At 44.2% G+C, this 121,896-nt stretch overlaps 1 protein-coding gene, 2 long non-coding RNA genes and 1 other non-coding gene across 10 annotated transcripts; 1 reads left to right on the plus strand and 3 right to left on the minus strand.

Annotated features, from left to right (window-relative positions):
* Positions 1–19,780: 19,780 nt before the first annotated feature.
* WT1 (WT1 transcription factor) lies at positions 19,781–70,690 on the minus strand. Of its 2 annotated transcripts, XM_061201545.1 has the most exons (11): positions 70,157–70,690; positions 69,336–69,530; positions 64,373–64,495; positions 63,833–63,935; positions 53,986–54,063; positions 52,884–52,934; positions 33,588–33,684; positions 31,017–31,167; positions 27,366–27,455; positions 26,675–26,758; positions 19,781–24,097 (listed from the first exon to the last, which is right to left on the minus strand). In XM_061201545.1, the coding sequence occupies exons 1-11, from the start codon at positions 70,599–70,601 to the stop codon at positions 23,976–23,978; spliced, it is 1,539 nt and encodes a 512-aa protein (XP_061057528.1). In that variant the 5' UTR covers positions 70,602–70,690; the 3' UTR covers positions 19,781–23,975. The 2 variants fall into 2 exon arrangements, with proteins under 2 accessions (XP_061057528.1, XP_061057529.1); XM_061201546.1 differs by lacking the exon at positions 52,884–52,934 and having other exon boundaries at positions 26,666–26,758.
* A 200-nt stretch (positions 70,691–70,890) lies between these two features.
* Positions 70,891–72,807, minus strand: LOC133098654 (uncharacterized). The gene is made up of 3 exons (XR_009702233.1): positions 72,455–72,807; positions 71,438–71,571; positions 70,891–71,328 (listed from the first exon to the last, which is right to left on the minus strand). It is a non-coding gene; the product is annotated as an uncharacterized LOC133098654 (long non-coding RNA).
* On the plus strand, positions 71,039–121,366 carry LOC133098653 (uncharacterized). 6 transcript variants are annotated; one of them, XR_009702230.1, is made up of 8 exons: positions 71,039–71,300; positions 73,869–74,091; positions 77,381–77,423; positions 97,996–98,121; positions 102,309–102,427; positions 103,758–103,822; positions 113,119–113,281; positions 120,644–121,366. It is a non-coding gene; the product is annotated as an uncharacterized LOC133098653 (long non-coding RNA). The 6 variants fall into 6 exon arrangements; XR_009702232.1 differs by lacking the exon at positions 71,039–71,300 and adding an exon at positions 73,340–73,751; XR_009702229.1 differs by lacking the exon at positions 77,381–77,423.
* On the minus strand, positions 97,990–98,092 carry LOC133100188 (small nucleolar RNA U13). Its single transcript, XR_009702427.1, has one exon. It is a non-coding gene; the product is annotated as a small nucleolar RNA U13 (small nucleolar RNA).
* Positions 121,367–121,896: the final 530 nt, after the last annotated feature.

Here is a 121,896-nt window from a genome sequence, read left to right on the forward strand (position 1 = left end):
TGGCTGTGTTAGCGAGGGGGTGGTGGAGGGCGGGCGGCAGCCACTTCTCCCCCCGGGAGCCTTGGCTCCTTACCTGGCTTTGGGCTGCCCGGCAGGCCCAGAGGACAGGCTGCTGACTGTTTTGGGTCTGAACAGGGTCAGGGTGCCGGTGAAAAGCAAAGCAGCTGCTTTGCGTCTCCACTCAGCCCCTTCCACTTGTGTCGGAGGGAGAAATCATTGCATGGTACACGCTGGTGCATTGTGTCATCTTAGAACGAAGACGAGGTTAAAAATAAAAAAGCAGCGTTCTCCCATTCCATAGCCAGGGAATGGAAAAGACGTTTGTCCTTCATACCCCCTCAAAGCTGGAGTTGATGGCTTGCTGAGGGCTGAGCTGCTGCAGGCCTGAGTTGTGACTTGCAAACGGGCATCTTTCTCTTCATTATTCCTTTGGGAACGTGGGCCTGTGTCTTGACAATTAGGAAGGGTGAAGGACTCCAACCTCGCTTTCCAGGCGTTCAGTTCTCATTGATTGTAGCAGGGCAGCATTCATTCACTGATTTATTCATTCATCAACTGACTTTGATTAAGTTCTGTTTGCCAGGCACTTTCCTAGGCAACTGAGGAAACAGAAACTACCAAGACAGATCACATTCTGGGGAGGTGCCAGTGGAGACAAATAATACACAAGGAAGCATAAATTAACGAGATAATTTCCAGCTGTGATGAAGCAGGGTTGGAGAGTTGCTAGGAGAATTTTTAACAAGCATTAACCTGTGCTACGTTTGGAGAAAACAAAGAATTAGAAAGTGATTTGCAACCTAGACTTCAAGTTCTTTCACCATTTCTTTTCTGAAATGGTTCCTGCCTTTCACTTTCCATTTTGTTTGGATGGAACATCACGCAGCCTCCCAGCACAGAGACCCCATTAATAGCACAGTTGTTACTACACAGATTTGTCCAGGTCAGATTTTATTGCCTTTGGCCCAAGGCTGCTGCAAACTTTACAGAGCAAAGAGAGGTACAATGTGGTCTACTGAGCAAGTTACTGAGTTAGAGTGAGTTTCTGTTCTTGAAGATACTTAGCATTTAAAAGCAATTTCATAAAAGTCATCATTAGACTAATATATCACAATGGCAATTCAACAATGATGTCTAAAAGTTTTAACTGTGATTTTAGAGCAGCCAGTACCAAAAAAGCCTTGAATATGGGGTTGGGGTGTTTTTGTTCATACGATTTGGGGGTGACTGAACCCTCTGAGACGTGTAAGATGCCGTGAACCGTGGAAAATGCATGTGCATTCACATAAAATTTCAGGGTGCATGAACTCCTGAAGTCCATTCGTGGATTCCCCTGGGGATCCACGGGCCCCTGTTTCCTGCTCTAAAATTTACACACATGGAAAGATATCCAAGATATTTTTTAATGAAAAAATAAATAAATTGCAGACAGTATATACAGCATGATTCCGTTTTTCTCTTAAATGTTATATATATATGAACATTCCATACCTGAGGCGAGTGGGATCAAGGGAAAGGACTACTTTTACCGTTTATTCTATATACTTCATTTTGAATTATTTCAGATAGCAAACATTACTTTTGTAATAGTAATTTTCTTGAAAATTTAGCCTCCAAAAATAGGAATCATGCCCATGATTGAATCAGACAGTGCACACTTACCATTTCTGGGCAACTGACCTTGACTGAGAACCAATACTTACTGGAGACTGTGGTGTGGACCAGAATAGAAGGGGCTGAATACGAGGTCATGTGGAAGGTCTCTCTCAGGGCAATTTAGATATAAGGTTGCTGGATTTAAAAGAGTTCAGTTGGAAAGCCATGGAATAACTTGGAAGTACATTTCTGAATGCATTTGTTTAAATTGAGGAAAGAGTAAATTAAGCATGCAGAATGGTCTCCTCAGATGATTTTAGGTTATATTGCAGAGGTCTACAACACAAAGCATTTTGATCAAAGATCTCTGTTCTTAGAGACTGATGCCAGTAATAGCCCACGATGAGTCCTCATCAGAAAGAAGCAGAGCTGACACAGGCAAGGGAGCGATGAACCCAGCTTCCACAGTTCCAAACCTGGGCACAATTCGCAGGGAAGGCTTACATCTAGGGGGTATTTGACGATGCAGAGAAATTGGGTATCTCGTGTTTTAAATCATGACCTCCCTCCCATCTGACCCAGAGCTGCTCCCTGCTAAGGTGGTGAGTAGAACAGGTAAAAGTATTAAGGGGACTTTGGTGGTCCAGTGGTTAAGGCTCCGTACTTCCAATGCCAGGGGCGAGGGTCGATCCCTGTTCGGGGAAATAAGATCCCACATGCTGCAGCCAAACAAACAAACAAACAAACAAGTACTAAAAAAGGCACTTTGCATTCAGGAACATTTATTGCTCTGAGCGTGGGTTTTTACAAAACCATTCAGCTTAGCATATCACACGGTATATAAAAGGGAGCTCAGCCGTGCTAAGAAGAGAGACCGGGCCCTCCTCTGAATTAAGTCCTGGTCTGTCTTTGCTGCTTTCCTCCCACCGCGAAACCACGAGCTGCTGAGAGCAGGCGTGGGTCAGCTTCTGCTCCGTTTCCCCTGGCCTTGGGGAATGGAGGCCAGTTACATTTACTGGAGCCACTCCATCTGCTGTGCACATGCCCAGGCCTCTTGAGCTTAAGCCGGACAGGGTTAATCACCACACTTCAGAATGGCTCTTCCTTCCAGGGGAGGCAGGAGAATGAGGTGATTAAGTTAGCTATTATCAATGTGATTTTAGTGATACAGCAGAGCTGCTGCAAGACAGGGCCTAGGTCTTGCAAAGGTCTACCTGGCATCTCGGGCGAGGGTGACACTTCTGTCCCACGTCCAGAAAGTGAAAGCATTTATGGAGTTAAGATCATTCTGACCCCTCCTATCTTCCATCCCCTGTCCCTCCTTGAGACCAAGGCCATCAGAGGGTATTGGGGTGGCCCATGGCATCAATAGCCTATTATCCAATGGCTCATTCATCACTGCCACCATCTTCCATCCCTAGAGTGCTTTCCAGCCTACACAGTACAGCCCCATGAATTAGTTATCTAATTTGAACCTCACAATATATCAGTGAGCACCAGATGAGTGTCCCCATGTGACAAATTAGGAAACTGAGGCTTGGAGAGACTAAGGAATTTTCACCAAGTGCGCTCGCCTCATTAGTGGAAGAGAAGGCACTTGAAACCAAGTTTTCTGACCCCAAGTCCAATGTTCTTTCCCCTCCACTAGGTGAAATTAGGCAAGTCACCACAAACAAAGCACAGTCCAGCACTGAACCAGAAAGCATCCCTGGGCATGATGTGTGTTTTTCCTGGACACAGCAAAGGAAGCAATCCTTTGCCCCCCAAACAAAGATAATAATAGCTAGCTACATAGTTCTTACTCTGTATAAGACACTTCATGAATATTACCTCTCCTGATCCTCAAAACCACCCTAAATAGAAAGTACCATTACTCACTTTATTAAGGAAGAGACTGAGGCTCAGAGACATCAGATGACTTGTCCATAGTCACAGACTAAAAGTGGCGGCGTCAGGACTTCATCCAAGCTATGGGACTCTTAACTACACACTTGCCTCCCACTCCCAGTGGGCTTGTTCCTCAGTTCATTTGTCAGGCCACCCACCCCAGGCCCGACGCCCTCAGGACCTTTGCTTGGTAGCAGTTTATTTGATTGAATCGAGCAGAATGCTTCCACCTCATCTGTTAACACCCCTTCAGCAGTGGCGCGTTAGGGCCCTTAAACCAGCAACACAAAATCCTCTCTTTCTGCCAAATTGATCTTTCAGATCAGTCCATGAGGACACACAGACAGATTCCTCAAACAGAGTCTCACTCGGCAGCATAATTAATAAATGTCCTGAAAAGGGTCAGGGGAAAAGATTTGCTGCCGTTTTGCTGGGCATCTGGGGAGTGAAACACAAGCAATTCAAATACATTTTTTATTTCCACTCATTGCCTTTGTCAAGAACCTCCATATTCCATAACGCCAGATGAATTAGGGTGGTTTTTTTTTTAATAGTTCCATATTTAAGTGAAATAAGACACCTCCTCCCACCTCCGCCTGATAAAAAGAAAAACCACATACAAAGAAAGAGGAAAGGCAACAACCTAAGCCTCTGCTGTTGACAAATGCCACGGAAGAAAACTTCCTTTTGTCCGGTACACTTGCCCTCGTGTTTCGGAAAAGAAAATTTTTTTCTGAAGGAAATAAATGCAAAGTTGATACAATTTTGGTGGAGAGAAGTAAACTTGCAATGGATTGCCCCCACAAAAATGTGCTGCTAATGAAGGCGGGATTTAAGATTTTGGAGAGGGTTTATGCCAAAAAAGAGAAAGCAATGCCTTTGCCTGTGACCTGGAAGTCTCGGCCCTTCGAGTCCCGGAGTTCAGCTTCGGGTTTTGGTGTTCTCCTTGAAGACTTCGGATGATAGCTGGTGTCTCTGAGGATACAACTTGAATGAATTCCCAGGATAATGACCCGGCCTCCCGTGATTTACTAACCTCACCGCTGCGCAGCCGCCCCATCAGGGCCAGTTAATCCTTTAATGGTCCCTGCAGTGTGTCCAGGGCTGCGCCGAAAATTCCACAGCCCTCCCTGGAACACTGAGGGGAATTGAATGCCCTCTCCCCTCCCCTCCACATCTCCCCAGCCTCACCCCCTTATCTTATCAGGTAGCTAATTCCCACAAATTATTGTGTGATTCAGGCAGAAAAATGAAACTGCTCTCAAATCATAAATTTGTCACTTTCTGGACAGCTGCTAAGTCAAGAAAATCTTGACCAAGTGGCGCTGAGTCATTGTTCTGGACAATTAAGACCCATCAGTGCATTTGGTAATCTCTCTCTCAAAGCAATGTTTATTGATGGGTCGGAAGAAGACCGTTTATATAGAGATTTAACATGGTATCCACTCTTAAGTGGAGTGTAATCCTTCATCACGGGTAATGGGACTCCAGCATATTGTCCCAGGCAAAAGGTCTCTGTGACCCACAGCACCCCATCACTGTGGCCATCCTCGGGCCCAGTTCTTGCCTTGAGATGAGCAATACCCAGGCTTCCTAGATCTAGTCCTGCTCAGTGTTGAGGGTAAATACCGGAACTCTCACAGAGAAAGCCTGTGGGGTCCCACGAGAACCGAGCCTCAAAGGGGACACCGAGAACTTTCCTTTTAGGTTGTGTATACAAATCTGCCGACTTCTCACCACCTCCACCACTACCAGCCTGTCCAAGCCACCTCTCTCGGGCTGTGGCAGGAGCCTCCTTACAGATCTTCGTCCTTACCCCACTTCGGTCTGTTCCCCATACAGAAGCCTGAGGGATCTTTAAAAAAATTTTTTTTATTGAGTTAAAATTCACATAAAATGAAATTAAACATTTAAAAGTGCACAATGCAGTGGCTTTTAGTGCATTTACCACGTTGTGCAACCATCACCTCTATCTAGTTCTAAAAAATTTCATCATCCCCAAAGGAAACCCGTACCTAGTAGGCAGGCACTCCCCATTCTCTCCTTCCCCCACCCCTGGCAGCTGTTAATCTGCTTTCTTTTTCTATGTATTTGCCCATGCTGGACATTTCGTTTAAATGGAATCATACAATATGTGACCTTTTTTGCCCGACTTCTTTCACTTAGCATGTTTTCACGTCTCACCCATGTTATACCGTGTGTTCTTTTTTATAGTTGAATAATATTATATTTTCTGGATAGACCACATTTTGTTTATCCATTGATTAGTTGATGGACATTTGGTTGTTACCACCCTTTGGCTACTGTGAACAGTGCTGCTGTGAACATTCTCCTACAAGTTTTTGTTTGAACACCTGTTTCCAATATTTTTGGTATATACCTTGGATTGGAATTGCTGGGTCACGATCCTTTTAATTTTTAAGTCAGGTCATGTTACTCTTCTGCTCAAAACTCTCCAATGGCTTCCCGGCCAGAATGAAAACAAAAATCTTTACAATTCCCTGCAAGCTCCCTCCCTGATCTGGCTCCTGCAACTTCTCATCCATTACTTGCCCACTTGGCCCCAACAAACTGGCCTCCTTACCGGTCCTCAAGTACATGATGATGCCCCATCCCAGGCCTCTGCACTTGGCTGTTTTGCCTGGAACACTCTCTTCCCTCACCTCCCTCAGATCTCTTTCCAAATAACGACCCTATTCAAAATGGAACACCTATCCCCTTTACCCTGATTTGCTGTTCTTCACCTGACCTAGTAAATATTCATTTGGGTTAGTTGTTAATGTTTTTTCTATTTCCCCCAATAGAATGTAAGCGCCATAAGAGCAGAATTTTTTGTTTTGTTCATTGACATTCCCGGTGTCTGGAACAGAGCCTGCACAGGCTAAAAACAACTAGCCTGACCCACCAGCAGAGTGCTTTTCATATCAAGCTATCGTCTCTCTCTCTTTATCTCCAATTACAGCACGCAACATTAGTTCAATCTTTACGCGTATATCAGATTTTTTTAAAGGTTCAACACAAGTAAATTAGGCAGCGCACGCAAACAGAAGTATTCTACATATATTAGCTCAAATAATCTTGACAAGAAGCCCATGTGTTAGCCTAGTTCATAGGCTTCTTGTAAAGAGGTTAAGTGACTTGCTCAGGGTTACACAGCTAGCAAGAGAAAGAGCAACGAGTTACACCCAGCAGAGTGTTTGTTCTTAAGCACTATACTATATAATCTTGCTATTTGAATGCATTGAACTAATGAATGAACACACAAAAAATATTAGGCTTAGAGATCCAAATTTTCATTTCAAAAATCAAAAAAAATAGGCTTAAATCACTTGCTGTGGTATGGGATATTAAAATATATTTTCTTTGACAGCTAAGAAAGAGTTTTGCGTTGTGGCAGGATAGTTACTTAAGCCATAACAGAGTTGACTTTTGCAGATATGTGAAAGCAAGAAGCACAGACATCAAGCCATGGAGTGGTTCGTTCATCTGATGGATGCATGTGGTGGGTTCGAATTTCAACCCACACATTCAAGAACATACGCAATATAACTTTATTTTCTTAGAATGGAACTTAATTCCTATACGTCAAACTCCCACATCACTGAGGTCTAATCTTGGTCAACGTTAAAAGTTCTAGCCTATGTTTCAGGGGGACTCACTGCCAAAGCATGGAAGGTGGTCTTTCTGCTGTTCCAGGAATCTGTGTGTGTAGGTACCCACTGAGACGCTTCTCCAGTCTGCCTGGCCCCTCCAGGCCGGGAGGGCACTGGATATTCAGCTGGGCTGCCTAGGGTGCTCCTCCACCCTGACTACCTAAGACACATCACTCAGCCACCCCCTCCTGGGGGCTTGCCTTCTCCCTTCTCAAGCCGCATTTTCTTTTTCCACCTCCTCCTCCCTCAAGGAATGTTCTTCTGGTCTTCAAGAGAAATCCCTCCTTCTTTTAAATCTTGGTAATTTCTTCTTAGAGTCATTCCCTTCATGACTTTTTGGCAAATACAAATATAAAAATACATAAAAATTCAAAAGCAGGACCACCTGGCCATTTCTTCTTGTCATACCTGTTTCCTGAGGAAAAGAACCCAGGGACTAGCTGCTACAGTAGGAAGAGGGAGAGTAGAAGGCTAGTAGAAAAGTAAAGAGGATAATATTCCCCAAATAGCATCCTGCCACATGTTATTGAGTACATACTATGAGCCAGTCACCGTTCTAGGTGCTAGTGATATAGAGGGAACAAAATCTGCACAGAGGATGTGTTTGTTTTCTATTGCTGTTACAGGAAATTACCACAAACTTAGTGGCTTAAAACAACATAAATATTTTTATATTATACTTCTGAAGATCAGCAGTCCAAAATGGTCCTCACTAGGCTAAAATCAAGGCATCATCAGGGCTGCATTCCTTCTGGGAGCTCTAGGGGAAAATCTGTTTCTGTGCCATTTGCAGCTTCTAGAGGCTGCCCCTTGGCTCATGGCCCTACATCGCTCTGAGCTTTGCTTCCTTTATCGTATCTCCTTTTCTGATTCAGACTCTCCTGTATCTTTTCCTATTTATATGTAAGGTCCACCTCAAAAATCCAAGATAATCTCCCTATTTAAAAATCCTTAACTTAATCACATCAGCAAAATGCCTTTTGCCTTGTAAGGAAACATATTCATAGGTTCTAGGAATTGAGACATCTTTGGGGAGCCATTATTCTGCCTACCATAGGAGGTTTAAAGTCTAGCATGGCATGGTAAGTACAATAATAGGAGAAATGTGGGATTGTGTGAGGGGTCACAGGGGTAGCAGCCTTGGGGATCAGGAAATGCTTCTCTGTTTAGGCTGAGACCTGGAGGATGAATAAGAGGGGTTTGGGAGAAATGGGAAGAGGAAGCTATAGAGGGAGGGATTCAAACAAAGTTTAGAACAAAAGCTCAGAGATGATAGAGAATAAAGTAGATTATTGGAGCTATGAGTTTTGGGGCAAGGTAAGGTTCAGGTGTTCAAAGCCCTGGTAAACCCCTGGGAAGTTTAGGCTTTATCCTAAGGGCAGGTGATGAGGTGAGATGACTTGCATTTTACCCAAGTCCCTCTTGGCTGCTGAGCCAGTATAGATTATAGGTAGCGAGACTGATGACGGAGAGAACAATTACGAGGTTGTTATGATAATCCAGAGACAGATGATGGGGTTGGGGGCTGGGGACAAGTGGAAGCAGTGGAGAGAGGTTTAGATTTGGATTTAGGGCATCATGATTGATTGGATGTCGGATGGGGGCATAAGGAAGGAGGAGTCCAGGATGACTCCCAGGTTTCTGGTTGGAGCCACTTTGGAGCCACTGAGGAGGAGAAGGAGGAGGGTTGGGGAGGAAGGTGATGGGTTCCATTGTGAACATGTTGATTTGCTGATACCTGTGGGAGATCCATGTGGAGATGCCTCGGAAGCAGCTGTGTCATTGGATTGTGGGGATTAAACGATCTATGGAAAGCACTTAGCCCAGTGGCTGGCACATAGTTAAGTACTTAATAAATATGAAGTGTTGTTATTATTTTTTAGTTTTATATTCCGGTCTGGGCTATGCTTCAATAAACCATGCTCTGAGAGCCATCGGAGGGCGGGGTGGGGGGGACAAAAAGAAGGCAAATAAATGAGAGGAGAGCAAGGAAAAGGGTTATTCCATAGCTGTACCCATGTCCATGCTCTTATGCCGAATCCCTTGGATTAACAGATAAAGGATGGCAGTTTGCCTGCTGAAGTGGGGTTATCAATTAGCATTAACCAAATACAGAGAAAGGAAAACTACCCTGAGTGCACTTTCAGGAATTTGTCAATATCCCCTGGAGGAGGCAGGAGGGAAACTTGGGTCCATTGCTAGGATTAACTCCAGGCTGGTTTGTTTTTGATGGGGAGCTGGGTGGGCGTCAGAGGTGGGGCGGCCCTTTCTCGGCAATATCAGCAGCAGCGACAAAAGCAATGAGTTGATTCTTTTCTTCACTCTGATTTCAATCTCATGTTGTCATCAAAGAGAGTTCTCCGTCTACACATCTGGGCACACAAGTACTTGTAAGAAGACTGGGGCAAATTCTCCTAGGGTTTTAATATTAATACTTTCCGCTCAGAGAGAGGAATTAATTAGTACTTGCCCCTCAGAGAGAGGAATTAATTTTCCTGGGCAAAAGTACCATTTGGTACAAGGGAAAGTTTTGATTTCTGAGGCACCAGAGGCAATTTATTTCCTTTAAGTAGTATCATTATGAACATAGCAACTTCATAAGAGAAAAATGGAATTCAAGGGACATTTACCTCTAAACAGTTACAGCATTTCAAATTCCTGTCCTGTCTTCATTGTCAATAGGATAACTTTGAAAGTTGTGAGCACAAGGTCAGACAATGCAACGAGAAATATCCAGGATCCAGCTGGGTGTTGTTTCAGTATCTTTTATTTGTTGTTGGACTCTAACACTGGAAAAATATTAAAAGAATGCAGGATTCTACCAAGTTTAGAGGTCTTTAAAACTAGACCAGAGACATTTAAATATCTTAAGAATCAAAGAAATGCAAAATGCAGTCAAGTGGAGTAACAGATTGGGAGGTATACAGACTTCTGAAAGTAGAGACAAGGGTTAGGCATTGTGTGACCCGAATCCAGGGGAGGCTGAGATACAGGACCAAAAATAAAGCTCACTGGGTCCCATCAGTCTCATGCAAAGTTTTGTAGTCAGCATCCAGGCTCAAACATACCAAAGGTAACCCCAAAAGTGTTTGGGATAATGAAATTGTTTCCTTGGAGGGTAAAAGCTTCCTTATTTCAAAAACTGGGGGGACTTTGAATACTTAAGTATAGACATAGCAAGAGAATCAAACAAAAAATACCAATATTTTTGTGTTAAGACATCTGTATGTATTTGTTGTTTAAAGTATAATGCTTAAGAGAATTTGTTCTATCAAAGTTGTATTTCACATACAAGGCACAAATAAAATCCATTCTAGTGAATTTTATATTTTCAGCTGCTGGACTCATTTTCTCTCACTAATCTTTCTTGGGTGCTTTCCTGAGATCAACGAGCTATATAATTATGTAATCTACAAATAAGTGATATTTTGGATATATTTTCCTGTGCATCTTCCTCGATGAAGTATCTGTTCAAAACTTTTCTATTTTTGTATTTTGTATTATGCCATTATCTCTTGTCTCTATATATCCTTGAATAGTCATTGCCAGTGTTGCCAATTCCTGTTAAGTAGCAGTGGTAACAAGGGACATCCTTGTCTGCTTCTATTATGAAAGAGAATTTCTTGGGTTCTTCTACTTTGGCTTTTGCATTTAATTTTTTAAAAATATTACGGAAATTTTCAGCATGTACAACGGTAGAGAGAGAAGTACACTAAACCGCCATGTACTCAACAACCAGCCTCAACAATCTTTACCGCATCTCCATTCTTATTTTATTTACTGACCCTACTCCAAACATTCTTTTCCCTTCCTCCTCCTCAAAGATGATGAGGCAAACTGGAGTATTTTTTTAACTGAGGTAAAATCAATGAAATGTATTGATTTTAAGTGTACAATTTGATGACTTTTGATAAATGTATACACCCACGTAATCAAAACCTCAGTAAAGATATAGAACATTTCTATCACCCTAGAAATTCCCTTATGCCCTCTTCCCCACTCTCCATAGGCAACCACAGTTCTGGTTTCTATCTATGAGTAATTTTGCCTCTTCTTGAACTTCATATAAAAGGAATCATGCAGTACATTCTCTTTTATTTCTGGCTTCTTTCATTCAAAATTTTTTGAGATTCATCCATTTTGCTGCATTGATCATTCATTCATTCTTTTTTTATTACCAAATAGCATTCCATTGTATGAATGTACAATTTATTTGTTTATCCCTTCTCCTATTGGTGAATCAACAGGAATCAAGAGGACAGATTCCATTTACTGAAAGTTACCGGGCATTGTGATAAAGACCCTCCATGGTCTCTTTCAATTAATCTCTCAAACAACTCTTTGAAGTCTTGTTCCAGTTAATCAGTTTATTGCCTCTCAGCTCCAAATTCACCCTTCAGTACCTGCTTTGCAATGATAGACGGGATTCTTGATGTATTTCTTCTTCACACTAAGCACAGTGTTAAGCTTTGTCAGTAGAGGGCAATGGAGAGACATTACAGGAGGAAGAAGTTTTCCTGGTTTTGATGTGCTGTTTTGCCTTTGCTTGTTGCTACTGCTCTGTGCATCTGCCCATGCACGTGTGGAGTCTGGTGGTGTTCTATCCCACCCAGGGTGCCTAGTTCCTCAGCAACCTTGAGCCCTGTCCGGAGCCCAGTGACCACCTCGCTCTGGCCTTCCTGATGCAAACACTCCAAGTGTTCCCCAGGCTCCCTAATCCCCTGTACATCTGCCCACCAGCCTCTGCTTGCCTGTGCCCTGGACAACTGTTTACCATGGCCTCCCAACATCAACACCATGAATTCCAGGCCAAGTGTCACCTGCCAGGAAGTAGACTCCCAACACCCTACTTCTCTTTGCCCACCCACCTTGGCTCACCTGTACGTGTGCTGTTTCCTACTGCCTGGCCACTGGAACAGCTCTGGGCCAAACAACCCAGCAGACCAGGTGGGCCCCACCTATACCTTCTCCAACAGAGTCTGAACCTCAGCCACAGGAAGGCCATGTTTGTCCTTCCTTGGGTAGTTGCCCTCAGCCCTGGCGTCCCCTTTAGGATTCTCTTTATATCTTTGTAATTAAGCACCTATCTGAGTTTAATATTTCTTTAGATTAAACCACCCCTGTTCAAATCACTATGTGGTTTCTGTCTCCTGATTGGACCCAGACTGATACAGGCCAGTTCTATTATTATTTCCTTTTGGAAGATAAGAGAATGAGATTGAGAGAAGCTGCATGATTGCTCAGGATCATATGAGGAGTATGGCGGCAGAGCTGGATACAAACTCGGGACTGTGGGCTCTAAAGCCTTGGATTTTCACCACTCTGCTCCACTAACTAGGAGTCAGTGTAAAGATACCACATGAGACAGAGTGATGGGCTCACCTCCCCTCACCCCCTCCTTTCCCATGCTTATATGTCCTGGGTGTTTCAGATTAAAACAAGGGCAAAAAATGCAAAAATGAGACCAGCTCCTAGAGGAAGATTTTCAAGAGTCAAGAATGTCAGTAGTCATCTCGAGCTAATGGCCAAAATAAACACACAAGAATAGAAAAGGGAAAAAAATCTACGTAAAAATCACTTTTACACACTTTACATATGGTCAATATTCTTCTCCAAATACATTTGTTTTGAGGCTATTTGATTTTTGCCAATTTCCCCAGCTTTGTCTTATCTGCTAAAATGCCTCATTTTGCTAAAGAGAGCTGAAACCTCAGTTTCGTCTGTATTTGTATTTGGCTCAAGGCAGCCAGATTTCTGGATGATGTATGTCCCATAAGCTCTCAGGGACTCTGGTCCCCACTGGGGTTGTGCTCAGAGGCAACGTGTAACAGCTTCCATATTCCTGGAAATGAAGCCCCAGCCTTCTCTTACAGTTTCTCCCTTGGGGAACACAGCAATGTGAGTCCTAATTAGCCTCAAAATAACAAACCCCAGTACTAATGATCTTCCTTGAGGGTTGTTCTGGTCTTCCAGCTTTGATAGGAAAAAAAAAAACAACAACAACAAAGTCCTGTGCAAGGATTAACCATTTCCTGCTGGTTAGATGCAGGGAACTCTGGACTCTTGAGTCGGGATACCTGGATTTGAGTCCTGCCTCTGCCACTCATTATATGGCCCTTTGTTTGTCTGCAAACAAGACGACTGGATTCTAAGCTCCCTTCCAGTTCTATGGTCCTTTGACTCAGAATCCTTTCAAGCCTATTTCATCACAGCAATTTAGATCATAGCGGCTTCCATCATTGAGGGCTCTCAATGTGCCAGGCAAATTGCTAAGTACCTTAAATGCACTATCTCTTATGATACTCACTGCAAACCTATTATTATCCACATGTTACAGATTCAGAGAGATTAGAGCATAGTGATAATAAAGCCACAGCTGTGAGTTCTCTCCCCAGATGGGTCACTGACTGTTCCCCTAACCTAACGAATGGGGTCCAGCAGAAGAAATGTAGGTAGATCGGTCATTGATTTTTTTTAAAAAAAGTTAGCATCAGCCTCAATTCACTAAATGAAGATAAGGCAGTGGGTGGGAGTAGTCAGGGCAATAGGGGAGGGAAAAAGACATTAACTAGCAAAGCCAGGTACTTTGTACACATAGTCTAGTTTAATCTTTACACCAACCCTATGAAGTGAGCTCGTTATTCTATTTCCACGACACAGATGAAGAAAATGAGGTTCAGAGAAGTCAAATAACTTGTATACATTTGCCAACACTGGTCAGCAGCAAAGCCACGGTCTGAACGTGTTTTGTTTGACTCCTTCTGTCACACTGCCCTGGGACAACTGTTTGTGGCCACAGGTTTCAGGGCCTGAGCAACTATACGCACAGTTATCAAGGCCAAGGCTATGGCAACTGACAATGAAATAACTGGTCAATTCAGTGAAAGGAAGAAAAATATATTTCTTTAAAAAGTCAGTCCTTTCTTGACTTTGGCTGCGCTGGGATCTCCAGGGTCTGAGGCCCAGCCCCTGCCCTGCAGGATCTCTTTCTGGACTAGTGCTGTCCCACCCACGAGAGAGGAAATCAAGGGCGTGGAACTGATCACAGGGGGGACTGACCCTAGGTTCTAAAGTGACGGAGGCTTTAGAATAGGCACGTGGGAGGAAGTACAAGAACGTAGGCAGGGACATAGGCCTCGCAAACCAAGCCATCTTCGAAACAGAAAGAATCAGATTGTTGTTCTATTTCTCTTTGACCTCATCCTTTAGGAGCAGCTGTTGAAGAAGAACCACACAGCTGGGCCTTTGGGAGAAGGGAATAACTGACTCTGAGTACAGAGAGACACGTTGCCCAGACTCTACTGGGATGTAACTACACATCTACCACCCAGAGCAGCCTACAGCAGTGTGTGTAAACTGGCTCTCTAAAAAACAAACTAACAAGAGCAGTCCTGCTTTGCAGCACTTGCCAATTTCCACGGTATAAACACTCCCAATTCAAGCTACTAATGTTTTGACAACCGGCTTGCAGAAGTCCTACATATGTAACAGCTGGCTCTCACAAGGCAGTGGAAGCCAGCTCCATGCACCACTGGGTAGCCAGCTCTGAGGACGTACCATCTTGAGAAAGCAGGAGTCTTTTTGGACATGGCCCACTGCCTTCCTTCCCCACTATGGTTCCGGGTGTACTAAGATATTCCCGGTCCTTTTAATTCTTACAGTTCCTTCTGCCTGGGGTGTTCTTCCCCTTCCTTTCCTTCTAAGAAAGGAAGGAATGTATCCTTCACATCCAGGCTGAAAAATATTGTCTGGTAAGCCTTCCCTAGCCTCTTTAGGCAAAGCTCATTCTCGATCCTTTGCCCACCCCTGTATTATCTGCTTAAATTTCTGCTTCTCCTACTAGATTGTGAGGTCCCTTGGGGAGAGGGCCATGCTTGCTTCATCTCTGAACTAGGAGCCAGACACATAGGAGGCTCACAATATATGACTGCTAAATGAATGAAGTTATAAACTTATCTCTGATTTTAAGTTAGGCAGTGAATGACATCACTCCTTAACCTAGTTTAAATGTCCCTGTCTCTGGAAGGTCCATAAAAGCAGTTCTACTGGTAGTGGTTGGACAACAGTGGCTAGCAGGGTATGTCTTTTCTCTAGCTGTGGGCAGGAAGTGCCCACTGCAGGGTAAGAGCTCCTTCTGGCCAACCTCAGCTCCGAAGGGATGTTCTGGGAAGACCCAAGCCACTACAGTTGGCCTTAAACTTTTTGGCAATCACAAAAAGGCGGCGGATGAGGTAGATGTGAAGGCAAGAACTTGATCCTTCTCTTAAGCTGCCCCCAAACCTATAAGCCTTCCACAAGGATGGACGGTGTCCTCTAAGATGTCCCCTCAGGACTGACACAAGAACCCCAGAGTCAGAAGGAAGAGCTAGACCGACCCTCTCAAACTGGGAATTTCCAACCTGCAAGAGAGAAGTAGAGGGAGGGAATGAAAAGGGAGAGAGTGAGAGGGGAAGGATAAAGAATAAGAATGAACGCAGAGAGTAGTAACGTTCTCTATATACACAGGTGATAAAAGCTGATAACTGCAATGACAAAATTAAGAAAATAAAAACACTGCTCTGAAGATTTTAGACCAGCTAACTCAGAACTAAATAGGCAATAACTCGGGCTGATAAAAAGCAACAGGGCATCAACCACATAAACACCCGGCCACTTCCATGCTTCTGTCTGTATTATGATGACACTGGTTTGTTGACACCACACCGTCCCCATGACCCCAGGCACCAGGAGTGGTGCCTGACTCACGGAGGGGGGAAGTTGTGCGGGGTTGATGCTGACGAGGAGCTTTTTGGGAAAGACAAGTTATCCTTGACTGGATGCAGATGGCCCAGTGAAAAATGAAATCTGCCAGCAGAGGCTGCCTTTATCAGCTGGAGAGGTTCAGCAGGGACAAGACTTCCCCATCCCCGGCCTGCCTGAACGAGCCTCCGGTTTCAGCACCGTATCACAGACTGTCCTAATGAATTCTTCTGATGGGCTGGAGCCTGCACGTATCTGCTTCTAGGAGTGCATCCTGGCAGGCTGGGGCATGGTACGGAACTCCCCCGGTGTTTGCATTCCGCCTCATGGAGTTGGCAAGGAATGCTTGCCACGGGGAAAGACCAGGACTGAATGCCCTGCCTAAACCGGCCATCCTGCCACTATCCTGGGCTCCCCTCACTGACTTCCAGTGGGCAGGGGGGTGCCCAGGAAAGGCCAAGCCAGACACCCAGTGGGTGCCCACAGTATCAAAGACAAAATTACAAGAACAAGCTACTGTTTATTAACTAACTTCCCATTATGTGCCGAGCCCCACACCAGGCACTTTGCCACGTTTATCCTGTACAACTGTCCCATGAGGTCAGTGTTACATTCCCACCTTAGAGGTGAGCAAACTGAGGTTTCCGTCCAGCTGTCCAGAGTCATGGGGCTGGTTAAGTGGCGGATCTGGGGAATGAAACTGAGTTTCACCTATCCACACAGCCTGTAATCCTAAAAGGACTAGCGTGGAGGAAAATAGGCAAAATGAAATAAATATCTGGAGACTCTGCAGTAGCTAGTCAGATAAACCTTTCCTTTTTCATCCAGGTTTAGTAGCACCGTGAGGACCGTAGTAAAATATTGATAAAATATGAATCTATCATAGGGTTTTAAAAAACCCACACACTATAAATTCGTCTCAGAACCCAGAACCAGGAGTTTTTAATTGCCGCTGCTTTTGGTTATTTGAGCCATTGTTCTTCTCGTTCAGCATACCAACCAAGGAATGCGGAGCCAGCAAGGTGTTTCCGAAGACCCGAACTGGCCCCCAGACTGAGACCCACAGCTCTCCCGGTTCCTTGATACTGTTCCTCTTGCTGACACACTCCATGTTTCGTACCTGAGCCAAGGCCTCTGAATACTTTCTTCCTCTCCTCTTCCTTGGGAAGTTGAAACCAGCAGCAGGCATTTTGATGGGTTCAGAGAGGACCTTTATACGAAAGATGCCTCACGACACCTGGGCATGGGCCTGACATCTGATGAGGGTGGCTCCCAGCTATCCCTGCCTGATAGCCACCAGCTGGCCAGGGTGACTGACAGGTGGCGAGGTGACCTTGTGTCCCAGTCCCTTCAGTCTCCTGGAGGATCACAGAGACAACTGTGGGACAAGTGGAGTTTGGCAGTTGCTGACTACCTGCCCCTCCTGGCTTTGCCCAGCGCGGCCCATGTCTCCTCTCTGCAGCGGGCCACGGCTTGCTGGTGGGGTGGCCCAGGGCCAGTGCGGGCGAGAACCCAGGGACAGGCTCTGCCTCAGTCCTCCTTGAATGGCTTTGCCCTGCTCGATGCACAGCTGGAGACCTGGCTACCCTGCCTGAGCGTGTGGACTAAGCCCCTGTGGCATCCCCTTCCGTGGAGGGGAACGGTGTTGTTAATCTGAGCAGAAGCTGAGGTTCAAGTGTTTCAGGTCTCATGGTCTGAGTCTGTATCCCATTGCTGGGATGCTCTCGCCTCCTGGAGGGCACGTCCACCCCAAGGCCTCTTTCAACAATCCTCATGCTTTGCTTTGGGCCTTTCTAGACTGCTCCTGTTAGAGGTGAATGGAGGGACTCGCCAGGGGCGGGACCAGCAAGCTGAACCATTGTATCTTGCCACTAGCAGTTGGAATTTACTAGACACTTACAGGTGGGGGGAGGGTCTTCCAAGATTCACAGCTCCTCAGCTGCTTCTCCCAGGGCCTAGGGGTCTCTGTCTAAAAACAGTGGCAGCTTGTCTCCACGTGACAGCATCAGGAATCTTCCTCAGAAGGTGCTTTGCGTTGCCCACCCAGCGAACTCAAAGGCATCTTCATCAGGAGGGGTCTACAAGGAGGGATGAACTCTGCCTCACTCGGCCGGGTGCTAGGATGAGGGCAGGGGCGGCCTCCCTGGACTTCTTCCCCCATGAGACCTTTGTAAGCCCTTACCAAGGATCACTGTGCCCCTTCTCCCCTGCCAGGGGAGAAGGTCTGCTGCAGTGGGGACCGGAAGGAAGGCTGTGCCCACGGTGAGTGATAAAGGCCACTGAGATGGATCATTATATTTGTAGACCTCAGAAAAATTAGGACAAGAGACATCTGTGACAGGCTCCCTGGTCTTCCTCCTTTGGATGGTAAGGGCCCAGAGACATCTTAGAAAAATGGAGGCTGCCCGTGGAGACAAGGGGATAATCCTATCCATGGGACCCGTCAGGAGCTTCCCTCACCTCCACCGTCACCAGACACCAGTAGCTTCCTCCTGCACCCGCTCCCTCTGACGTAGAGCTCCTGGGGAAAGCAGGATGCTGCTTTTAAAAAGTATTCATTGACCTTGAACTTTTAAATGTGTTTCTCAATTTTCCCCTTTTATCACTGTCCGGCTAACATTATGCTAGGTCATTTAAGTTCCGGTATTTAATATAAAATATTGAATGAAAACATACTTTACGAACAGGCTTTGCAACTGGAAACGGGAGGAGGGAACATTTTGCCAGTCATGCCTATTCTTCCTCTGGACACCTGGCAAACATTCCTAGTATCCGAACAAGCCGGTGGGCAAGAAGGCACCACTGTTGCCTTCTCTCGGCATTCCTGCTCCTCCTCCAGGCCAACATGCCCTGAGACGAGCGGGATAAATACCGTAAAATGAAGGGGTTGAGAGTGTGGGCTCTGAGTCAGAGTTGGGTTTGAATCTCTGCCATACGCGAGCTGTGAGACCCTGTGTGAGCTACTTCGTAGGGTCTCAGTTTCTTTATCTGTAAACTGGGAACATTCTCAATAAGAGAATGCATGTACAATGGCACTGGTCTGTACATAAAGGTCCGATAAATGGCCCCATTATTATCATTTGCATGTTAGCCCTTGAGCATCTCCCATTTGGGAAGGCCCTGGGTGCGTGTTAACAGAGCTGGGGTGGGTTCACATGGGGTGTCGGGCCCTGTCAGACAGAAGCCCCCTCTTCCTGTCAGACCTCCCTGATATCCGCACTCCACCCCTCATCTGTCTCATCTTTCTTCCCAGAGTTGTCCCCCTCTTTCTACCCCTCCTTTCTTTCTCCTGGAGTCCAACTGCCTCCTCAGTGGCCCTCAGAATCCCTGCCGTGTCAGGCAATCCTTCTCGCCCAGTGTCAACGTCAACGCTCCCAGGATGCCGAGAAGGGGAGAAGCCACTTGTTTCAGCCAACCCACCCTCTACGCTAATCTTAGCCCCTCCTCCTGGACCACCTCTCAATCCTCCCTGTTCCATAAAAATATCTTATCTCCTAAACTCACATTTGCTAATTTGGTCTGCCTTAGCTGCTTATATCTGAGATCTGTCGGAGACTTCCACTCATAGCTAGCTGATTTTCACGGTGTGCTTAAAGGCACTGATTTTCCTGCATCTGCATCCTCAGGATTTTGTCCTCATCCCCTCACGAGTCTCTGAAACAAAACTTTATTCAGGAGGTCCTGACTGCGTACGGCTGTCTGCTGGCTGGTCTGGTGGGTTTCCATCCCTCTGAGAGATGACCCTTCCTATGCTGCCTGACTCTCTCTTTCCTTCTCAAGGCTGCTTGAAAAATGGAGAAAAGCCCAGAGCCCTCCACTGAAGCAGCTACTTTCTCAGTGTAAGAAATCAGACCATGTGGTCATCAACATTGTATCATTTACATTTATTTATTAAGTTTTGTGCAGATTTCAATCATTTGAAATACAATAAAATAGTCACTAGAAGCAAAGACCTGAATAAAAAGGGCCAAGACCTTCATATTTTCTTGGGGATTTGTTTCCCTTACTGTAGTTCTTATACGTTCACCTGTGAGAAGTTCCTATGAGCCACTCTGCCTGCTGCAAGCCTTTGAAGAAAAATGCCCCTAGTTGGGAACCACTGTTCTATTTACACACACACACACACACACACCCCTACACCTGTTCCTGACTCACCTGTTAGTCCAAAATCAGTGATGCAAACACCCTGCAGGGAGGACAGGGCTCTGGAAGACATTGCCTTTTTCCTTTTCCCTTTGGTACCCAAAGAGCTAAGCAAGTGGCTCCTTGTAGGGACAAGACGTGGAGAATTCCTGCCTGGCTCACAGGGAATAAATCCGCTCCAAAGCCACGAGGTGTCAGTTTGTGGGTGCTGGAAAACACGCCTCAGGGAGGGAGAGGTCTGCTGTGGAGATGTGACCTGAGTGAGGTGTGAGGACTGGATATGCAGGTGGGACCGTGTACCGCCTTCTCCTTACCTGGGGGAGGGGGTCTCCCTTGCTTGGGGAAAGTCACTGACAGAGGACGGTCAGGCTGTTTTGGAAACAAAGCTCCTCATGGATGGACTCCCCTGCATACAGCTCTTCTGACTGCATTCAGCACCAATGTCCTGTCCCACAGCCCCGGGGCTCATCGCAGTGGGCCCCGGGCCATCTTCACGGACGCTCTCTACAGGCTAAAAAGGTTCAGGGCAGTCTCAGGAGTGTCAGGTGCAAAGCTCATCAGTCACCTTATAGCAAGTATTTCTCGAGCCCAGCCGTTTAGGTCCTTGTAAAGTGTCGTCCACAGACCAGCAGGGTGGGCATCGCCTGGGAGCTTGTTAGGAATGCAGTCTCAGGTCCCACCCCAGAACTTCCGAATAGGAGTCTGTACTTCAACAAATTCCTCAGGGAATGTCTATCGATATTAAAGGTTGAGAAGTCCTCAAGGAAGTAACACAGGAAGGGAGACAATCCACTCCTCTAGAAGCTCACACATGGTTAGGAAGATATGACTTGTAGATATGAAACCATGGAGCAGAGTGCATGTCTATATCATCGAGCATGTTTTGGAAGAAAACTTGGATACAGAACACCTAAACCAAGTCCTGCCTCAGCCACTACTTTCACCGAGCCTCAGCTTCCTCATCTGTACAGTGGGAATAATACTTGTCCTGTCTACCTTATAGATAGATGGTCCTAAGTGGGAAAGCATGATACCCATAAAAAATACTATTGAATGTTATGTACTCTAAGGACTACAGAGGTGCCGGGATGAGAGAGTCTGGGAAGATCCACTGGGGGGCTGAAGGTGGCCTTTTAAAGATATTGGACCATACACTTTACTAAAGCAAGATGGAAAAAATGTACATTTTGACCTTTGCTCCTCATATAGACTCTAGCCTGAGCTACAGAGAGCTCCCTCTGACCAGCTTTCATCCTGACAGTCTGCTCGTGGTCAACTCCACGGGTCTCAAAACACACACTCAATGCCACTGGGTGTGTTACAAAAGGCACAAAGCAAATAGATGTGGTCTCTGTGGGGAGGCTGACAAGAGCCCTATTGCTGCAAACCTTAACTCTGGATTGTAGTATATGGAAATGGATTTGTTTGTCATTTTGCATGAAGATGTCTGGACACCGCAAGAGGATGCAGGGGGTGAGGGGGGAGGTAAAGGAAATTAGCATGAGTTCTCAGGTAATCATTTTCCTAGATGATGCCTATTAAGCCTTTGCTATGTACTAGATGCTTTCATGCTTTTTCCCCCCATTTAATCCTCACTACGACCCTATCAGACAGATAGGGACAAAAAGTCCCCACTTCACAGATAAGGAAACTGAGGACTTAGGATCTGAACCCAGGTTGGTCTGCTTTCCAAAGCCCATGACCTTAACTGCAAGCTAACCTGCTAAAGTAGTGTGAGAATCTCTGGGCTTCCTAGTGCAGATGAAACAATGTGACTGCTCTTGTGAAACCTGGCTCGCTCTGACTCGCTGACGTTTGCCATGCTTGTCCTGAGCTTCTCCAGAGAAATGCCGTCTTCTGGCAGGAAAAGATAAAAACTGCTGATACAAATGAGTCACTACACTGGCTATAATTAACAGTGATGCAAGAGCCAGATGCAAACCAAGAGGGGCCTCAGGACCTGACTTTTCGGCAGCCCAAACTTTGAGCTGCACTTCAACGCAGAAGAGTCTCTGTTGTGAGCTGCTGTCTGCTCAAGATACATTTTAAATGAAGAAATGAAGCCTGGAATGCACTCGAGCTCCCAGATACCGGAGTTGAGAGGGGCGGCACCAAATTAATCTCCTTATTTACAACTGAAAAACCATCCACCAGAACCAGAAAGAGAGTTCATAGTTTATAGATAACGTAGATCTTTGCCTTTCACACTTGGCTGCCCTGGAAAGTCTAAGCAGTTTCCAACCTGCTGAGCTAATTTATAGCAACTACAATTGTAAATTTGGTTGTACTAGGTGTTCAGTTTACTCTCCTGATTGCAGTGTATACCAGTGAACTTTTCAAAAAAGACCAGTTATCATTTGCATCTCTCTACTCTGTTTTGCTGACCTGGAGTAAGCAGTGATACAATGAGATCCCAATGAAAATGACTCTGAAAATACAATTCCCCCCCACGCCATCCACATGGCATGATGAGAGGTGAAGGCAGTGCTCTCTGGCTGCTTCTATGACCAGTAATTGCCTCCTGAGGTTCAACTGAGAGAAATAACGAGTGGTCAGGACCTGGACAGACTTAAATGGTCATTGATGTCAGCGTCAGCATCTTACCTGTTTAAAAGAGGCTCAACTGTCCTCAAGATTTGTACACAATACAGCTGATAGAATCTTACCACTTTCCTTTTGAATAGACTTTAATTGAGAGCGAAGTGAAAAATGCAGGTTACATTTTTAGTGTTACTTAGTGTTATACGTTGGAAGATCAACACCAAAACAGTGATGCATCTAACATTTATACATTTCCTAACTTTAGTTGTCAAAGAGCAAATCATTATCAGATATATATATTTACACAATAATTTCAAGCAACAGTAAATAATAAACTCCCTCCCTTAAAAAACAAAAACAAAACACACACATACACCCAACCACCTTTAAACAATGGATTTCCTCACACTAGTAAGTCTCATTTTTTTTCACATATACTTGTAGACCCAAAGTTACTTAAGTTACTAAAGAACAGTCTTATCAGTGGAGATCCCGGACCAGCCCTTATTTTCTTTTAGAGTCACTTTAATTTTTACAACTTGAATCCACATAACCAGTGTGGTCTGTACACTCTTAAGGACACCCCAAATGATAAAAATGAATTCCACTTCCTTTGTGTGAGGAGATACGTACGTCTCTGAAGATGCATATGATTACAACTCAAAAAAGTCAAAAAGAAACACAAAAACAAAATCTCAGATCCTCAAGCACGGTTTCTTAAGAGCATTGTGCTAATGTTAACATTGAATTAACTGAATGATAAGATTCTTTTAGATATCTCTGCAGAGGTACTGGTTAGTTCTGATTCTTTTTTCAGCTGCTTGAAATGCTTGAGTTTTAAAAGTTGCCTGGTGGCGCTACATCCTGCTTTCCAGGTTAGCAGCCTGCCTAAGCTCCGGAATGTCGGACGGGACTCACCCCCAGTGCCTTGCTCTCTGATTTATTTCTTGCTGTTGCTGTTAGTAAATGGAAACCATGACAAAGTTTACATTAGCAGACACATCCACATGCCCTGGCCTATAAATATTCTATGATGGAAAAAGGTACAATGACTCCATTCCTCGTGAAAATGAGCGTAAAGGGAGAAGGGGCAGGGGGGAACATTACCAACAATGGCTCTTCTTACAGTGGAAAATCCAGACCAAATGGCAATGGGCTTTTAACTAACTGGACACTGACAGCCACTTCTCCAGAGCCTTATGAGTCAACTAAAAGTTGGCTAAGCAGAGACCAACTCCTCTGAGCAAACCTGGTAGGATCCAGTAGTACAGGCATCTTTCTCGGAAGCTGGATGAAGAAGATCAACCTCCGTTTCCTTCTTAGAGAGGCGAGTGAGGAGGAATTTTAAAGTCAGCTTTGAAAGTAGTTCACACACTGTCCTGCCTGAGACACAGAACGGTGCCTGGCGTGGACCCCTCAAAGCGCCAGCTGGAGTTTGCTCATGTTTCTCTGGTGCATGTTGTGATGGCGGACTAATTCGTCTGACCGGGCAAACTTTTTCTGACAACTGGGCCACCGACAGCTGAAGGGCTTTTCACCTGTTGACACAATGGCCAGTCAGAGACACTTGCGGTGGAGAGATGGGGCGCAAGTTCAATCATCAAAGGCCCAAATTAAATCATCACAAGACACCCACTCCAGATTCTCTCTAGCTCTTTCCCTAAGCTAACAAATCGGGCTCATCTCGCAAGCAGCCTCGAAGTGGCAGCACCGCTGGGGCCTTAAGGATTAAAATGCTGTGACAATTATAAAGTGTTATTGAGTCAGAAGACTTGGGAAATGGGAGAGAAAGAATGAGTCTAGTTAATGGAAATGTCTGGGCAATTCATATTTAATCAAGGGGGAAAAACATCTGGTAAAACCCCTGCCATTAGACTGTTTTGTGAACTGTGTAAATGTTTCCCCTTTGCTATTTAAGGAGGGAATTGAGCTTAACTGGGAGGCAAGGGCCTCAGGATCATCACCCTGGATATTGTTGATTGACAGCCATCCACTAGCGGAGCTGTGACTGTAGCTTTAATATCTCTGTCTGTATAGATATTCTGGATGGGCTGGGTGTTTTTAAATAAATCACTGACATCAGTGCACATGGTATTTGCTTCTTTCACCTTAAAGGGTTACTCAGCATAATACCCATTATACAGAAGATTCTAACTGAGGCATGGTTTTGAGATTTTTTAACAAGTTTGCCAAAAAATCGAGGCTTCTCCATCTAAGGAGGCCTCAGAAGATCCTTCCAAGCCTCATTTTGGATAGGGAAGATAATTAGCATTTATGAATGCCTAATACGTGCCAAGCCTTGTGCTGGGTGTGTGTATATATATATATATGTATATATATATATATCACACACACACACATATACATACATATATATTCAAATATATATATATACACATATATACATACATACACACACACACACACATATATATAATTTCATGTACTCCTTACAGCAGCCTGTAAGGCCAGCATTATTACCCCCACTCTACAGATGAAGCTGGACCTCTGGTGAGGGCAGACCCAGGCAAGACTTAAATCCAGGTCTGTCTGATTCCAAAGCCCACACACTTTGCTGCATCATACCTCTTGGACCTTGACATAATGGAAATACAGCCATAGCTTTATCCTAAGTTAAAAACGTTGCAGGAGCCTATTCCTGTACCACGTGGGGATGTTCTCAGGATATGGCTAGTCCCACGTTGCTTTCTCTGAGAACTACTGGATGGGACAATCACTGAGAAATGTCCCAGGAGAGGCGCTGTTCCAGGGTCAGAACTGGAGGCCAGTCAAATAGAGCATTAAACAGTCTGCTGGTGACATAGGTCACTTTGTACATATACAGATATGCACGGGGTAGGGGGCAGGGTACAAGCGATGATAACTCTTTCCCACCAAGTTATGAGCTCAGGACTAAGGCAAAGAAGTGACACTAAAGGCACCTGAGTAGGGGAATGAGATGCCCATCCCACCAACTCTGGGGCACAGGTGCCTTGATTGTCTGTAAGTACAGCCTGTTGGGGCTGAGAATCCAGGACTTCACAGGGGCTCATGACCTCACATTTCCCTCACCTCCTACTCACTTTTCCTCTGCTCCCCACTCCCACCGCCAGCCATGCTGTCAAAGATCACCTCCTAATGGACAAATCCCAACCTCTTCTCCTGTCAGTCATCATGCTCCTCAGTCTCTCAATGGAATTCAACTCTGCTGACCTTGGGTCTCTTCTTTATTCTCTATCCTCCCTGGGCTGCAAGGTGAACCCAGGCTCTTTCCCCAACAAAGAAGGCAGTGGGTAAGTGGGCTGGGAGAAGACAGAACTGGGTTTGCTACTTACTAGCTTTGGGACTTTAGACAAAGTCATTTTATCACGTGCCTCAGCCTCCTCATCTGTAAAATGGGGATAAAACGTGCCTACCCTACTCTTCTTCCAAGGATGTTGTGAAGATAAAATGAGATAACCTAAGCATTGGCCCTCCCTCCAAAGCTAGAAAATACACAACAAAGATGGTGCTATTTTCATTATGAATCACACCAGCCTTGTGGAGAAGCAAAAACTTTCAGCAGCCAGTGAATTAATGTCCTATTCCCCTCTCTATTCTAGTATGAAGGAAATAATACCCACACACTGATATGGGTCTGGCAGAAACCATGACTGCTCCTGCAGCATTAACTTTTAGCAGAGCAAAGATTCAGGCCTCTAAAAATAGTGTTGTGAAACGCAAACTTTCAGGAAAATAAGTGTTTGGCTTGCTAAAATTTTTGCTGTTTTTCTGTAAGGTTGATTATCCTATCAAACTGAGTTGATAAAAATGTGATGCAACAAATTGGGAACAGCAGGGACCTAGCTTATCTCTTCACTTCATTCTGGACACTCATGAAAAGAGTTCTTTTCACATCTCTTATGCTCTGTGTCCCCCACCCTCATTCCTTCTTAAACAATGTTGTTATTTAAAGATAGCCATGCACTGTTCTTTCTCTCCACTGAATCTAAACCTGTTTAGAACCTTTACACTTGTTTTTTCCAATCTCTCTCATCACAAGCAACTCCATTCAACAGTAGTTTAAAAAAATAATGAAAAATAAATGTGAAGAAAAGTTTACGCACTTGTTTTACCTGTATGAGTCCTGGTGTGGGTCTTCAGATGGTCAGACCGGGAGAACTTTCGCTGACAAGTTTTACACTGGAATGGTTTCACACCTAAACGGACAGAGAAGGTCTAGCCGTGGCCCTAACCATGTGGGGCAAAGCAAGGCCCACAAGGCCTGCTTCCCGGCAGCCCGAGGAGCCAGGCATCTCCAGCCACGCCTGCAATATCTGCCTCGCCCTCAGATATCCCCAGTACCCCAGGCCCAGCAGGAACCACCTGATTCTACACAGTAATCCTTGAAGACCTGTGGTTTTGGGAACAACTACTGCTTAACCACAAATGTCCAGCTTCTCACCAAGTTCTCAGCTGTGTCTGAGACTGAAAAAGTGAATCACACACTACAAATGGGATTTTGCTCTCCACCACCCATGTTCTTTACTGACACTCAGTGTATCATCAGCAAATTGCTAGTGAGAATATCATGGCTCTGTGGTTTTCGGGGGAAATATGGGATGTTTCTTTTTCTTTCCTTTCTTCTTCTTCTTTTTTTTTTTCCTTAAGGGACGGTAAATCCCCAGAGATTGGGGGGGGAAATTATTGGAGAAACTAAACAAATGGCTGACCCTCTCACATCCATATTGAACAATAAAGAGAATCACAAAATCAACCATGACCCGAGGGAACACACTGCCAGCAACGAGAAGTGAGCCTACAAACCTGTGTGTCTCCTTTGGTGTCTTTTGAGCTGGTCTGAACGAGAAAACCTTCTCTCACAGTCCTTGAAGTCACACTGGTATGGCTTCTCACCTTGGGGAAGACACATATTCCGTTGGAAAATGATACTGGAAATGAGGATCTCATTAGAGGCAACTTCTCTTACTGGGACTGAAGGCATCCCAAAATGCTGAAGGCACTTGGGTGGAAGGTTTCAGGGATGTGCTACCAACTGCAGTGTGAGGTTAAAGGCCCACCTATACATACACTCATGGGCAGGAGGCGTAGAAGGGGGTTGCGTGAATAAGGATGTGTTAGGAGTGAATGGAGGGGGACTTCCCTGGTGGCGCAGTGGTTAAGAATCCGCCTGCCAATGCAGGGGACACGGGTTCGAGCCCTGGTCCGGCAAGATTCCCACATGCCACGGAGCAACTAAGCCCGGGCGCCACAACTACTGAGCCTGCGCTCTAGAGCCTGCGAGCCACAACTGCTGAGCCCACGTGCCACAACTACTGAAGCCTGCACACCTAGAGCCCGTGCTCCGCAACAAGAGAAGCCACGGCAGTGAGAAGCCCGCGTACCGCAACAAAGAGTAGCCCCCGCTCGCTGCAGCTAGAGAAAGCCCACGCACAGCAACACAAGACCCAACGCAGCCAAAAATAAATAAATTAAATAAATTAATTTAAAAAAAAAGAAGAAGTGAAGGGAATTCAGGTTCTGGAGTCTGACGTTGGGGTCACATCCAGCTCTTCCACTTCAAGTGCTGGTTGAGGTGTCATTTCCTCACTGTGAAATGGAGCCAATAATCCGACAACTTCCAAGGATTTATAAGCAGATTACAACAGACCATCCACATAAGGGTCTTAGCCCAGTGCCTAGCACAGAGACAGTGCTCAAAAAAGTACTGGCAGAGAATATTTAAACAAATAATAAACCAAAGCAGTCTTAAGCCCTAGGCTGAGTCTGAGGCAGAATTCTGGGATGGATGTGCCTTGGAGCCAGCCCCGTGAAATAAGTGTTTTATGTTTTATGGCCTGAAGATCTGGTGTTCTCTGCTACTGACTTCCCATTCCTGAGTCAGGCATAAACAGCTGCATGATTATGAGGTGCTCAAGTTAAACCAGGAGCCAGAGCCTTTAGAGTTTTTGGTATCCTTTTACCCGAGAGAAGTCAGGAGTGGGATTACACAACCTCCTGCCTCAGAATGGAGAAGCCCCACCCCTGTCCTCGCTGGAGAAAGTTCAGCCAAATCCTGGGAACTGCGCCCCCTGAACGCATTGAGCGACCCTGGGCCATCCCACCTTCTTATGAGAATTCTGAGTCACCAGCATTCTGGGATGGAGAGCAAGCCTTCCCAGGATCAGCCGGCTCTTTCTGTTGCTGGGCAGTCCCTGGTTACCTTTCCAGCCTCATGACCCCCTCCGTTTCCCTGATTAATCTATATTCCTGCTATACAGAACTCACCATTCCCAAGAACTGCCTTGTACTTTGCTCACACTAAACATCCTTCATCCCTATCTCCGGATTCCTAACCCATCAAAAACTCTACTGCACGTCCCTCACAAATGCCGCTTCCTCTTCTATGCCTTCTTGGAAACTTCATGTTCACATAGAAAGCCCTTCCTTCCCTCATTACAGAACTTATTACAGAACGTCTAACATGGGGCCGTGTCCAGGTCTAGTTCTGCCGCGAGCTGGAAAATCCTGAGGGCAGGAGCCTTTCCTTAACTTTCTATTGATATCCAGCCCAGCAACTTAAGCTTCACCCTTTCAACCTGGGAAAAGCAACACTCTTGTTCAGTCTCATGTCTTTTCTCTGCCTTTCTGCTTCTGCTCATCCTTTACTTCCTCTGCCCAACCTTGCCAACCCTTTGATGGTTAACCCAAGCCCTTCCTCCTCCAAGAAACGAACGACGCTCACTCGAGCAAGTCTTCTCAGCACCTCCAGATTCACACACTCTCTGTCCCTTTTCATTTGTGTATGACTTGGCTCCAAAACAGACCACAGACTCTTTGAGAAGGGGGCTTGTGACTTGGAGTTGAAAGTCATGAGTTTAAGTCCCACTTCCCTATATCCTACCCACCGGATAACTGTGCGTGAGGATTAAATTAAATAATGCATGTAGAGAATTTGGCACATACAAAGTATTTAATATAAAAGTACTTAACATAATAGTCTGTACTATTATTATAAATAAATACAAAAAGATGGCACTCTTTCAAGAAGGGGACTTCAGCGTTGTTAAATACCCTGCCCTCCTCGTCTTCTGCAAGGAAGCGCCTCTTAAAGGTTCCAGCAGGTCTGGGGGTCGTGACTATCTTGCCCACTGCCTTCCCTTCCCACAGACATCTAACCCTGTTTTCTAAGTGCCTCTTTCCCATTAAAATTTCTACAACCACATTGCCTTCAATGTATTACATCTGTCTAGGCAGAATTTTACCTTATCATTTTCCTTATAATCTTAACAGATACTTTTCAAATGATCCCATTTGGGGAAATACGTAAAAATATAACATGCAACTGGTTCTCTCATCTGCAGCTTCAAAGCAAGTGGTTTACTGAGTGCAAACTCAGGTCTATGCCAGAATTGCATCCTCCAGACGCAATGGCTTAGCAAAGACCAATGGTCTGAAGAGATCTGAATGCAGCTCACTTTCTTCTCCAGCTTCTCCAAAGCAAAGTCCATAGTAACAATAAAATAATAATGGTAATCATAACAATGTAGCTTCCCTTCTGTCGTGGAAAGAATGGTACCAACTCCCCAGCAGGAAAGCCTGCGCTTTGCCCGGCTTTTCTGTAGGGGAGACCTAGCCACACTCCCATCTAGTGCCCACAAGGCCAAGAGCAGACATTTGTGAAATGGCTGTTCACATTCAAGGCAGCCAACAACAGCACATGGCCAATTCTCTCTTTCCCAGAGGCAGACCCCTTGACCTGTGGGAAAATCCAGTTTTCTTTAAAACATCATCAAAAATCATCATCGCTTTTTTTTAAGATTGAAAACAAAAATTAAACCTAACAGCCATTTTCCCATTCCTATCTGATTGGTTATTACTAACCCAAGCAGTTAAGTTCCTCTTTGGACCATCTTTTCCTAAGTCTTATGATGACCTTGCATATCAAGCTCTCAGAATCATCTGATTACCAAGCTCCCAGGCTAGCTCCTCTCCCTTAAGAGATACTAATAAAATTATAAAAGTAATACTATCATCTATTCAGACCTATTAACATAGGAACTGTACGTTTCATATCTCTAACTCCTTTAATTCAATTTGATTTTAGAAGTTAATCTAGTCTCAACAATTGTATAAGGTAGGTGAGGCAAGTGAAGTTTGAAGAACAGTTAGGTAACTTGCTCAAGGTCACACCACCTGGTGGTGAAGCCAGAATTCAAACACAGGTCTCTTTAATTCTGTGGAATTCTCTCTCCACCTACTCTGCTCTGCCCTTCTTTAATAAAGGATGGACAATCAGGATACAAAATGACCTGGCATCCTTTTTCCATCACCTGGACCAGATCTTTGAAAGCAGCACCTACTTTCCATCCCAGAAATCACCTGTGTCCTGGCAGCGCAGGAGCCAGGAGCAGGGGCTCCTGGGCCACCGCTGCCCAAAGGCCACCAGAGCCAAGGCTGGACAGTGGACGCACTTACCAGTGTGCTTCCGGCTGTGCATCTGTAAGTGAGACAGCTTAAAATATCTCTTATTGCAGCCCGGGTAAGCACACATGAAGGGGCGTTTCTCACTGGTCTCAGATGCCGACCGAACAAGAGTCGGGGCTACTCCGGGCACTCGCCGCACGTCCTACAAGCAGAGTGTAAGAGAAACGGAGGTTTTAAGGCACACATGAACATTCATGTTGGTCCCAAGGAAAGTGAGCGTTGAAGTATTCCCAAAGAAGGGATGGCAGATGTGAGGCCTAAGCCACTCCCCGTCACACCCGAGGCGCCCGTAGCAGATGTCACTAATGGGTGACAGAGCAGTACATTCTACAGTGCAGTGCTCTAACATCGTCATGGCTATCAACCAGAACGGGGACTTGAAATAAAGTCTGTCTGCTGCTGCTGATCCGGAGCATCTGGAAAAGAAACGCTGGTGACTGGAAGAGCTCCCAATGCATCCTGTCTCTCAGCTTCTCCTCTTGAGGCAGTGAGGTCTGGAAGTCCGAAGCTCCAGGTTCTATTCTATTCCCTCCCACTCGGGACACCCGGCCACATGAACTTGGGCCCAATCTGCAATGGGTTGGGAAGTCCTTAGGAGAGAAAAACAAAGGATATTAAATGAACCCCCAACTGAGCAGACCTTCCACCTATGAGTAAATGACAAGAAAGAAGGAGCTCCTGGGATGCGGAGGTTCTGTCTGTGAAGGGAGCTAAAACTCCAGGAGGGCCATGGTGTGGCCAGGGCACTCCTTTACTAGAGACACTCAGAAACACTGTGTCCGCCTTCCGTCCACTTCACGTGTCCGTCTCAGGGCATTCTTCTGATCTCCCTTATCTTGTGCGAGTGAGTGCGTGTATGGCCGGTCCTCCATGAAAAGGAGCTACAGGGAAACAGTGAGGCAAAAGCCCCTTAGGCTCCTGGGACCAATGAGTCATACACAGGAACAGTGGAAGTGCCTGAGGGATCACTGTATCCCTTGTGCTCTCACAGATGTGCAGTCAAGGCCCAAGAGCACGGCCACAGTTTGTGTTAAGACCTGGAAACACTTCTGAGCTTAACCCACTCCTGCCCTGTGCACCTCCCACACCACCCCCAAGCTCCTGTTTGCGTTCCTACTGCACACTGCCTTGCACAGTGAGATCTTTTTGAAGAAAACATACAGTAGTCTCATACAGCTCTGCTATTGATGGGCCACAGTGCCTCAAGGCAAAATGTGGCATAAGTTTAAATGGTGAGCCAGCTGTGTCCGATTGGTCTACTCTAGCAGAAAATGAACACCCGTCTGGTCTGGAGTCTATCAGAGGCCATGACAGCGAGTCTGACAAACTGCGCTTGGTGGAAAGGAAGGCAAAAGGAGCTTTTTACATTTCCTTTAATTCATCCTAAAGGCAGCACACACGGCAATAGGATATAAATCTGAGTTGTCAATGTCAGCCGGTCCTGGTGGAAGAGTCTGATGGTACTTGTCTGATTTCCATCTGATTGCCATCATATTTCTGTAACCCTTGCCTTTATTCCCACCACTGGAAGGCCTGAGATGAGGGAGCATGCTGTTCTATCACCATGACACTTCTGGAAACATTAATCAGAACATCTCAGAGCACTTGCCCCACACATCACGTGAGGACTTGGCCCACACACAATTTGTTTCTAGTGTGCTGACTAGGCCGGTGAAAGTATCTCAGCCGTTCCTCATGTTGCAGACACTGAGTCACATGCCAGAGTCACAAACACAAACCCTTGGTAACTGGGCATGGTTCTGAGCATCCAAAAGAGGCTCCCTGGAGGTGGCCTTTCATCGAGTTTCCTGAATTCTCTGAAAACGTCAGCCTTTTTACTTTACTTTCTTTACTCTCCCTTAGAACTGCACAACACACAAAGTGAACCCTAATGTAAACTATGGACTTCAGTTAATAATGTATCAATATTGGCTCATCATTGTAACAAATGTACCACCAATACAAGATGTTAATAATAGGGGAGACCAAGGGATGGGGTGGGAGGTGGATATGGGAACTCTCTGTACTTTCTGTTTTTCCTTAAACCTAAAACTGCTCGAAAAAAATGAATTCTATTTTTTAAAAAAAAGTCCATATATAAAACTGAGCACAATGCCTGGCATATAGAAAGTGTCCAGCCATACATGGTGCTGTTATTATTGTTATTGTTATTATTAGCAATGATAGACTCTAACTTTGGGCACTTTACCTTGCAGACCAAGTCTCCTTACAAGTCAAGAGTCCAGGTCATTAATTCAAGCTCATTTACCCCCCCGATACAAGATGTGCGCGGCCCACCCTGGAGAAGGCGAGTTAAGCAGTGAAGGAGGAAGGGAAGGGGTTCTGCAGGAAGCATCCTGGTCTGAGTCAGGGAGGCGGCCACATCCACACTGGCCTCTGGAGAGGAGGAGGCCCCCAACCTGCCCCAATGGAAGAGAAGGGGTCCCTGCTGTCACAGGAGCCTACAATTAGGAACAGACTTGCCAGGGCCAAATGGCCTTCAGCAAGGAAGTGAAAGACTGTTGGGAAGGAAAGAGGCATCTGGGGCCTCTGCATACTCACCTGAATGCCCCTGAAGACGCCGTGGGTGTGTATCCTGTACTGGGCACCACAGAGGATGGGGGTGGTGTGGTTATCACTATCGTACCCCGTGCCGTGGCTGCAAACACAAAGAAGGGAGAACAAGACTCAGGCTGGTTCACAGGCACCCTTTGGAAACGCACATCTGCAGCGGAAGGAATGTTCTTTAAAAGCTCTCGGGACGATTCGGTTGGTTTCTGTCTTCTTCCGCTGGGGCTGCTGGAAGCAGGGCTCTGTGAAAGGCGGGGCTGCTCAGTCCTCGGGTCACCCTCACGCAGCCCCTCACGCTCAGATTCTCGAGGGCACACCACCTGGGTCTATGCCTCTCTCAGACAAGACGGGCAAAGTCAGTGCAGGATTTCATCCGCAGCAAGTTGTTTACCATCAAAACGGGGCTGACAGCTGTGAATATCTCAGGAATGAGCAGATGCCTCAAGTTTCACATCGAGTGCAAGGAATTCTTGTCGGCACCTCATGACTCAGTTTTTACCAGATAGCACCAACTAAGTGATGACACTTACAAGAAGAGATGTCACATCCTCAGAAGTGGGGATTACACATCTGTGGCTCTGCTCCACTTAACCCACAGATCAGTTTTCCAGATCAACTTAACTCTTTGCAGCCACCCTGTACCCTAGGTGGACACTGCATAGGTGATCTGCCTCCTTCCTTCCTCTGACCAGTCCTCTAGCCAGAGCTCAGTTGACCTTGGACTACTATCAAGAGCTGAGGGATGGAGAAGGTTGAAAAGAACACCTTGGAAGGGGTGGATGTTCTGCTCTAAAAGTATTCTCCCCTTCGGGTACAAGCTGATCTCTGTTCTGCAGTTATTTTACTTCCACATGAGGCAGAGTGAGGGTTCCAACCCACACGGGCAGCACAGTATAATCATATCTAGACTCACCACGGGGGGCTTTTATGAAACGCCTCTGTAAAATGGTACAGCTGCTTGGACAATGTCTGGCAGTTCCTCAAAAGGTTAGACATAAAGTTATCATATGGCCCAGAAATTCCACTTCTAGGTATATCCCCAGAAGAAATGAAAATACATTTCTCCGCAAAAACTTGTACACATTGTTTATTGGCAGCATTATTCACAACAGCCAAAAAGTGGAATCAACCCAAACATCCATTGGCTGACGGTGGATAAAGAAAATACAGTATATTCCTAAAATGGAATATTATTTGACAATAAAAGGAATGAAGTACTGGTACATGACAATGGGGACAAACCTTGAAAACATTATGCTAAGAGAAAGAAGTCCGTCACAAAGGACCGCCTGTTGTGTAACTCTCTTTATAAGAAACGTACAGAATAGGCAAATTGATAGAGACAGAAAGTAGATGGGTGGTTGGTTGCCTAGGACTGAGGATTTTGAGGGGAAATGGAGAGTGACTGGTAAAAATGTCCTCAAATTGTGGTCCTGGTCATACAACTCTGTGACTATACTAAAACCATTGAACTGTACGCTGCAAATGGGTGAATGGTATAGTATGCGAAATATATAAAGCTGCTTAAAAAATTACCTTGGGGGTGGGGGAGGGATAAATTGAGAGACTGGGACTGACATATACACACTACTATATATAAAATAGATAACTAATAAGGACCTACAGTATAACACAGCGAACTCTTCCCAATTCTCTGTAATGACCTGTATGGGAAAAGAATCTAAAAAAGAGTATATATGTATATGCATCACTGATACACTTTGCTGTACAGCAGAAAGTAACGCAACGTTGTAAATCAACTATACTCTAATAAAAATTAAAGTGATTGTGCCAAAAAACTAAAACAAAATAAAATTGCAAGCATTTATAAATAAATTACCTCTGGGGACTACTATGCATTATTTTAAGCCTCTGGGTGCAATCAACTGTCTGTCAGAGCTGAGAACCCCTACCCTCTGCCTCTGTTACTCTAGACATTCCCAGGGGCCCGATGCAGGAGGCAGGCGGCCCACTCCATCCGGGACTGACTCAACTCTCACTCACCCAGGAGAGAGAACTCCTGGAAGGGAAGAGCACATGCCAGGGCGACGGACATGTCCACACACCCTGCGGCCACAGCAGCTGTGGCGTTTCACATTTGGCTCTGGCTCCAAACTTGTTAGGAAGAATTGCCTTGTCTCCTTCGCACAGAGCAGTGAGAGCAGTTGGGGGAGGTGGGTGGCAGCTCTGCTCCCCCTAACCTCCTACACCTCATCTCCACATCCTTCAGGTGATTTCTGACATACCTGGGGAAAATGTCCCAAAGAGCTGACCCAGGGTCAGACACACAAAAACTGGAAAGAAATGCCAAACTCAGATAGTGTCTGCCTTTTAGAACCTTACAATGTGCTTGCCAAAAGAAAGAGGCCCTATCTACCCTCCTTACAATTACATTATATAGACAGTGGGGAAGGGAGAGCTGACGAGAACGGCGATGTGGCAGCAGAAAGAGACAAGAAAGAATGGTGCTGCCAGACTTTGCCTCAAAGGCTGTGAAGAGATGCTGCCTTTGCTTGGTTTAGCCTTCTGCATGGAGCCAAAATGTGACTTACATGTTTTGTAGGGCTGAGGGATTTTTAGGGACCCAACGATAGAAGTCTGACTTATTTTAAAGTTCCACCATCAAAGAGGAAGAACTTGGAATCTAATCTCTGGATGTTATCTGGATTCCTGGGGTGGGGGGCGGGGGGGGGGACGACATAGGAAATAGACTTTTCTCAGGATACTTGTCCCAGGAAATGAAGTGTTGCACCACTCAAAGGGGATGTCATGATCCTCACAGCCAGATGCAACCAACAAACAAAAGAAGCAACAAGATTGTACCTGCCAAATACGCCACTAGATTCTTCTACCAGGTCCGTGAACAAGAAAACCAGCCAGGTCCCTGCTTACTGGCTCTTGTGTCTCCATAAAACAAACTCACCAGTGCAATTCCACACAGTAGAAACCCTGCAACCCCACACTCTTCCCAGCGTGGTCTGCCTAGAACACTGAGTACAACCCGTGGGCATTCAGTATGGTAATAACTCTCTTTGGGTAAGTAAAGGAAAGCAAGTCAGGGGACTTGGAACCACAGATTAATAAAGGCAGAAAAATCATCTACTCTGACCCCCATTCAAAGCTCCTCCAGTTCATCCTCATCAGCTGGACAACATGACTGGTGACTAGTTTTGAAGGCAGCCCACTCCACTTGGGGAGAGCTCTAATTGTTAGGAAAGGGCTTTCTAAACTGAGCAGAAATCTACCTCCTCATTTCTGTCTTCTGGAGAACCAGAGAGTATTACTATTTTACAGCCATCTCTGTGTTATCTCCTCCACTGTATGGTAAACTTGGCCTTGAGGACAGACAGACTGATTTGCTCCCCTCTGTATCCTCTCAACCTTGTGACTGAAGTAAGGTGCATAGTCCTGAAAAATTCCCAGAGATGGACTGAATCTAACTCCTCTTCCACATGACAATCCTTCAGGTACCTGAAGACAGCTCTCCAGACTACAGAGCTGTGGCTCTCACAACTACGACAATGTGAACTGGCATCTAATTTCCGTGCTTTCCAGATCATCCTCTTCTTCATCCCCTTCATTTTATGAAGTCCCTCTCAAAGTGTAGGCTTAGGATGGACCCTGGTACCCGTGAACAGTATCTAAATAAGGGACTGAGAAAGGAGGACCACAAAAGTCTTTAGAGGGACTTTGACAGTGGCACAGTGGTTAAGAACCGCCTGCCAATGCAGGGGACACGGGTTCCATCCCTGGTACAGGAAGATCCCACATGTCACGGAGCAACTAAGCCCGTGCGCCACAACTACTGAGCCTGCACTCTAAAGCCCGTGGGCCACACCTACTGAAGCCCGAGCGCCCTAGAGCCCGTGCTCCGCAACAAGAGAAGCCACCGCAATGAGAAGCCTGCGCACTGCAACGAAGAGCAGCCCCTGCTCGCCACAACTAAAGAAAGCCCACACACAGCAACAAAGACCCAACGCAGCCAAAAATAAAATTTTTTAAAAAGTCTTTAGAATCAGAGAAGTAACATAAATACCTAACACTGGAGAGTATATGCCTTACCCAAAGAGATTCCATTCCGAATTTTTCAAAATCAGCATGCTAGTCAATACAATGTGTTATGCCCACAGGCTGCCAGAGCTCAATCCCTGGGCAGAGGGTCTGGGGCTTCCCTTCTCAACCTGGACAGAGCACTGCTAACACACCTAAGAGCACACCCCGTCTTAGCACTCAGGTCAGAGTGGTCTTCCTCAGTCAAATAAAATCTCCAACTCCCACCCTAGCACAAACCACAATTAAGGCAGGTATTCCAACCTTGAACTTGAAGGCGTGATTTTTTTTTTTAACTGCAATTCAGGACTACACATTTATCCTTCAAATCCCATTCTATTTCTTTTAGCAAGCTATCCTCAACTGTTGAAATCTTTTTGATTTGGCTTCCAAAGCATTTGCTTTCCATCCCATTTCATGTTATCTCAACATTTGAAAAGCACCTTTTCTGTTTTCATAAGAGGAAAAACTCTTCCTTGCTGTTGTTGGGAACTATTAGATTAACAATATGTATAGTTATTCTCTGGTAACCAAGGCAGTGATAAGATTCTAGAAGGTCTCTCCATAGGGCAACCTGAGGGAAGCCGTCATAAAGAATCTGGTCATTTAAATGGGGTCCAGTCCAACAGAGCATAAGCAGGAGTTAATCTGAGACAGAAAAGCTCAGGAAGATGGCAGCTGCCATTGGGTCCATAGCTATTGTTAAGACCCAGCTGCTAGCTTAAATGGTGAAGTGAAACCAAGCTTTACCCCCAAAGAGATCAGACTTTAAAAGTTCCAGTAAGTATGCTGTGGATGAACCAAATAGGAATGAAGGTAGGATTCCTAGAGGTCTGAAACCATTAAAGGGCAAGGAGCTATCAGCCTAGAGAAGAGATTTCTGGGGCCAATGATATACCTTTCAAATAAAGGAATCACAGAGCCCCGGAGAGTTGTGGGGCAAAAATTGGTCATGACCCAGAGACAAGGGTGTTATCATTCATGGAGCTGATATCAGAAAGCAGGTTCTAGAGCAGAGCATGAATCCCACCAGACCAAGCAGTTGAGAGACCCCGTATCTCCCTTAGAGTAGAAATGCATGCAGTGACTAGGTCTACCTTCCAAGCCAGATAATGAGGGGAAAGTAAAGGAACCTTGGCACTACACACAGAAAGGCACCTGAACCAAGCCTGAGTGAGGCTGGAATTTCTTAGGGAAAAAAACTGGCACTTTATAAAATGTTTTCATGTTTTTCTGTTCTGTTGCCTCATAAATTTCTCTTTGACAGTTAAGATACTGGACTTGGCTGAATGACAGGGGAAATGGATTTGTTGACTCTTTGGCCAAGATAATCAGGGAGAGCACAGGGAAGTACAGTTAGGTGTAATGAGGGCAGCCATTGGTCCAGCAGGTGGGGAGAAGAGCTAGTGGTAACCATATGGGAGAGGAGGCTAAGAGTAATGCAACTGCTTCTTCCTTCCTGCCCTGGAGCACTGCACGAGAAACCACTCACCAGCTTGATAAAGATACTTAAGACAGATCCTTTGGTTTTATTGTTCAACTAGGCACAAATCATTCATTTAAGCACTTGGTCCATAATTATCTTATCCACAAGGACATCAAAAAATAACTAAGCTATATGGGGAGCAAAAGTTAACTTTCAGATGTCTTTTTGCAATAAAGATCCATTATATTAGTGACCTTCCACTGAGACTAGTAATTCTAGAATAGACTTGAGCACTGCCTTGCATACGATTAACATACCTTCGTTCTTAATCTCTCTTTTCTTCCCCATGTGCTTTCCAAAATCCAGCTTAATAGCTTTACCAACAACTCATGCTAATCTCACTGCTCTATGGGTTCCAGAATCTACTGGGGTTTTTTCCCCCCTACTTTAAGATATTTGCCTCATTTAAGACTAAAACTAAGACAAAAGTCTCAACTCTTCTGTCACCTCTCTAATTCTCCATGAATTTCCAGATTATTGGCCAAGGGTCAATAATTTTGCTAATCTGGTCAGAATATAGATTTGGGTTTTTTTCCTTAAAGCAAAGTCACAAACTCAGGTACCTACAGGGACCAAGTAAGTGAGAAAAATAAATGACGAAGGCCCTGGAGAGAAAGATGGCACCGAACTGGCAGGGACAGCCACCCCACCCCCTGCCCAAAGGAGGCAGCCAGGACCCCACTCTACCAGCCAAGTACTGTCGATCACATAAACCCAGTGTTGTCAGATCTTTCCAGTCTCCAGAAAAGTCAGAAATCAGGACTTTTATATGAGATCACCTGAGTTTTAAATTCTGGCAAATTATTGAAATTTTAAAGAATCAGGTCAAACAAAACGTACCTCTGGCCTAAGGGCCACCAATTTGCAACCTCTGCTTTAAAGGCTGAGCAGTGAAGTTTAAGCCGCAAACTGGAAAATTCCATCTGGATTCTGTTGCTTCCTCCTACACGGCAACAAAGTGGAGGTGGGGATGTGCCTGATTCTTTGAGAACTGAGTATTAGAACCTTCCAAACCCTTGAAAGCTTGAAAGGATGCTGTACTTGAACAGCAGGAATGGCCAGTGTTGTTAGAGCAAAATCCAGAAGTTACCATCTACGGGGGTCAGTGGTTTACCTCTAAATGTCACTGGTCCATTTGAAAGTAGGCTTAAGCACTGAGGTTACAGATAGAAAAATGCAGTTGCTGTGCAGTAAGTTGAAGTGTATCTATTTTCTACAGTTACTGTAACAAATTACCACAAATTTGGTGGCTTAAAAGGACACAAATTTATGCTCTTACAATTCTGGAGACCAGAAGTCTAAAATCAGCCTCACTGCACTAAAGTTCAGGTGTTGGCGGGGCTATTTTCTTCTGGAGGCTGAGGCGAGAATCTCTTTCATTGCCTTTTTCAGTTTCTAGAACTCACCTGCATTCCTTGGCCCCTTCTTCACATCACTACATCACTCTGGCCTCTTGCTCCCTGCATCACATCTCCTACTTGTCTTCTATAGTCAAATCTTCCTCTGCCTTCCTTTTATAAGGACACTTATTATACTTAGGGCCCACTCAGATATTTAGGATATCTCCCCATCTCAAGATCCTTAACTTAGTCACATTTGCAAAGTCCCTTTTTGCCATATAAGGCAACATTCACAGGTTCCAAGGATTAGGACTTGGATATCCTTGGCGGTCATTATTCAGCCTACCATACCAAAGGAACTGGATTTATTTGGTTTCTTCCAGATACATTTGCCAGAGCTAAATTAACCTGGATCCTTTATCTCCAGATGAATCTGAAAAATTAGTCTGAAAGAACATGGGTTCTGCATCTGAAGGCGTGTGTTCCAGGCCCACTTCTATCATTTATTTGCTCTGTGGTCATGGGTGAGTCATCTAAACCCTCTGTGACTGAGATTCATCCTCTACAAAATGAAGCAATAACCTATTTCATACATTTGTTTGAAAACCAAAGAGCTAAGCTATATGGGGAGCAAAACTTAAATATCACTCAGTAACTTTATCCTAACAAAATGTTCAGGTCTATGGTTATATGCATTAGGTGACTAACAACCACAGAAATTATTTCTTGTATGCTTCTTATAAGCCTGGTGATTGAGATCTATAAAACATATATTTTTATCCTTAGCACAACACTAGAAGTCATTAAGGGTATCACTCTAGGCAAATGACTTAGCCTCCCTGGCCTCAGCTTCATGTAAAATGAGAAAAACAGTACCCCCGCCATTAGACTGTTATAAGGTCAAATGAGATTAGGTTAAGTAAAGGACAATGCTTGTTACATGGTATGCCCTCAATAAATGTTACTTAATAGTATTATCCCCATTTTACAGCAAAGAATACTGAGGTTTAAGGAGAGATTGAGCTATTTGCCTAAAGTCAGATAGATGGCAAGTGGCAGAAATGGGGTTTGCGTCCAGGTCAGTGTAGCTCTTCTTCCTTCGAAACCAGCTAGACAATTCTGGTGGTGCAAGCCCATCCTGGGTTCACTTCTGTCATCGTGACAGTTGAGTAATTCCCAGCTCTTTTCTCCAGGGGTGTGAATGAAATTAGCTATGTTTGAAGGCTTGAGAAATGCAGTAGGAGTGGGTAGGATAGGAGGATGGGGGCTGCGAGGAGGGGCAAGTTCAAATATGCACTCAGCACACTTCAGCTTCTGCTCAGAGGCACAATATTTATTTGGTACAAGAAAGCGCAAGGTAAACTGCAGGAAATGGCCTGCTTATGTGCGACAGAGCAGTTGAAACTGAGGACAATTTTTACAGGAAAATTTCTTTCTACCTAACTGGGAAAATAAACTAAGCAGAAGCAGTTATCAGCAGAGCATACATCTCGCCACTTCATTTCTGGCGGTGGCGTGGACTGTACATTTTCCTAAACAGCTTTAAAACGCATTAAAATGTATCTTGAGAAAGTGTGCTCTTCCTAGACAGCTTTAAAATACATAAACATGTGACCTTAGAAAGTTTGTAAAAAGAGAAAAATGTCCCTCATATAACACAGATTATGAGCCCTATTCATGCTAAAAACTTGTACATTGAGGTCCGGCCCAGAGAAAAGTTAATGTTTAAAGAGTAGCTTCTTTAGAAATGATTAAGTTTGATATTTCACAGGCACAAGAAGATTAATAAAAAGGAATTGAGGTTTTACACATGAGGAAAACCAGAGCTGCCCTGAAATCCCTTATCAACAGAAGAGGTTTTAAAAAAAAAAAAAAAAAAAAGAGCCTTTTGAGGGCAACTAGCATTTGATAAGAATATTCAAAAAGGGGAAACCACCACCTGTGATTTCTCTCTCCCACCTCTAACTTTTGGCCAGGTGGGCATCCCCCCATCTTCACCTCTGTCTTCTCACCTCTGCAGAATTAATCAGATTTAAAGGGAAGCACATGGGAAAACTTCATACTCTTGTGTATCCAGAAAATGGAATTTACCCATCAACCCTTCTTCTCTCTCCACCTTTGCTACTCAGGCTTATATATGAGATGCTTAGGTGCCTGATTCCTTTTGGTGTTGAAAATACATTTTGCAAAAAAAAAGAAAATACACTTTGCTGCCAGCCTTGAGAACCATCATCCCTGTCTAGTGTGCCAGTTTTGAGGGAAAAGAGCAATGGAACCATGTTTAAAAAGTGTGCTTCCTTAAAGTTTAAACACAAGAGATGAGACTGAACACACCACCACTCCTCAATTATTCTTGCCAAAAAAAAAAGGAACCCAAATCTAATCAAGCCTCCAGATCTAACTACTTACTTATAGGAAATACAGGGCATGGACATCCAAAGTTAAAAGACTATAAGAGGAAGTGATCTGCCAAATCCTGACTGTGAGATATTCTACTGACCAATTGACCTGCCATCTTCAACAAATCATAGCATGAGAAAAAAAGAGGAAGTGGGGGCGGGGAGGGCAGTTACAGCATAAAAGAGACTTACGAGAGGACAATCAACAAAATAAAAACCAACAAAACAATAAGCCTCTGCACAAATGCTCACCGTGCACAAGGATGAGCCAGAGACAGCTGGACTTGAACCGTTCAGTTCTAGAGGCCTTAGAGTCAAGAAGTCCCCGCGGAAGCCTCAGTGGTCACATCAGAATGCTTGGGTTTAAAGCTTTATTTTAAAGCAAATGTAATTTCCCTACAGCCAGAGTAATTTCAAAACTCACTTTCATATTCATTTATAAAATCTGACTTGGGAAAATGAATAGATATAGAACTATCTTTTTGTACATATTCAGAACTGGTGTCGACCTAGCACAACTACCTCTAGCTCAATACGAATGCTATGTTATTCTCTTGCCTGAGTGTTATGATCTACAGGCAATATTTAAATAAAATTCTGCACAAAGATTATCAGCAATACCATCGAGCCATCCTCTTTTCTTTGTGTGATTTAATCTTTTATAGTGGAAGTATAACAAATCAATGTATATAAATATATGTGATATATATATGCATGCATATATGTATGCATAATATAACACATAAATACATAAGATAATACATATAAAGTACATATCAATACAAAAAACAAAGGATTACTCTGCTACTGAGAACATAAAGGGAAAGGCTGAAAGATGCAGTTTCTTTTACTAATCCAGCATAGAAAGTAGAATCTAAAAATGAAACGATCAAGTTAAATTTGACTGAGTTTAAAAAAAACACAAATAATATCTGTAATCTGATAACTTATGAGTATAAACTTTCCTCAGTAGTCTACAGAAAACAATCAGCCATATTTTTACTTGAAATATTTACTTTCCTCCTGCCCTCAGATGTTTCATTTCAGTTCACACCTCAAGAAAAAGACACATTTTTTACTTTTAATTTAAATATATTTTATGTCACTTTTCATTAAAAATTATACTATGGTAATAATTCTAACTATTGTACTTTTTAATGAACACTTTTCCCATGAGCATTAGAAAGAAGGCTCCTCCCGCCCACTCCATCCTTCATTTATTTTCTATCCAGGTCTTGTACATCCCTGCAGCATCCAGCTCCACATAATATCTGGAGGGGAAGAGGACTCACCCCACTTTCACTAACTCTGACTTTTTAAATTCTCTATTGAGTATGTTTTTTTCTTTTTGCCCACCATCCTCTGGTAACACAGCCTCTTCTCCTTTCAGGGAACCACCTCTCTCTAATCACACCCTCAGGCTCCAGGGGTGAGTACATGCCTATGGCCTGGCCAATCAGACCACTGCATTCTCTAGCTACCCAATCCAGGCCAATCAGAGGCTTCCCTGGGTCTTTTGGTGGAGAAGAACCAATAGGGAGGCAGTCTTCTTGTGAAACTGTAGGTGCCAAAAAACAGCTATTTTCGCCACAGTGAAGAGAGCCTGTCTGAGAGGACAGCCAGCACAGAGGAGAGCAAAGACAAGGGACAATGAAACAGTGTTCTAAAGACACTGTCTCAGCCCCTGAATCCACACATGGGGTTTTAAAACACAATACAATAAGCCGCTAAATTTAAATTCCCTCTTTGACCTATGCCAGTTACAACTAGGGTTCTGCCACTTGCAATAGAAAAAGTCCTGATAATACATAATCTAACAGTTATCTAGAAGTAATTGGATTTATTTTTCAGCAAATATATCAAAACATGATACCTATAAGTGAGTACTGCAAAAGGTCCCTTCAAAGTATTACCTTTTAGGAACTCTGCTCAATGTTAGGTGGCAGCCTGGATGGGAGGGGAGTTTGGGGGAGAAAGGATACATGCATATGTATGGCTGAGTCCCTTTGCTGTGCACCTGAAACTATCACAACATTGTTAATCGGCTATACTCCAATAAAAATTAAAAGTTAAAAAAGTAAATAAATAAAAATAAAAACAGCCCTCCATCCACATTTCATGATAGACACAAAACTCAGTGAAATGACATCAAGAAAAAGGTAAAAAATAAAAATTAATGTATTCATTTAAAAAAATATATTACCTTTTGGAAGATGCTCACTTGTTCCAACCATGCTAGCTATTATTGCTAAAACTTGTTTGTATTCCTCTTTTGTAAGTTTCTTTATAGTCACAGCTCATATGTTTTCACTTCCATGCAGCCTAGTCATTAGGCACTATTTAATAGGGAATACAGGCTGAGTGGTTAATAGCCTGATAACAACGCTTGTATAAATCAGCCATTATGAACCATCAAGCTTTCCTCAACACTTGAAATGGTACACAAACCTCTTCCAACTGACTTTTTTCCTCTTATTTCACACTCAGAGCAGAGCTAGAAGCTATTTTAAATCTAGTTTCCCATAACAGTTTGGGGAGAATACAGCTCCCCTCCAAAAATAAAACTCCACACTATTTACTGGCTCCTACTGCTGGGAAGAATATTTTTAGGCATGACTTTCCTTCCTACTTCAACACATACAAACATAGGAACGCACGTTCTCATAGATCACCTCATCAGACCATATGAGAAATATCTGGATCTCCCCTTACATGCGTCTGGTACTGAAGTGCTAGTTCATCAGAATCCCAGTTTCATCTAACTCACCGGGTTCTATAATATCAATGCTTTGGCTCCATGGCCCGAGACTGCTGCTAGATTCACCCCAAGAACAGCTGTCCCAAATTCACGATAGATAAATTCTACACAGGGAAAATGAGCAGGATCTTTTCAGCCTGGGTTCTCAAAGGCTCCCACCCAGCTTGCTCACACACTCTTAAATCTGAAAAATTTTACTCAACCATTCTCAATTACTTAAAAAAAAAAAAAAAAAAAAAAGTCCTCCCTGAAACCCCAGAATCAAGCACAGTGCTCTTAAGACTAAGCCCTTTTCTGCTTCTCCAGCTGAAACGGAGGTTTGTACACGTGAAGGCCACGTGCATAATCATCTCTACCAAAGGCACAACCTTTCAGCTGACATTAGTAACACAACAAAGTATTTCAAGGTAAAGAAACAAAAGAAATACCTTGTAATACATTCATAGGAATCACACTCATTCTCAAAGAGATTTATGAAGCCAGAGGCATTACTGTTAAAATTCCCGAAAAGGAGAAATTCAAAATAGGAACATCTGACATACAAGACTTGAAAAAGAGTTGAGAAATGCCATCCATGTTCTTGAAGAAAGGACTAGCAATTTTTCAAAGGTCAAAATTCTCCAAAATTAATTTTTAAACCTGATGCAATTCATTCAAAATTCCAATTAAGAGTTTTAAAAAATAAACTTGTTACTTTAGAATGGGTCTTTATTTCTGAAGATAATATAGACAGTTGCCATAAACTCTGCACTGTCTCCTCTATTCTTAACATCTCACATTAGTATGGTGTATTTGTCACAATTAATGAACTAATATTGATAAAGACTTTCTTTGAATTAACAAAATGAATCTAAAGTTCATCTTGAAGAATAAACAAGAGATAATAGCCAGAAATAGTTTGAAAAAAGAAATACAATGCTAGGGAACTTTCCTATCAGGTATTTAAACAGACTATAAAATTATAGCAAAGAAAACAGCCTGATGCTTGACAAAAAGAGCCGGACTGATCAAAAGAAGAGAATAACGAGTCTAGAAATGGATCCAAGGAATTTGATAGGATTCAAGAATTGATAAAGGTAATATACGAAGTTAATGAGAAAAGGATGGATTATTCAAAGCAGTTTGGGAATACTGGCTAGTCATCTAGAAACAAATCAAGGTGGAATCCAATCGCAAAATAAATTCAGAATAAATTAAATGTTTAAGTGTTAAGAAGTCAATCAAAAAATATACCAAAATACAATAAGTAAATTTTTTAAAAATGGGGGGACTTCCCTGGTGGCGCAGTGGTTAAGAATCCGCATGCCAATGCAGGGGACATGGGTTCCATCCCTGGTCCGGGAAGATCCCGCATGCTGCGGAGCAACTAAGCCCATGCGCCACAACTACTAAGCCTGCCCTCTAGAGCCTGGAAGCCACAACTACTGAAGCCCGCGTGCCTAGAGCCTGTGCTCCGCAACAAGAGAAGCCACCGCAATAAGACCGCGCACCACAACGAAGAGTAGCCCTCGCTCGCTGCAACTAGAGAAAGTACACGCGCACTAACGAAGACCCAACACAGCCAAAAATAAAATTAAAAAAAAAAAAAAGTTGGACATTTTTTGGATTGGATTGGAGAAATCTTTTCTATATAAAAGCCAAAACCTTGTAACTATGAAACATAAACTGATAATTTTTACTATGAAAATAAAAATTTCTGACAGAAAAAAAACATTAATAGTTAAAATACAAACCAGATAAAACATTTGCAGTACATATGACAAGCAAAGGGTTAATATCCTTAGAAACAAAGATCTGTTGTAAACCAATTTACTACTAGATGAACTATCCCAGCTCCCAGCTAACCAACCCCAGTTGCCCACGGAGCCTCTTCTCTCTCAAGGACCCTGTTCCAGCAATTCTATCCCCTCCCATCATTAATTTTTCCCCCTCTTCTTGAACATTCTCAACAGCAAACATGCAGGTACTTCCATCTAAATATAGATAAATCAAAGCAATAAAAAACCACGTTCTCCTGACCCTCTTTCCCCATTGAGCTAGAACCCCATTTCTTTGCTCCCTTTTGCTGCAAAACTCCATGGAAGTGTGTTGACTTAATACAATGTCTCCAGCTTATCTCCTCCTATGATCTCTTAAACCCATCTCTATTAGGCTTTTGCCCTTTCCCTCTAATCTTTTCAGAGGCAACTACAGTTAATAGTTCAGTAAATGTTTCCAGAACTTCTTCTCTGCAGATTCAAATATACCCCAATATGTTTAAAAACTAGTTATCTCTGTGTGGTGAGATAACAGATGACTTTTCTTTTTTTCCTTTATGATGTTTTGGTACTGTCTGAATTTTTTCAATATATAATAAGCCTGTGTTACTTTTATAATCAAGGGGAAAAAAGTTGTTTTCATTTTGATAAAGTCACTATCTTAGCCTTAAGAACACTACATCTGTGGCTTTGCTTTTAAAATGAAGAGTTAGAAATAAAACCAGAATAAATGAAATTGTTCACTTTTAAGAGGAAAAAAAACCCTACTAAAATAAGCAGTAACCCCTCATTCCAGAGATGCACTTATTTGGATGACTTTTTATGAGTGCAGCTTCTATATTGACGTCTTTCTAGCTAGAGGTTATGATTTTTTTCCTCTAATAGATGACAGGGAGAAGGATAAATGGTGAGCAGAGGGTCTCAGAAGGGCCTATGATGGGATCATAGACATGAGAGGTCCAAAAGACACCTTGAGGTCATGAAAGAGATCCTCCACTCATCTGATATACCTTCTCGCCCTCCAACACACACACACACACACACACACACACACACACACACACACACAACCCTTTATCAACAGACTGGAGCCCTCATTAACCCCTCCCTGCACCGAGTCCACCATGCTCCTCATTCCCAGCTTGACCCCCTTCATCACCACTTTCCTTTGCTATCTTTCCTGCTTGGCTTCTTTCTTCTCCTGACCTGAACAAACCTGTTATTCATCCTCCCATTTATGAGATAAAACTAATTCCTTGCTTTAAAACAGAACAGTTAGAAACATAGTGTGGAGATGATAAGTCTATAAAGCCCAAAATACTTTTTAAAGTTAAGTATTTTTAAGAGGTTGAGAATATTTTCAAAAACACTCTCATGAAGGTCGAAACACAGAACTCAGCAATGGCCTATAGAAGTGCAGTTGCTGAATTAGATCTAAGCCGAAGCCAATCATTTGTTATAAAAAAGAAAAGGACACAAATGTATACCGATGCATGGAAAAAGGTCTGAAAGTGTATGCAACATAATATTAATAGTAGTTTCATCTGGGCTACTGGGGGGAGTGTTAATTTCCTTTCCTATAAAGTTGTATTTTCTAACTGTTCTATAATTTATACATATTACTTACATAATAAAAAAATTAAATACATGAATTGAATATAAGCCCAAAGAGAAAAGAAGGGGAAAGACTAAAAGCTAGGGAGGGGAAAGTAGCGGCAGGGAAGTGAAGTGAAGGCAAAGAAACTACTGAATTAGTCTACATTGAGAGGTACAGGGGAGACAGCTCTAAATCAGAGTCCCCATCTTTATCCTGCAAACCCAGGAGAGTCCCCTGCTTTGTTCTGGTAAGTATGGGTAACAGACTCTAGCCAAGTCCAACACAGTTGAAATGCATAAATGTAACGATATAAAAGAAGAAATTAACAGCTTTATCCTGGGAGTGGAAGTGGAGGAGTACCCTCAGGAATGCTGATATTCCCAGAGCTGCTTCTCTCCACCTTTGTGTTTGCATCACAGCTCCAGGAGCCCCTGAAAAGCAAGCTATCCATTTTCAAGAAGTAAATCTCTTGGACGAATACCTTCTGTTCACTAGCTGGAGGAAAGGTGTTGGGCTGTGTATTGGAACTCCAGCTATCTCTTCTGGCACAGGTTCTCAGGGATGAGACCATGTCTAGTGGGGATTTTCTCCAGATTCGACAGCCTTGGCCCTACCAAAACACGCAGCTTTGTTTTCACCATACATCACTCAACCTGAGTCTTTCGTTTTTCCTTTCAAGCATCCACAGGTCAAATACTGTGTGTTCCCAATGGTCTGAACTTCTTGGACCAGCAAAGGGACATTCATTTTGCTCAGCACTCCTTTCACATTTCTATTGTGTTCGATTTCCCACTCCCCCTACCCAAGTCCCCAGAGAATAACTTCTTCCTTGTTTTAATAACTTGGACCGCAGTCAAGGTTGATGTGTTTCTCCATTTTGCAGGATATTTTCTTCAGAAGAGACAAAACAGAGGCTGACAGAGTAGCCGGGCTTGGGAGCAGCGTTAGGAAATCAGCAGGCGTTAGGAACACACAGAAAATGATTCTAAAGAAATACAAAGCAGACAGCAATGCGAGGCACCATACACAGAATTATTCATAAAGGTGGACTAGTGCTTAGAAAGATTCCCCTGCAATTTTTTCTCCCAATGACCCACTTAGAAAATATAATTTCATTTGTTTGTAAGGAAAAGGGTCAGAGTTAAGAAAGTGGCTTCATAAAGTACCTTCTCTTCGACTTAAATTGAAACACAATATTCTCCCATTTGAGGTCATAAAAGTAGCTCTGATCCCTATGGGCACGCAGAGATTAGAAAATGAGTAAAGGGAGGAGGAGAGAGGAGTAAATCAGTGGTAAGATTCCCTCCTCCCCACCCTGTTTCATGTTTTCATCTCGTCTTGCCCATGTCCTCCCTACAATCCTATCCCCACCCAGTATAATCACTCTGCTCCCCAACGCCTAACGAAAGATGTCTCTGTGGACTTGCTTAAGCAAGGAAACAAGCTCACTCTTTTTTTAAAAAGTAAAATTCTCAAGGAAAGACGATGTGAACAAATATTTAGTGGGCGTTAGTGGGAGGCACATGATCTTTTAATAAAAACGTTATAATGCCTCTTTTTTATGAGTGATTTAGAAATTATATCCTTTTTCTCCAAAACATGACTCAAACTTCCAGTATTCATGTTACAGATCTACCTTGTCACCATGATTTTTCTTACTACTGATTTCAGATAGTGTCCAGACACTAGTAACAGATAAATGCAAAAACACAGTTATTTCTCTTTGTCTTTCTTCATGGAATATCTTTTCTCAAATGTATTTTCCGTATTAACAGCATTTTCATACCATGGCAAAGGAAAGCAAATTTGGTACAGAGAATAAAGATACCTACCCAGATTATGTACCCCCTGGGAAAAAACCACTTTCTACTGGGGTATCAGCTTCAATTGAATCCAGTTCTCAGCTGTTCATGGGCTTGGAGGAAAGAGCTAAGGGGTTGCTATTTTTAGAGCTAAGAGAGGCAAACTGTGGGTCATGATATATTAGTGAGTTGTAAAATCAATCTACACATCTGAACCAGCATTTTTTAAAATGATATGGAATAAAGTAGAAAACATCAGTATGCACAGCATGTAGTAAGTATTGTTTTGTGAAAACTTCTGTGTGTGTGGGTACATCTGATCTCAGTGTAAAAGGTATTTCTAACTGTGGTCACAGTCTAAAAAGTTTAAGAAACTCTAATCTAGGGCCCAGATACTGGAGTCAGACAGAAGTGGGTTCCAACGTGGCTCTGACCCTTACTTGCTAAGTGAACTTGGTTAGGCGGCTTAACCTCTCAAGCCTCCTCATGTGAAAGATGGGTGTGAACATAATACCCTAGGATTGTCATGAGATCAAAAGAGGAGAGGTATATAAAGCCCTTCACACCCCGCCCAATAATGTTAACATCCATCTTCAGGTAAATGTTCAGCTCACACTCAGAAGCAAACATTTAGTTGACTTACAATATGTGCTAAAGGGATATAAACACAGTGTGAGAGAAGATATTAGGAAATTAGACAGTTGTAATGTTTTGCTCTCCAAAGAGTTACTCTTCTAGAAGACTATCTACTGGAGGAGTCCTTGATGCTTTTTATACAACTCTCTGAATAAAGTATTCAAGAAATACATTTTAATTTCAGGAATCCTTTTCCAAAATGTAAGCACCAGATCAAGGAAAACACTTCTAGTTTTTGTTTCTTACATAGGATTGAACAAAACAAATTATTTGCATTTTGTGCTTCATCTTTGTAATATAGCTTCTGACTCCCTAGCAAGTGACTAATATCATGTGTCTAAAGATCTTAAAAGGTACCAAAATTATCTCACCTATGGAAAGACCCAGATTCAAATACATGCCAAGATTCCTTATATGTAATTTTTGTAATTAAGCAAATAAACTAACCCTGTACTCCAGCATGAAGAAATTTAAAAAACTGAAAACATACTACTTACTTCACAATCATGTTCTATCTATGCTTGGCAGGTAGTTTGGTGAGAGTTACTGAATTCTGATTACAGTAGAGAGAAGAAAAGCAAGGGATCCAGAAAGAAAGGCTGGGACCACGAAACATAAGACAAGTTTTGAGTAGGTGGAAAGATACAGTGCTAAAACTGTCAGCAGCCCCTTGGATGGAAGTGGGGAGAGAAAAAAATCCAAGTCAACATAGCAGGCTTTTTTACTTTGGGGTCTAGAGAGACGAAGTGGAGATTGGGTTAAAACAGAAAAATCGGGGGCTGGGGGTGGAAAGAAGGATCTAATAGTGAGTCTTAGAAGATGATAAACAACTTCACTAATCACTGAAGGATGATCCAACAAACAGGACTGAACCAACAAAAGAAAGATGAGAAGAAGGAGGCTGGTTTTGGTGTTTAAGCAGAGAAAACAAAATCAAAAGAAACAGTTACAGAAATGTCCCAGGGTGCAGGCTATAATAAGGCTGGGGAAAACACAGATGTTTAGGAATTTTCAAAAGTCTTTGCAGAAAGTCTGGCCATAGACTTGGGGTAAAAATTAAGTTCTCCCTGAGAGATTTAAAGGTAAATAGAGAAAAGGCAAGTTAAGTATGGCTGAAAGATTTGACCGATCTAACAGGAATATGTGTAATGCCACAAATTTAATATTTTTTGAAACGTTCACCAGGAAATGAGCAGGGTTGCTACAGCATCATTTTTTTAATTGTCTTCCAGGAGTATGTTGATGAGAAATGTCACCACCTCCATTTTTACCCACAGTATATCTACAATAAATAAGAGGAGGCAGAGAGAGACAGAGGGAAAAAATGAATAGATTCTTCCCATCCCTGTGCACCAACTGCTACCCTGATTACCCATCATCAGTCCTAACTCCTGCATCACCCCAGGTGCCAGTCAACAAGGCCTATGTCATTTGCTTTGCCATCATCGCATTGTCCACTCACTTGCTCTGCCCTTCTGTCCATTTCACTGAGCTGGAGCTCCCAGCAGCAACTCTAGAAGAGAAGAAGAGGTGGGGAATGGGGACTGGAGCATGCGTGGCTCTAGCAAGCCCCCCAGATCCCACAGTCCAATGAGAAGCCACTAAATACACAGAGATGTAAAGCCAGCTGTCTAGTCAAGAGTGCTGAACTGAGTCCTCGATCCCACTGGGGCTGATGGGGTTGGGGTGTGGAAGACATCACAGGGAGGCTGGAAAGAGCCTTTGCTTTGGAATCAGATCTGGACTTGGAATCCCAGCTCTACCACATAGTATGATGTGAATTTGGAAAGTTACTTAATTCTCTGAGCTTGACTGACTTATTTGGAAAACAGGATAACAGTACCTAGGCATCATAATGCCATGAGGAAGATTAGATGAGGTGACCTAGACGAGAACCTGATACACCACAGGTGCTTCATGACTGTCACATCCTACCGCCCACCAACTCAGATTCGAAACCAAAAGTGAGTTCTTTTACTATTTAAAGCAAGTCCCACCTGCTTTATTTTTTCACTTCCAGGTGCAAAGCATTGCCCCTACCTATGTTTGATTGCTATGTTCTCCCTATTCTGGTTGTGTATCAAGTGTGATAAAAGTCTGTTCAGGCAACCAGGTGTGAACACGTCTGACTTTGGATGGTCCAAATCATCTTCACTCAAATAGGAGTTTGGATCCTGGACTTTGTAAACTCAAAGCATTTCTTGGTAAGATAATGTAATGATTAACCTCTGTGATATCACTAGCAAAACACAAACATTAAACAAGTTTGAATGGACACAAGTTTGAAGAACTCTAAAACATTCAATAAGGAAAGGCCATATTAAATTTTCCCAGTATTCTCAACCCCCTTGTTCTAGACAAGAACATCCCCTATTTATATTCCCAAAAATTTAATACTGAACAACACTGACCAACTGGGAGAGGGAGGAAAGCATCTTAATTCTACAGAGAGCCATGCCTATTCTTCTAAAACTGTACTCTCTTCATACGGTATAAGGACCTTTAAAATGGTTCAAACAAGTGTAAGTTACTGTTTAAGGGAAATGGAGTAGAGAAGACCTTACCCCTTTAATGTGGCTCCTAAGTTCATCTGATTCCAGGTCATGCATTCAAGTTGGGAGGTCATTTGGTATAAATTGTCACTGTTAGAAAAACATCCAGAGTTAGAAATGCATAATACAAAAGACATATATATATGCAACCGTTTCTCCAAAAAGCAATAGACTTTTAACTTTTCTTTACAATGAAAGCCTCCACATTTTCCAGAATGACAGAATACACGAGTCTGAAATGATTTTCATTTCATCCCACTGATCTCTGCACGTCATTCACTTCACACACAGCAGAAAGGATGTGAGAATAATTTGGAAGCCTTTAAAAAACCTTAGTAGAGCAAACACTGAAGTTTCTAAAGAGGTATTAAACCTCTGAAGGGAAGAGGCTAAAGGGAGTGAAACTTTGAAAGGCAACACAGGCTGGATAGCTCAACATTAAAGTTAAAAGCCTGGAGCTGAAAGTAAAAAGACAGCAGATTAATTATTCGTGAAAAGGCCATTAAGTTGTTTTAATCAAAAGGATAAGTATCATGTGGATTATGAGGGCCTGAAAAGTCAAAGAGTGATGGGTGATGGATGGTCTAATACTCAAGGATGTGACAAGCAAAAGAAAGAGGATGATAAACTCTAGATACAACTGAAGGAATCATTCTCTATAAATTTTATAGTCACGGAGTTTTTTTTTTAAAGCCCCCAACTCAGTTCTATATTATATGAGGGAAAACAATGGCTGATCATTTACATTAAGACCCCAAAGGAAAAATATCCCACCATATAAACCAACCAAAAGTTTTTCTCTCCCTTTATTTTTTGCACATACAACTCTTAAAAACATCATTATTACATATGTTTTAAAACACATCTCTAAATGCATTATAGAAGAGCTATCACATCTATTTCCTGGAATAACACTCTTGTCAAAGTATCCTGCATGCACGACTCATGAACATCTTTAGTATATGCTTTTATGTTTATTAATTTATTAATTTTATATTTATCTCCTTCCTAAAAACCTAGCACATAACTCAATTACCAGAAATCCCCTAAGTAACCAAGCTCAACTAGGAATAAATGTAGTTCTGAACTGAAATGGTTAATTATGCAATTTGAGACCCAAGAGATTAATGGTTTGTCTGGGAACGCTTGGTCTAAACACATTACAGAAGAACATTTCCACTCCACCGTCATGGCAGAAGGGAAAGAAGGTAAGAAGCTTTCAGTATGTAATGTATGATACCAGATTGCAAATTCTGGACAATATCCACCTTGTCACGGCATTCCTTTGGGCTGCTTCATCCATCGGGCAGAGGTAACACCAAAGTTTAATTAAGAGAAGGTTCTGTAAGGCCAGCCAAACTGGGGACTTGTGGAGGGGTGAGGGAAATTACAGTATTTATCCCTTGGAATAAATGAACACCATGCTCTCTCTCAGCATAGCTTGATAAATCATGGTGGAGTCCATCTGCCTCTCATATAATCACTGAAAATTATTTGGAACTCCTTAGTGGTGGGTACACAGGATAAGGAGGAAATCAGATTCCAGGAGGGAATTTTACGTATGAAATGTGAAGTGACTTCAAACTCGAAGTACGTGTAGTTTCATTAGTCAGTGCATATCTGGACCCCATCATTCATCCCCGTGTCTGACTGGCTATTATGCTACTACAATATCCTACATATCAATGAAAAAAAAAATGATTAGTCTCTCCTGCAGCTTCCCTGTTCACAGCAGCGGCCGGTGCTGGTCTGTGCCACTACGTTTCGCAATTCCACGAATTCTTGCTGTAAGGCCAGTGTAATTAATTCCTGAAGGACCCCAATTTTTATTAGAAGTGCCAGCCTGCTGCATTTAACATGGGAGAGTTTCTTGAACTTTCTTTGGGCTGACAGTTCATTAATAAGCGGCCTCCTCCACAATCTCTACTGGTTTTTGTTCTCCTGCGCCTTTTCATCAGGCAATCCATTTATTAATCTTGCCATTAATCTCAGCCAACAGGCATTGTATTCCCCAGGCAGCTCTCTATTTTTGTCACTGATTTTAAAAAATTGTTCACCAACTAAAATCACTCAGCCCCAGTTGACAATTTTCCTAGGTCCTATTGGGATGTGGGATCTTTCTGAAATTATTTCCTCCTTGCATAAGACTAAGAACACTGTAATTTTCAAGAGGTCTGAGAAGCAAAATGAGTGACAGAAGTTTACACACATGGGTCAATGAGTCCCAAATATCTAACTTTATGATTTAGGAATTTTCTCACAGACTTAAAGAATAGTCCAGCAGATTCCTAAAGAGAAAATAATTTTAAGGACATTTTCTTGGCCCCCAGAAAGCAAACCTTCTAAAATACAGAATCTATGTCTTATATATGTATCTTCCTAGTGGGTGCTTGATAAATACTCTCTACCACACTGCCCAATATGGAAGCCACTAGTCAGACATGGCTATTGAGCACTTGAAATATGGAGAGTACCACAGGTTGAAATAAGATTTGGGCTTTTGAGGCTAAATAGAATATTTTAAAAATTAATTTCCTGTTTCTTTTTTTTTTTAATGTGGTTACTAGAAAATTTCAAATTACATAGATGACTTGCATTATGTTTCTATTGGACAGTGCTACTCAGTAAATTTTAAGACCTTGAGCATATCAGTTCAGCTCTCTGCACCTCAGTTTTCTCATCTGTTAAATGGGAATATTAATCTCAATCAGTCTAACTTTACTGGGATGTTGTGAAGCTCTAATACTGGCTCTTTCAAGACTATACAGATAATATATTTTAACTTTTTCTAATCCATCAAATTTTGTATAGTACATTCACACATCACCAATACTCCTCACAACAACTCTGTGAGGCAGGTGTAATTATGATTCCCATTTATCAGAGGAGGACGGGGGCTCAGGGAAGTGCCTAGTGCTGACTTGCCTGATGCCCCCACCTCTACCCTGCCAGGCCCCTTTAAAGGCTTCCTGGCATTATTTGACCTCTGAGTCTTGTCCTCTCACTACCATTTAAATGATAGTAAAAATAATATAGTAATACAAACAGGAGTCTGGAGGTGAAAGAGAACATACTCAAGGGAGCATCATGACCTACTCTGTCTCCAAGATGTGGTGTCCAACCACATCCTCTTCACCTGATTAAGAATAGTGTGCCAAGATCCCAGTAGGACCCTCACTTCGATTTCAGTGGTCCTGATAGCTCAGCTTGCAAATCCTCATAAGGGGAGAGAAGGTGGAAAGGGCCAATGGGGAAGGACTTTCAGAAAATCCCCAAGCAAAAACCAAAAAAGAAAAACAAACAAACAACAACAACCACCAAATAGGTTTCCTGAGGCTGGCCATAGGATCAGAGCACAATTTTAACCACATCCTGCCTTCTGTTGGCTGCGGTTCCTCAGCAGCTCAGTCAGTCGGCTTGGCTGGCATCACCTTTCAGCTGGATGACAATGACAGTAATGACAATAGTTGCTGCTGGGAGAGGACAAAATGTGAATTTGAACTAAAAATACTGGTCCCAAGCATGCTCAAGCTCTGATCTCTTTGGGCAGTTGGTCAACACCCAGCTCTCATCATGAAAACCCATGAAAAGAGGCAGCACCAGTAAAGGAAAATATGACCCCTGGAAAATAAAGCATCTAATTACTAAATAACCTCTGTAGGTATCGACCACCTCATTCCCAGAGGAGATCAGATAAGCAGGTGGTTTGGCTCACAGTGACCACAGTGGTCATGTAGGCATTTCAGCTCCCCATCTAACTCTGTCTGTTTGGAAGTGAACTCTGAAATTGCTGGCTGCCAAAATATATTCCAAAAGTCATGGTGTCTTTTATATTTTTAAGTAGATCTTTAAACAGAAAAAGTCACTGGTTTCCTACGTAAGAAATGTTTGAAGCTGGAAGCAAGGGAGAGAGGAAAGAAACTTCTACAACTGGGATTAATGCAAGTTGGAGTAAAATAAAAGGAAGTCAGTCCTAGCAAAAAGGGGAACTTAAAAGGAAATCAGTAGTAGATCATATAGAGTTTGCTTTGGCCTGGACTGCAGTATTACTGAGTTCTTGACCTCTGCACAAAAAGGAAGAGAAAAGCTCTCGGCTATTATCTGGACCAGAACTCCCCCACTCTTCAAATGCATGTGTAATTCAAGTATATTTTCATCTTTAAGTGTGTTTAAGTATATTCAGCAGAACAAAGTAGAGAAGTCCTTATTACCACTGGAATGGAACTGTCGAACCTGATTAAGACTGGAGTTACCTCTGCCAGATGGTTGCTGGCTGGCAAACCAGCATCTTGGTAGAAGAAAAGTATTTCCCGAGATCAAGGAAAAGAAATTCCCAATAAGAAAAAGGCACATGTAACTGGCATCTGTGAACAGAATTCATGATGTTTCCAGAGTTTGCTGTAATAGCTCTGCCCCACGCCTCTACCTGATGACCAACGCTCATGCACAGAGGCTGCAGCCAAACTTCCACGCAGACTTTTTCCTGCGTTCTTCCCTCCAAGGCGCCACGGAGGCTGCCTGTTCAGAAATTTCTGCTCAGCAGGCCATGGTGAATAATCATTTTACAGTCAATCTCTTGGTATTGTAATTTCTCTCTAGCTCACCAGCTAACCAAAGAAAAACCCACTGGGGATTCAACTTCTATTAATAAACACTTGGTCAGCACAAATGTTGCAGGAATAATTGAAACTAGATTTTTCCCGCTCCCTGGAGACAAGTCCAATTCAAGCCTTTCTTTGGCTTTGATAATACTGCCCACCACCCTGGAAACCATTTCAGACTTTCTGCCTTCATGCCTACCTATATGGGAAACAAATATCAGTATTGTCTTAAACGAAACTTGTACACCATGTAAAGTGTTTGTAGACGACACGTAAGAAGAGGCATTATTAATTATGATTTTATTTCTTTGGTGACAGATGTCCTCTGATTTAATTCTACATTGAAGGCTAACCTAAATGGTAGATCATGTACTTCCCACTGACCGGATTCCCCAGAAGCTCTATGGCTGCTAAGGAAGCTTCTCTCACATGACAGACAGTCTACCAGTAACAGGCTCCACTGTCAACTTCATCATTGGATTGAATTGTCAACATTCAATTAAAAATATTCAAATTAGCAATTACTGCTTCTGAATTGGAATAGTTTTACCTGCTAGGGGGCCAAAGGAAACATGCATTCTCATTTAAATTGGTAGCACAGTTGCTAAAAATGAATATGTAAACCTAATAAGAGTGCAAAAAGAAAAGGAAACTAGAATGTCTAAAAAAAAAGTGTGCGTGGGAATATTTTTCAAACACAGGGCACAGAACTCCTTTTCAAGGTAGCTGTGAGAATCAACCTGTGAAATGTGCATGGTCAGGGATTGTGGGCTCCAAGGAGCTCAGCAAGCTGAGGGAGAGAGGAGGACTTGTGGAAGAGGATTCAAGGGAAGTGAGCAGGGAAGGCCCAGCTAGCTGCCTGTTCTAGGTCAAAATCAGGGGAAAACTGTGCTTGGTGTAGTTGGACTTCACTACTTTTTCCCCTCAGGGTAGCACGGGGTCCCCCCTGCCCTGGGACCTTGCCTCTGAGCAAGCACAGACCAGGGTGGCCCTGGAAGCTGTCGCTCCCCATGGGTCTGGATGGAAGGGAGAAAGGCCTCTGCCATTTCTGCCTGTTTCTTTAGGAGCCTGGACTGAACTTCAGTAGTTCACGCCCAGTGAGCGGTAAAGGGAAAGCTGGAGGAGTCTGGAGCTTGAAAGACAGCTGCTTTGTGAGTTAAGACTTCAGGAGAAAGCTCACGTTGGCTCCTACAATACTCACCAATGAAAATACTGCCTCTGATCCACTGAGCGATTTCAATTGAAAACTATGGGTAAAACTAATGGATAATGGGATTTCTTTCACAAATGTGAGGAATAAAGACCTTCCTCTAGCAAGACCTAAGGCAGATGCCACGTTTGGAAAGAAATGGCACTTAAACATCAGGAGAGGCAGCAGGGTGCAGAGGGTGGGAAGATGGATTCTGGAGCCTCACACTTGCTCTGTCCCTTACTGTGTCACACTGGGCAAATTCCCCTCCAAGGGCTTCAGTTTCCTCCTCTGTAAAATGGGGGTGATAACCTATTGCCTACCTCAAAGAGTTTCAGATTAAAGGTAAATAAGTCAATACTTGTGAAGTGCTCAGAATGGTTTCTGGAAGTAGTAAGTTTATATAAGCATTTGCTCTTATTATTTATTAGCAAAGGTGCTGGCACAGACTGTATAAGGGGAATATTCCAGGTGGAGGACACCAAGTGGCTTGGAATCCCTCAGCGATTCAGAGCACACATGAGCTTTGAAGGCAGAGAGACTAAGAATCAAACCCTGGTTCTGCTTCTTACTCGCTGTGTAACTTGAGCAAGTTACTTGGAGTCTCTGAACCTATCTCCTCTTCAGTAGAGTGCGGATTACCGTGCCAGCCTCGTAGGTAATCAGAAGAACTAAATGAGTAAACTGAGTGAAGCACGCAGCGCAGTGCCCAGCAGCACACAATATGCAGTAAAGTCTAGTGATTACGTAACAAGGGCTATGATCGCTGGGCTCCAGAAGGGCTGAAATCTGTTCCAGAATCCTCAGTGACCTTTAGACAACATTCTACCCACTCTCAATACGGTGGGGAGAGAGTATGGAGAAAACTGTCTCCTAACACTTCCCGTAAGTTGATTGGGGTGTCATTTTCTATTCACTACTGATCACATCTGTGTAGAGCTGTAACTCCTCAGATCTGTAACCTGAAAGAGAGGAGAGAATCACTTCACAGTTCTCTCAGAATAGGGAGAGAATTTTGAGAATTTCCTCAAAGCAAATTCACATTGTGCAGTGCTTATTTAATGTCAGCGTATGTACCATTACCTTTAAGTCATGTGGGAAGGGAGACTAAATCCAAGAATGGGGAGACAGAAGCTTTGGAAGGGCAGGGCAAAGAAGCTGGGCAGGCTGCCTTAGGGGGTCAAGTGCAACAAGTCAAACAAAATACAAGCAAGTCTTTCCCAGGAGGTCCCAATTTTAGACAGAAAAGGGAACAGAGCCAGGGATCAGAAGAACCACTGAATATCTAAAATCTAAAAGTTTAGCCATTAAGTGATTAAAGTTTAGTCGTACTTCCTATGCTTTTTCAAACACTGTGTTCACAAAAGCATTTAAATATCCTTCAAACATTTTTAGGAGTAGGAAAGGAGGAAATGACATAACCGTAATGGTAGTAACGTTGATGCACAGATCCAATTTTAAAACATCCCTACAAATGTCCATCCATCATTACTGCAGGGGAAGTACCTGATCTTTGAAAAGTGATTAGAAATGCTGTCAATTTAGAGTGGATGGAGCTTCAAAGACTCAGTCAGCACAAACTTCAAGGAAGCAAACTTTTCCTACGGGGTCACAAATTCTTTTTCAGGAGATATTACTTAGAGATTTTTCTGTAACAAGAGAAAATGGTATTTTTATGACATTCATATAAAAATGAGCAAAGAAGTTCCAATTATGTAGACAGAAGAAAGGGATAAGCAAATATCTCTGAAAGATGAACCTGACAAAACTGCTAACAGTGGCCAGTTAGAAGATGGATTAGAAAATGTGAAATTTTTACGTATAAAATGCAATCCAAGTGACTTTTCCTGCTTCCATAGCAACCATTAATTCAGCCCTAAGTCAAAATCCACCACAGGGACTCAGTTTGGAGAACTGCTGTTAAGACAGAAGTTGTGATCACTTTATCCCCTACTCATTTCTAGGCTGTTCAGTCCCTTCGTAGGGACCCACAGGGTGGATCTAGGCTTGAAGAGGGGAGAGTAAGAAATGTGTGTAACTGTGTCACTACTGAACCAGACTCCAAAGCCTCCCACTCCCCAACCTCCAAGGAGGTATCCGAACCCATCTAAATAGCACCCATTCCAGCATCAAGGTCTTCCTCTCTGCTTGGGGTGAGGCATCAACCAGGAGCCAAGGAAGAATGACTGGGTCAAGGTCATCCCACTGGGAGCCATTCCAACTGTACCCCCAATGGCTAGAATAAGAGCAATGCTGCTCTGGCAATGGGCAGGAGCAGCTCCTTAAAAAGGATGGCAATGACCCCACCATCTCAGTTTTGCTTGGAGAGGGGGTTCACAACAGAGATTTCAGATCCTGTACCCATTCCAGTGAGTTGACCCACCAAGGGAAGGTGCAAAGATGGCTGCTCGGGACAGATCACTGGGTCTGAGGTGCCAAAGAACAGAACTGGGTTCTAACTAGAGAGGGAGAAAAGGAGGGTGAGAAGCTGTGACCATTCAATACCTCTATCTGGGCAAAATGCATGCCTTTCCCCCCCCACCCCTCTCTAAAATTAAAAAAAAAAAAAAAAAGGCGGGGGGAGTAGGGAGGAAAAAAAGTTATCTTGAATCCAAGATCAGATTAGATATGCCGGATTTCCCGATCAAAAGGAAAGGTTTCCAAAATCTGTGTACCGTAGGCGTACAGAAGTAGACGGGCTCGACCCTGTCCCTCCCCGGGATGGGAGAATCAGACCAGTCCTAGGCTCGGTTTCATAAACACGTCGGAACATTGGCATGAGCCGCCTGCGGGCTCAGGAGCGAACATTCCTTCCCCTCCTCCACCTGCGGGACTGGAGGTCCCCCAGGCGCGGCCATTCCTTCCACCAATCTCCCAGGGCAGACGCTTTTCCTTCCTTTATTACCTCACTGCCTCCTTCCCTTGACGTCAGCCCCGGGTCTTCCAACAGAGGGGAGGGAGGATGGAGATGAGTCTGGGGCAGTCGGTATCAGGATCCCCGCAGCACCGGGTGGGGGGTAGGGATGGAATATGAGGTAATGCGCGCCCAATCCCCGGCATCCAAGGCCGCGATCTGCCACTTCCCTCCCTCCGCCCCACCTTCCCGCCCAGCTCCGGCCGGTATGGTTACTAGGCAACCCTATCGGTGACGCGGGATGCCGGCCAAGTTCACCCAAAGTTGAAGAGTAAATTTGGGGGAGAGAAGGTGGAGGGTGGAGCAAGAGCCTAGAGAAGGCACGAGGAGCTGGAAAAGAGTCTGCAAGGAAAAGAAGCTGGTCTTCGGCCTCACGGGAACAGGAAGAAGGGCGGGCGCGGGCTGGAGCGGTCTCCCCGCAGGTACCGCTGCCGCCCGACCACAGTCCCGCACACAGTCCGGGGTAGCTGGGCGCTGGGGACGACGCCCACAGAGTGGTGCCGCAGCCCGAGACTCTGGGGGACAGGGGTGGGGAGAAGGCTGTGGCCCGAGTGTACGCGCCCTCGAATTCGTCCCAGAGAAGGCTGGCGGGTGTGGCCAGTGCGCGAGGAGGGGCTTGAGGAGTGAGAAGAACCGAGTGGGAGTGGACCCCGTGTTTAATCTTTGATCCCGAGGAAGCTGAAGTCCTCCCAGCAAAGAGCCCTTCTAAAAAAAACTCCTCAAAGCGCCGCTCTTTCTTCTTCATCTCCAAACAGTAATCGCCCTCATTTATATTCAAAGTAAGAACACCGGGGGGACTTCCCTGGCGGTCCAGTGATTAAGACTCCGCGCTTCCACTGCAGGGGGCGCGGGTTCGAGCCCTAGTCGCGGAGCTAAGATCGCGCATACCGCGCGGCGCGGCCAAAACCAAACACCAACGTACACACACAAAGTAAAAACACCGGGAGACGGGGAAAGCTACTTCTTCCAAATGGGAGCCAGGAGAGAGGCTTTCATTTGCTTTATGGAGACGAGTGGGCTAAACGCGTACTTTGCCTCCAGGACCCTGCACGGCCGCATCCGGGCTGCCCCGCGTCGGACGTTCCCGTGCTCGCTGGCTCGAGCGCCCCCTCCGAGGTCGCGTGGACCCAGATGTGGTGCCGAGCGCCTTCCTACCTGCTGTAGGGCGTCCTCAGCAGCAGGGCCTGGCTGCCTGTGCAGCTGTCGGTGGGCGTGTGGCAGCCGTAGACTGGGGGCGGCACGGAGTACTGCTGTTCACCTGCAGAGAGCCAGGAGAGCGGGGTGAGAGCACACCAAGGGCTGGGGGTGCGAGGCCGCGGGCAAGGGCTGGGGCAGAGCGTCCTGAGCTGGGCTCCCAGGCTGCGCTGGGGGCACTGGGGCCTGGACGCCGGGCCGTGCAGAGAGACGGCCTACAGGTCACAGCGAGCTAAGCCTCTCACTTCACATTCCCTTAGCAGTCACGGCACAGAGCACCGAAAAGGCCCTCTGGACATTCGCAGTCTCGGCTGAGCGGAGTTAACATACTTGGGGTGGGGGGAAACAATCTTTTCTTTTGAGTGAGATTAGGCTATTTCTAAAATTCTTTTAGCTATCCTCTCCTCCCTTCCCCAATTTGCTGTGGGCTGGAAATTCCTGGGGAGGGAGGGGTAGCATGGAAGAAGGGGAGGAAGACCCCACATCATTCCCTCCGCTTACCCAGCGAGCCCTGCTGGCCCATGGGATCCTCGTGCTTGAAGGAGTGATTGGGGAACTGAGCCGCGTGGTGCGAGGGCGTGTGACTGTAGCTGGGCGTCCCGTCGAAGGTGACCGTGCTGTATCCTGCGGGCGCGGCCGAGAGAGAAACAGCGTCGGCGGGGAGTCAGGGACTGTGTGTCTGAACCAGAACCCGGGCGAGGAGCGCCCAGCCCCGCATCCGGATCCCGTTCCCTCAGCCCACAGGGCTTGCGGCGGGAATCTGGGCCCAATGTGACCTCGCGACAGGCTCCCCGTCCTTTCCCGAGTAAAACCCAGGCCTCCCCACCATTTCCCAATTTATTTACGCCCTTGTCTTTCACGGTGTCCGCCGCTTCTGCACCGAACACCTCGCAAGTATGAAAGCCGCCAACCACTCGGCGGAGAAAGTTGTTCTCCCCCCAAAACAGGGCAGCGCGGGCGACCGAAATGAATCTGCTCGCCTGACCCGGCGCTGACTTGCAGCCGTAAATCAGAGGCCCGCGCACCAACTTTCATTAATTACTCGGGGCCAGTTAAACGGCATGGGCTTTAAATGGGGAGAGTAATTACAGAGTAATGTTATCTGTCTGAAGCTGCGCGACCCGACACCATTGACACCCAAGGCCCTCGGGAAAGCTGGTGAGGGGGAAAAAGAAGGGGCCTTTCAAGTTGGGCCCATGGGCCTCGACCCCGCGCCCTCCTCCTTCCTACCTCGGACCCACCTCGCGGCCAGCGGGTCGGACTGTGACCACCACTGCCGGGGCGGACTTCCTCGCGCACCAGTCTGGGAAGCCTGTTTGTTTCAGAGTGTGCCTGAGACTGTACTTCCCTTTCCCTCCATGGTATGCACTGGTCCTCTGCCTCAGTTTCCCTGCCGAGAAACCGAAGGCAATACCGCCCGTATTCTTCCCCAGCTCTCCGAAAGTGAGGGAAGAAAAAAAAAACGTGTTGGTTGAAAAACGTAGTCTCCTTCTGTGACTATTGTCACTAACTTACTTTAAACATTTACCGCACTAGCTTCTGCAAAACTGTAGCTGCCTCTGGGGAAAAAGCATCCTCCAGCTAAGATAAAGATCAGATCTGAGCCCTGAACCCAATGGTGGGGTCCCTTCCGATGCGCAGGCTCCGTAGTCTCTGGCCTGAGGTCCTGACCAAGTGACGAATCAGATTGGTCCAGACGCTCACATCGGCTCCCTGCAGGGCCACTGGGCCGGACCCAGTCCCCCCACCCTCGGCCCCGCCTCTGGGCACTGAGCTGAGTCTCCAAACCCCGCTCAATTCTTGGGACTGGGATGAGTCAAAGGAACCCCATTCCCCCACTCTTGCCCCAGACATGGTCAAGGCTCTACAAGTGTCCAGTGAAGACTTAGATTGAACAGTGAAAGGTGGCCATTACCCACATTTTCAAATACACATCCCCAAAACAAAAACCGACCTTCTACAGTCCACTTCGGGGAATGTGGTGTGTCAGTGTGGGAGGGAGGGTTTGAACAGGTCTTCATTACCGGATTGTACAGGGCAGTCCAAGTCTCATGCACCAATTGGCGCCACAGGTTGACAACTTAAGAAGCCACCAGCTTTTACGATTTACATGACCCCAGAGGCCTCCATTTCTGGCCTGCTAAGTGGGCAAAGATAACCCCCGCCCTGTTAGCTGTCAGGAGTGGGTGAGCACGCTTGGGCTTCCAGGCACTTCATTTTGGGAGCAGAGGCCAGACTGTGTTTAAGGCCTACCAGTCCGCTGACAAACGAAATTTGGCTCCAAGCACCCAGTTTTGCAGAGGGAAGGCCGAATTTTCAAAGACCATTTTTTAAATAAAGAGGAGAAACAGAAGCAATAGAGAAGTTGTCTCTAGACGAACCCTTCTCCATTCCTGAGCCGATAAGAAGGCAGTGGCCCGGGCACCGTGCTGTCCTCGGAGGCGGGCTCCGCAACCTTCGGTGCGCGGCTAGGGCCACGGGTTGCGGGCTGCAGCTCCTGCGCCGGCCGCGTCGCCTCCGCGCCCCGCGAGGCTCCCAAGGACCCGTCCCAGACCGGACACCGGACCGCTGGGCAGAGGCTGGCCTCCAACCCCCTCTCGCAGTCCCCCTCCCCGGAGAGGGGATGGGCATCGGCGAAAGGGCCCTCAGAGAGGAGGGAGGGCTCTTTAAATTAGAAACTTATCGGATGCGGAACTGATCAGAGCGTGCTGTCCCGGGGCCTAGCGCTGAGCCAGGCGCGGAGAGCGCGGGGGCGGAGGCCGGTGGGAGGGACAGCTGCCGGTAGAAAGGGGCAGCGTGTTCAAAGGCTCCTTGTACAGGCCTTAGAGGGAGAGGCTCGAGGGGCCAAGGTAGCGCCTTTCCCACGATTAGTCTCGGCCGGGGAAGGGAGTGCAACCTTGACCGCGGGGAGAGTCGAGACACGCTGTGCGCCTCTCTCCCCCGCCTGCCGCAGCGGAGGAGCCCGGGAACCGCCTGGCCGAGCCAGGCCCCGCGGGAGCTGAGGGATGGAGTGGACAGCAGGCTCAGTCAGGAAGGTGGTCCCAAGGCTGAAAATCATGACTCCGCAGCTTCGGCAGCATACGGGGAAATTTGTCCCGCAACGAAATACCCTCTCCAATGCGACCCGAGGGGGGCGCCCTTGGCCCTAGGGCTGAGCTGGTGTCCCCACGTGACACTAGGGTGGCCCGGTGATAACAAGGCCTCCTGTAGGTATAGGGTTCTGCGCGCCAGCGGGGCTGGGGGAATCGCGCAGACTGTCAAGCAGTCTTTGTCTTCCCTTCCCAAACCCCGCACTTAGTCTAGGGCTATCGAAGTCCTCGCCCTTCTTCTGCCCCGGCAAATTCCCCACCCCTCACACAGACTACAGTGGGTTGGGTGCCCATCCAGCAGGGAAGAGAAAATCCATCTCAACAGCGGGGCCAAGATCCCTGGGAAAGGAGGTAGAAATAACCTAGAATGGTCTGGGTTTGAGTCCAAGTTCTGCCACAGAGAGAGCTCCTGCACGCATTATCTCTTAGAGCCTAGATTTCCTCATCCAAAAATAAGGGGCTCCTCCAGTGTCAGGCTGTGAGCTTCCTGCAAAGGTTGAGGCACTTTAATTGTCAACATTCAATCCCCAGTGCCTGGCACAGAGTAGGTGCTCAATAAATGTTTCCTGAATTAATATTTAGAAGCAAGATTAGAATACCAGCTATAATATTTAAGCAATTGGAAAAAAACGAGGTGTGGTACCTTGGGGTGGGGGGAGGTACAAGAGTGCCAGCAATTGTCCCCACCCCTGGGCCATTGCTAGGTTGCCCTGCCTGGGGACAGGGATCCAGAAGCTTCATTCCTCTCTGCCTCGGCCTGCTGATGGCCATTCCCACACTTTGGGGAAGGAATTGATGCCCTTGCTTTCCCCTGGTTAAGCCTCCTGCCAAGACTCTACATTGCTGGGAGAGCTGCAGGAAGCCCAGAAATCGAGAGAATAAATCTGAAATCTCAGGGCCCCAGGGCCCACTCTGGTTGCCAATGCCAGGGCTGAGGCACAAGTGGCTTCTGACATCCGACCCCAGCTCCCAGCTGCTGACTGAGTCCCAAGGACTGGTCAAGTGTGATCCCTTTATGTTTTGATTACAAGAGAAAACCTAAGCCCGAAGAAGACAGGAACCGGCTTACAGGCTATGGCCTGGATCTGGGGCCGCCTCTCTACTGGGCTATTTCCCAGGATGGGGAGGGGGGACTCCTTTACCTGCTAGTCGGTCTCCAGCTCCCAAGCCCTTTTTCTCTTTAACATCCTGGGCCTATCCTCTAGAAAGGAATTGGGATTTTTCCTTTAAGCATAGTGCCCACTGGCTAGGAAGCCCACAGTCTCACTCTTGAGGCTGAGTTGATGAAATTCTGGGCACCAGACCACCCTGTAGAAGGATGGACCCAGGGATCCAACCAAAGCCGCAGAGTCCAGGTTCCAAAACCCTGACAGAACCTAGATGGTTTCAAGTAAATGATAATGGTAGTATTTTGCACAGGGGGTACTTAGATCAAATAGCTTCTCAGGTGTCTTCAAATAGCACGCATCCACACAGAGACTCACTCATGTCACACACCTGCCTGCCAGTCTTGCCGTTTCTGGTCCAACCAAGTTTACGTGGCTGCTGCCTTCTGTGTTTAGAACCCCTGGGGGGCGGGTGTCGGACTTCTGCTTGTGTGGCATAGAACTTCAAACCTGAGCCAAACACCAGGTTGCCCATCTTGGCTCTCCTCTTACAGATGGGGAAACTGAGACCTGGAGATTTGCCAGAGGTAACACCAGCCTGCTAATTAGAGGTGGTATGATCAGAGGAAAAGAATCTGTAATAGTCACTGAGCTGTTCCAATACTCGAGTTTGAAACACTGATTTCCTTTAGGAAAGACCTGGAGTGGAGGGACCCCATGGGTGGGCTTGAGGTTCTTCCACAGAACATGGATCCCAGGTTCCCCGAACAAAGAGAGGAGGGCGGTTTCGGTTTCGCCAGGGCTTCTAGTGGGCCAGGTGTTCCGGGCTGGGCTAAGATACGAACAGCCTGGAAATACGGTTTTACAACGTGCGTGTGAAGGCAGGAAGAACAGGGCCCTTCTGAGCCTCGGGAGCCGCAGCACCTCCTGCATACAGTACACACTCTACTCCTCCTAGCCCACGCATTCTAGAAACATCCCAGTCCCTAGGCCCGCGGGAATTTTTGCTCTAGGAAAAGCATCCACCCCTTTTTTAAAGCATTTCCTAAAATATCGAATCAACCCGAATTGGTTTAGGTTCACAACAGCGCAGAAGTCTAATTAGAATAAACTTAGAAATCAAAATACAAAGGTTCGGCGTGATTGGTTCCGCACTGGTCCCTGAGAAAAAGAAGTGAGAGGGTGCCGGCACGGGATGAGAAAACCACCAGCTGTGTCCCTCGATGTACAATGACTGAAAACGGAAAATAAACCTGTCCTTGTTCTAACCTCCAAGTCTTGCAAAAATCTTTCTCCAGCTAAGTCCCGTGTTCAACGACGAGGAGGTGCCAGAGACGGGCTGGAAGGAAGGCCGACGCTCGGGCCTCATTCCACCGCCTGTGGTAGGACCCGGTCCCGCAGAGATTGGAATCAGATAAACGAGGTTCTCTTCCAGCCCTGGAGCCCGCGTGGCCGCCACCTGAGCTGGAACCCAGGAGAGATCCACTTATATACTACCATGCGCTGGAGCCATAGGCGAACACGGACACGGGTCCAGGAAAGCCACTATTGTCTCTAGCTCATTCACTTACTCATTCTAGTGCTCCAAGGTGCTTACTGTGCCTCCCTTAGGTCTAGAGTGGCTCCTGGACATTTTGGCGTGGCAGAGGCAGCAAAGGCTGCTCACCCTGCGCTGGTCCCACTCTGAATCCAGGGTCTAAAAAGTCCAATGCCTGGCGACAGTTTGGTGGTGCCTTGAGCGACAAAACCTCTTCCCGAGGCAGAGCCAGGCTTTGCACCGGTTCCCGCTTCCCACTCCCACGGGGAATAGTCTTAGAATCTCCTGAGGTCCGAGGGGCCCCAGATGACCTCCCGGCTCATGCGAAGAGTCCGGTTCCCCGCTCTGGAGGATGTCAGGGGGCCATGCCCTGGACTCCCTCTCCTTGCCCTCCTCTCCCCTAGCTGCTGCTTCCTCTACCCTCATAGTCCTTGGGGAGGCAGCCGAGTAAGAGCTGTGGTCAGGTAAGGGGTAGGACAGGGGAGTGCCCGCGCGCAGCCACAGCCCAGTCGCCACCGCCCCGCGTGTAGGGGGCGCTCCCCAGTCTGCTTACCCTGGTTGCGAATAGCGGGCTGGCTCTCGAGGCAGCTAGGCAGGTAGGGCGCGTTGGGGAACATCCTGGCCTGGCCGGACGACGCCTGGCTGGGCGGAGGAGGACCGAAGGGTCCGTAGCGACAGGCTCCAGCCGTGCCGGTGAACTGGCCCGAGAAGTGGACGGTGAAGGCGCTCAAGCACTGCTCCTCGTGCGGCTCCGCGCCACCCCAGCTCGGCTCCTGTTTGATGAAGGAGTGAGGCGGCGGCGGCGGGGGTGGTGGCGGCGGAGCAGGCGGCGGCGCAGGACCGCCCAAGGAACCGTAAGCCGAGGCGCCCGGGGGCGCAAAGTCCAGCACCGGCGCCCACTGCGCCGCGCCGCTCACGGGCAGGGCGCAACCGCCGCCGCTACCCAGCGAGGGTACCGCCGGCAGCAGCGCGTTCAGGTCCCGCACGTCGGAGCCCATTTGCTGTGGCTCAGCCCCGGACGCTCCGCGGCCCCACCGGCTTTGCAGACGCTCGGCGCTCGATTCCGCCGCGCCTAACTTGGCCCAGATGCCTTCCGGGCCCCGGATCCCCGGCTGCTCGGTCTGCTGAAGGCACCCAGGCCCGGAGCGGAGCGTGTGCAAAGACGCTGGCTCCGGGGCACACGTGGATGCCGGCTCTTGCGGCAGGGGTAAGTCCAGGATCGCGGCGAGGAGGCGGCGGGGCCCCGGCTCCTGGGCTGCAGTCCCGGCTATGGGTGGGTGGGTGGGTGAATGAGTGGGAGGGAGGGCGGGAAGGGGGGAGCGGATAGGCGGTCGAGTTGCGGAGAGCCCCCGGGTGTGGGCGCTGCCTTGAACTCCTTACCCCAGCTGCCTGGCTACCCCCAGCTTCCCAAAGCTCAAATAAGAGGGGCCGGCGGCGGGGGAGGAGGAGGAGTCAGGAGTCTCGGCGGCTCCATTCACACCGCAGCCCTAGCAGATTAGGCAGAGCGCGCGACTCTTTGGGGGCGTCCTCGCAGTGAGGGTAGGGGGCGGGCCCGAGGGAGCGTCCCTCTCGGAGACACCCTCTTCTCCTACCCGCCACGCGCTCTCCGCAGGCCTGTGGGACACAATCCTCCCCCCACCTCCCCTTCTCGGCCTTCGCGAGTGTGGGCGCCTTGGGGTACTGGCGAGCCTCTCCAGGTGAGCACTGAATGTCCCCTCTGCATCCCTGTGTGATGGGGGTAGGGAAGGGGTTGTTAATCAGGGAGGGCGGGTTGGAGGGAGGGGCAGGGGGCTCCACGAGGGCGGGAACTTCAGGATAACGCAGAGAACTTTACCGGACTTCAAAGAGGCGGCGGCTCTTGCTTCTAGAGCCGTCAGACTGGACTGGTGGTCATAATCTTGGGGTCACTGGGGAGCGGGGTGGCTTTTTGTGGATTCCAGAGGCCAGACTCAGGCGAACGTGGGTCACCTGGAGGTTGCATCATTTGTGATAAACGGGGCGTATATCCACCGTCTGGTAGTTGGCGACATGGTGAGGTTTGCGCCCAGAGAAGGGCGGTTGCCGCCTACCTAAAAACGGTGTCAGCGGCACTTAATCTCCCTTTCTAGTGAGGAGTACCTAACTCTTCTACGGGGAAACCGGGAAAACAAAACGGCGTCTAGTTTGGGAGGGAAGAAAACCCTTAGGGAAATGCCCAGATTCCGGTCGGAGAATCCAGGCGCCGAGTTTGGAGGTTAGGGGGTGGGGAAGGTTTAGATACGAAGTCCTTGGGGCGAGGTTGGCTCTTGGAGCCGCTCCTGCTGAGCTCTGCCTCCGCTCACTCCAGTCGGGAGTACCATTCTGCATGCGTAGTGACTGATCAGGAGGCGAAAGCCAGGGTACGCGGACGGAAGAGAGCCTCCAGCGACCCAAGGTCCAAGGCAGGGTTCTTACTGTTCAGAGCTCCCAGCGCCTGGCATCGCCAAATCAGATTCCTCCCTCCACCTAATCATTCTTTGGGAGCCCCGCGCCCCAGAGCAGGTGCTTGAGGTTTTGTTTAGTTTTCTTTCTTTTGGTTCTTACAAAAGAGTCGGCTTCTATCGGGAAACAGACCCTAGGCTAGAAGCGCCGGGAACCTGAATGGGAGTGCGCTTCAGGGGCGCGTGGAAACGCCCAGGAGGCAGCGGCGACGGCGCAGCCTGGGACTGCCAGGAGCGCCGGGCGGGAAGCGGCCTGTTGCCGCCTGGCCTCTGACACGAGGCTGGCCGGGAATGGGGCCCGAAGCTTTTCAGCCAAGCCCATGTGAAGCAACAATCAAGGTAGTTGCAGTTTTATAAAGAAGCCGGGAGTTTTAAAGCCTTGATTTACTCACAATTTCTTACGCGTTGGTTTTAGTTAATTTCCACTAAGTAAACGGTAGCCAGGAGTTCTCGCTGCGGACCCGAAGCGTGTGCCAGCTCAAGATCTACACGCTAAGCGCAGTTCCCTCCTGTTGGGGTCGCTTGTCTTGGAGGCGCAGGAAACCGTGAGGGCAAAGGTCAAGAACAGGCGCTACCCGTTTGATCGCCGAACCGCTTTCGCGGTGGTGGACACTTCTCTGCGCTACTTTGGTGCCTGACTTTGCGAAGTCTTCACTCAGAAACTTTTTCTTTCTTTTTCTTTTTAAAAAAAGAAGTGAAAAGGCTCTCGAGGTCAGCTCCTTCTCCCCTACACTCCCTGTGGGCCGCCCACTCCTCGCCCGCATGTCCCATCTCTAAACCTGCGCGGGACTCCAGGGCTGGGCAGAGGACAGGCGCTTTTCGTATTTTGGGTGGAGAAAGGCCTCGCGAGATAAAACTTCTCAGGCCAAGTTGTCCCTAGGACGCCCCAGACCAGTGTCTCACACCCTTCACTTTTATTTCTACTTAGAAGTCGTTTTTCTTAACTAGGACTCACTCAAGCGCTACGAGGAAAGGCTAGCCCTTTATGAAAGCCCGGGATTTCCACTTCTAAGTGAAAAAGGTTGAGATTGTTTCTTTTTTTATCCTTCTTTGCAATTTTTTGGGGGGGGTATTTGGAGGAAGGTGGCTTGATTGTGAGCTTTTGCGGTTTTGAATCCCAGATAGAGCAAGGGCGCTTAACTCTCTGAGTTAAAAAAAAAAATTTTTTTGTTTTTTTTTTTGCCTGGGGGTGGGGTGAGAGGAAAGGAGGGGGCTAGCAAATTTAGAACTCCTCTCTCGCCCGCCATTTGTTGCCTGAGACCTCTTGAGGGAGGGAAGAGCAGTGGTGCGATCCCCATTTCAACCCTGGGGTACCCCCTCTCCCAGACCTTGTAGTCCAAAGCGGTGGGAGGAGTTCCCTTCAACCCTCAGGGCAGAGAAGTAAGTGCTGCGCGTCCGAAGCCGCAGCCAGAGGGCCTCACCCGAGACGAGGTCTTTGAACGCCCCTAGCCCGTGCCCACGCCCGGGAGCCCAGGCGCCCCAGGGCCAACCCTGGGAAACCCGCACACTGCTGCGCTCACGGGGTGCCCTACGCTCCCCACTTGTCCTTCCACTAAGTGACGTTCTCCGCGGGAGCTCTGCAGTTACCCAGGCGGACGCGCCCGCTCTGCTGGCCTCAGCGCCCTGAGCTGGGCAGAGGGGGAGACAGTCTGGCCGGGAAGAAGGTCCAACCTCCGCCCGCCCCAGCAGGTAGAGCGCGCTCTGCTGCACCTCCTGTGGCTCGAGACCGGCCCAAGGTCCCAGGGATCTGAGGGCTGCGGAGAACTGGTCTCTCCTTTCTCTCAATCATCTTCCCACCCCCGATAGCACTGAGACCTGTGGAAGAAGATGTGGTCTGAATCACCGATTGGCAGAGCTGGAAATTAAACTCCTCGTTCTACAGAAAAGGAAACTGAGGCCCAGGCAGAGGGAGGAAAGGCAGCTGTGGAGTGCAGTGGTTAAGAGCAAGAGATTGGTGGCCAGAGAAAGGAATCTCAGCTCCACCAGGTAACCAGCAGCTGTGCAACGATAGACGAGCTCCGCAGCCGCTGTGAGTCTCAGTTTCCTTATTGGTCACATGGAATAATGGGATATTAGTACCCACCTCAAGGGGTCCTGAGGATTCGACGGAAGAGAGTGTTGGCCTATGCCCTCAATAAACGTTACAATTTTTGTTACTATTGTTCAAGGACACGTAACAAATTAGTGGCAAAACCGAGCTGAAACCCTGGTCTCTCTCTGGGCTTAACCCACCACTCCTCTGCTTCTTTAGAGCTAATGGAATGGAGAGTAAAGGGAAGAAGGAGGAGAGACGCTAAAAACCCATGTGGCTTTGTATCACTGGTAAAGTTCATCCTGGCCTGGAAGGGGCTTAATTATTGCAAGCTTTAAAAATGGATGCTGAGTGGGAGGGGGCAGTGAGGTTCTCTACCCCCCCGCCCCCCACTTTGACCCCGGCGCCATCAACTGCATCTGACCGAGAGCCCAGCCCGGCCCTGCAGCCGCGGCCCCAGGGACCAGCGCGTACTCCCGAGCCGCGCTCCGGGCGTCACCCCGCGGGCGCCGACAACTGAATAAACACACCGTAGCGCTGCGATCTGTCAAGGGCTGGGGCCGCCTGCCCGCGCCCGGGGCCGTAGACAGCGCAAAGGAGTGGTGGGCCGCCCGGGAGGAACCAGCGCTCGATTAGCCCCTCGCGCAGAGGCCAGTGTCCGAGCTCCACGCTCCCGACCGCTGCTCCTCTCCTCCCCGCCGACTCCAGCTCTTAGCATTCTGCCTACCTCGGGCCGCTGGGCAGCCGCTTAGGCTGGTTTCCATCCCCGCGCAGGCGGTAGAAATCCCAGCTTCATTTATCTAAATTAAAAAAAAAAAAAAAAGTAAGAGAAGGGCTTTTGGTATAGTCTACCCCAGGCTTCCTCTGTTCGTTTGAAAATTAACTCTACTTTTTGGCCAATCCCCTATCTACGGTTCAAACTCGGTTGGTTTGGGGGCCAGGACCGGTGCGCACTACCAGGTGCGCAGAGCAAAACTCCCCCTTTCCCCCAGTTCGCAGTGCCTAGAGCGGTCAGGGTTACCCGTCTGTTCTGATGCCACCGCGAGATGGTCCCCGAGCTCCGAGGGAGTCCCCAAAGAAAGGACTGCGCAGCGCTGCCACTATTATTATACCGTAAATCTTTTTAAATTCTGGAACTAATTATATAGAGGATATGTCTCAATTTGTTCTGCATTAATGCCACAGTGGGGATGGAGGCCGGGCTGTGGCCAGAGCAGATACGCAGGCCCATGAAATTGATGAGCTGAGAGTTGCTTCCACTCCTGAGCGCACCATCTGGAATTCCAGTCTGAGGTTACAATTAGAACTACTGACCCCAGATTCAACTTTGCAAACAACAGGAGAAAAAAATGGGAAAAAGAACCAAGAGAGAAAAAAAAAAAACAAAACGAACTTATCCTGCACCTGTTAAAAAAAAAAATCCTCGCACAACCTTAAAATCTTCCCATCTTAGAAGATTCTTTCCAAGTATTTCTTTTGTGTTTTTTAAACCTATAAAAGATAATGGAATATATTTTATAGATTGGATTTTATCTTATCCCCTTTCCCTCTCCCGAGTGCACTCAGTTTAATAGTTGTCAGTTTTTCCTCAGTGTTGGATTTAATTATGTAGGACCAAAACATTCCTCAGTAAATTAGCTTGCTAAATATTGTCACTTTTGTGATTCTGCTTTTGAGAAACAGCTTAATTACTGAAATCTATCTGGATCTAGAAACTTTTTTTTTCTTTTTGACGGTTGCTCCACCTTAACTGTAATCAGAGATGTTATGTGTGTTGTAATTTTATTTGTGTTCTAAATCGGTTGTGCCAGTTTCTTCTTTCTTTAGTTACATGCTGCTTTATTTTCCTCTCACTTTGACCCCCTGAAGAAAACGAAGGACCAGGCAGTACTGGGGAATCTGTTAAATTTATTAGCATAAATGCTTAGACAAAATGAGATATAAATCATTCAGATGTATTAAGCCGTAAAGTATCCCAATGAAGTCAGTCCCTTGCCAGGGTCCTGGTGTATAAATGTTCATATAAAACAAGGTATCAGTATTATCTTTCAAACTGAGTATATGTTGTAAAAATATCCAAATGTTAAGTTAGGAATATGGGGGCAGTGGCAGGGCAGGAAGGGAATATTCTTTAGAGCAGCCTATTAGCATTGTAGTACTCAAAAAGTGTGACAGAAAGGAAAAATCTGAACAGTTTGCATTTGGAATATTCAGTAAACCGTTTTTTTAAGGATATATTTGACTGGAAGCACAGGAATGAGGCAAGAAGAGATAAATAAAGAACAAAAGTCATTGCTTTCTATAGAATGCATTTTTTTTTCTCCAAAGGTCAATTTAGCTTCAAAAAAAAAAAAATCTGCTCAGAAAAGCACTGGCTTTTCATACAGATAACGGATGAGCCATTAGTGAAGAGCCACCTGGGCCTTCATCTGTGAACCCGGATATGCAGCTGGTCGGCAGGAGAAGGATGTGTATTCACTAGAGGTGGATTGGGAGAAGAGGGGTTGGGGGAGTGAGGAAGGGGAATTGCCAGAATTCCTAGCAGAGGTTTACGAAGACAAAAATCAGATAAAATGTTTCAGGAGCAATGGCTCGCATAGCTCATAACTGCAGCTCTCCGTAAATCTTGGCAAATCAGGGCTTTTTTTTTTTTTTTTTTTTTTTGCCTTTTAGAAACGATTACTCTGAAGCTTTTGTTTTAAAATCAAAGAGTCACCAGAGAAAGGGAATAGTCCCCCTTTTTTTCCAGCAGGGGCATCCTTACCCTTTCACTTCCATTCATTCATTTGCCATGCAGCAACTATTCATTGGCACGTCCTGTGTGCCAGGCATTGTGGCAGGGACCGAGAATACAGCAGCGTGGGGACAGGCTCTGCCGTGCTCCCATGGATCTTACATTCCAGTAGGAATGACAGACAAACTACAAGAAACAAGTCAGATGCTTTCAGATAGTGGTAACTGCTGTAAAGGAACAAGGAGGTCTGCTGGTCTGAGAATGGCTTAAGGCGAGATGGGGATGGGAGCAACGTATTACCCTCACTTCATTCTGCCCTCAACCCACACTGTCACATTTTAATGTGTTTAGTAAGTATCCCACCCTACAGTCGAGATGCAGGGAAAGTTTGAAGGAGTTGGAATGCTTGGTCTAGATAAGTCTCTGCCTACAAGGCAGCTGAACTTTTCAGTGGGGCAGCTGTTCAGGTAAAGCTGGATTAAAATTGCCAGCACTAGCTGAGTGACTGAAAGTTACTTAAACTCTGAAAAACTTGATTTTCTCCTCTTCAAGGTAACAATAACGGTGCCTATTCAAGTTGCAAGAACTAGATAAGGTAAGGCATGTAAATTTTTTAGCCCATAGAAAGCACTTAATAAATGGTGGCTGTTATCTATATTAACATACAGTCTGGTTTTGGTTTGGTTTGGTTTTTGCTTCTAATTAACTGATGAGTTCTAGACTTAGAGTTGATATTGGTGTGAGTTAAGAAAAGGTAACAATCTTTGCTCTTGTTGTGTCAGGGAGAAGGGCAGTAAGGGAAGCCCTTTGCTCAAGAGTCTGACCTCAAGCAAGGATGTTGCCACCTCAAAGTAAATTGAAACCACTTTGTCCTACGCCTGGGCCCCGAAACGGGAAATATGTGGCTTTTGCTTCAAAATCAACTTTTTTCCTTTCAGTACAGAAGGCTCTAGGCTAACGTCAGCTTGAAAAGTTTAGGATTGCCTTCTTCCTCATAGTCACATTTCAGGTGTGCAGCCAGGTCCAGAATAAAGAATTAAAGAATCCTGGGCTAGCTACAAAAACACCTGGGCTCAAGTCCTGTCTCTGCCAATGACCATGGCCTTGGGGAAATAACTTAAGCTCTTGGTTTTTCATTACCCTTCTCTGGAAAAGGAGGAGGATGATAGCAATGAAGTAAAGTGTGCAGAGTGATCTGAAAACTGTAAAGTGCTGGGCAATGCACGGAACCAGCAGGATGATCTGTAACATGGGAACTAACCGTGGAAAGGAATACTTTTGGGAGCACGGGAGTACATGGCTTGCTCTCATGCTTCATTTGTAAAGTGGGCATAGGGCTTTCCTCTTGGGCTTGTGAGAATTAAATGAGATATATGAACAATACTTGGCATAGAGTGTGTGCTACGTGGGTGTTGCTGTTGCTGTTATTGTTACCCTTCTCTGGTCATTTTTCTGGGCTCAGAGGTGGGCCTTAAGTTTTCACACCAATAACTTCTTATTCTGGAAGCACAGACTAGTATAAATAATTTGGCTTATGGATAAGACGGCTGGGGCTTAAATCCTCCTCTGCTACTTATTTTCTGTATGACTTTGGGTGACTTCCTTATTCTCTCTGAGTCTTAATTTTCATAACTGTAAAATGAGGCTAATAATACCTTCACCTCACAGAGTTGTTTTGAGAACAAATTAACACAACACGTGTAAAGTGCCTGCATGGCGCCTGGCATGTCTTCGGAAATCAGTAAATGGTAGTAATTAAAAATTTAATTTGTCTAATCAGAGAATATTAGCTGACTTCAAAAAACAAATCAGCTATCAAGAACTTGTACAGCATGATTCTGAGCACGCAGAGAAACGAATTACCATCTTTTTTTAAACTACCCCGTGCCAGGTTGAAATCTCACTCTCTCATATATGAACGGCTTTGCAATCAAGACATTGACAAGGTTTCCTTTTTGACTATGAGCCTGTTAGGATAAAAGTCAGAATCCTATTTATTTCCACTGGGTTTCTTTGCAGAATATCTTGCATATATCAAGGATTTTGGCAATCCCATGCCCTTTCAAAATAAGCAGGAAACTGTTTTCAGCCAATGGAGAGAAAAAGCAGTTTGACTCTCTTCCTGGAGTTGCCACATAGCATTTATTAATAGCTCTGTAAACAGGCTTGAACATAGTATCAGCTGGCTGCTCAACATATTACAAAAGTTTACGGAGAAGTTGCTTAGGAAAAACAAGATAGAGTCATTAGAAATCTGATACTGGTCAATAGTGCATTATTCCAAGTCTCCATAAATCACAGACAAATGAAACTTCTATTGTGATCACTGTTCCAGATCTAAAGGGTCCCTGTCTCCCCTTTGGTAGAAATTAAATACATTTAAGAATGCCTAAGATTTTTTTCTCTGCCGATACAGAGGCTAATTACAAAATTTTCCAAGAGATGATAAATATCTAACTCTAATCAACAGATTGACACACGATAAGTAAGAAGCACATAACTTTGATTATTTAGGGCACATGTTTATCTTTAATTATCCCCAAACTGGGAATAGAGTAACTGTTGTTATCCGTTATATTTATTATCTATTTCTAGAGTGACACCACATTTTGATTTTGCCCAGGAGAGCCTCAGTTTAAGCTGTTGTCCCAGCTTAATTATTATTTTCCCTTTATTCCCAAAAGCATCCTAGTTTTGATGGTAAATGATAAGGATTCCATTTGCTTAAAATTTTATTTTATAAAAAAGATTTAAGAAAGCTGTTACAACAAAGGTGAAAGACAAGAGTTAAGTGGAGCTAGTGAGAAGGAAAGATTGGCTTAATATTAGAAATGAAAGGATGAGGCTAGCTACTGTAACTGAGCATAAATCTTAGTTCTAAGTTTCCTGATGGCCAAGTCAAAAAGGGAAAATAAAAGTAGTTACATATCTCTCTTTATGCAAGAGAAGGAAGAAACCCAGTTTTTCAGAAGAGACAAACTTTTCTAGCACTAAACTTTAAGAGGAACTTACCTCACTGGCTTTTCTATAAGGGTCATCAGCAATGGTTAGTAACTTCAACAATAATGTTTCAAAAGCTGCAGAGACACTCTGGTGGTTTCTCATTTCAACTCAGTGGTGTAGTATTAAAATATAGTTCTGTAAAGCTTTTTCTAAGAGGGGAGAGGCAATAACATACTCCTATTAAAGTTTTCTGAGGATCTAACCTGATTCAAATTAACCTTCTGTGTTAATTTTCAGAAACTCCCAACCGATAATTTTTAAAAACATCTTTTATTTGTTAATCATCAAATAACTTTGAACATGAATCAAAATACTACTAAAGACCTGACCGTTGTTCTTCAGAATCTGTGATCTGATTTGGGGAGAACTGTAGGGCAGCGGTTAACTGAAGAGATTTGTGCCCACTCCCCCCCGGGGGCGTGGGGTACATCTGGCAATGTCTACAGACATCTGTGATTGTCACAACTCTGTGGGAGTAGGAGGCGGGTGCTACTGGCATCTAGTGGGTGGTGGCCAGGGATGCTCCTGAACAGTCTTTAAAGCACAGGGCAGTCCCCCCGACAACAAAGAATTATCTAGCCTAAAATATCAATCGTGCTGAGGTTGAGAAACCCTTCTCTCGTGTATTATCAGTAGAAGAGACCATTATTTCTAGCTGGGGTAAAAAGGAAAACGTTTCATGGAAGAGGGACCCTTGAACTAGATTCCCCCCACCCAACCCCAGAGGAGCTGGAGGATGCCTCTCCCCAGGCTCAGGAAATGGTGGGAACAGAAACAAGCAGGTAAGAAGAGGTAAGGCGTGTTGTAGGGATGCCATCCACAAAGGGAATTGTGGGTCAACTAATTTAGCTAGAAAAGAGGGAGAATCCATGTGGAGCAAATAAGAGAGAAAGCCAGAGAATACACGCAAATTTAGGGCAAAGAGTTTCTGTTCTGATGTTATGCTCCACGATCCCTAAATATTGCTAGTGTTTTTTAAAAACCACACAAATCAAAGGCAGCATAAACTTTTATGTTCACAAAGCTCATCTTCGGAATACTGGCTTGGGGTGTGTATAAGGATAGGCACATGTTTTGCTTCCTCTCCCCCACATCATTTTCAGCACTTCCATATTAGAGATTCCTTGGAACTCAGTTTTATATATCACATTAAATTTTAAAAAATGGGTGCCTGCTTAAAAATACAACCTATCAAGGCACAGAAAATTCTGAACTGCTGCTGTAATTAATAGAACATTGTAGGAATCGCCATTAAGAAATATTATTCTGACCTAGTTTGCCATGTCACGCTGCAGATTGTCCTTTTCTTGAATCGTGGAACGATTTGTGAGAAAAGACCACGAAGCTGGGTCCCTCGATATTAGCCATCTCACCCCTCAAAGTTCAGCCAGGAGTGGCACAAAACCCTCCTCACCATGTTGACGTTTATTTCTGGCGTAAGAAAATATTGCTGTTGCCCAATTTGGTTTTCCAGTCCATTCACTTGCCTGAAGTCATATATTTTATTCTTTCCTTTGATGATCTACAGATAAATTAGCACGATCCCCTAAGGTCTGCCAACATATATGCGTTACTGGAGAAATCTGAGATGTTGAAAGATGATTGCACTTTATCGTATCCCAATACTTTCTTCTTAAGGACCAAATAAATAGCATCAGCTAGTTTATATACCTGACATGTTTATTGAAGTATTCCCGCTGAGTACTTCCCATTGTCATGTGTTCTCACACATTGTTTTCACAAACTGTGTTTTGAAAGAAGTCAAGGGAAATTCAGGCCAGAGAAACAAGATGTTATCTTTTGGAAAGGATGAGCCCACTCTAATGGAAGAGGATAATCCATTCAGAGGTTTGGAAAGCCAGTGTCCTCCAGTGGTTGTGATAAATCCACAGGATCTGAATCCAGGATTTTGCACTGGGACCTTGAAGTCAGCAGGAACAATTTAATCGTGTTCCAGATAAACACAGTGTATCATTATTATTATTATTGGAGAAGCATGAACATTTGTTAGGTCAATTTAGCCCCATTTCCTTAAGGCAATTGAATTCACTGAACACAGTTCTAATTATGTCTGTCACAGATAGATCTAAAATGGATCTATAATGCCGTAACTGCTCCTTGATCATCTCTGTGTTTGAGACCAGGTTTAGAAAAGAAAAAAATTCACCTGCTCATCTCAGGTGGGTCACTTGCATGGAGAATCCCATAGAGACTTCAGTTACCTTGTGGATTCTATCAACAGAACCATTTTCAAAAGATGAGAATATTTGAGACAGCTGGACTTTTTCACGTTGCATGTGCTTTAAGTAATCGTTTGGGGCAAGAGGAATCCAAATATCACTTACTAAGAAGTTCATCACCATGTCCTTTTCCTAACTCAATATGGTGCCTTCCCAGGTACCACTCATTTCACACAAGATACATAAGATAAATTCTCTCCAAGGCAAAGCAGCAGTTTCGCAGCAGGTTACAGCTGTAAGGGACTTTAAAAAGCTTCTAGTCCTACCCCTTGTTTTTCAGACAAGACATTACATTATTTACCCAAGATTACACAGCTAGGTAGTGGCAGAGCTGTCCCTAAAGCAAGGCTGGTGGAGGGTGAGAACCATCTTTGTATAATAGCACTCACTCTTCTACACTTACTGTGTACCTGTTACAGACCCAGCAACTGAATTAGAGATACATAGTCTTTGCTGTCAACTTGCTCACAGTCTGGCTGTGCTGTAGGACTTGGTCACAATGGAAGCAGGATGTGGAATTTGTGCTATAAGAAGTATCCTTGTAACAGCCCTCACTTAGACCCAGTCCAGGAATGCTCTTCAGCTCCTCTGTATGGTGATCAGGGAACCTAAAGGCCACTTCATCAGGTTTTAGAGAGAGGGCCTCTTGTGGGTCTGTAAAATAATTAGCTAACCACAATATTGTTAATATTAGGAAAGCATCAGTGTACTTTACAGAGGACTCAACAAGATACCTAATATGCTGACAGCATCTTTTTGCTTTAATTAGTCAATGATGCCTCATAGAGGTTTAGCAACAAGGATACCCCAAGGGGGAGCTCTTCTGGTTTGGAACTGAACTGAAGTGACTGGCTGATCAAACCCAAAAGCACAAGCCTCTTTCAGAGCTGCATTTAGTAGCGCGGTCAAAGGAAGATAACCAGAAAGCCACAAAGAAACCATTCATTCTCTCCACGGTGTATTTTGTTGTTGCCTTTTTAAGCTGATGAAATCCTGATAGCATTTGGGACCGGGACCACGGGTGGGGGTGGAAGGATGGAGTGTTACACAATGTGCAAACATCACAGACATTTACCAAAGATCAAGTTCCAAGATGTAAAACAAAATAAAACAAAAAAAGATTTTCTCCTAATTTGAATCCCAAAGGACCTGAAAAGCATTGCAAATGTGTCCAGTAAGGCATTAAAAATCCCAAAGAGTAATCACTCCCTTGGTTGTTTTAATGTATTTTTGTCCACAAACGAGAGAATTTTTCTAAACTGCTGCACTGGCTTACTTTGAAAGGTCTCTGGAACAAAAGTACTTTGGGTGACCCTAGGATACCTGGCAACAGTAACTAAGGATGTGTATGAGGCTAAGAAAGATAAAAACAGATGATGCACTTTTTGATGTCAGACCTGAAATATTGTATAATTAAAACGGAATAAAATGCTGAAGCTTAGAAACAAAGAAATAATCCCATCAGGGAAATTAGCAAGCTTATTTAAGAGAATGTTGAATATGATTTCTTTAAAGGGTACTATAAAATCACTCTTATGCTCCCCAGATGGCCCTGTGGGTGACTTCTTTATGTAATTAGATTCAGCACTCCCCCTCCTTCCCTCCTTCTTCCCTCCTCCTCCTTCTCTTCTTTGCATAATAGTTATTATTATCAGCCATCATTTATTAAGTGCCTAGGCGCTCTCATGCATTCTCTCTATTTCTCAAATTTTAATTAGCAGTTATTATCACCATGTCCAAGATGAGGAAATAGATGCCGGTAGGTTTGGGTTGTCCACTGTTGGCCATCTAGAAGGTGGTGTAGCCAGAGCAACAGTCATCATTCTGTACAATGTAGCTTCTGAATTCTGGAAGGAAGTGAAGGGATTAAACCTCAGGGATCCACTAGGGCCCCAGCCCTTGACAGAGAGCTTATCCTCAGAATCAGACTTATTGTCCTGCCCAGTTATGACAAGATCCACAGGCCAAAGTAAAATCAAACTGATTCTGCCACAGGATCTGCTTCCACCACACAGTGTCAACTAAAGTCTAACCCACCCACTTCCTGTTTATATCAAATTCTGGCATACCCTACTTCATACAATGGCTGTGTCCCTGAAATTAATTTTTTTGTTAAATACGTGAATATCGTGTCAATGCACTGTGGGGGAGTTACAAAAAGAATGTGCTATTTCAAGGAATCCCAAGGTGATTTTTTTTCTCCCCTGAATCATTCTTCTCTCTCTCCCTCTCTCCAGACTTTTTATATGCCAGGATGGGATGGGGAGCAGAGATGGAATGTAGGAGCACACCCATATTGTGTCTAAATAAAGCAGGAGGCAGCTCTACTGAAGAATCCACTCAGGTTTTTAACAAGGTGGCTCTCAAAAGATCTCAGAGCTAGACTATTTCTGGTGGCCACAGGAAGAAGGAAGTGCACGTATATAACCCTAGAAGCTCATGTGTATGTATAGCTGTTCCCGTGAGGTTGCATTCACATGCGCGCACATGCACATGTGCACATTTCTAACATTTAGAGGCCTCGGCTGTCTCATTTTTACCTCTACTGAAAAAGCAGCTTCTATTTATACCTCCTCTCCCTTCCACACCCCCCTTCACACAAACAATCCGCAAGTCTTGAGCTAAAGGAGTATTGCAAATTTAGAAAGGAAGATGGCTTCTTAGGGGCAAGTTGGGAACTTCCAATTACACTAAAAGACAGAACTCTGTCAAAGTTGACTTTACGGAGGTTCTCATATGTTGGTAGGAGAGCGGGGTTAAATATCCCAGGCAGGAAGTCAAGCCCTCAAAAGCTAAAATAGCTCAGCCTGGCTGAGCACCTTAGGAAGATAACCAGGGATCCTCAGCCAGGTATTTGGGATCACAACTCTTCTGAGAAATGCATCGTGGTTTCAGTTTCCCGTTTATCTCTTGCAAAGAACACTGTGATCACCAGCGAAGGATGGTGGGCGGGACTTGGAGCCAGCTGCCAGAGGATGCCCCACCCTGCCCATGAGGGTCCGCCCCCAAAAGCAAGAACAGCCCTCTCAACCCAAACCACGCTTCAGGGCTGGGCACAAGGCTTCCCCACTTAGTTCAGTTTCCTTGGGCATCCTTTCAGGATTCACAAATGAGGCTTTGAGGCTTATGAGGGTGGCATCCCTGCCCTTTGAGTCATTTGGCCCCTTCGAAGAATGGGCAGCTCTTGGCAGGCTAAGAATGGCACAAGGATAATAATTAATAGTAATAACTACCTTTTACTGAGTGCTCGTTAAATGACTGGGACTGCGATACATTTTTTCCTGGATTATTTCATTTGATCCTCACAGAAACTCTGGGAGGAAAGTCACATAAACATCCCCATTTTTTTTTTTAATTAATTATTTATTTATTTATTTATTTTTGGCTGTGTTGGGTCTTCATTTCTGCGCAAGGGCTTTCTCTAGTTGCAGCAAGCGGGGGCCACTCTTCATCGCGGTGTGCGGGCCTCTCACTATCGTGGCCTCTCTTGTTGCAGAGCACAGGCTCCAGACGCGCAGGCTCAGTAGTTGTGGCTCACAGGCCCAGTTGCTCTGCAGCATGTGGGATCCTCCCAGACCAGGGCTCGAACCCGTGTCCCCTGCATTAGCAGGCAGATTCTCAACCACCGCGCCACCAGGGAAGCCCAACATCCCCATTTTATCGGTGAGGAAAGAGAGGACAAAGAGCTTGTCATGTGTCCAAAGTCCCACAGGTACAAAATGGCAGAGCTGGAATACATATCCAGGTTGACATGATACTGAAACCTTTCATCATAACTGTACTGCCTTCAAGGAGTCAGGGAAACCATCTACTGGTCATCCAGGCATCTGCGTAGGTCAGGGTCCTGCAGGAAACAAGTGAGTGACACACTCACATGGGGTAATTGAGGAATGTTTAATGAAGGGTCTATTTTAAGAGATATGGGTGGGACTTCCCTGGTGGTCCAATGGTTAAGAATCCATCTTGCAATACAGGGGACACCGGTTTGATCCCTGGTCAGGGAACTAAGGTCCCGTGTGCCAGGGCAACTAAGCCCACGCACGGCAACTACTGAGCCCGCGTCCTCTGGAGCCTGCACGCCACAACTAGAGAGAAGCCCACGCATTGCAACGAAGAGCTCACGTGCCGCAACTAAGACCTGATGCAGCCAATAAATAAATATTAAAAAAAAAAAGATATGGGCAGGGTTAAGGGAAACCAACAAGGGGTGGTGAAGACCCCTGACCCTAGTCACTGCAGGGATCCTGTTACCTTCACTGGGACTGAGAGAGAGGCAAGCAAAGGAAGTGGTTCCCGGAACCCAGAGAGAGGAACTGAAGTTGTTGGAGAGAGTGGAGAGGCCCACCTTTCAGGAATGCTGACCTCGGGTAAGGAAGTCAACCTGAGCTGACTTGGCAGGGAGAGAGCCAGGGGACAAACAGCCTGACCTCATCTTCTTTCTCCCTCCAAGCTCTGCCAGTATTTCCCATTGGCCAAATCCTACGGGAAGTGGAAGATAAGAGAGCCCATGGATGCAATCGATTCAGGTCAGCCTCCTGGGGCCCAGGGTAGGGTGAAGAAAGGTGGAGATGGACTTGGAGAGGGCTTGTATGTCTGAAAATAACTTTATTCTAGCCTTTTCTTGACTGATATTTGGCTGGCTATATAGGTTGGAAATCGTTTTCCCTTAGAATTTTGAAGACATTGCTCTTTGCTTTTTAGCTAATAGCATTGCTTTTGAGAAATCCAAAGCCATCTGATTCTTTTTTTTTTTTTAGAACAATTTTTTTTTTATTCTTTTTTTTTTTTAAACATCTTTATTGAAGTATAATTGCTTTACAATGGTGTGTTAGTTTCTGCTTTATAACAAAGTGAATCAGTTATACATATACATATGTTCCCATATCTCTTCCCTCTTGCATCTCCCTCCCTCCCACCCTCCCTATCCCACCCCTCTAGGTGGTCACAAAGCACCGAGCTGATCTCCCTGTGCTATGCGGCTGCTTCCCACTAGCTATCTATTTTACATTTGGTAGTGTATATATGTCCATGACACTCTCTCACCCTGGCCATCTGATTCTTGAGCCCATATGTGAAGTAAGCTTTTTCTCTCTGGAGTTGATAGGATCTTTTCTTCAGGAATTCCCGAAACTGCCCAATTCAATTCCCGATAATCTTTGTTAAAAAGGATCTATCTATTAAATAAATTATCCCAACTATTTTAGAATGACAATTTACAGAGAATTTATAGAGGCAGAAGAAACAACTTACCCATTTTCATAGAAATCCCTTTTCCCTTAAGTAGCATTTCAAGCCCAATCTAACATAGGTATTGAATTTTAAATTTAGTTTTAAAATACATTCTCTGGGCAAATAATGTAAGAGATGAGGAGAGAAAAATTCATGATAGTGGGAGCATCCAAAAATCATAGTATTTCTATTCAGCATCTAAAAATGCCTCAGTTATCCTATCCTCACATGAAAATTGCTGCTGAATGAGATAGGCCTAGGTTAGCACTGAACTGTGTGTGTCTTTTCTATAATAACTTGGGGCCTCAGACTCTCCAAAATGCAGACTTATCAGACATTTCTCCTAGAAAAATGGTATGTTTTATTCTTAATGATCTTATTATTTTACGAGAAGATTTTATAGCTGGGAGAAGAGATTGCCCGGTTTTAGAAACCACCATCCAATAAATTGTTGCCCCAGTGCAGAACAATTGGTGACAGAAATTTCTTTTGTGGATCGTAGTCCCCCGATGGAGCCAAAGTTGGTTGGCATGAGATGATTTCCATGGTCAGTTGAACACCAAAGATGAGACCAGCTCTTGGCCACAAACCAGACTGCACAGTCAGTAAAACCTGCGTCCATCAACCCAAGGCTGCTCTGACTTATGATTTTTTTAACAATAGAAATGAAACTGCCACAGGGAGGAGAGAGAACAATGGTGTTTTGACAAATGAAACAAAGATAGAGCTTGGCTGACCATTCAGGTCAGAAAGAAAATGAAGGCACAGGAAGACTGATGTTGGTTGACCTCCTTGCCAAGAAGCAAACATTCTGTGGGAGGTTTCCACCGACTTGACGAACAGGCTCAATGGTGGCCTTTTGGATTTGGCAATTTTGTTGGCTATTTTCTGGCAAAAGAGCACTTTTTCTAGGACTTCAGACAGAATGAGAGTAAGAAATGCACGGTTAACACGTATAGACGTAGTATCCTTGAGACCTAAGGAAGGAGGAACTGGCAAGAGCTTAGAATCACTGGAAAATGTTGTTGTCCTGTTTCCTTAGAGATCTTCTAGAATGGTTCAGATGGAGTTCTGGCCTGTGGAAGGGGTGAGGCTAAGAAACCTCTAGTTGCCCTTGCTAGACTTGTAATCCTCAAAAAATGGAAATTAGGAAGCATTTATTCATGACCTTGAAAACTTGTTTATAAAAGCATATTATAATGTATCAGTAAAATGAGCTGAGAAGAGGGTTTATGAGAAAGTTCACGTGAGAAATGCAGCTATTAGCACACATGCCATTCCCCACCTTGACCCCAGCAGGAATGCGTAAATGGTGACATATGGAATGTAAGCATCTGTTGAGATGTTTCATAAATCTGCCTGGCAACGGGCATCACAAGGCCCTGGGTGAGAACAGGCCCCAGGAAGGGAGAGATGGTGAATGTCGCATCTAATTTTAGGCTACTAATCAGCCCAGAATTTGACAATCAAAAATTTCCAGATAATTCTCTTTAATCATATTGATTATTTTCTGACAAGGTGACACTTTTTCATGGGACCCACTTCAGGAATAGGTCATATGTTCATCCATCCATCCATCCATCCACCCAGGAAATACCTATCGAGGGCCTTCAGCATGGAAGGCAGCGTACTAGGTACTGCAGGTACAGTGGAGGACAAGAGAGACACTGCCATGCCACTGCAGAACCTACTGCATGTGGGAAAACAGATATTAAATAGTAACACAAATAATTTTATAATTACAATTTGGATAACTGCTATAAAGGAAAATAACAGCTTATACTCGTAGTACACTCTTCCAAACTTTCTACATGGATTATCTCCTTTAATCCTCATCATAATACTCTGCAGTAGAAGCTATTGCTAGTCTCACTTTAGAGATGAGAGAAGAAACAGAGGCATGGAGGTCTGCATGTCCTGCCCAAGGTCACACAGCTAATGAGTGGTGGGCCTAAGATAGGGAGTCAAGCAGTTGAGTCCAGGCCTCAAGTTCCTGACACTACACCATTTTTTAGGACCTGGGTGGGGAAGGGGTGCTGATTTAGATTTGCAGGTTAAAGAAAATTTCTTTCAGTATATGATTTTAGGCCTAGCCCAAGGATAATTAGAGATTAATTGGGCACAAGAAGGTAACAAGAGTATTCCAGAATTAAGGAATGAGATGTCAAAAGGCCCTGAGGCAGAAGGAGTTGGTCTTGGAGGCCGGGGTGACTGGAGTTGGGGGCGGGAGTGGTGAAAGGTAAGGCTGGAGATGTGGGCAAGGAGTTAGAGCGCGTGGGACCTTGTAAATCCTGCTGAGAATCTTGAACCATATCCTGAGCAGAGGGAGAGCTCCTGAAAGACCTGGTATTGCTCCAAACCCAACTGCTACAGCTAGGAGAAGAGAGGCGTTCTCCCCATGGAAGCGTGAGGCTGTTGCTAGGCTAGCAACTCGCCCTTCCTTCCCACTTTCTTCTGTAGGAGTAAATGGATGCTGCACACTTCCATTCTTATCAGACCGCTGTCCTCTGGTGCAGTTAAAAGACAACGATGTCAAGAAACAACTCATGCTTTGGACTTAATGTTTGTGTCCCGACAACAACAACAATAATAGCAACAATTCCTGTATCGAAATCCTAATCCCCAGCGTGATGGTATTAGGAGGTGGAGACTTTGGGAGGTAATTAGGTCATGAGGGCAGAGTTCTCACAGATGCGATTAGTGCCCTTATAAGAAGAGGCCAGAGAGCTAGCTTACTGTCTTTTCACTATGTGAGAAGTCAGAGGTTTGCATCCTGGAAGAGGGCTCTCACCACAACCGGACCCTGCTGGCACCCTGATCTCAGACTTCCAGCCTCCAGAACTATGAGTGATAAGTTTCTGTTGTTTATAAGCCACAGTCTATGGTAAATTGTTATAGCAGCCCAAACTGGTTAAGGCAACTGGCAGATCTAAAAATTCATTCAGCACTGAGTTCTGCTTAATATTTTTTTTCTTTTTTTCCCTCTTTTTCTGGCCACACTGCAACAGCTTGTGGGATCTTATTTCCCCGACCAGGGATTGAACCCGGGCCCTGGCAGTGGAAGCTCGGAGTTCTAACCACTGGACCACCAGGGAATTCCCAGGTCTGTTGAATATTAACCTCAGTTTACCACCATTAATTTTGGCATTGCCCAGATGTGGGACCCCATTAAGATTTCTTTAAAAAGATTTCCTCCAAATCTCCATGCTAAAAATAGCAGCATTTCCTTAAACTCCTAAGACAGATACTCTGTTATTCTGTGTATTTTTAAATCAGTACTTTCATTTATTCATTCATCAAAGATTTGCAGACCTGTTGTGTGACAGAAGTGAAAGATACAAAAGTCTGGTTCCGGGGGAGCACTCACACCACATGATGCCATCAATCCCTGTGGCAGGCAGAATAATGGCATCCCAAAGATGTCCACCACCTAAGCCCTGGCACCTGTGCCTGTTACCTTGCATGGCAAAAGAGGCTTCATAGATGTGATTAAATTAAAGATCTTGATATGAGGAGATTATCTTGGATTGTCCAGGTGGGCCCAATGTAATCACAAGAGTCCTTTTAAAAGTGGAAGAGGGAGACGGGTGGGTCAGAGACAAAGAAAAAGATGTAAGGACAGAAGCAGAGTGAGAGTGATGTAATTCCTGGATTGGGGCCACAAACCAGGAAAAGTAGGCAGCTTCTGGAAGCTGGAAAAGGCAAGGAATGGATTCTCCTAGAAAGAACCTCCAGAAAGGAATACACTCCAGCCTACACCTTGAGTTTCGCCCAATGAGACCCATTTGGGATTTCTGATCTCCATAACTACTAGATAATAAATTTGTGTTGTTTAAGCCACTAAATTTGTGATGATTTGTTACACTAGGAAACCAGTACACTCCCTACTCCAGGCACGACTTGGCTCAGGACAGACATCTCTAATCCCTCACAGTTTCCTACTGGTCCCAGATGCAGCCTCATGATCTTTCTCAACCCAGCAGTCCAGGCAATTACTCCCAATCACTCAATGGAATGCAACTCACTTGCCATCCCATGCGGTCTGTACAGAAATTTACACCTGATTGTGACCCCTCCGCCATTGCCACATATGTAAATATTAATTACTTGGATATTTCTTGATAGTTCTTTTATATCTGGGTTCCTAAACTAGTTCCACCACTTAATTGCTATGTGTCCTCGGACAAATTACGTACATCTCTCTGCTTCAATTTCATCTCTAAAATAAGAGTCATAATAACGGGAGTTCCCTGGTGGTCCAGCGGTTAAGACTCTGCGCTCCCCGTGCAGGGAGCCCGGGTTCGATCCCTGGTCAGGAAACTAGATCCCGCATGCATGCTGCAACTAAGAGCACGCATGGCGCAACTAAAAGATCCCTCATGCCACAACAAAGATCCCACACGCAGCAATGAAGATCCCGATCCCGCGTGCCACAACTAAGACCCGGCACAGCCAGATAAATAAATAAATTTTTTTTAAGATAAATAAATAAAATGAGAGTAATGCTATTTATCCATAAGGTTGTGAAGATAAATGGCTCAGATATTCAAGCATTAAAAATAGTCCCTGCCACATTGGGAGTGCTCAACAAATTTTAACAATGGTGATGATGATTGTTATCATTATTCCCTACAGGGGTTAACATGAGGCTTAAAAGGCCTTTTCAGTCATCCTGTCTACAGTGTGGGATATATACACTGAAAAGGCAAGAGTGGGTGCAATTTCATAGGAGCTAATTGGGGGAAGACTGAATTAGGGTGAAGATGGTCAAAATGGAAAGAAATGTGTGGACTTGAGAGATATTGCAGAGGTAAAGATATTGTAGAGGCAAGGCCTGCTGGTGAATTGCATTTAGGGGGTGAGGCTGTGCCTAGGATGACAAAGTTAGAAGCCTTATAATGCCCTGCTAAAACAGCATGAAATAAATCCTTATTTTGCTTTTCTGCTCTCATAACCCTCCATCTTTTCCTACTGTGATATCTCTTTCCTTTCTTCGCATAATAAAGAAACATCAGAAAAATAAAAACCAGGGCCAAAAGGAGTCACCAAGTTTAGGAGTATGAACTATTTGGCAATATATAGCAAGAACAGGAGAGATCTGTCTGGATTTTGGCTTTTTGGTGCCCATATGTGAAGAAAGCATTATATTTGGGCAGAAAGAGGGGGTGTATGACAGGAAAGGAAGAAAAATTAAATAGAATTAAGATGTCTGAATTGATTTTTAAATACATGAGTTAGCATAAGCAAATGAGTTTTATTTTTAATGCCTGTAATGAAGTTGGGCTGGGGGTGTAGGCAACAGGTGGAGAAGAGGAACCAGGCCCATGGTGGCTGTGAAGGGTATGTGATGGGGCCGGGGGCTGAGTGATGTGGAAGAGGGAGGCATCCTGGAGATGGAGTCAGGAGAGATGGTTTCCAGCCTCTTGCCACCAATGTGCATTTGAGCGTAGTGCCTACCGCACAAGGATTCTATGGGATAGCGCTTGTGTTCATGGGCTCTGTAAAGTTGTAGGAAACTGTAGGGGAGAAGTCCTCAGGAGAAGCCCATCTCGCTGGCACGTGAGATGCGTCTAGCATCGCACTGGCCCCACCAGCTCAAGGGTGGCTAGAAGGAACCACCTTCCCCCAAAAGGACCTTCACGCCCTTCTGCCTTTGCCCTCCCAAAGTGACTCCCATTAAAGATGGAATGTTTCTGAGCTGGTGGGCCAGGAACTGCTGACCGGTGGAGTTTATTTCTCCATGAAACAAAACACACCCACCCCTTTTTTTTTCCTTCTGCCTGAGTCTAAGACTCGGCTGTGCTCAGCAGAAGGGAGGTGGGAAAGGCACACTTGAAACTGTAGCGAGCATTTGAGCAGACCGAATTCAATTTTGGATACAAATGTCAAGGAAAGGCTGCCTTGGCTCCTGCTGTTTGTTTACTGAGGCGCGATGTGATGCTCCATTGAAAGGCCTGCTGATTTCACCTGCGCAGGTTTGATAATGATACAGTGCAGGGAGCATGAGGAAGGATGACATTACTGAGGATGCTTGGAAAGGCACAGCCAGGCTGCTCCGTGCTCACCAGGACAGCGGGCAAGAACCTGGGAGCTTCTCAGGTCCCAGCCTGGCCACAAATAAGCTACGTGGACTCTTCCCACAGCTTTGGCTTGATCTTCCTGGTCCATAAAATAAAGGGACTGGGATAGATGACCCCTAATATCTTTTCTTTCTGATGTTTTATGATTCTGGCATTTGGAGCATTTACAGATGCTGGCAAGGAATGCCAGCAAAGAGTGTAGGATAAAATTTGGCCTAACCATTTGGGAGGGTAATTCAGCATTAGCTTTCAGATTTTTTGACGTATACTCTTTGGCCCAGAAGAATCAATTCTTGGGATTTATCCTCTGGGAATACTAGCATAAATATGAAAACATGGATGTTTATAACTGCAAAACATCAGAAACAACTTATGTGCCCATTAGTAGGGAAGTGGTTAAATAAATCTACTACACAACTGTTATAAAAAAATGCAGATCCATACGTCCTGAAAAGGAAAAATATCCAAAATATAATTTTAACTGAAAAAAATTAGATTGAGTAAAATATATAGCATGATTTTTCTGAAATGAAACCCAGATATGTGTAATATATATATATTGTTTAATATTACATTTATATATATATATGTGCATAGAGAAAAGGTCAAGAAGGTTCCACACCAAATTTACATTAGCGGTTCCCTCTAGAGCTGCACGGTCCAATATGGTAGTCACCACCCACATGTGGCTACTGAGTACTTGAAATGTGGTGCAACTGAGGAATCAGATTTTTAAAATTTATTTAATTTTAATTACTTCATATTTAACTTAAAAACTGGTACTTCATTCAGTTATTGGAAAAATTTTGAGTACGTTTGCAGCAACTTGGATATGAGTCTACTTTTTCAACTTTATGTTTTAGGAATCTCAATATAGATCAAGGTTTTTCAATGAAAATTTAGCATCCAAATTGAGAGATGTTGTAAGTGTAAAACAGATACCAGATTTAGAAGACTTGGTACAAAAAATAATGGAAAATATCTCAATAATAATTTTGTAACTCATGAATAATTTGATAATGTTGATTACATGTTGAAGTAACAGCATTTTGGGTACATTAGGTTAAATAAAATGTATAATTAAAATTAATTTCACCTGTTCCTTTTTACTTTTTTTAATGTGGCTACTAAAAAATTTTTAATTGTGTATGTGGCTCACATTTAATTTCTATTGGACAGTGCTGCTTTGGGGAGTGGGATAGAGGAGAGGGCTAGGCTTTAACTTTTTACTTGATATACTTTTGTATTGTTTGATTTTGTTACAGTAAGCCTTGGTAACTTTCATAATTTATAAAGAATAATAAAGAGTTTTAAAGTATTAAAATTAAAAGTTAACTTCTAGGATACAGTTTGGTATATAAAGAAAGTTATTGAGAAAATACTTCTAATTTGTTTGTTTGGAGTTGGAGTGTCAGGGTCTGAAATAAATATTTTGCCATCAGCTTATTAGAAAATGGAACTCTTACTGTGGTGTCCCTGTGATTTACCAGCATCTTCTAATTGCCTGACTCTTTTCTGGATGACTGCTATCCTCAGCAAGGATACCTTTGCCTGACACTCTGCCAGACAACCATCCCAGCTGTGATGGAAAAGGATTGTTTCTCTGAGAGTAGGAGTTAAGCCCAGGAGGGTTAGAAAAAAAAGAGAAATAACCCTTAAAATAATCTCCCTTCTTCTCTCCTGCTCCCTCCTCCCGTATCAAGATTTCCCAAGGCTTTGGGGATCTCGAGTTCTAGGCTGAACTTCCTACCTCACTAAATGACAAGGCCAGGATGTTAATGTTCCCCACACAGACACGTCTGCATTAAACATAAAGATGTCTGTGTTACACATAAACACGTTATGGCTGTAACAATATCACTTTCAAAGGAGCGCTAATCCGCTGAAGTCATCGAGTTAGAAAACATTTGCTTCTCCATGTCTTGTGTCTGAACTGTGTGTGAGAGAGAGAGTAGGAAGGAGGGAGGGAGGAAAGGATGGAGTAAAGAGAAAGAGAATGCACTTTGTAAAACCCTACTTTGTAAAGATAGTTTTTAAAACTATCCTTCTGGTTTCTTACTCATTTATTATGGTGTCACTTGCTTACACTGTTTAGTCTCTGTTTAAAAAGTTGATTATAATCTTTTCTGTACAAACTTACAGATACACAGATAACCCCAATCAACATTTTGGGTATGAAGTTGTTGGGCTTGAATGGATGTCACAAGGTGACTTGGGTGGAGAAAAAAATCAGCTGTGGTTCTCATAAAGCTCAGGAAATTGATAACTCAATGCTTCCCTAAAACCCTCTACTACCCATATCATAGCTCGTGTCTCCCTAGATCATATTTGCCTAAATCATATTTGTCTTCCTTGCTAGGCACCTCTAACCCCAGCACCTAGCACAAGGTCTGGCAAATACTAAGCTCTTCATAAAAATCTGTTGATTGACAGAATGAAGAAATGAATGGACCTACCATTCAAGGGTCAGCCATTATCTAAAACATTTATAAAATTAGAGTTCCAGCTCAAAAATGAACTTGTAAAATTTTCCATCTTATTAACACTGCATTTATTAAATACCTATTATGAGCTAAAAGCTGACTAAACAAAGCCAGCTTTTAAACACACACACACACACACACACACACACACACACACACACACACACACAGAGAGGGTCTCTGCCCTTGTGAAGTTTACAACCTGGGGAGCGGGGGGAGGCAGGGCTTAGGCATAAATACACAAAATAAAAAATTACAAATGGTAATAGGTGCTCCCAAGGATACAATCAGGGATGGTGATAGAGGATAAAGGAGGGAGCTATACCAATTTAGCCAAGCCTATTTGTCTCTTCTCTGAGGAAGTGACATTTAAGCTAAAGCATGGGGGATGAGAAGGCATCAACTATTAAACTATTAAATAAGCAAATTTGGGAAAGGTGGGTATGGGAGAGAGGGAAGAGCCTTCCATATACCCAGGAGCACTGTCTGCTGCTTAGGTGACTCACTGCCCAATGTGCTATGAAATTCAAACTTGACTTGATTCATTTGGGTTTTAGAGCCCACGCTAATTTGCGTGCCTGGCTGGGTGTCAGTGTCTGTAGGAACCCGTGTGTTCAAAGTGTAAAGAGGGTGATTTCCCTTATGTGATGGGCAATGTGATTGTGAGGGAATGTTCTGAGAGTGGGCTAGGGGGTGGCCAGCAGCAGGCTGGTGAATCTTGTTCACTTCTTTTCAAGGTTGTCTGGTGCCCCCTCACATTAGCTTCCGTATTTCACATCTGCTCTGTCTATTCAATTTCTCCTTTAAATATATTTTTTTGTTGTCAGTAGTTACATGTGGAGGGGGTTCTGAGGATTCACAAAGGAGAAGATTCTAACTGTTTATCTTATACTCCTTATCTCTTTTGAATAATTTTAACTATGAGTTTTTATAATTTATAAAACTGTTAAATAAAATTGTAAACTACATACACAGTTCTGTTTAACATGACACTTTGTGACCATTGCTAGGAATTCGTTTTTTCTTTTTTTTTTTTTTTCTGATCACTAAGACAATAAAAGTTCAATGCAGTTAGATTTGGAAAACCCAGGAAAAAATAAAAAATAAAATATAATTTGTCATAACTGAATGACCCAGAGATTACCACTAACATTCTCTTGGTATACAAAAGTCCCCCCTTATTCAAGGTTTCACTTTCCACGGTTTCAGTTACCCATGGTCAACCACAGACCAAAAATATTAATGGAAAATTCCAGAAATATACAATTCATAAGTTTTAAATTCTGAGTAGCCCGATGAAATTGTGCGCGGAGCTCCGATGCGCCCTGGAGGTGAATCACCTCTTTGCCCATAGAATCCTGCCCCTTAGTCACTTAGTAGCTGTCTTGGTCATCAGTTCAACTGTCAGGTATCACAGAGTGCCTATGTTCCAGGAACCCTTATTTTACTTAATAATGGCCCCAAAGCTCATTAGAGTAGAGATGCTGCCAATCCGGATCTGCCAGAGCATAGCCATAAAGTGCTTCCTTTAAGTCAAAAGGTGAAAGTTCTCGACTTAATACGTAAAGAAAAAGAATCATGTGCTGAGGTTGCTAAGATCTACAGTAAGAACAAATCTTCTATCCAGGAAATTGTGAAGAAGGAAAAAGAAATTTGTGCTCGTTTTGCTGTTGCACCTCAAACTGAAAAACTTACGGCCACAGTGAGTGATAAGTGCTGAGTTAAGAAAGAAAAAGCATTAAATTTGTACAATGAGATATTTTGAGAGAGGGAGGCCACATTCACATAACTTTTATTACAGTATATTGTTATAATTATTCTATTTTGTTATTAGTTATTGTCGTTAATATCTTACTGTGCCAAATTAAACTTTACCACAGGTATGTATGTACAGGAAAAAACATAGTATACATAGGGTCCAATACTATCCATGGTTTCAGGCATCCAATTGGGAGTCTTGGAACATATCCCCATGGATAAAGCGGGACTACTGTATTTCTTTCCCAATGACATTTTAAAAATAGGATCAAATTCTACTTGTTAATTTATAACCAACTTTTTTTTTTCCTTTTCTTTCTTTTTTTCCCCTTTTCTTCTTTTCTTTTTTTTTTTTCTCTCTTTTTTCATATCAGACGGGTAACATGCCGGTGTCATAACAAGGTTCGAGGGAGACACATGTCACACAACCTCATGAACACCCAGTCATCACGCTCAGGAACACAAAAGGATCTATAACTGGCTTTTTAAACTCGATACAGGTAGGCACCTTTCCATGGCAATAAATGTCGAGCTTCTGAATGGATGTATCATAATTTAACCAATTCGCTTTTTTTTTTTTTAATTTATTTATTTAATTTTATTTATTTTTGGCTGCGTTGGGTCTTCGTTGTTGCACGCGGGCTTTCTCTAGTTGCAGCGAGCGGGGGCTACTCTTCGTTGTGGTGCATGGGCTTCTCATTGCGGTGGCTTCTCTTGTTGCAGAGCACGGGCTCTAGGCACTCAAGCTTCAGTAGTTGCGGTGCGCGGGCTCAGTAGTTGTGGCTCACGGGCTCTAGAGCGCAGGCTCAACAGTTGTGGTGCACGGGCTTCGTTGCTCTGTGGCATGTGGGATCTTCCCGGACCAGGGCTCGAACCCGTGTCCCCTGCATTGGCAGGCAGATTCTAAACCACTGTGCCACCAGGGATGCCCCCAATTCTCTTTTGATGAGCATTTAGGTTGCAGTTTTCACCACATAATTATCTTTTAATCTAAGCTTTTTATGAAATTTTTTGTGTCTGTCACCATCCTGGGGTTTTACCTGATTCCTCAAAATTCAACAAACAGCAGTGATACTTACTTGGTAATTAAGAAATAAGATTTCCTTTGCAAGTATATGGTCAAGTACTTCACGCAATGTTCCACTGGGTGCAAACTTGATATATGAACATCTAGACTGACCAAATCAACTTCAGGATTGTTTCTTAACTTCACTAAACAATTTTTTAAAAAATATTTATTTATTTATTTAGCTGTGCTGGGTCTTAGCTGCGGCATGTGGGATCTTCGTTGTGGCATGTGGGATCTAGTTCCCTGACCAGGGATCGAACCCGGGCCCCCTGCATTGGGAGCATGAAGTCTTAACCGCTGGACCACCAGGGAAGTCCCATTAAACAATTTAAATAGCAAGTTTCACCTCTTTCACTCAAAATACCCTTTCAAAAAGTATCAGCTTCAATCAACTATACTTCAATTATAAATAAATACATAAATAAATAAATAAATAAATAAATAAATAAAAATTTAAAAAAGTATCAGCTTCTCATGAGGTTGGCAGTGAAGGATAGGGAGGGGTGCCTCTGAAATAGCTAATGCTGTATTTTAAGACTAGCTCACGCCTTCTGTGTAGGGGGGGGACACGGGTGGAGGGGGGGTACTAATGGAGGCCACTGCTCTGATCACAGCTGTTACCAACTGACCTGACAAGTCAGGCAGGTGAGGCGGTGGGACAAGAGGCAGAATTCCAGGTGCCCAGGAATCAGAAATGGGTAGGCTGAAAGGATTCTAGCCGTGGAAGCCCCTACATGGCAGGACTTGAAAAAGGGATCCTCAACTGATTACTCTCCAACAAAACAGAAGAGCAGCCAGGGCTGGACCGTCCTCATGCCAGATCAGCCTATCTCCAAGCCAGCAAATACACAAAGATCCATTCCAGCCTCGAACCTGACGTTCCCCTTAGTTACAATCCTGTGATTTCCAAAAAGACTATTTTCTGTTTCTATTCAGCTTATAGCAACCTGCTCTCTTAAATAGCTTCTTTATCTGGTGGGGCAATTACAGCCTGTGACTAACAGCTGCGGTTCATAAACATGAGTTTCACTGTTTGGGTCAGTAGTTTTTAGTCTTTTCTGAATGGCAACTCGCCCAGCTGATCTTGGCGTGAAGAGAGGCACCTTCCATCAGCACTCTGCTTGGTACTCGATAGTGCAGTTTACTGTTGGCGGGTTGTGTTTCCCCATTATAAAAGAGGTGACATTTTTATTAAAGTTACAAGTGCTTGCATCTAATACCAAATGTATTTCTGGATTTCGGTTTTACTAGTGATTTTAACTTTCCTCATTGAGTTTTTCCTTATATTCCAAATGGTCTACAATAGGCATGTCTTTCTTTTATATTTAGGAAAAAATGCCCTTTCAAAAAGTAATTCATAACTATAAAAATTTTAGGAGAAAATCTGTAGGATCTAGGGCTTGACAAAGGGTTCTAAGACATGGCACCAAAAGCACAATCCATAAAAGAAAAAAAAATCTATAAATTAGACTTCATCAAATAGGATGAAAAGACAAGCTATAAACTGGGAAAAAATATTATTTGCAATGACTGCACATCGGCATCTCAGAGGATGGGAAGCCCATTTATTGAGCCCTTAGGATGTGCCAAGCCCTGGACCAAATGTTTATCAACCCATTTCAATCTCACAGCAATTCTATCAGGCAGGAGCTGTTACTATTCCCATGTTCAAATGCAGAGGCAGAGGCTGGAAGAGTTTTAGGGTCCAATCCAAGATCCTATCACCATTGAGGGGCATGGCCAGGATTCAATCCAGACCTGTTCATCACCCAAGTTCGCTATGATCCTGGTACTTGGTGGCGTCCCTACTTGGTATCTATTTGACTTTGCCTACATTTCCCCAACTGTAAAATGGGATTAATAATAATACCTACCTCATAAGGTTGTCGTAAAAATTAAAAACATGAATCTGTCTACGGCCTAAGAGCTATGTGCCTGGCACTTAGCAAGGGCCATGTGAGTGATCACTATTGTGATGGTGTTGTTAGTATTCTACTGACTCTTAAAAATAGGATGGAGAGACAGGAGAAAAGCAAATGACCCAAAGAGGCACCATTTCATGTTGCCTCAAGGGATTTCTCCTAGCCAAGTAACACAAGATGTACCGCCTCCAGGCTGCCGCTCCCAGCCTCAGGGCTTTCAGCAAAGTGAAACCGGCCATTTCTAAAGCCAAATTCTTCAGGGTAGCATTAAGTCTTTGTCTTATCAGGAAAGGGGGGTTGGGGTGGGGGGGACAACTCTTTCCTTTAAGAGCAGCAGTGGATTTCCTCTGAAGAAACTTGCCTTTTACAAGTATTTGTTTAGGAGTATCCAGTGATCAGTGATCTTATTTTGTGTATCTCTGCTGCCGCAACATACCATGGACCGTCAGCATCCTCTTTACTACAAGAAATACAGTCCTTAGTGCCTTTAAATCTAATCAGATTAGAGAAACAATTCAGAAAATTCATCTTTAAGATTCTCTTCCTCTAGAACAACTCTAGGTACCTAAAGTTACCAAAAGATAACAAGAGGCACCACCTGCCTGACAGTGACTGGTTACAAAAGTGAAGAGCTCCTGGACTTGAGGCTTTCTTAACTCTTCCAAATTGGTCATGATTATTATGCAAATGATGGCTTCAGTCAGGGCCAGGGTTCAGTTTTCAACCCCAGTCAACAGCCCTATGAAAGACTTCTCTTTGAGAGGCCCTGAGGTTGCCTTTTGAGATGGGTGGGCCTCACAGAGCTCAGGGGGCTACAAATAGAGAACCCTCTGGGCAGAGCAGTAAGAATGTTACTGCTGGCGTAGGACCCTGTGCCAGGTTTATAGCTCGGAGTCCCTGATGCCAACTCCAGGTTATCATAGCCTTCAGGAAGGACACGGTTTACAGCTGATCTAGTTAAGGAAGGAGACCTCTCACCGGAATCCCTGAGTACAAGGAACACCTGATTTGGGGGAAAAAATCTGCCCCAGGACTGGTGTCCCAGAAGAGTCCCCTTAGAATCCCCAGGATTTTGTTTTCATCTCTATAAAGAATCCTAAGTCTTTAGAATTTGGAAACTTATCTTAATATGATTTTATCAGCATCCTTTATCCTATACACTAATAGAAGGCACGATCCTCTGTGCCACAGTCACCTTGTTGGACTCTTCATTTCATGATGAAGAAACTGAAGCCCAGAGTCAGACAGCATTATAAAAATAAAGGCCTGGAACCCAAGACTGCTGACCTCACTCCAATTCTCTACCCTCTGAGCTACCCTGCCAAAATGACAATTTAAAGAATGACTTCCTGAACAGATTATTCCTTCTCTCTTTCACAATACCATTGGGTCGCCTCCCTGCAGATAATTCTATCCATAAGCCAATTCAAACACTCTGAAGCATGTCTCATCATGAACTAGAGCTTCTGCTGGGATGGGGAAAGAGGATTCAGTGGGGCTTTTTTGGGGGGGACGGAGGGCACTGAACTCACTAAAAGACTCAGCAGAACAATCCTGATGATTCAGAATGACTAGAGAATAGTCTTTCTGATTATCTAGTGGTTTTGCTCATATTTATGGAATGAATGAATATGTGGGACATTGAAATATAATTCCAGCAATTCTACTGAATTTAATTCAATCTTTCTTTCCCTAGTATGTCAAGATCATAATGAATATGGATTACCACTCTGGAGAATTCAACTGATGAAGAACAGGGGTTGGCAATCTTCTCTTTGGTGTATTTTTGGTAAATTGCTGACCCTGATGTAGAAGGTGAGGTTGACCAAGCTGGCTCCTCTCTCTCTCTCTCCTTTAAAAGTAAATCCCTCATATCGGTTTGCTTATCTTTCACTTATCCCTTTCTCATAAAAATATCTTGAGGAATGTACACACACACCCAAGTCAAGTTATTTGGTCTCTGGTTGACTGGAACATAGTTACCCAATCAGTAGGACCATCACACAGAGGATATGTCTTAAACTTTTCCGTTGACTTCTCAGTTAACAAGACTGAAGACCTGCCATGGGGCACTTGATTCTTTTTACTTCATTTAGGAACATGAATGCTGAAGCCAAGAGGCAGAAACCAGCCAACTGACACAACGCAACTAGACACAGAACATCTTAGTGGTGGGTTCAAGAAAAATAAGGTCAATTAAAAAAATTTTTAATTCAATGTCCAATTACAATTTAATACATTTTTTGAGCAGGCAACAAATTAAAACACAAAGAACAGTAAGCAGAGAAACATGTCAGGTAAATTACAAAACAGAGGCTTTTCAGTGAAACTATTTTTTAACTTAGTGCTTTTCAACTCAAGATAATATTTTTAAATTTTCAAGTTATTTGTAAAGTCACAAATCAAGATTTATCTACATTCAGGTAGGTTCTGCTGGCTCATGTCCAAAAGGCTTGGTCCTCTGGGGAGAAGTATTCCTTGCTCTTTCTTCAAGTACTTATTAACACCTTTTACTTGTCAGGAATTATGCCAGGTATGGAGGCTACGAAGGACTAAGACACAACCCCCATCCTGTGGGGACTGACATGGAGACTAAATGCTCAAACGTTTTCTCACCCTCGCCATCATTTTCCTTCTTACAGTGCCACCAATCTGAACTTTATAATAATCATATTCTCTACAGGGTTTCTGTACACTCGATAATGATCCTTAATTCAGTTCACCCAACCTCTCAAAAATCCTGCTGTGCTTTCTTTTTCCTTTCTTTTTCTGTATATATTTTTTAAATTTTTATTTATTTTTTATTTTTGTCTGCGTTGGGTCTTCGTTGCTGTGTGCGGGCTTTCTCTAGTTGCAGCAAGTGGGGGCTACTCTGTTGCGGTGCACGGTCTTCTTATTGCGGTGGCTTCTCTCCTTGTGGAGCACAGGTTCTAGGCACACGGGCTTCAGTAGTTGTGGCACGTGGGCTCAGTAGTTGTGGCACATGGGCTTAGTTGCTCCGCGGCATGTGGGATCTTCCCGGACCAGGGCTCGAACCTGTGTCCCCTGCATCAGCAGGTGGATTCTTAACCACTGCTCCACCAGGGAAGCCCTCTTTTTCCTTTCTTTAACTTGTTTTTTTCCTGGGTTCTTTCTTCGGTGTCAGCTGTCGCTCTGACACAATGAAGAGCTAAACGGAGAAGGATCTGATTCCCCACACTGGGCTCACGGGTAAGGATTTTGTTATGTACTATCTTTCCCAAATTTGCTATAGCCCATTTATCTGTAGATTGTTTCCTTTCATATTAATAAACCATCATTATTATTTGCTGAAGCATTATTTGTTAACGTTAAGGGGAAAAACACAGTGGTTACCTATATCTCCACCCATAGAAATGGGGCTAAATAAACTATGGTATATCCATACAAAGGAACCCTCTCCATGCTTTAAAAAAAATGAGAGGTCTCTAAAAAAGTTGGACTCCTAAAAGCAGAGATTAAAACGGTGGTTGGAGGAAATGGGGAGATACTCATCAAGGGGTACAAAGGTTCAGTTATGCATGATGCATAAGTTCTGGAGAGCTAATGGACAGCATAGTGACTCTGGTTACTAATACTGTATTGTATTCTTGAAATTTACTGAGAGAGTAGAGCTTTTTACCACATATGAAAATGTAACTATTTAAGGTAATGGATATGTTAATTAGCTTGATTTTGGTAACCATGTCACAATGTATGTGTGTGTATGTGTATATATATATAAATATACCAAGTCATCATGTGGAGCACCTCAAATATATACAATTCTTATTCATCAAGTATATCTCAATAAAGCTGGGGACAGGGAATGACAGGTCTGTGTGAGCAAGTATCTATGATACATTGTAAAGTTAAACAAATAGGCAAGTTGCAAAACTCTCTGTGTTATGAGACCCCATTTAAAAACACATATGTGAATCCATATGACATGCATCTGAAATACACACACACATAGTATTTAAATGGAAAACATTTTAGGGGACACAGAGTACATGTCTGGGAGCTAGGGGAGTTTAGTGAGTGAGTTAGGGGAGGAGCAAATGAAAGAGGGAATGTCACTTTCTCACTCTACACTTCTCTATTATTTTGACAATGAATAGATACACTTTTGTAATAACTAAATAAATAAATAGAAAGGAGAAATGTATTATTTTCCTAGACATTTTAAAACTATATATTCTTCTAGAATCGCATAGCTGTTGAGTTTTCATTCCTTTTGATGATACACTTATCTCCTCCTTTGTAGCTTCGGGGAATTAAGGCCCCAGATGGACCAGTGTGTGCCCTTGCTTCCCTATCTGCCCCTTCTGCAGGTTCTCCAGCCCCTGGGATAATGAGCTATTCACAACTGCTTGCAGCTTCCAGGCCACCTGCCAGCTTTGTAACCGTTCTGCACTTGTCTTTTGCAACCAATGTCATTTTAAAGCTTCACAGTGCATCTCCTGCAGACCTCTGCAGCATTCCTGGGGTAGACAGGGTGTTAGCGATACTCCTTTGGGCTCAGCAGAGTGAACAATCTGCCCTCCGTATCCGCGGATGGGAAACCTCTGGATAGCTCCAGCTGACTCTCTTCACTGTCATACGCCATTTTATATCAGGGACTTGAGCATCTGCAGATTTTAGTATCTGTGGGGGCTCCTGGAACCAATTCCCCGCAGATACCGAGGGACAACTGTATTTCATTCAGGTTTATCATACACTGTTCCTGGAAATCTTGGTCACATCATAGATAGACTTGGCCCTGGAAAATCTATCCACCAGTCCCTGAAAGCAAGCCAGAGAGGTATTATTCTCATCTCACAGACCGGGAAACTGAGGCATCAAAGATTGACTGGGGCTGCCTAGACCACATGGCAGGTTAAAGGTGATGAGGTGTTGTGGAAAAGGTATTGGGATTAAAACCTAGCGTCCCAAGTTCAAGTTCTTGCCACATTATATTTTCTTTAAGCAAAACTTGAACTCCCTGAGCCCCAGTTTCCTTATCAGTAAAATAAGAATTATAATACTTGCCTCCCAGAGTAGTGGTATTACATGAGAGTATATACAATTGCATTTTGTAAAGTACATATTTTATATATAGATATATATATATATGATAGGAGGACAACAAGCAGGAAATTATGTATGAATAGTTAATCTTTGTGGCTGTATATCCAACTAGATTTTTGTTTGTTTAGTTTTCTTTTGCCCAAAATAGAAATTTAAAAATTTCTTTGAAGCATCTTAGAAGCCATTCCTTTACCTTGAATAGTCTTGTTCTTTAAATTCAAGTGTCTTTTTATACCCGAAGCATTTCTCCAGATGGGTTTTAAAAGGGGCACAAAAGTATCAGTTCCAGGAAGAAGGCAACAACACTCTACCAGAATGCCATGCCAAATTGCATAGCACTCTGAAAGCAGATTAAAGTTGTTTCAAATGCTTCAAAGAGAAGAAAAATCTAATCCCCCAAGGCTTCCTTTAAATCCATATTCCTTAATTTCAGAAAATTTCCCAAGTCTTTTAAAAGGCCCAAATATCATTTTACAGTTTGGAAATAGTAATGGAGAACATTTCCCAATTTTTTAGAATGTTCTTGTTTCCTTTAAAAAGGGCTCAGTAAAGCTGGGTCTCTCTCATAAAGGAACTGGCCCAAGTGGAAGACAGCCCGCCAGGCTTGAGGGGAGTGGGTGCAGCCATCCCCAGGGCCCTGAGCCTGGAGTCTATGGCCTATGGTTACCTGGAGAATTCCTTAAAGAAGCAGAGTCGGGCATTTTCCCTGTTATTTCTGGGCAAGATTTGCATGTCTGTCATTGTGGGAAGAACGCCCAGTCTCCTCACTATGTAACACTGAAGGAAAGAAAGTTTCCAAATGAGAAGAAAAACAAGCCCCGCTGCAATAGAGGCAAGCAGGACCATTTTCACTGCTTTGGAAAAACTGCTCTTCTTAAGCCATCTTCACCCGCCCAGAGAGGCAAACTGTTTTCCTGAAACACTTTTCCTGATTCTTCCCTTGCTGACCTTTGAAAACAGTTATAAGAGCCCCAGTTACAACGAGTATTTATTGAGATCAACATGTACCAAGCACTGTGCTAAAGGTCCCACATGCTGTATTTCATTAAATCTGCTCAGTAGCCTTGAATTAGCCCCATTATACAGATGAGAAAGTTGAGATCTAAAGAGATAACTAAGCAGTCAAATGACACACAGCTACTTAAGTGGTTGAGCAGGGACATAAAACCAGATCTTTCTGACTCCGAAGTCCAGGTTTAACCAGAGTAACGCACTGCCTAAATACAGTCCCAAGGCAGTGCAGGGACGGGTCCATGTTGTACACGTCTGTTCTACCTCAACTCTGGAGTTATTTTAATTACCAATAGCTGGCCTGTGTCCCAGCTAACTGCGCTAAGTGGTTTACATGCCTGGTCTCATTTAATGCTTCCCAGAGATTTAAATGGTATAAACTACCCTGATACTTTCTGCCTCTTCTGTCAGACTCTCTTCTTTTCTCCTTTTCTCCTCTTTCTCTCTCCCTCTTCAGCTCTGAGCCATTGAGTGCTTGGGTTGCATTTTCACCTTGCCTTCAGCCTGGCTTAAAATGTAGACTGTGTAGTGAGGAGAGAGATAGGTGCATCTTTTCAGGTGCCTTCCGCTTTAGTTTGAGGGCAAGTTACAAGTGCCCGTCTGCTCTACAACTTCAGGACACCTCCCTGTGCATAGTGCCAGAACGGTGACCTCAGGCCACGGCTTGAACACCGATTGCAAGTAATCCAGCTCCAGATGTGATAGAGTGACCTCTCTTTAAAAAGGAGATAAAAATAGCTAAGAAACAACACTTAGCTTAGTGCTCTGAAAGGTTGGCATCCTTCCAGGATAGACTTATGTACTTTTTGTACTTGGAGGAAAAAAAGAGATGGGATTTGATCCAAGAATGGTCCTCCAAACGAGAGAAATATGGAGCAAGCAGCTGGAGCAGAGTGGCCAAGTGGTACCACCAGCTGCAGGCCTATTAATTAACATTCCCTGGTATGTAGCAGCTCCAGTGACCTTGATTCTTGTTGAATTCACAGAGATAACTTTTACAGAGCCTCTACTTTTCTCACTGCAGTATATTTATCCAAGGAGTACCTTGCATATTTCCCCCCATCTCTCTGAGCAGTAAATTTATTCTAATTACAAAGAGATATTATAAAAGCCTGATTGAACGCTTAGCAGTTTATAGAGATTTATTTCTGGGGCTTAAGGGGGGTTTTTAGAGTGTGTGACTAGAGTGGGGTTGAGGGGAGCTGAGGAAAGGAGCCCAAGAGAAAATGTAGATTTAATGGACCTATAAAATGACCCTGCGGTAGATAAATGCTTGTTCCAGAGAAGCCTAAACAGCCTGACCCAAACCAGGGTCTGTGACAGCCAGTCCGACACAAGGTGTCTGAAGCATTGCATATTTCTCTTTGGGTTTTCAGGTTTCCATATGAAATTTGTTATTCCCCAGGCAGAGGTGAGAGAACAGGGAAATCTGTTTTCCAGAGGGAAGAAAGCATATTTAACTACAAATTTCTAAGTACTCAAAGCTCTGAAAAGAGGAAAAAGTAAACCTCCAGCACCTGCCCTTAAAATCACTTTGCCTTTTCTCTCTCTTGAAGCTCAATTCTGAATTTTAAGCCTAGGATCCTGGAAGGCAGATCATGAGAGCCTGTCCTTTGTACCAGGATTTCTGCATAAGAACCAGCAGCCTTCCAAAGCCCAGTTATCCCAGGCACTTCCAGCTCATAATGAGACAGAGGGACACTATCGTCTAACAGAGCCTTCTGTTTAGAAGAGGCTTTGCATGCACACACGGCTGAACTTTTCCACGAAATCCTTCTAGGCTTTTGATCCCATGAGTGACATTCATCTTTTTTGCAGCTGCTTTGCAAGTTTTGCTGAGGATGAATTTTAGGGCTTTCGACTGTTAAATTTGTTATACTGTAAATCTAACCACTACTAAAATGGAGACATTTGTTCTGGGGGAAAAAGCAAAACAGAAAAGGGTCTAAAGTAGACACTAGGGGGGAGGTAGTTTGGAGAGTGAATGCACTGGCCTCTTTGGCCAGAGGCTAAATGGGGATTGGGCCAGTGTTTCTTGGGGTTCCCTGTGTCAGCTTGAATAATGCAATAGCATCAATTATTTTACCAGCAAAGTGAGTTTATTCATTAATGCCAGAGGAATTGCAACCCGGGATACTGAATTATGGAGGACCACAGGCAAACCCAGGGAACAAGGAAAGGAAACTAGCTTTTATAGGGAAAAGGCGAGACTTGGGAGGACCTGTAATAACCAAGGGGCCATTGGAGGAAGCTGGGAGTCCAAAGTATGGAGGCTTCTCATTGGTTGGACTGCTACAGTCTCGGATTGGCTGGGCTGTCCTTCGGGGAGAGAAGTTTTCTTCTTCCTGTTGGATAGCGCAGTAGGCAATACGTTCCTGTGGGAGATGCAGGAGAGGTGTAGGGGTAGTCCCTTCCGGTTTGGAGTAATTGAAGATGCATGGAGGGCGCAAGAGCTCCCCCTACAGGCCTGTACTGACTCTAATTTTAGCTGAGGGCTCTTTTAATTCCGCACCCGCCCGTTTTCTCTTTTTAGGAACTGGCATAAGGAGACCTTAGGAAAAAAATTTAAACTTTTTGATTGTTTAACACTCATACAGAGAAAACATTTTACCATGTTGTTTTAAAGTTAACACCCAAGTCAAGAAGTATAATATTGTGAATTCTCCCCCCATCTCACATGCTCCTAGAGATAACCACTATCAGAGCTTTTATGGGAATCACTTCTTTGCTTTTTTAAATAATTATTTAGCACCTAAATGTGGATCTACATAGAATATAGCTTAATTTTGTGTGTTGGAACTTTATAAATGGAATTAATGCCTTGTTCTTTTGTGTCTGGCTTCTTTTGCTCAACCTCCTGTTTGTAAGAGTCATCCAGGTTGTATGTAGCTGTAGTTCATATTTATTACAGCACATTTTTTATCTACCACGTACTGTTGGTGAACATTCTGGTTATTTCTAGTTTGGGGATGTTGATAATGAAGCTGCTGGGAGCATTCTTGTGCATATACACAGGGAGCATGAGAATTTGCTCAGCTTGCCTGGTTGATATCAAACAATTCAATTTGAACACATCTTGAATCACGGTTAGTCCTAGTTTTAAAGGCAAAATGGGCAAGAATTGTCACTTGTTCATTCAATAAACACAAACCAAACTTCTATTGTAGGAATAGAAAATATAAGACACAGGCTGCCTCTCCTCTCTTCTGTGCTCAGAGCAGACATTACTAGTTCATAAGAGTGTGCTTTCCTGTTAAGTCTGGATGTGGCTTCAGAATCGTTTGCAACGTGGTGCTCAAGGCAGCCACTGCTAAGGATTAGAGATGAGGGGTGTGATGGTTAATTTTCTGTGTCAACTTGGTTAGTCCACAGTACCCAGATATTTGGTCAACATTATTCTAGATGTTTCTGTGAAGGTATTGTTTTAATTGAGATTAACACTTAAATACTTGAGTAAAGCAGATAACCCTCTATAATGTGAGTGGGTTTCTGCCACTGAGTTGAAGTCCTCAGTAGAAAAAAGACTGACCTTTCCCAAGGAAGAGGGAATTCTGCCACCAGACTGCCTTTGGACTCAAACTGCACCTCTTCCCTGGGTCTCTAGCCTACGGCCTACCACCCCTGCAGATTTTGGACTTGCCAGCCTCCACAATCATGTGAGCCAATTCCTTGCAATTTCTCTCTGTGTATATATAGACATCTTTTTGGTTCTCTCTGGAGAACACTAATACCGGTGGCGTACTATTTGCATAGGGTCGCCTGGTGACACAGGAACAGAAAGCCTCTCGAACTAATTTAAATAAAGGAGATTTACTGTTGATAGAGTGGAACTTCTTAGCATCAAATACCAGGAAATACTTTTAATATTCAGGATTACCCCCTCAAAACCAATTCATTATAACACTACTTATGTCTGGGATATTTTCCAAAATAAAATTGCAGTGGGTGTCCCAGTTTTTGAGTGTCATCAGTTGCTGTCAGCCAATGAGATCTAGAGCAAAGAAGCCATTCTGAGTGTTCTTAACACACGGTACCGTGGCTGCTTCCAGTTGGTGAGCTGAGTTGAAAGTGTCCTGATGTGTATGTTGTTTATTCTGCTCTGGGCTCCCTTTCTGCCATTACTTTTGTGTTCTGGCAAACAGTATGACTCAGACTGGCTGACCAAAGGAGCATAGGTGATAATATTGGACCTACTGTAAAGAAAAGGAAGAGTATCGTGCTAGATGTTAGAACACAGGTTTTCCAGAGGCTATAGATTCTCCAAGTTGGTAAGTCCACTTATAAATAATACTTATATTACAAAGTGCTAAGTTCTGTAACAGCGAGGTGTACAAGTGTAATGGAAGTAAAATAACCATAGGTTGGGGCATCGAAGTGTGGGTAGAAGCTCACCAGAAGAAAGGGTGTAGAGAGGAAAAGGAAAAGGAAACAACATTAACAAAGGTATGGGGAGATGAGAGAACACATACTACTCCTTGGCTGCCTGGCTACAGCAGCACCTTCCTTTTCTGTTTTGATTTCTCCCAAGGAGCAACAGTGAGGCTCCATGAGAGAACTTCAGGTGCTCTGGTGAACTTCAGGTGAACTTCAAGCCTCCTGTTATTTTCCACATCTATGGGGAATGTGTCCACATGTTTTGAAGCCAGGGAAAATATTACTTTACAGTAAACAGAGAAAAGGTTTAGAGGAGGTTAGAAAATGGAAAACTGGAGCACAGAGTCAGTGATAAGAAGACAGTTTTATACGGCACATAGCAATTGCTTCTGGAGTCATTAGGAGTAATATTTATAATCAGGATAAGCTAATGCTTTGGATGAGTTCCTGTGATTCTTCTGTTTCTGAGAAGCCAGATTACCTCTGGCTCTTGCAGACCTGCAAGAGACTTGTCCTCACATGGAAGAGACCTGAGAGTAGGAATGACATTCAAAATATTCAACCAGTGGATAGTAGATACCCGACCAGTTGGAGACGACTGGGATGGCTGGACCCAGTGCATATAGGCTGAACTCCAGCCCTCTCTTAGGGACCATTAAACCCAACACTTGTTTACTGAAGAGACTGAAGGATTTACCTGAGACCATGTGGTGGTGGCAGAGCTAGGAGTGGAACCCAAGCCTTCTGTGTTCACCCTCTAACTACCTCTGCTGCAGCCGTGGCCTCAAAGCCCTGGTAAGGCAAGTGGGGCGCCCTGTTGGTTTACCATAGATTCTACTCACACCCAAGGCTGTCCATGGGGAGGATACAGCTCTCACCCTGTTCATGAGTAACATGATGAAAATTCTTTATCCATTAGTAAATAAATACCTCCTATTTATTTGCAAATATAACTTATTTGCAAATACTATGTATTACATGACATACTATAAAGGATGCAGGAAAATAGTCAGTTAAAAAGAAAGCTGCCTGACAAGTGTGCAAGATGTCACTTATTTTCCTTAAATCAACATAGTTCTGACTCCAAGTCCTCATCCTGCCAAGCTTGTGAGAAAGGTAACAGCCTCCCTCTCTGCAGTCCATAGACTCATGCAGAAGTCCAGGGGTCTTATACAACACCAAGGCCTTGCCTTATCATCATCATTCACTTAACAAATATTTACTGAACACCTACCAGCTGCCAAGGCCTGCTCTAGGAGCTGATAAGTAGCGATGTGCAAAAGAGGTCAAACCCCTGCTGTCTGTTCCAGGCTGGGCAGGTACACGTGGGGCCCAGGAGGGACTCTGGCGAGGCTGGGATTGGGCCTCCCTGGGAGCACGAGCAGCCGCTCCCCACTAGATGCTGCCCATCCAGGCACTGCCAGGAGGCAGGGAGCATAACCCCTCGAGATGATTCTGCACTCTTTCCTGACAGGGAATTTCTTCTCCCAGACTCATCACTTCTCAAAGGCATCTTCCCTTTGCCCTCTTTCTCCAGAACTCACTTCATAGTCCCTCAAGGTACAAAACTTTTTTTTAAAGAAAATAAATGCTATGTTTATTTCTTGTTACAACACAAATGTATCAGAATCCTCAGAACAAAATGATTTGTATTTAATCCAATCAAGTTTTTTTAAATTGTGGTAAAAAGCACATAACATAAAATTTACCATCTTAACCATTTTTAATTGAAGTATATTATTATATTATAATATTCTTTGTAATTCTTTATGTTTGAGACCTTCATAATAATATTTTTAAAAATTAGTTACCAAATCTATATAAAAACATAAGAATGTTTATAATATTAGGTGAAAAAAACATGTAGTAATTGTTAGTGACGTTCACTGATATTTTCAGTTCTCTTCCTTCCTAAACACTTCCTTGGAGTTAGGTGTGGCCCTAGGACTTGCCTTGGCTAATTAAAAGTGAATGAAACTGATGTGCGTCACTTCCAGATGGAAGCCCTTAACAGCCGGAGTATGATTCGCTGTATTTTCTCTCCCCTGTTACAGGACTGATGTTCTTCCAATAGTCAAAGCTCCATCAGCCTGAATCCCTGAGTAAGAATCACACAGAGCAGAGGCCCTGCTGACCTGGGATGAACGTGTAGCATAAATGGGAAATAAACCTTTGTTTTTCTAAGCCACTGGAGGTTGTTTGTTGCTGCAGCATAAGGTAACCCATTCTGACTGGTTCAAAGCAGGAGGTAGCTTCTGGCAGTATAGATAACTAGATACCCAGAAGGCCTTCCAACTACAAAAGAACTGGATCACTTTTTTGGCCATGCGGCTTGCGGGATCTCAGTTCCCCAACCAGGGACTGAACCTGGGTCACGGAGTGAAAGCACAGAGTCCTAACCACTGGACCACCAGGGAATTCCCTGGATCACTTTTTAAATGGACTGTTGGGCTTGGAAGTAGTAAAGTAATTGTCTAGGACAGCTCTTATCCTCAAATATAAGCTGAAACCAGAACTGGGAGCCAAGAGGGCTAAGAAAATAAGAAAACTGGGTTGTCCTAAGGGCCAGTGCCATTGTAGCACGGTATGAACTCTAAAGCATCAGAAAGTGGGGAAGCCAAAGGTCTGGCACTTCTGCATTAGGCCAGGACACTCCAAAAGTGGTGAAGTGTCTCAGGGTGGTGTTTTCCTTCTGCTCCCAGCAGAAGCAAATTCAAATCTTCATAGTAGGCTATTAAGAGCCATCAAATTTGAGTTCAAATCCAAGACCACCAAGCACGGAAGGAGGCAAACCACCAAGAGAGAGTGAGTTGATGGAAAAACAAGCATCTAGTTCAGACCCCAAGAACTTTGGATATATATTTTCATTTATAAAAGTGTATAGAGCAATTATTAAGTGCTAGGCACTATTGTAAAGTGTTTTTTTTTTCCAATTTTAACTTATTTAATTCCCATAACAACTCTATGAAGCAAGTACTATTGTTATCCCCATTTTGTAAAGGAAAAAAACTGAGGGACAGAGAGATTAAGTAATTTGTTCCAGGTCAACATTTCTTAAGTGGTAGAACTACAATTTGGATTCAGGCAGTTGGTTCTAGAGTATGCACTCTTCATCTCTACATTTTGTTGACTTTCTAACATAGAATGTCTATGTGTGACAAATTTTTTTTTTAATTAATTAATTTATTTATTTATTTATTTTTGGTTGTGTTGGGTCTTCGTTTCTGTGCGAGGGCTCTCTCCAGTTGCGGCGAGCAGGGGCCACTCTTCATCGCAGTGAGCGGGCCTCTCTTGTTGCGGAGCACAAGCTCCAGACGCGCAGGCTCAGCAGTTGTGGCTCACGGGCCTAGTTGCTCCGTGGCATGTGGGATCTTCCCAGACCAGGGCTCGAACCCGCGTCCCCTGCACCGGCAGGCAGACTCTCAACCACTGCACCACCAGGGAAGCCCTATGTGTGACAAATTTAAAGAAATAAGAAGGACTTCCCTGGTGGCACAGTGGTTAAGAATCCACCTGCCAATGCAGGGGACACGGGTTTGAGCCCTGGTCCGGGAAGATCCCACATCCCACATGCCACAGAGCAACTAACCCCGTGCGCCACAACTACTGAAGCCCTTGCACCTAGAGCCCGTGCTCCACAACAAAGAGAAACCACCGCAATGAGAAGCCCACGCACCGCAACAAAGAGTAGCCCCCGCTTGCCGCAACTAGAGAAAGCCCGTGCACAGCAATGAAGACCCAACGCAGCCAAAAATAAATAAAATAAATTTTTTAAAAAAGGTTAAAAAAAAAGGAGTGGAATACCAAAGATAACCAAGCAACAAAGGACCATCAAAGGATGACCAGGTAGATTTGAAAAAGAATAAAAAAGAGACAAAAATAAAATGGTTGAAAATAAACATTTAATAAACATGTTAAATGTCTCAAGAGATATTTAGTGAATTAAAGAAATATCTGAAGAAAACATCCAGAATGTAGCTCAGGAAAAAAAGGAAATGGAAAATATGAAAGAGAAATTTAAAGATATGGAAGATAGAATGAGAACTTCTGATATAAATTTAATTGGAGGTTTGGAAGTAGAGGATAGAGAGAATGGAAGATACATAATATCTGTAGCTGAGAGTTTTTCAGAACCGATGGAAAGACCTAAGTCTACAGATCTAGGAAATACAGCACATCCCTGGAAAGATAAATGAACAAGAAATTTATGCTTTAGACATGTTATAGGGAAACACCAAAGACACTGAGAAAACCTGAAAAAGCAGCCTGAGAGAAAAGAAAGATCATCTGCAAAGGACTAAGAATTAGACTGTCAGGCTTATCAAAAGTAATTGTGGATGCAGGGAGTCTGTGAAATAATTATTCAAAGTGTTGAAGGGAAATAACTATCCATTGCACATCCAGAAAAGCTACACTTCATAAGTAAGAGTAAAATAAAGTCATTTTCAGCTAAACAAAAGTCAGCAGACATTTACTAAAGGAGTTCACATCCATCTTTCAAGATTCATCTCAAATGCTGTTTCTTCCATGGAACTCTGACCTTTGAATCCCCATAGCATTTTATTTGAGGCTTTCTCATGACACTTCCCAAATTCAGACATAGACTGAAGTTATTTGTGCCTTTTCATAACACGCTGTCGCCCCTGCCACCGCTCTTACCCCACGCCCACCACCAATAAACGCCCCAGGAACTCTTTGGTGTCTAACTCACTTTAACTCTTTGTATAGCTCCTATCATGATACTTGCATGAAGTAGGTGCATGATAAGTATTTGCTGAAGCCTACTGGTCAGCCTTCTCCTATGGGTTTCATAGACCATCAGTTCCAAAATATGCTCCCTTCAAAAGGGGTTTTATGAAACTGGTATAGACGATCTTATTTACAAAGCAGAAATAGAGACACAGGCATAGAAAACAAACGTACAGATACCAAGGGGGAAAGGGGGGTGGGTGGGAGGAATTAGGAGATTGGGGTTGACATATATACACTATTGATACTATGTATACAATAGATAACTAATGAGAACCTACTGTATAGCACAGGGAACTCTACTCAGTGCTCTGTGGTGACCTAAATGAGAAGGAAATCCAAAAAAGAGGGGCTATTTGTATACATATAGCTGATTCACTTTGCTGTACAGTATAAACTAACACAGTATTGTAAGGAAACTATACTCCAATTAAAAAAAAAAGGTGGGGGGGGCATTATGGCCAAACCCTCTTCCAAGTGCTGAGATCCACAGTTTAATTGTTGTAAGCCCACATTTCCCCCAATTTTTTGCCCACAGAACAACTCCTTCCACTCTTTACTCCATGAATATCCCAAGAGACTGGTGTTTCTAAGAATACCTTTTGCAAAAATACTGCAGAAGGCAATCACTTATTTGAGTGTCCAAGGCCTGAAGTCAACATCTTGGATCCTGGTTCTATTCACAGAACCTCAACTCTAAACTGCCACTATTCCTAATTGTCAAACACTGTTCAGTAGGTTTTCTGCTGGAAATTTAAGGGTTAACATCTCTGAAGAGCTGAACAATCATATGGGATTTTTAAATGTCTAACTCCAGCCAGGTAGTGTACTGAGGAGGTAATGAAAAATTAAAAGCCTTTTTTTTTTTTCTTTTTGACTAAGCACTAATCTTCGTGGTTATGGATGTATCCATGTGCCAGAGAATATTGAGATAATAAGTTAACATAAAATTGGTGATACAGTTTTAAACCTGACAGCTCCATGTGTCTGATATGTTTTCTGAAAGTAATTTTAAGATAAGACTCCACTCTCAAATCTAAAATTCTTTCTTCAGAGATTGCCAGCACCACACAGTATTTGTCATTGTATCAATTATATAGAGAAAAACTACAATGCTAGTAGTAGAGGACAGTTTTAATCATAAAATAGTAAAATAACAAAATATAATCAATGAAATGCGAACCACACAATGTCAGTGAGAATTCTTGGCATTTAGTTTTAGAAGCCATTTTGCATGGAAATGAATAAAATATAAACACAGTACTTTATCTAGGATATGACAAGAAACTTCAAGATTGTAGTGTGCATTAAGATAACATTCCAAACCTATCCTTTCAAGTTTTTAGCCAAGAATTTGTTTCTATAATTTCTTTGCAGTTGGCAAACAGCTAGCCTCTACTTGAGAATATCAATTTTCAGGCTTATGGTCCCAATCCCATTGTGTGTAACTGTTAACTTGCTGTGTGACCTTGACTAAATCACTCCCCGCCAGCCCAACCCAAATGCAGGAGTGGGATCTCTCAGGCCCCTTCTGGTTTTAAAATTCTGTAGTTCTAGCCTATGGATTATGACATAAACACCATAAAAAAATGCTTGCTAGAAGATTGGATTTTTTAAAATTAGTGCTATTTAAGCATTTTCAAATGACCACTCTTATAGCCAGCTGTAGAGACCATAAACCACGGCAGCCAGTTCCTATGGGTGATTTACTTGGTTTTGATGCTGGTTAGCAGCAGCTGCGCTGTCTCAAGTCACCAAGCACCTTCTGTAGTTCACAGAAACAGTCCATCCACATGCTTCCTGGACTCCCCAACACGAACGGGCGCTGAGAGATTCTGGGCAAAAGAAGTAGGATCACAACCGCCATGGGCCATCAGATGGCCTTGAACACCCTCCAAAGATGGAGGCGGTGTGGACCCCTTGATCCTCTGCTTAGATCCCCGCCTCGAGACTGAAGTGCTTATGCCCCCAGCTGCTGAGAGTGTTGGCTACTGATGGTTCTTCAGCGGAGACCCTCTCTGGAGATAGCCTTTGGCTGAAGAGAGCTGCTTTGCCCAAACCCACACCCCTGCTGGGGGCAGGCTATATGCAAGGACTGCAGATTCCACTAACAGGCCAACCCCTTGCCCCAGTGGGGTCCAACTCTGAAGGGCCAGGCCAGTGCTGGAGCTCTGGTAGGGTGGGCTTTCATCCTGTAGGGTGATGCACATGTGCTGCATCACAGAGCACCTTCTTCCTTGGCCCACAGGTGTCGCCCCCGAGCACTCCCCTTAAGCTTCCGGCACCAAGATCTCTGTCTGAGAGTCGGCACCAGGAATCAGAACCTGCCACAGAGACTTACAGACCTGAGTTTGAATTACATCTGCTTAACTCTGGGTCCAGGAATAAATGTCCTCTCCAGTGAAATGGAATAATAACTACTCATAGAATTGTTTATTATATGAATATGAGGAAATGAATCCAAACACGTAGTGGATGATTAGTAGCAACAATTTAACATTTATCAAGCATTTATTATATGTCCGGTGCTGTTTTATGTACTTCACCACATGAGAACTCTATGAGGAAGATAATATCCCTATTGTACAGATGAGACAGCTGTGGCACAGAGAAGTTAAATAATTTCTCCAACATTACACAGCTAATAAAACTCAAGAATTCAAACCCACGCTGCTTGACTGCAGAAATAGCATTCTTAGCTTAAAAACTCTGCTGCTTCCCACTGAGAAAGGAAAATTGTTTAAATATTTGGATGATGGTAAACAAAAGCCTAGTAATGTCACCTGATTCCAGAAGTATCTTTAAAACAAAACAGTTAGAAAACATTTACAAAGAATTTCTGTACTCCTATTGTTTATATTTTTGTGTTGCTATAGATTGTTTATTTTTGCTTCAGATCAACCCTTTTTCCTCAAGAGAATGGATGAAACAGTTGGAGGGTAGGAGACCTAATCTGATGTGATAGTGGTTGTTCCACAAGATAATATCTTTTTGCTATTTGTTTCTATTTTAATGAAACATGTGCTGAGTTTCTATTTTAATGAAATGTGCTAAGTACAAGGTCAAAGAATAAATAAAACAATGACATGTTTCATTGTTAGGTAGTAATTTTGTATACTAATAAGGTTTAGGTTATATCATATTTCCTACAATTTAAAATATCTCCCTCACCTGGGTCCTTATAATGGAAGTACATTATAACAGAGAAGAGCACTATGACAAAGACCCCTACTAGGCCCCTTCTGACCCCTCATTGGCAGTTTACACTTGTACTCACTTCAGAGTAGTTATCTGTTAGCATCCGATGGAAAGCATTTGTTTCACATTTCACTTATAATCCGAAGGAATTTATACCATAATTTTTATCTCAGGGGATAATGTGTTAACAGTGCTTGTTTGGATCCCTGTTATACTTTTAAGGTCAGGAAAGTCTCTTTTGCTCTTTAAGGCACAAGTCTGTTAAAGTTTTTATGATTTGCCAGCAAAGTGGTTTTTCATCTTCTGCTATTCGATAACTAAGGTATAAGAGAGTTCCTTCTACACCAAATAAATTAAACATCTAAATAATTTATAGCTCCAGGTACGTTTGCCAGACTAGCATAACTGAATAAAGCCAACAGATTAAATGTTCCCTTGGCAATCAACAAGGGTATGATATACAGCACCTGGGCTGCCCCATTGGGTCTCATTATTAAATCACAGGCAAGAGCTCAGAATCCCAGGGTCCCGAGTGACAGGTAGAAGCAGACTTTGGGCGGAGGTTTTGCTCCTCCCAGGTGTCATAGCAGTCATTACTCCTGATCTTTGGAAGTGGAAAACTCTTAGTACAATGGAGATAGAGAGGGAAAGAGAAGGGCAGAGGCAGAGAGGAAGAAAGAGAGACAGAGACTACATGTTTCAATGAAGAAAGACTCTAGTTACTTATATATCACTAAGTTGGGAATTCATCAACATAACACTGTGTATTTGCACAATCTCAGAGCAAAAGTTAAAAAGAGTTAGGGAATATTTTGTATATGGGACCACCGTTTATCACTGTCAAGGGTCAGAACAAGAACTCGCTTCAAAAATAGACTACATTTCCCTCTTTCTACTCTCCAGGTTTTGACCAACACCTGCCTTTGTGTAGGGAAGGAAGGTTTGGTTTCCAGAGCTGATGGCAATGTTTCCAGAGAAACATTAGAACTCAGGATTTCGGGAGTTATGTGTAATATCCAGTCTACCTCTTGGAAAAGTTTTATGTGCCAGAAACCAGTCATCGGCTCTTTAACAAAGGGAATTTATTCATCAAAATGTGGTTTTAAATTTGCACATTTAATGATGGGAGGGTCCAGATGATCAGGAGAAAGATGAGGTGGGAGGCAGCAAATATATATTTAGTCAGTGGAGAGCCCACTTTTAGATCCTATTCTCTGCACCAGGCAGACAAGCAGAGTACCACTTAAAACAACAGCAATGTCAACAACTTCTCTCCTCTCTTGAAAGGACTTATGGAAATCTAAGTGCCATAAGGAAAATATGGAAGGTAGAACTAAGCTTGTACTTCTTAACTATTGTTGGCACAGCTTCTCTGAAGACGAATGGGATAGAGGAAAAGAAAAAACCAAAACATTCCCAGTGTATTGTATACTGACACCTCTAGCAATTACCTGATGTCTGGTCCTGTGATAGTCCCCTTGGGAGGGGGAAGAATGGGAGGGAGCAAGGATAAGGGTAGTGGGGCAATGATTTAGAGTGCCTAACCTAAGTATCTGAATTTAAAGTAAAACCATTAAATCGGGTTCATTGCTGAATTCTCATGGGGTACACTAATTTTTCATTTCCATTTAGGAAGAAAGGGTGAAAGAGAAGCTTCCCATGCCTGGTTTATGAACGTGGCCTTGAAAATGTCCACAGAGCTATTGTTGTCTTGTTGAGTCTGCAGCCAGGAAGGCAGAAATCACTGCAGCAAAGCAGGTGTGAACGTCCCCCTACTTCAGAGGCAGCTCTCTTTGAAGCTGGAAAATCAAGGACGCTGGTACCTTCAAGGAAACAAGGATATAATTATCACAACACCCAATTGGCCGGTGACCTTCCATTCCTCAGGCCTGCCCTACTCCCTTCACTGGCACCAGCCCAGGTCCTCACAGACTGAGCTCTGTCCCAGATCGCTCAGCCAGAGGAGCAGCCCACTCCCTCACCCTTTGAAAGTGTTCTTAATCTCTTTCTACTGCGCTGCTCTTGCTGACATAAATCCGCCAGCCCAGGGGGCCTCTGAGCCCCCCACAGAGGGAGGCCCTTCAGGCCAAGCGGAGTCTGAGCAGCGAAGGCGTAGAATTTATGCTTCCTCTCACCTGTGCTGTCTGTCTGTGGCCTCTACTCCAGGCTGGTTTTGAAGGTTTGACCAGAACCTCCCAGCTCCTTGCCAAGTCTGCCATCATCACCTCAGTCACAGAAGCAGACTTCTCAAGGCCACTGGAAGCTAATAACAGGGACTCTCAACTTCATTATTATATTTGAAATGTTGAAAGCCAAAGCCTAATAAAATACGTTCAGAAAAACAAAAAGAGCTATAAATTATCATTTGAAAGTAGTGGCTAAAGAACTCATCTACTCAAAATACCTGGGGGCTATTTCTCAATTACAGCAATAATCCAGTATTTGGTTCCCTTCACTGTGTGAAAGGCTTGGCTGTGTTCTATTAGCAGGGATTCTTTTCTGCTTCTATGATCAAGTGTCTAGAATCAAAAGTTACACAACAGACACTCTCTACCCAACTTTTTCACACACACACACACACCCACCCACACACACCCATACTCCCCACCCAGCCTTGGCCCTAAAGGGTCCACTGAATTGTACTAATTCTTTTTGACCACAAGGAATTATCCTACATTATCACCAATCAATATTCATTGCAAATTTACCTTTTATTTATTTTAAGATAAGAGTAAAATTCTATTTCCTTCATTTCACAAAGACTACCTATGTTAAACTGATATATTAATGGAAAAACATAATAATGGAAGCATTATTTCCTGTAAAATCAGAAATAAACTAGGGATGCCCATATCACAGTTATCATTATACAATATTTTGGAAAT

The sequence above is a fragment of the Eubalaena glacialis genome, chromosome 10 (genome assembly GCF_028564815.1).
Source record: "Eubalaena glacialis isolate mEubGla1 chromosome 10, mEubGla1.1.hap2.+ XY, whole genome shotgun sequence".
Lineage (NCBI taxonomy): Eukaryota > Metazoa > Chordata > Mammalia > Artiodactyla > Balaenidae > Eubalaena > Eubalaena glacialis.

Coding starts and splice junctions, on each gene's coding strand:
- WT1 (XM_061201545.1), bottom strand. CDS start 70,601: ATGGGCTCCGACGTGCGGGACCTGAACGCGCTGCTGCCGGCGGTACCC. Junction 33,685..52,883: donor TGGACAGAAGGGCAGAGCAA/GTGAGTGGACAA, acceptor TTGTGTTTGCAG/CCACGGCACGGGGTACGATA. Junction 24,098..26,674: donor CCACACCAGGACTCATACAG/GTAAAACAAGTG, acceptor TTGTGTCAACAG/GTGAAAAGCCCTTCAGCTGT.